This window comes from Lipophrys pholis (genome assembly GCF_963383615.2).
Source record: "Lipophrys pholis genome assembly, chromosome: 8".
In the NCBI taxonomy this organism is placed as follows: domain Eukaryota; kingdom Metazoa; phylum Chordata; class Actinopteri; order Blenniiformes; family Blenniidae; genus Lipophrys; species Lipophrys pholis.
In genome coordinates, this window is record NC_137630.1 from 22,920,551 (window position 1) to 23,064,729 (window position 144,179).

A 144,179-nucleotide genomic window follows, 5' to 3' on the forward strand; every position below is an offset into this window, starting at 1 on the left:
GGATTTGCTTATTGTATATCTTTATTCTTGAGCCAGCCGATGATTTTAGTGTTAACTTCAACTATGTATTTATTTATGCGTTTTAATTAATGTTTAGTGGGCAACTTATCTTGTTTGTCCAGTATCTATCCATCTACCTATCTAGTTATCCATCCATCCATCCGGAGCTGTGGCTGTGGTTCAGTTCGGCGCCAGCAGCCGGTGAGTCACAATCAACAATGCTGGGGTCTGTGCAGAACTACTTGTTAAATTGGACGTCCTAATTAGACTTGTGTTTCAGCAATGTCACTGAAACACCAATTAGACCCCAGGCTCATGCTCATTTTATACACTTCACTGGTTTAACATGAGAACATAAAAGCAGCCCGTTTTACATGATGATCGGCTGAATACCTGAATCGTGCTCAAATCTGTAATTTCTTCAATGTGACTGTGACAAAGCACCTTTCAGATGATAAACTAACGTCACAATCTTATATTTTTCCTCCTCCACAACTACCATTGGTAACCGTGGAAACAACCAGGCGAGGCAAGGGCCAGACTGATCTCTCACACACACACACACACACACACACACACACACACACACACACACACACACACACACACACACACACACACACACACACACACACACACACACACACACACACACACACACACACACACACACACACACACACACACACACAGTATGGATGTATCTATGTGTGTCTGCTGCTCCTCTGGTTGTATTCCAAGTTGAACAGACCCCCTGTGTAGGGGGGGGGGTCAAACATCATCATGGCCAAGGAGGAGTTTCAGTTCCACTGACCTATTAATAGCTCTCTCATGGGAATGCGGATGCCAGTGTTCAAACTGAACAATCACTTTGGTGACATTTTCCAACCCCCTGTAACACCTCCTCGTCCCTCCTCCCTCTCTCTCTATCTGCCTCCCCTCTCATCTGTTGCTGTCTCATCGCAAGGAAGATCGAGACAGAAGTGTTGCTCAGTGCAGCAAATCTCCCAATATCACCTGACACCTGAGAGCTTCACTGCCATAATCTATGATGCAGCGCTTTTTCTAAGGATGTATGATGAGATTCAGCGTCAAACAAGTATGAAAGGCATCCATCCTGCCCACATCTCACTCGAGCGGTCGCGGAAAAAGCATTTATAGTAGCATTTGATTAAGTTAACTTTACCCATTGATTTCTATTATTAATAAATGAGGGCTGCCTTACACTTCAAGCGGTCATTTTTATAGCGCACTTCAATATTTTCCATCATCTTAGAGTGCTTTACTTTGGCGCACTGGATGAGGACGCAGTGCCCTCTAGTGTATTTACTGAAACCGTTCAATAAAACAGAGAAATGCTTCATCACAGCATCACTGCAATTCATTGGAATGAATCCCTCCTTTCACCTATACTAACAATATTTATTTGAATAGAGATCTTCATAACTATCATTTCACTGAATTCAAAATTAGGAAGAAGAGCCAGATGGTCGTTTTTGCTCTTTATTTAAACAAAACAGCACAAAACTGGTCTGAATTACAGTATTAAAAGGCACAGAAAGTAGGATTGGAAACTGTTTCTTGTACTCAACGTTTTGCAAAATTCTTGTTCATTTATGAAAGCTTTGGAAGACCATGGACAAATGTTGCTTTAGCTCATTCATCCTTTCGGTTTGGTTGTTTCAGACACCTAATATATATTTTTATAGGTCTGCTGCAAACTGTCTTAGGGAGCCTTGGTTATGAAAGTGTAGGATGATGGGTCCCCTGTTACAGCTCAAACCACATTGTTACACTTATGGTTTTGCGCAAAAGCTTATTTTATACATTACATTTTGCTTCAATTAAAGTTGCAACAAATTCAGTCATTTTATTCAGGGATTTTATAGATTATTGATCGTTCACTCCTCTGCATATTTCAATTGATCATTTCCTCCTGAATTAAAATGGAAAAATTCTTGCAGAGAAAAGGCTTCCCCCCGACCAAAACAGTTCCTCTTGCTCTGCCCCTTAAAGGTCGACCACATAACTTTAGGAACTAATGGAGTTAAAAAAAGAAAAAAAAAAAGAAAGAAAGTTTCTTCTGAAGGAAGATACGTAGTTTTTTCAATATAGGAAATGTCACTCACCAGCTTCAAAATGTGTAAATTAGTACTTACATGTGCACATTTATATAGTTAGATGTGCAACTTGTGGAAACAATGTTGTTTAAATTGGGTTGGCACTGCAAAGAGGTTGGTTTTTTTGGGGTTTTTTAAGGCTCGCCCTTTCCACATGGCTCGTTGTTGAGCATTTCACCATCATCATTTCTGCTTTCCGACGTCTGCACAGGACACGAAAGCATCTTTACTGATTCTTGCTGCAGAGCAGGGCAGAAACCCTCCGGTACACCTGAACGTTTCACCATCTGTGGGCAGAACGAGTGGAAAAGAAAAGAAATTCAAGATGAAATTATAAATACAAAAAAAACAACAACAAAAAAACCCCCACTAATCTAAGTCCAAACAAATCGTCTTCGTTCTATAACTCACCTCCGTAATAGTAGAGAACTGCCATTCCAACAGCAACACTGAAACAGCTCAGGAAGAACATCGGTCCTGCAGGAAGAAACGATAACTATAAGTTCTCATTCAACTTTTTAATAAATCTTCCAATTCCAGTTTCGGTGGTTCGAACCCCGACTCGCTCCATCCGTGTGTTAGAGACACACGAACTTGAAGTTGTACTCAAACGTGTGTTGATATTGCTGAACTAATAGACCTAAACTGAAGTGTCAGCTGCTATATTTCTATTTTTCAGTGTCTTCGTCTCTCCCTAAACAAGCCCTACCTTTTTATTTTGGTACCACTGATGAGAAGGAGTGTGTGTTGCAGCCTTGATGACCTACTTCCCTGCTGACATACCTTTCACCCAGTGATTGAACCCCTGACTGTTCAGAGGAATGCAGGACAGAGGAAGTTGCTTCGTACATGGGCTCAACTGACCCACAAAGTGAGGGGACGATGAATGGTGGTGGTGGGTGGGTGGGGGGGGCACGGGGCAGTGGGTCCCGCATTCTCATGCCCGGGGTTGAAAGGTTCATCAGGCAACTACGCTCGCTGAAGAACGAAGCTTAGTCGAGCTTAAGGGGCTTATCTGAGGATAAGCGAAGGGGGCACAGAGGCACTGGACACACTCTCACACACACCGTAAGACTCGTCCATTCAAAACTTCTCATGGTGCAATGGTGGGGTGGGGTGGGGGACACTAAAATATATCGATGCCAAAAAACATTAGGACGTCTGGCCTTCTCACAGCACTGTGAAAGCGGCTCATGTTCACACATTTTGAGCTCCTCTGCTGTAATGGCTATGTGGCCAAATATAACACATGTCGTGGGAGTAAAAACACTGATTCAAAAGCTTGATTTTGGCTCAAAATGTCTGGCGAAAGTTGATCACCTACACACACTCATACTTCATTTACAGTCTCGAATTAGGTCTTGCGACTGTGTGAGGGAACCAGAGAAAACTATCCGGGAAGAACATGCAAACTCCACAAAAGCCCCTGTGAGGTGCCAATGCTAACCACTGCAGCACTATGCCACGAAGGTTGGAAACTCAAAAGCGTCTGTGAAGTAAGTAAACAGATTTGAGTCAATAAACTTCTTTAAGCTGTGTTAACATGGACTCGAATAAATAAATAAAAAAAGATATATATATCACAGCTGGTCTATTGTTTCTGAGCGCAATAGAAAGGAAACACATCAGTTGTTGCTTACAGCTGCATCTCTACACGATGACATTAACCTTTCAACAAGTATAAGACACATTATTTCCTACTAAGATTGATTACATCTACATAACAGGTCAAATGGTAATGTGTTTTTTATATTGGTTTGAAACCTTTAGGAATCGAATATCAATGGGAAACGGGTTGTGCATTGTGTTTTACAGTTCACTGAGACAACAGTAGTTGGGCTACAACGTCTTTAAATTGACAATACCCACAATAATAAACATAATGATATGAATTAAAAGCACTCAGCCTAATATAGCTTTGTTTGTTACCAGCAGAGCTGAGCTGATTGAATTTACCTTTGTCATTTAGCACGTATTGCTTTCGGTAGACCGCCACAGTGTTTGTCTGTATCGGTTCCTCCGTCTCTGCAGCACAGAAAGGGAAAGTGGTTAAAGTGCAGCGGCCAGACTTTAAATAACACCCTGTTCAATGTCAGATCTACGACTTGAGCTGCAGCCCGGGCTTCACGCTGACTTCTCTCTGCAGCTCGAAGAGGATAAGCTCACTTCAAGTGAGGCAAGGAAATGACACAGTCGGGGATCCGCAATCTAAGGACACTTTGGAGGCTAATGTGATTTGTCTCGACTGTCTCAAGTTCAAACGTGTGAAAGCATCAAAAACATGGTGGAAGAAAAAAAACAAAAAACATTAAAGATACCGAGATCACAACAAAAAGAAAATATCCATGATAGGTGTTTTTTTTTTTTGTGTCCTGCTTTGCAAATACTTCAATTACATTGAAGATTACAAGAGGAACAGTTTGTGACACGCATGAGATGCTTTGGCTGAGCACTTTGTCAGTCTGCTTCAGGGAAGCGAGAGCCGGCGCGATGGATGACTTCAGGAGGAAAAGTCACATGATCAAAGCCACTCTGATAAAATGTCACACCACAGTGAACACATGCAGGCTGATACGCGGGGACAGTGTCACTCAACGGCGAAGCCTTCTGCAAAAATACTCATCAGCGTCTGAACTGCTTTAGGAAACTCTTGCAAGTCCACGTTAATCAAACTATGATGATCATGTTTCATTTTTTTGTTTATGATCTTATAGCAAGACATCGTTGGAATAAAAAAAAATGCCTTGAGCCGAATAGTTAAATAAGTTATACTGACTTATTAAGCTACTTCCTTTTCTGGAATCTCTGTACGGAAGACAACAACAACAAATGGTTTCCTTTTCATTCCAAAGAACAAGCGACATCTCTTCTTTACACAGCGATTTCCAGCTTCTCCAGATGGTTCAGTCTTTAATATTACAAAACAAAATGCTACCAAAACAGCTTGGTTCCTACTGAAGCTGAACTAAAAAAATAAAAGCTGGAGATAAACTTGGCACAGTAATTGTACAAGACTTTTATTTTGCTTCTTATTTGATTTTTGATTTTCTTTATCATTTCATGTGTTCCAGAAGGCCTCTGTACTGATTATGTTTTTGCTGTTCTATTTTAGTGTTGCTGTGTGAATATTTGTAATAATGGGTGTTTATCATCTTACTGTCAATCAGGAATACTTTAGTTGAACAATTTAAAATATTTAAAGTATTGATGAGGCTCAAATGAACTGTGCTAATATCTTACTTACGATTTACATCTCACAAATAATTGATACATTTTTCTACGGACAAGATACAACATGTGTTGTTTTCAGACATTTAGAAAATTCCAAAACAAGTTAAAAGAGCATCAAGATGAAGTTTGGGCCTATTTGGCTGCAATTACAGTGATTTCAGCAGAATCGATCCAAGAAACAAAGTCGGAAACAAATAATAATACTAAATGACTGCAGGTCCTGAAACTTATCTTGGAATAAAATGCAGAAACAGTCATTTTTTTGCACATTTTTGACACTTCGACAGTCATGAAATGAAAATATATGCAGGCAGCATGAATATAATTATAGTTCAAGGGTTAAATTTAGATTTTGAGAGATAAACTTATTCTCACATACTGAAATCTAAAGTGTTTTACCTCTTTTTCTGACTGTGGTGGGCAGGTCAGCGTAGATGTCCTCGGTGTGGATCTGAAGTGCTCTGTAGAATTCCTGGCACGCCTCTTCACCTTCCCCATACAGATGCTCCAGTAGCCCGACTAAACGCTCGTCGACGGGCACGCTCAGGTTCCTGAACTGCGGGTAGACGAAGGCTGCATTTAATGACCGCACACCCCTGATTTCAGCACTCTCAAAGTGTGACATAATCAGTATGACTAGACTCTTCATTGCCCGTAGTGACCCTGTGGGCCTCCTTGTCGCTGAGTATCTGAGGGTAGATCCTGTTGAGCTGCAGCACCAGCCGGTCCACCAGCTCAGCATCCATCCTCTGGTCTGAGCACAGGAAGTGGGAGTCGATCTGGAGCTGCTCCTGGTAACCATTAATGTCTGTACCAAGAAATATTGAACACAGAAGCACGGAATTAAAGTGCACTCAACTCTGCAACCACAAATCGGTCCTGATTTTATGGCAAAATGTATTACATGCCTTAGCACAGAGACCGGGCCGCAAAGAAGTCATGACCCTGCACATCCGTGCCAGCGGACGTCGCTCTGAGTGGAGCCCAGCAGAGTTTATGTCTCGCCTTAAGTAGTTCATTAGTAAGCTGATTTTGGCATCTGCCCTATTCTGAAAATAAATCGCTAAGAGGTTTACTCTCCTGTTTATAAAAGGTGAACATTCACACTACTTGGGAAAAAAAATAAAAAATCAGCAAACTATAATTCATTTAAAAAACAGTGAATAAGGTCAAAGCAGGGAGCCTGTGATGTGTTGATCATTATTGAAATTGGCTTTGTGGCTGTTTTTCATTGTAATGGAGCCTCATTGCTCTGCCAAATGTCTTATCCTGTTAAGATCCTGAGGCAGGAGAATCACGAGAGGATGGCTGGTGCTTTATGAACTGAACTGGTAATTTGATCAAGGGGATCATCAGTCAGGCAGAAGATTTAATTGTGTTTTACTCATTGAAATCCAAATAACACGATAATCTGTGTGCACCACATCACATTTGTAGCAGCTCAGTGAATCGGATAACAATGTTTCGAACTCCACCAATCAGCAACATTTGTAAGTAATTAGGATTATCATGTGTTAGATTAAGTGACTTGGTATAATCACCAGTCAATTTATTGCAATATCTTCAATATATGCTAAAACTTTGAAAAATAAAAACAGCTTGGGTGATACGATATTTTCCATTAAATCAAACAGTGCATGCATATGATGCAATTATGAGATGAGGCTCTTACCGAGGTCAGACTTGGACGAGACAGACAGAAGTAGGAACTCCATCTTCCGGCATGTTAACAATAGGCTCGGTCGCTCTCAGGAAACTGGGTTCCCTTTTTTAGAGCAACACTTTGGCGCAGATTCAGAAGACGTTAAAGTCCCAGTAACCATTTACAGGTACATCAATAATATTCGGTTCAATATGATATATTTTCGGCTAAAAGTGGAGCACCCACTCGGCTGCCGCTCAGGTGTGACACCCGGGAAAGACGCACGGTCTCTTCCTGGAAGTCAGACGCCGCAGCTCCAAAAGTCAAAACGCCTTAACGTGGATTCAAAACGATGTCACACTGACAAACACTCAAGCGGCGTGAGGGATTGGATTTCTGGACGTACCGGTAAAACCTCCATTGAAGTCACCCCGGGGTGAAAGATCCTGCTGCGGCGTTACATCAGCGCGCGCCGCGCCGCGCACCACCGCCATGTGACTGAGCTCCCGGTACCGGCGGCGATTAAAGGACAAAACACAGATCTGACAGCAAGACTAACAAAGAACGAGGGGGGAAATGCTCTCCTGAAAATACTGAATCACAATGTCTTTTTTAATCAAGTATTTAATTCAAAGAGCAGAAATAACAGTTATGATCAAGCTCGCAACTCTCATTTCACAGTTGGAGTGGATTTTGCATGTTTTTCCTGTGTCCACACGGCTTTTCTTTTTTGTGACACTAAACGATTGATGCTTCCAGTACCACGTGTTTTTGTTTTTGGATCGATTGTCCAACATTTTATCCTATTTAAGTCCTATTTCCTACCGGTTGGCACAAACACTGCTTCCAGGTTTGAGTAGTGATGCTAATCTGGCAAAATGAAGAAAAAAAACAACCTCATCCATGATGGTGCTCAACATCATGTCAGATGAGATGTTTTCAGTGGGCGGCTGACCTCAAACAGTCATGTTGGGGGTTGAGATAAAGAATGTGAAATAAAATACCTTTGACTCCTAAACCTAGACTTTCATGCCACATTAGACTTTTGTCCAAAATATCACTATCAACAATGCCCTCGATGGCAGGAATGTTAAACATAAGGCCCCGGAAGCTGGATGACTTTGTAAATTCTGAGAATTACAAGCAAAATATTATATAAGTGCTGTTGCTATTTCCAGGGAAGTTAGTGGACAAAACACAAAGACTGAGACCTCAGCGGAGAGACCAGAGATGTATCAATGAAGGCTTTAAATCCTGCAAAGAGGTGGCTTGTCACTGTCTTTTACACCAGGAGCCATTATTAAAATTGTATAATATTGAAATTGCATTTATTTGTGTAAATCTGAACTTAGTCAAAAATGTAACGTAAAGGTAATGCAGCATGCATCTCTGCTCTGTGTTTTTACTACTCAATCATAAAAAAGAGCAGCAACACAAATTTTCTCCAGCTATTCTTCAATAGTCCAAATAAATGTATTTTATCAGTGACAGCAAATGACCTGTATGGGTGTCTCCCTCCAAGGTGAACTGCAACCTGTCCAGACTATAACTTTATGTTGGATACGCCTTAGAAGATGAATGAAACACATGTGGTCTTTTTCCACTTCAAACCCATAAGTAATAAAAGAAAGTTCATTTATTTAGCTTCCTTAAAATTATTATTTACATACTGGTCTTTTTTTTTTTTTTCCAGCTTCTCTGCTGTAATTCCAACAGACACGAGGTTCCTAACTCTATATTATTTTTTAAGACATCCCTCTCAGACTACTACAGTGCAATGTGACCTCTACATCAATAGTCTCAACATTATATTTAAGTTGCAGCCCAGATCTTGAATAGAATCGCAGCATGTGTAAACGTCCACTCAAGGCTGGCGTGCTGAAAAAAATGCAATGGCTCCTCTTTTCCAGCAGAGGGCAGTGTGCCGTCACAGTATACAAAAGGCACATGAAGTCTGTCCATCAGCTGGTCCATGGAGCCCTCACACTGAGTGGCACAGCAGGTACATTTAAGGTGAAGTGCTGAGACAGTGCTCATCGTCCTCATCAGTGGAGTCAAGAGCAGATTTCTCCAAAACGCAGATGTGGCTGGTTTTACTCAAACCGATATAATCCTTATGGAAAATTCTTTAGGGTTTTTATTCCTCGTGCCGACTTCGTCTTGAGCAGGTGCGTTCCCGTGTGCCAGGCCGTCCTGCTGTCCCCCATACTGCCACACCACGCTGCCCACCGTAGAGATCTGGATCAGGCCCGGACTCCCAGTTTGACTGGAGGACAGAGGAGGTCCGGGGTAGCGGGGCGGATCACAATCTTGGTTGTGGGGTAAGAGGGGCTGATTGTAGTCGTGTCCAGGAAGGGCAGCAAGTGGAGGTGTGGGGGGGAATGAGCAGGCAGGATTGTAGGCGTACTGCTGCTGACATCTGTTAAAAAAACAACAACAAGAAGTTAATTTATTGTTTTGATCAGTTAGTAATATGGTTTTGAGTATTTCCAGAAGAATTCCCATCTCACCTGCATGGTGGCCTGCTGTCCCTCACAGCGGGGTTGTTGGTGTCCCAACGCAGCTTCTCCCGCGTGTTGTTGTTGTTGTTGTTTCGGCCTTTATGGCTGTAGCGTGACCTGCTTTCCTCCTGACTCTGGGCCTGCTCCTCCCATTGCCACATATCGGACTCCCTGAAGTAAACATCAGACCAAACAAGCATGTCAGTATTTCACCTTCATCAAACCCTCCAGCGATTTAGAATAACTTCTCAACATTGTACCTGTGAACAATTTAAAAATATTCTATTGTTTTGTTATTTTACACTTACACTGCAGGTTTTTTTCAACTTGAATCACATTTGATGTGGTTTTTATCAACATTACTGGATCATAACCGATCCAGTAATGTTGTGCAATGTAATATGTATTCTTCCTTATCCTCATATATTTCGTGGCCATCTCATTCATCTTGAAGTAGGCAGAGTAACAATTGCAATGATTTCGCTTTGGCTCGTGGTCATTCTTTCCTCACTGACCTCTCCTGCTCCTTCCTTTTGTCCTCTTTGATGCAGTCCAGCAGACAGCAGGTGATGAAGGCCGCGGACATGAGGAAGATGATTGCAGAGCTCACGATGGACGCCAGGACAGCCACACGGAATCCATTGTCCTCGAAGGGAGACAGCGCTGCAGCGTGACAGAGGAAGGCAGGGTGTTGATTAATTTATTGACTTTATTTCCATGTTATGCAGTCGGTCTAAAAGACAACTTTATCCTTCAGGCTGCAACATCCATGTCGAACACTCCCTAATGAGACTCCACGTTGGCAGACAGTCTGCTCCTGTCTTTACTCTGGAGAAATTGGCAGAAAATGAAAGTCCATTTTGCAACTTGACAGCTTATCAGGGATGAGACAATAAAATATAAATTTTATGTTTAATTTCTTTCAGTGTCTTATTAGACAGCGTTTCCTCTCTCATGGTGATTGATTGTGAAATGTAATTAAAATCCTGCTTCCACTTATTCCACTCATTCACAAAAAAACCCACAGTCCAGCTCTGCACCTGAGTGAAAGTATTCCTCTCCTCCGGTATTAGCATTAATATTGTCCTTTAATGAGCTTTTTGCAAAAGCAAGCAAGTCATTTCCTTCCCAAATGTGTTTTCACTCGGCTTAAAGCAACAATTATTGGAAGCCAAATACTACATTAGGCATCTTCATTAGCCACAATGCTTATAATAGCATAATATATATTCCATCTTCTCCGAATAATGAGCTGATAAACAGTTTGGGGGGGCGGGGTGGGGGTGGGGTGTGTGGGGGGGGGTTCGGCAGCCTTTGCAATTCTCACAGTAAAAAATACTTCAGTCTGCACAAATACATTTCGGTGGTAAAATGGCTCAGCAGACACATTCAGACTCCTGCACTAGTCCGCGGCAGTCATTCTTTCTATGCCGACGGTCATCTCAAGGTCTCCGTTTCCGTTTCTACTTACGCTTGCAGTAGGTCTCCCCCACCCAGTGGGTGCTGTTGGGCCCCATGACACACGTCAGATCGCCACCAATCAGTTTGTGCTTAGCTGGGCACTGCAGGGAGATGACTGTGCCTATATTGGTGCCATTGCCCTGGATGATCCTCTGGGTGCCCAGGGCTGGGAGAGGTATGGGTCTGCACTGCGAATGAACTAAATCAGAGAGAGCGAATGGTCAGGCGGTGAGCAATCTGCAAGAAATGAGGTTTTTACGAATGAATTATGCTGCAGATGTTGAATATGCATCAGTCACACAGACTTTGCCCAAAGTTTTGCCACATGTTTAATTCATGCGTCTTCAAACAAAATTTTGTATTCACAGAGATGATCAGACAACTCAAAATTCATGAGCGGCACAACAACAGTTCAGAGTGAACTGTACGAGAGAACGGCAGGAGAAGGAACAAGGGAGTGCTGCAGATGAGACTCGGAGTAGAATGGGACAGTCATTCCACGGCGATATCAGCTCTGCTCCCCTGTAGGGCTGTTCAACACAGTCTGACAAAACACAGCCAACCCTGGAACGGCCCGGCGCCGGGTTGCATCAAATTCTAACGGTATCAAAGCGGGAAACGAGATAAATCATTAAACAAAAGGCCCGCGAGGTTGATGGGAATGCACACCCCATCTGGAGGCGTGCTAAACAACTGGTTATCATACAGCACAGCGGGGTGCTCGGCACATCAGAGGAAGGGAGGACGCTCACTGTGTCAGCGCCACACACCAGCAGCCGTGAGCTAAAATAACATCAGGGTATGACTTCATCGTGAAACAAGACGTTGGAATGAAAATAAACACGGGAGCATAAATTTGGTGATTTCCAAAAGGATGGGAGGAACGGTCCAAACAAATGCAGTCACTAAGTGACATATTCATAATTTTTATTTAAATGCAGCAGATCTGTGATGTAGGAGGGTCCTGACTGTGTTTATATTAAGCTTTACACAGACAGATACACACTGAAACATGTGGTGCAGTTTTATCACCACAAGGGGCTCCAAACTATATCAAAAGTTTGGTGTTTCATGGATATTCATACAGAGGGAATGAATGACCAAGCCAAAAGCAGTTTCAACATCTCCTGATCCAGATGCAGTGGCAGGAGACTATAGACACCACTGGGATAAATTCCCCCATGAAGACCATTAGCATTATCTCACCACATTTATGTAACACAAGGACACACTTCCATGAGAGTAAGCAGAGCACACTGGTTTTATGTAATGTGTCTCTGTGGCTGAATGAGCCTGTATGCGTTCGATGTCCAGCTGTGGATCTGATGTTTAAGTCACCCGCAGTTCACTTCTTTCTTTATTTCTGGGAGATTTAATTCAATCAAATAACTACTGATCTGAGGGGCTTGTGAAAACTGTATCATGTATGTATTACAGTGATTAACGACATTCTGCCAGTACTTCATAGTATATATGTAAGACTAATAGACCAAGTGCATCTTTTGGGAAACCACTATCACTGCAAATACTGCAAGTCCCTGAAGGGATGTTGCACAAGAAAAAGACACACACACACACACACACACACACACACACACACACACACACACACACACACACACACACACACACACACACACACACACACACACACACACACACACACACACACACTAGCAGAAGTGCCAAACACCGACGCATAAAGATTTTACACACAATGTGTTTTTCTGCTGCATCTGTCCTACCTGAGTTTTTCCTGCCATGGCTCTCATCCTTGTTTGGATGAGCGGTCCTGGACACATCTGCTATTGAAGCTGTTGCTGCTGACATGTTGGTGACAGACACACACACACACACACGCACACACACACACGCACGCACACATACACACTCAGTGTGTCAGCAGCAGCCCTCCTGGTTGTGCGTAAAGACTGCGCAGCGGCGCTCCTCTCTGTGCCCGGTTCAGGGTAAACAATTTGTTGTGTTGCTTTATCGTCTCAGTACGAGTTTCTCCTCTTTCTCCCAGTGAACAGATTGCTGTCCACAGACTCGTCCTCCCCCCCCCTGTGCAGTTCCCTCTCCAGCAGCTCTAATACTAAAGCAGGTCTAAAGCGGCGCGTCCGAGCCGCTGTCGCGCAAAGAGGATGAGCGCCGAGGAGGGCGAGGAGAGACGATCAAGTGGAGACCTTGTTGAGCAAAGCAGAAATGACTCCCCGTGTTACATCAGGTCAGGTCAAGTCGGGCATCAGAGCTGCGCCTCGTGTGCAGCAGGACTCCGATGTGAAGGCGGACTAACAACCAGCAGCTCTCGGTTTGTGCAGGATGTTGCGCCGCTGGTTAGTTTGAGCCTATCAGGGCGCTTCTGGGTTCAAACTATGACAAAGACCAATAAGTCGTGACGCAAAACAGTCCCTCGTTTTTTTTTATTTTAGGGTTGCATGACTGAATGCACGACTTCCTCAGGTGCACCAAGTACACATTTACTGAGAAACCGCGCTCACAAATGAGACATCCACTATAAGTGACTGAGAGACGCATCTGTAGCTTTATTATTGACACCAGTCTGCTGGAGGAGACTTTATTTTATATATTAATATATTATAGTCACACTGTTACTTTTAAAAGTAAAAATAAAGTAACTTATTTGGAAAGCTCCCTTTTCAACATGTCCAGTCACTATTTCACTAAACTTGTGTTTACCAGAAGAGGAAAGCTCCATTAACTGACTGAACCAACTTTCTGTTGTTGTTGCTTTTCTGTTATTGCTATATTACTTTATTTGTTTCCGGAACGAATGACATCCAGATTACAGAGCATCTTCCAGCAATATGACTTAAACTGAACTTAAAGAGTGAACCATTTATTCAGCTGACGTGTCCCAGCAGCCATTAGAAAGAAAACAGTTTGAGTAAATGACACATTTTGCCAGGTAGCTGGTCGCTTTATATTTGTATAATCAAGTAACTCCACTACTTTTTTTTTTAGGGGTGTAGAGAATAATGCTAATAAATTACATTTACAGTATTATACTCTACATGGGAAGAGAATGCATGACCAAACACAAACGGTGACAGTATGTCTTGTACTTTTTTAAGCTGAACTTGTCTGCTGTCATTACATGACCACACACATTTAGTTGTACAAATGTAATGTCAAAACCACAGTTTCTCCATTAATTACCACAGTCATCTTCAAGCCACTGCACATAAAGACTGAATTTATTTCACTTCTCTTTCTGTTTCTCACCATGTCAGTGTTGTAGCGTAGGCCATTTGTGTCATTGTGTTCGATATGACGCATTAACATGAAGGAGAACTTTAATGAATACTTTGAATGTGTATTTGAAACAAACAAGCAGCCCTAATTTGGAATTTAGTTCAAAATGTGTGGTGCAAGAGAAATATAACATCATGGTTACAATAACCAACTTGGAATAAAACAAAAAGAGGAAAAATAATTGAGGCATGTACAGAAAATCCACCTGTGCACACGACACTAACAATTAGGGTACAAACTCACATTACATCACACAACGAAAACCCCACGCAGACAAAATGGAGGTTCCCCTGTTTAACTTTTGCCTACACGTCTGAAAGCAGAGCACTTCTCCTGTTCCGGGAGCCAGTCGGCCTCACGTCGTTAAGAATTCAGAGCATGCATGAGTCTGTTTCTGCTGTGGGTGATGAGTGTCTCCACAGGCTCAGCCCTGTTCACCTGAGCAAACCTCCACACACACACACACCTCCTCACACACTCTGGGAGTCTTTGTTCATCATTTTTGAACAAACTGCCTTACCTGATTAAAGTGGTATCAGGTGACATCGCTTTGAGAAAACATACCAGCCACACAAGGTAAGGGCATGGAAAAAAAAAAAAAAAAAAAGGTCCCCATTATCACCACTAAAGTCTCAGCTTAAGGACAATAAGTCTCCTGTTGTGTCTATTTTTGAAATTGCAACTCTGGAAGGGAAGTGGGAGTCTATAGCCCAACATCACAGATGGCCATAGTGTTTATCTGTGTGGGTTTTCTGTTGAATTTGAATAAAGACGGCCAAAGCTGACAGCAAGCACAATCTCAGAATGAGGACACCCCCACTAAAATAAACGTAAATGTTAAATTGCATCATTCAGTGACATTCTATTTGTGTGGCATTCGTCATGCAGGTCAGTGCAGGTAAAAGCAATTCAAAAATGACTGACTGAAATATAATAATACATAACAAGTAACAATAAGAATGAAAGGAAGAAAGAAGCATGTGGGTCTTTGAGAATAAAGTAAACAAGGTGAAACAATAAACTGACAAAATTGTGATTATATTGATGATAGAAATCAGAAGAAACAATTTGAAAAGGAAAAGGAAAATAAATGCTATAAAACAGGAGGGTGTAGAACAGCAGGATGCAGGACTCTCCATGGTTTATAATCTTTGCGGATGACAGTGATTTGTATTCAGAGTGGGAAATAGGTTGTAGAGAACCTGGAGAAGTGGAGATTTGCATTAGAGAGGAGAGAAATGCTCGGTACATGTGTGAACGGGAAGGATGGTTGAAACAGTGAGGATGCAGAGAGTGGAGGCAGCAAAAAGACACAAGTTGAAGTAGCCACTTGGGCTCAACCAGAAAAGTTTGGTGGAAAAGTGAAGTTGGGACGGCTTTTGGTTTTGTGTGGAGGAGAGACGAAAGCCCCGGAGCTGTAAGTCGGGACGAGATGTTGAAGGTTAATAATGAGAACGTTCATGGATGCAGTGCGGGGGGACAGGCAGTGACAGAATGGTTGTGAAGATGTAGGGATACGGGAGACAGAGTGAATTGGGAGAAAACAGCCTGCTGTAGTAACCCCCGAACAGGACAACACAGAGGGAAGGAAAAGAAAAACAAATCATGATGAATGGATAAAAGCCATAAGACGACAAATTAAGAACATAGAATAGAATTTTCCAATCTGAGTGTCTGTGCTTCCTCCAGGAATCCAGAACCCAGTGATGTTTCACCCTCAGAGGTCAGGGACAAGGAGGGAGACGAGATGCAGGATGAGGACATTTTGAGAAATTAGTGTGCTTAAAGTGGTCGAGTTCGCTTCTGATTTGGAGACGGTTGCTACAGCAACAGTTCACTTGGAGTCTCTGGGAGTACAGTTTGGACGCTCAGTGCCTTACACTTTATTCTGCTCTCAGCTTTCTGTCCTCTGTGTGCGAAAGGAAACCAGGATGCCTACTAATGAATCTCAGGACAGAATATCCGTCGCACTGCATTAACCTTTCTCTTTAATATTATTCAAGTGTTCAGTTTTAGTCAGGTAAACATTCATATATCTGTAAAACGGACCTCCTCATACATATTCACATTTTAAGGCCTAAATGTGTCTGTAAAGGTTCTTATTGAAAAGTGATTCAGTCCCACAGTGCAGCCTTGTAATTAGACTGGCATGACCTACAGGACACACATTTATTATGTTTGTTTAATTCCCACAGTACAGATGCACTAAACATGGGATCGGAGGTCCATAGCTTCAAATCCCACAGCTGACAGGTAACCACGGAGGGTCCGTTGACCCCCACCAGCTCCACCGGCACTGCAGCAGCCTACTGCTAACATGTATAGTAGAAGAGGTTACCTATGAGAAGGAAAGGTTAAATGCAGAGAGATTTATCCAAGTGGATCAATAAAGTATCCTCTCTTCTCAAAAATGAACACGAAAGAACAAAAGGCTGACACTCGGGATCAATAAAATACAAATCTGGTGCACGGCCAATCACACAAGCCTCGTTTGAGTCTCAAATGAAACCGAATCAGGTCAAAGGAACTTGGTCATATGTCTTGCAAGATGTTTCACAAATGTTTTCCCCTTTATCGGAGTGGTTTCATCAGTTCACTCGACTCGGCTGGCGAAACTTCTTCCAAAACATAGAGCCAAGTCCCGGTGACCTGATTCAGTGTTGCTGAGATGCCTCCAGCCTGGACGAATGACAATATACACAGAGTGTTGCCAAATGACTCAACAGATATGTTACTCATCCAGGAGAGAGCGTCACACACTCATTAGGTTTATTAACAGCTCCTGGTGCCACACACACACAAGTAAACACATCAAGGCTGTTGTGGGTGTGACAAAAGAAGCAGAAAGGAAAAAAAAAAAAAAAAACGAATGAAAAATGATTAATAATGGACATCAAAAGTTCAACTAGCTGAAGGTAAAGCATCGTTTTATTATTAATCTTACCTGACAGGCTGGGAGAGGTGAGGCAGGTGACTGTCCGCCCTGCCTCTGACACAGTGTGACACTCAGTGGCTCGGCCCGGGGGCGGGGTTGAAGGGTAATTAAGTAGAACAGGAGGGTAACCGCCTCACGCTGCCAACCGCACCGTCAACGCCGCGGCTCAAACCAGGCCACATATGGCTGGAGGTCTGGGCGGAGGCGAGCGAAGGTGCCCTCTGCCATTGTCCTTGGCTCTCTCCTAACAAGGGAACTAGTGTGTAAACGCTGGACGACCGAGCAAAAACCAAACAGGTAAAAAGAACCTGGGACTTCTCAACAAACCAGCCTAATGCCATAATCACAGTCTGATTCACCACGGCCTCGTTGTTTCCTGCTGAGATGCATGCGGCCGAGCAGCCTGGATAAAACAATCTTGAGCCGTGTTCTCACTTTCTCTCACACACCGACGGACACACACTGATGATCTGCCCATAACGCCATTAATACCTCTCCCTCTGTGTTTTCAGTCTGTAATCTCCGAACAAATCACTTTTTTTCTGGCTGGACTGTGGCCATCAGCGGCCAGGCAGCTCCATAAATCTGGACCTTCATGCACTCACTGGGAGGAGGAGGAGGAGGAGGGCGGAGAAATAGAAAGCAGAGGAGATGGGAAACGGCTGGCAGGTAAGAAGAATGAGGCTTTTGGAGGAAATTGAGTTGATCAAGCGTTTCTTTGCCACAGTGCTACTTCAGATGTGCACAGCTTGTGAGGCACTGGGATACAGATGTACTGCATTTTGCCCCGGCAGTGTGTCTGTGGAACTGTGGGAGCTGAGAGAGTTGGCCATATGTGTTTTTATTCGGAAGGGATTAAAGTTAGCACAGCAACTTGACTTCATTTTCAAACCCATGAGCTTACATGGTACATTATTCCCGCATCCAGCTGGTGACTGGTTTTTTAGAATATAAGTGCAAATTACTGGAGGCAGGAATAGTAAAACCAGAGTTTTCAGATTTAAGCCGGTGGTGGGCGAGCAATTAAATCAAGAGTTCACGTGAGTTCATCTTGTCATTTCAGGTCAGAGTCTTCTGAAGTTTTCTCATCAAATAAAAACCTTTCAGGGGCACACCGTTTCCCTGAATCTCGCAGAGAAAATCCTCAGTTCAGGTCTCGGCTCGGGGAAGTTTCTGTGTTGAATTTGCATTTTGTTCCTGTGCTCTGGTGGATTTCTCAATAAACCCTGCAGTTTATTACCTGTACTTCTTTTAATCTTCATCCGATGGGACAGATCCCATGTATAGATCTGTATAGAGCCCTTGTACCTTCATCCATTTGTCTACACCTTCAACCCTTTCACCTGCTGATCACAGTTTACTCCACTTTGTGACAGACACAGTCAACTCTGACCATGGAAACATGTCATCATGTAACAACTGAGACAAAGCATCTGCACACACTGCAGACACATCCTCATCTAAACACTGCCTTCCGTATGCTTTGGATCTCCTCATGAAGACGTTTCCTTGGATTTTGGCTCCTCAGAAATGGAATGGCATGTCCTCTGTGTACGACCGCCGTCTCTGTATTCTCTACGATATATCTTAACGTCATCTCTAAACTCTCCGCTTCGTCTTCAAGTCCAGTGAATTCCTTCCAGCTCCTCTCCAGACTGTCTTCAACACAGAGCTCCCCGCTCTTCCACCAATCCTAAAGTCTTAATTCTTTTCCGCCCTCGTCACTCCAGAGGTATACAAAACCCACCGAAGGAGCGAGGGAGAATGTGAACGTAAACAAGACCCGAGGGAGTTGCACGGTTTGCCGTCAGCCGTACTCTGCAGGGTCTTGAAGTGTTTGGACGGGTACGACCTCCGACGAATCCCACCGAGGTATCGACGGCCAGCAAACAGCAGGGAGCCCGACAGAAGACAAACAACTAAATGATGAGGGACCAAGGGAAGAGATCACGGATGCTGGCACCGACCCAAAACGCATCAGAGGAAGAACCGGGATAAGGTGGCTCGTTCTGGGGAACGCCAGGGGAACGGACATCCGTGAGGTTAAGTGAGGTGCAGTGTGCTGAGCTGGTCATTTCCGGGGAAGTGTAGAAAGCTGTGTCACTTTCTTTTTTTCTTTTTTTTTATGAAAGGAGTGACAGCTCAAAAGAGAACAGACTCTGATAACAGGAAAATGTTCTTGAAAAAAAAAAACAACCCATCAGCTCTATTGTTTTGTGGATTCACTGTCAAGTTGGTCGACTTCCTATCTTGAGCTTATTTCTATATTTGTTCATCCAATCCCATTGTACAATATTATTACTGGAGATATTAGAATGCACTGGCCTCTTGAGCAGTGCACAATATGTACCCATATACCTGAAGGGTAGAACAAACAGAAGTACTCTCAAGCTTTTTGTGAAAATCTCTTCAACCTGAATGTTTAAAAGTCCGAGCAACTGCTGGAATGGTGTCTGTGTGCGTCTGTGAAATAAAGCTCTGCCGATGGCTGCTGCATTACAACGCCACATCTGTCGCCTCGCGCACAATCACGTTGCTATGTTATATAGCTGCTTCTCTCTGGAATCTTCTTTGATTTCCTTTTGCCAAACGTTCCATTATGAAACGATTCTGCCACTCAAAGTGAAGTTTGTTCTGCAGCGAGTTTTAAGAGACGCCGTGCGGCTCCACATCGTTTCACAATGTTCCTCACAAGTGAACTGATGTTCTGCGTGATAAGAAGCTCTGGTCCAGGGCTTTACAACACATTGTGGTGTTCAGTTCCAGATGTTGCCTCCTTTATTTAGGCCGTTTAGAATGTGAACTGATGTGAAGTTTGGAGGGAATAAATTGGATTTCAGCTTCACTTGAGAAAGAACAGCCACTGTAAAGCTGAATGAATGATCTCCCCTGTGAAACGGAATTACTGAATGAATTTAAGCAGGAACACGATACCGCGGTGCTGGAGGCGGGGAAACCATGTTTAATACGGCGATTCTGACGACACCGCCTTCATTTACTCAAATAGATCAGGAGTAATCATCACCTAATCCGTCTTAAAGATTTCTAATTATAATATAATGGTAGAATGACCAATTCCGAATTAGATCCTTTTGTCTCTATCTCCTCTTGGGCTGCGACAACGTAATGGATCATCTCCGGTGATGTACTGTTACTATTACTATCATCATCGGATTCATCTGTAGACCCTCTAGGTCTTTGATTAAATGCAGAATATTTTCTCAGGTTGTCTGCAGTTTTGTTTTGAGGAAAATCCTTAAAAGTACTTCTCTAACAATAAACTATTTTCTATAACTTTCGCAGCTCCAGTCAATCAACGGGAGAGCACAGGAGCAAAACCCACAACATGCAGAAGGAGAGCGCCGAAATCAAAGGAAGTCTCCAACTTGTTCGCCTCGTGTCTCGGTGAGAGGAGACATAAACACAGACAAGGTTGAAAACAGACTCTTCTTCTTCTTCTCATGCAACTGCCAGGAAGCAGGTGCAACCACTTCCTCTACAGGAATGAAGAAGTGTGCACTTCCTTCACTTCACCAAGCGAAGAAAAAAGGTTTCTGCGTTTGCGTGCGTGCACGGGTGCTGCTGCTGCTGCTGCTGCTGCTGCTGCTGCTGCTGCTGTAAAGAGCGACGTGATGCAACGGCCGCGCTCCACTGTGTGAAACCCTCGATTATCTGGTGCACCGAGAGGTCTCGGCGAGCGGAGAAGAGTCCAAGTTGAAAATGGAAATGAAACTTTTTCACACAAGACGGAAAGTTTGACCCGAGGGCGATACCAGAGGAAGAAGAGAAAAAAAGAAAAAAAAAAAAAAAGAAGATGATTAATAACTGAAATGAAATGATAGTATCTGTAGTTGCCATGTGGGCAGATCTCACACTCGGCTGGACAGTAAAAGTTTCCTGTGTCATCAGAACAAAACAGAGAATTATCACCTGACGTCTGCAGCTCATTATGTGGATGTCCAGGCTGCCACTGCACTATTTTAGTTCCCCGCTCGTTGGTCTCACCGTGTCAGCTCTGGCTGCAGCAGACAAAAGGATGTGGCCAACAAGCCATAGAAAGTGACTCTTCACTCGCAGCTCAGCAGCAGATGGCAGACAGACACAGGTTTTGGGAAAGAAAACAAGTATCTGCTAACGGGTTTATCTTTTGCACCGCCGAGAGCGACGCCCTCCAACTTTCTTGGCTCGTGTCCCTCCAAAGTGATAAAAGTCTTCTTATCTCCTCGTCTGACAGGCGGCTGATCGTAGTTGGTAGAAGACCGTGGGACTAAAATTGGAGTTAAAGGAAACAATAAACAAGTGGAATTCGTGTACTTTCTGGGCCAATATGGTAGAGGGGATGTGCTCATCAACTTTGTGCAATAACAAAGACAGAGCGGCTAAAAAGGACAGACTGAGAGGTTTGAACATCCACAACGCAAACGTTTCTAGGCCACACACACGCGCACACACACACACACACACACACACACACACACACACACACACACACACACACACACACACACACACACACACACAGCTGGTAAGAGGCTTACGCTCCAGTGGCATATAACAGCTTTCCCATTAAATCCATTTTCCTCCACCGAGGCCACAATCTGAATCACTGAACAAATGTCTACACTTTAAATGATCTGCTTTGTTTGCTCTTGTGTTTTGAACTGGTGGTATCAGACGTCCCCCAGGATCAGTTGCTGGTGGACGGCCGGCAGCGCCCGCTGGTACCTGCAAAGTAACACACTGGGCATGTTCTAAAAATAGCCCGTAGAAACAGTTACTGACTCCAAATGTCACCGGGATGAAGGAAAAGAGAGATTGAGGCATGGCTCAAAATATTGTTTTCACCAAATCCTGTTCACGAAGCACTCGACTTGACTATGGCGAAGGCAGGTTGCATCCTGAGCAGCATGTTTCTTGGACAGCAACTTCAGAAAAAAAGTCAAACACACAGAGGAACACACCAAACAAAGACCCAGAGAGAAATTGTGGATAGTTTCACGGTGAAGCGAGATCTGTAACCTACAGAAGGTGGCTGCCATAGCTGTTCATTGCAGTGGAAAATGAATGCAATCAATTCTATTTACTGTGTGGCAGTCTTTAGGAGGAGCACTCCGTTCTGTAATCCGGATGTCTGATCGAACAGTCGCTAAGAGCAGGAGAGAGCCAAGAGAGACAAAGATTCCTTAAACAATCCTTCACAAACATTCACCAGGAAGCAAATTGTTTAGTTGTTGTTTGGAGCAGACGAATCCTTCACTGCTGCCGCTGAGAAATGCAACATTGTTCTTAAAGAGAGACGTAAAGCAAGAGGCTCGAGTTTCCTCGGAGGAGACTCTGGAGAAATGATCATGTTTTTTTTGTGTCCCAGCATGCTCTGCAGCCGCCCCGCTCCTCGCTATTCAAGATGTACGGCATGTAAAACTATGACAGAAGCGGGCAGTCAGCACTTCGCTCTCTATCTCCGCTCGGCGGCTCCAGAGAGACGCCGGCCTTCCACTATTCATCATGTTGACACCTCGCGTTGACTTGCTCAATAAAGGAGTTTTGCTTCACACGACCCATCAATAGCTGTCCCATCGTCAGGACTCTCGGTGAATATACGCGTCGATATGATTACGCTCGCAAGAGCTGCTAAAAAAAAATAAAAAATACTAAAGAGGAGTCAAAACAGGAGGAGGGAGGTGTGACTGAATTAAATCAAGATGCTGAAAAACTGAAGCCCAGACAGCTGCAGCAGCTCATTCCACACTTTTTTTCTTTTTTTTTTCAGTTTTCTCAGAGTTGATTCAAAAAGTTCAAGTTACATTCGGTCATTTGATGCCTGAGTAAATATATATGAGCCAGAAAACGACATGGTAAATACTGTAATTTGTGTATGAAAGTAATTAACACCATATTGTGTAGATCTGTATCACTCACAGATTGTCACCGCGGTACAGGAACCTTCCCTTCAGTTGTATCATGGCGACAGCTGCCTGTATTGCACACACCGAGTGTTTTTCCTTTCAGTTTTGACGCCCGGTGTCGTCGAGCTCATTTCCAGGAAGGTTTTTGATCGTCCAGTTCAGATCTAAAACCGCTCATGCCAACAAGGATTAAAACAACCGGATCGGAACGGCCAAGAAATGAGCATGAAAAGTAAACAGGGAGGAGGAAAAGCCCGAGATCTTAACTCAACGTATTAGATTTCATTAGTGAAAGAGTCCACAATGGTTGGTTTGCCAATAACTTCCGCCAGGGGATTTGCTTTGGGAATGTCTCAGCAACTGTTGAATAGATTTTCTTAAAGTTGTCAAGAAGTACAGCACAATAAGAAAAAAAAAAAAAAAAACTGTGCATGTGTGGCGTTACTCCAGGCGATCTGATTTCCTCCGCCGGTTGAGAAAAAACTTTCCGCTGACCTCTGATCGTGAACCGACTGTCCAGGAAGTCGCCGGCCTTCGCCCATTTTCAGCTGAGACCAACGTCACGACCTTCAGAGTTCGATGAAGGAAAAATGCAACGTTTGGAAGTGATCACACATGTTTTCCTGATACGCAGCTGAACCGTGTTTCCAGTATGACGAGAGGCTTTGTTTAATAACTGAACATTTCACAGACTTCCCAGTGAACTGAGCAACACTGAATTAAAATACGAACGCCAGCCATCAGGGGAACGGAAACTGAAGAGGACAACTGGGGGTGAACATGAAATACGGCTGAGTTTCCGAGAAAATCCTGAATGGAAATCCATGTCCTGCTCAGGATTTGCTATGATTCAAACTGAAATGACTCAGCAATAGATTTGCCACAGCGTTCGGTATTTATCAGTGTTCAAGGAGCCGACAGGCTCATTTAGCATGAAACACACTCATGAAAGTATTTGAGCGGCGGGGCTGATCTGGTGATAAGAAAATGTAAACTACCATCAGGGTCGAATGAACAACCGTTCACATTCTGACATATATCCACCGCAGGACAGTCGCCGTTGCAGTGTTTAGAAATGAAGTTGTTTTTTTTGTTTTTGTTTGCAAATTTTTTTTGCAATAACAGATTCCATCAGATAATATATTTAATGTAAAAGGATTGCCAAGAAACTCAAAACAGAAATGTTTGCAAGTTCTGCATAGAATTAAGATTCAATCCTAAAAATGATTTAAGGCCAAACATCAGAATCAGTTGTTCTGAGTTCAACATTTCGATTCAGAGCATCACTGTGTTACTGTGCTTATTTTTTTCCTCTCTGAAGTCTATAATCATGATCTAACTCATTTTTATGATTCCGTATCGACTTCTGATTTCTACTGCGCACACAGCTGATGTAGAAAACTCCCTGTGCTTCTATAGAAATAGTGTTAGTGTCATTTGCAGCTCTGTCTTTGTCTTCCTAGTTATGATTTTACAGTTTTTATTCCTCTTTGAGGTTCTGTACAGTGGAGAAGTGGTTAGCCTTCTCGCCTCACAGTGAGAATACATTTTTTTTTTTAACAAAACACTTCAGGTTTTGCTTGCGAGTGAATAAAGCAAATATTAAATACACACTACCACACTAATGAAAAACATGATTTCATCAGCGAAATAAATCCTTTTGGTAGGACTGTCAAGAAATTCAGCGGAGAAATCCGCGTCCTGCCGAGGCTGCCAGTGTTCTGAACAAAGAGCTGAAACTACAGAATATTAAACCTAGATTACAGATTACACACATGATGAAGCATCAATCCTTTACATTTAATCTGGATGTTGCCGTAAAGCTGCTGGCGGCACGGTCACACACGCTGGTTGCCGTGAGAAACATATCTGCGGTCACGGCTCCACAAATGTGTAAAAAGAAAACTCCAGCCACGTTAAGATCTTATTGGACAGTGCGGTACTGAAAGACCCACGTCTGTTTATTGATGATATGCTTGACTCTGCTTTTCCACTGTGTCACAATCCATGTTTCACACACTCAATGTCGACTCTGCTCACTTACAGTACAACATCAGGAATTCTGGAGCATAAAAAGAGGGACAAGGGCAAGATTTCATAGTACGGTACATAAATATGAGTGAGTTCACATGCACAAAGAGATTCAATGACGAGTTTTCTTTCTTTCTTTTTTTTTTTTGTTTTTTTTTTTATTTATTTTTTTAGTTTGTTTGTTTCGTTGCTACTTTAAGTTAAAGGCTGGTGCTGATAGGACCAGGGTGAACGGGGGCAAGGCTGAATAAACAGTTTTACAGTACTTGGTTTCCATCACATCGACTTCGGCAGAGGAGCGGGCGAAACGGTCGCTACGCTGAGATGGACGACGGGAAAATCATTTAATCTAGCGAGAGTACATGAGGAGATATAGAGAGACTGAATCTGAGGCCACGTGACTCCATCCTGACTGATTTCTCTCGGCTGGACGGGAGAAACGACGATGGGAGAGAGAGAGAGAGAGAGAGTGCGGAGGATCAGTTAGATTAGAGGTTTCACCATCCAAAGACGACGACGGAGAGGGAATTAATACCAAAGTACGAGAGAGAGAGAGAGAGAGAGAGAGAGAGAGAGAGAGAGAGAGAGAGAGAGAGAGAGAGAGAGAGAGAGAGAGAGTCTGTAAGAGGGGAGCTGACAGTGGGAGCATCAGGTGGCCAGCCACAAACATACACATTTCTGTCTTTAAGTTAAATGTCTTTCTTTTTCTTCTTTGTTTCCTTACATCACTATAGTTTACATACTGTACAACGTCCACCAACTCGACACTGCGCTCCCTCGGCAGGAGTGAAGAGATCAGAGAGGCGCGATGGGTTTCTTACGCATAAAACAATCAATACTTACCAAAAAAACAAAACAAAAAAAAAAGACTCACACGCCAACTCACACGCACACACACACACACACCCAGACACACAGGCACGCACACACTTCCACACAAATGAAAAGACCATCGACTGTCTGGGGAAACAGACACGTAATGAGTTAATGCTTCACAACACCTTTGGATAATGTACAAGGAACTTCATATTTAAAAAAAAAAAAAAAATCATAAAGGAACTTTTTTTCAGCTATATTACAAATAAAGGTTCTTCAAAGTTTTGCTCCAGCTGTTGACAACACTGAGAAATAAAATATCCTAACCAGTGGTACTGGTGGCTTGATAGCATCGTCCTTCTTTGAGAGTGTGTTGGAGAAGAAGAAGAAGAACTGCACGTGGTCGTCCAGGATGAAGATTGAAGTGGCAATGGAGGGATTGAATGGTCCTTTTAAAAGGAAAATAGAACAAAACCAAAAAGTGCCAAAGGTAAAGTGAATTCAAGTAATGTGTGCTCTATACACAGGAGAGGGAGGAAAGAGGGAGGAGGAGGAGGGGGGGGGGGGGGGGGGGGGGGGGAGTCCCGTGGCTCCAACATGGCCACTACTGGCTCTTCCTGTGTTCACTCAGTTTTGTCGGCGTCTCCGTCAGCGTTTCCCCGCACGCAGCTTTGAGGAGGACGTCCAGCCACTTGGCCTGGAGTTCAGCGTCGTGGGCGCTAAGGAGCAACGTCTGATGGGTGTTACTGAGCCGGAGCACGTGTTTCATCTCCGACTTCTCGGCTGCCCCCGACGGCACCGCGCTCACCTCGGAGCCGGGGAGCGGCACCGCCCGGGAGCCCTTGGAGTCCTGCGCCAAAGACAGAAGGAAAATAGATAACAGTTGACGGTGTGGTTGATGATTGTGTTCTGGTTACAGGTTTCCAGAAAAGGGCCTGTGGTACCAAGAGCAGAACCAGACAACTACTTCAATGTATCAGTGAGTCACTGTTCAGACAGTTAGTAGGAAAATAACCACATTATAATGGTTACAAATGTGAGCTTTTTGCTTCACATGCTGGACAATCTATGTCTATCAGACATGTAGAGTAAACGCCGCCCTGCTCTGCCCCTTCCCCCTCCTTCTGGCCGTATGATCAGGAAATGCTGGTTCGACTCCCATTAATCCTAATCTTTGGAATGGCAGCTTTCTGCATTGGGATTGGAAAATTAGTCTTGGAAATGAAACCCGGAGAGGTTTTTACAGGCCGACTTCCCTTCTGTGCAGCGGACTATGAATGACGGACACTTTCTAGAAAACCCTTTAAACAAAAATCGTACGAAATGTAAAGAATTCTTCAAATTTCTGAAAAAAAAAAAAAAAAAAAAAAAAAAAAAAAGAGTGTTTTTTTTTTCTTCCCTAAGCCATCATGCAAGCCACTTGTTTTATACATCCCTGGGACATTATGTGGAGATTTATTGCTCAATGCTCAATGCAGAGCCAAGATTTCAAGGAACTACTGCAAATCCAAGGAGTGACATCATCCGCTCGGTGCAGACTGACTGAAACCCGCTCGCACGGAGGAGCTGCGTCTCCTACAGCTGCTACACCTGAAGTCAGATTCAGGACAACAAAATCCTCCTGGCCCAGATCTACAGAGCACAGCCAGCCTGGCGCTGGTGGCACGCCACAGACTGGATGTGTACACACACACACACACACACACACACACACACACACACACACACACACACACACACACACACACACACACACACACACACACACACACACACACACACACACACACACACACACACACACACACACACACACACACACACACACACACACACACACACACACAGAGTCAGTGGTGTGTCAGCGGCAGACGCGGCTCTGCAGAGATGTCCTGCAGCAGCCGCAGTAAGCAGACAGGACACACAGGGAGGCCAGGCGGCGTGAGGAAAGAAGATAAGCAGATATACAGGACGGGACTGAAACACGCTGGTAATGTGGTCTTAAGTGTGACCTTTTGAACTCCAAACAGGAGTTGATAGATATTATGCATCAGGGCTACTGTGCGTACAAGAAAGAAAAAAAAAAGAGTTACAAATATGCAAGTAAAAAATATGTACTAAAATATCTAAAAATGGCAGGTTAAATAACTTTTTTTTTTTTTTTTACCTGTCCGCTACTTTGCAAGTACAAGACGAGTGGCTCGGCCTTGGTGACGGCCGCCCACATCTTGTTCCAGCTCTTCCCCTTGTCCTGCACGTGAAGATGGCCACACAGCAGGCAGTTCTCCCCTGTCAGGGACGTCTGTCTCTAGAAACACAATACAAGGCCAAAGGTCAACATTTGACAGAGGTCTACATTTTGCTAAAGCTCTGCAGAATATCTTAGGGTTTGAAAGTGGTGACAAACATGGCAGCACATATTCACACTTTTATGTAACAACGATGTAGGACACAGTGAGATTTGTACATGGACAGGTGTTCAGGCTGCTACGGGTCCTGTCTGACGCTTGCATGGCTTAGAGCTCCCTCTTGTGGCCAATGGTCACACTGCAGCTGTGACCCTGTTGTAAAGACATGCAGATCTGACCTTAATTATCATCACATGAGAATTCTAAACCACCCCGTCTATAAATAAACATATCAGATCAATGTCCGCTGGTCGGCTTAGCAGTGAGTCACCAGAATAGACGGTAGATCCACCTGCAGACAGACGGAGGAACAGACACCTGAAGTCGGCGGACTGTGGAGTCAGCAGAGACAGCTGGTCCTCCTGACATCTCATTATAATATTAGTCATGAGATTAGGTGAAGAGTGAATGTGTTTGTATTCATGAATGCATGTGGACTGAATGTGTGTTTAGTTACTTAAAAAAAACAACGGAGCTGGACTCAGGAAGCACTAATGTGTCTTTCTTCCTATCTGTTGCCGGCAGTGACGCCGGAGGACTGAAACATCAGTGTCACTGGACTGGCACGAATCAAAGCAGGAAAGTAAACGTATGCACATGCTGTTCAGTGGTGTGTCTATATGTGTCCCAACCAGTGTGTCTCACCTCAGGCGCCGCTTTTTTTCTCTGTTCACCAGTGCAGAGATTCTCCAGGCTGAGGCTGGCTTCAAAACACTCGGGGCACACTCGGCTCGTTTTGTTGTCCAAGGTCTTTGAACACTTTGCACAGATGGCCTGCAGACGGAGGAGAGAGAGAGAGAGAGAGAGAGAGAGAGAGAGAGAGAGAGAGAGAGAGAGAGAGAGAGAGAGAGAGAGAGAGAGAGACAGTTGATTGAAATATATTTCCACGTGTGTCCTCGCTGCTACATTTCCCCTCAACAGTGGCCAGATTTCCCTCCTTCCATCTGTGCTCACCGCTCCACAGGACTTGCAGTGATGTTTGCGCTTGGTGAAGTTGAAGCTTTCGTTGCAGCCTTTACACGTCTGCTTCTCTTTTTCCTTTTTACGAGAACTTTTCTGGAAAGAAAGAAAGAAAGAAAAAAACAGGAGTCAGATGTTTGAGAATCCACCTTCTGCACAAGTGGCGGATGTCTGAGAGCTCTTTGTGTTTCCCCCTTTATTTGCTGGTCTGTCTTCGATTCTGCTTTCTATCAATTCACGACTTTGGCGCTCATGTCAGAGGGAGGAGCAGCTGTCACTTAAATTGTTATTACGCGAAACTTGGTGAAACAGATTTGCTGATAATAAATACATAAACTTTAATCCAACAATTTCTCCTTTTGCAGTCAAAAAGCCTGTTGCGCTTCGTCCTCTGACCAGCTTCACCTCCGATGTCAAACATGTGGCCTTAAAGGGGCGACGACACGTAAACCCATTATCCAATCAAATCCTTACTTTTCTATGGTTTCTGCAAACAAATAATACAGATCAAGAACAGACACATACAAACTATTGCAATATCCTTTTATTTGATCTTCTCTCATTTAATTTATTTGATAAGCTTTCTGTTGATTCAATTCTCGCCCCAACAAGGAGGCTGTTACTTCCCACAGTAAGCAAATAATACACACGAGTTTGGTTAAGAAAAATAATTCTTATATCATATCTGTTTTTGTGAACTAACAGCCATCACTGTGGCCACAGCAGCACATGAAAAAACAAGCAACCGCTCTGCGTTCCTATTAGTTTAAATATTAACTAAAGTAATACAGAGCCAAGTATCCTGCTTGTTTTTCTGCAGTGAGTGCCATTCAGTTCTGTAAAGAGCACGAATCAAACGAATTAAGTGAAAACAACAGCTGCACTAGGAACATTTTAATCAAAACAAATTACAGCAACAAACATCATAAATTGTTGTGTTTTTTTTGCAGCAATTGCCGAATAAAGCCGAATATTTGAATGTTGAATAAATCATCACAAATTTGCACAATAAAATGAGTTCAGATGAAACTCCAGAGTGAAAAGCAGGAGACTGAGGAGGACTGGAAGCAACACAAAGCGGTTCACGCAGCAGCAGATGCTTTTTTTTCCAGTTGAAAAAAAAAAAAAAAAAAAGTGATTTGGCTGAGATATGTGCTGCTGCATGCTGGACAATTTCAAAATCTCATTCATCCAGACTCACAAAACAGACAAAATTAGTCAGTAAATCAAAGCTGATCACACACAGACACAGTCTGAATAAGAAATATGAAAACGATTCAAATCCCACCAGCTTCGAAGAACTGATTGTTTCCTGAGCGGCACCAATTCAGTGTTTCAAATGATCCAGTTAAAACCTATTCAACCACCGCATGGCCTTCAGAATTTCAACTCCACAGAGATGAGAGGTGGGATTTTAGGGGTAATTCAAGGCAGTTGGTGCATATGAGTTACTTCCAGATCTTACCCTCTCGTGTTTTTCCATATCGGAGTCCATGTTGGACCAGGGACCCTGAGGAAATAAAAAAGACAAACGGGTCAACATACAGCAAGTCAGGATTTTTTTTATTTTTTTTTTGATTGAGTCTTTTGAGTGAGACATGAATCGTCTTCAAAGCGTTAAAGTGGCAGAATTTCATTTTAGAGTTTAAAAAGAAATAAAAAAAATTATCTAAAATGATAACATTTTAAGAAAAACAATTTCTTTTATCTGACTGTGGGTGGCAAGTCCTGACTCGGTCCTCCAATAAAGTAAACTGGCATAAATCCAGGAGCTAAACTCAGGACAGACTGGACGTAACTCAAGTCTGCCACTGACTACGTTCATATTTCACTTTTCTTTCATGAGATCTTTCCAAAACTGTTTGAAGTTTGTTTCTGTGGCCTTCAGTGGCTACAAGTATATCAGATTTTATTACATGAACCTTCCTTTTGTCAGTCAGAGAGAAAAGTGCTCCACCACACTGTATGAAGGGGCACACAGGGGGTAAAAACAGGTGGATTAAATTGATAGAAAGTGGCAAAGAAGAAGAAAAATCTAAAAATCTTGATGAAATATGTTAGTTATACTTGTATGTGTGAATATGTGTAAATATAGTTTCTTTCTGTTTATTCACTTCAATCGTGTTATTTTTGTCCTCAGATTTCACGAAGCTCCATATTCTGTGGATAAATGCAAGTGAAAGTGCTTCTACTGTTTTATACTGAATCTGCTTAAAAACTCCAAAACCCAGTCCTCGTCTGCTGAATAGATTTGTGAATAAAGATTTAGTTTTTTTGGATCCTTCCCCCTGCACTCTGCTACCTCCACCACTAGGTGTCAGCCTGGAGCTTCTGAATCTGACCCTCAGGTTTGTGTCACTTGGCGGGGGTCCAACCACATACAGCCCAAAGTGGGTCAAAAGAGATCCATAATAGTTTTTGTATACACTCAGACCTCGGCTTTCCCTATTAGGTCATGAGAGTGGACGGAGAGCGGAAGAGACCCTACATGTGGAAATAAAGACATTCTTCACGTGTGTGGGGTGTTTTTTTTCTTTTTCTGTACAGCACAACCACGTCCATAGATGGAGAGCCGTGCAGGCGCACAAAGGCCAGATTACGACGGAGTCGTCTGGGGTACCACTAAGTGTCCCATGATTCATAGCACAGGAGGACCTGCTGATCAATGGAGTGAGTGACTGACCGGCGACTCGGGCAGATGGTCGTCCTCCCGGGAGAAGGAGCTGTTGAAAGCTTTATTGAACGTCTCGCTGTTTTGCTTGTGTCGTTCGATGGTGGCTCGGATCACCTGAGAGGGGGAAGAAATTCAGGAGACAGAGCAGGAAGGAAGAAGAATAGAGAGGGGGGAAATAAAGATTATTATTATTATTAATGATTATGGTAGGAAACATCGTATAAGTGATTGCACTAAAAGCTAATTTTGCCCTTTAATTTCTCGCTATTACACAGTCCATTCAGTTAAAAACGTGTGTTTTAATAAAATAAATACCTTAAGCCTCATTTATTTAATTACATCATGGTGTTTTCTTGTGTCCACCCCACACTTTGAAAATCTGATGGTTTTATTAAGAATAAATCTCATAACCAGAATAGTGGCAGTTATCTGAACTCCGCTTGATTTGTTTTGTTTCATCAATTCTATTTATTCTTTCATACCTGTGTCCCGCCATGACACGACTTTTAATTAAACTATGCTCTTATTTCTCAGTGTTTATACATTCCATGTTCAAGTAGTTTGAGTTTTAAATAGAAAGAAACTACATAGATCCGAACCCCTTTCCTCGAAAGAGAGACAGAGAGAGCTTTTATTGCATAAGTTCAAAACTCAAAATGTTGTCCCGCTTCCATTCCGAGTCCACAGAGTCCAATAACCTAAAAAGTTTCTTCTCCTCTTTGCATTCCATTCTTCATCGAGTTTTGGAATGCTACTTCTTATTTCAGCCCGTCGCTCGTGCTTACATACTTGGCTGAAAACACAGAAAATCCTCCAAAGCCGCCGCTGTAATATGTTCAGCCAGCCTGCAAAATGTTTTAATCAGCTTTACTCTGCTTTAATGGGCTAAATGAGCAATAATGAGGGCGCTTTATTAGAGAATAGCACTCTAACCCTGAGTGGGCGTGTGGTGGAAATCTTTCTCTCATTCCACCCTCTAATAAAGCAGAACGACCGGAGGCTGGAGCCCCAAAATGCTGACCGAGTGTAATTCTGTCGTGATAATAAAGTGTGTGTGAGACGCTTGCCTGAATCCAGTCTTCCTTCTCCTCAGCTGTCCTGTGAATCAAATGACACATTATGAGACACGATAATCTAAAAAACAAGCGTGCACTCACAATAAAATAAACGCTTTTTAAGTAATCGCAGAGTAGAATTATTAGACAATAAATAAAGTCACAGGGCAAACTGAATGCTTAAATCCTGAGCATGAAAATAAAGATCCTATATTGATCACGGTATTTTTTTTTTTAATCCATTACTGGTAAAAAATATGACAGTTTGGTGACTGGTCGCAGCGTCACTGCTGAGGAGGTCATCATGATAAATATTTTGGTGTAAGAAATTGTAGAATCAAGGTATTACGAATGACGTGAAAAAGAATCTCATGGCATTAAATGTACATTTTATTAAGGTATGGTTAACCCTTTACTGGACAAATGATCATAACTGATAACTTGTGGATCTGTTTTTGGTTTCTGTTGAATTAAGAATACAGGAAGAAATACTAATAATTGTGATGTGTGCTATTTTTGCAATAGCACGCCAGAACAACATAATAACACAGCGGAGGACGTTCATCTTAAAAATTTGATCTCTTTGCATGCCGACAATACAACTGTACACTGTATTGAAACACAGTAGTACTCAATAATGTGAGATTTTAACTATAATTTTTTCTATATGTGTGATTGTGGTAACTTTTACACCACTCCACATGGGCGTTGATAGTATAACTGTCATGTAATGAGGATATATTTATAGTAACGTTAAAGCCTTTAAGTACCAATATATCCTATAGTTTTACATGAGGGTTAGAATATATTTACTCTTATTTTAGTGAGTGTCACGTGAAGAATTTTGATGAAGGAATATCAGACTATTGTTAACGAATCAATAAATCTCACTGTATTTAAATGATTGCACCATATCTCATCATCTATTTGTTCATTCAGTATAAACAGTATTAAAATACGTTCTATAGTTACGGGGGAAATTTAAAATGACAGTTCAGAGTGTAAAAAGAAGCTTGTCGGGCATCATGGATAACAAAGTCACCTCAACTATTCAAAAGTCTGTCTTTGTATAGTTCCAATGCATGTTAGGTTACTCGATGGTGTGCGGGTGATTTTCTGTCTGTGTGTGATTTAATCTTTACCTGGCTTGCAGTTCCAGTGAGCGTTGTTTACCGTTGATGGCAAACGTGTGGGGAAGGTTCTGCTTCACATTCTCCTGCACCTGAGGTGACGACGCAGAAAGAATTATATTTTCAAGTGGAAAAAATAAACTAGGTTTTAAATCTTAAAAAAAAAAGAAAAAAAGAAGAAGAAAGCACTGAAGGGTACCTCCATGCCGGCGATGTCTATTCGCTCCCTGACGCTGAACTTCTGCCCCATCAGTCGGAGTTTAGGCACACAGTATAGCACCATATTGTTGAACTGTAGATTGGAGAACAGAAGTAATGCAGATGACGCATGGTGGTAGTAAAACGCATTTTTAAGAAAGTCCTTCCACTTGAAAAGCGATGGTCTCACCAAGTAGAGGTATCGGTCTTGTGCTGTTCCATTTTTTGCTGACATCTTTTTAATATGTCCTTCTTTGATGAGCTCATTGGCCGGGTTAACGATGTCCTCTTCTCCTCCAAGCCGCTCGTACACCTCCAGCAGCTTGTGCATCTTCTCCTGAAAAGAAAAAATAAGCGGCAGAAGATTCAAGACTGAGGAACTTTATCCCCCAGAAAACAGCTTGTTTACGCTCATTTTTTCATGCATCTTCTACGCTGTTTTATGCAACATGAACTACACTGCTGGAGCTGATCCCAGCTGACTGTAGGCGAAGGCAGAGTGAGACACACGCACAGGAAGAACATGCCAACTCTGCACGGAAAGGCCTCCGAGTCCAGACTCAAATGGGGGAAGATGTTAACCACTATATCACTATTGTGTTACAATCAGCTGAACATTACTGATAAACATCCACTTTTAGAACAAACTCCCTGAATAAAAACATGACAGCTCCGACTCCAAGTTCTTTAACACCAGGCTGAAGATCTTTTTGTCTGCTGCTGCTGCTGCCTGTCGGTAAAGACAGTATCTTTAACTCTTTTCATTGCTTCAATGTTTTCTGTTTATATTACCTTGTTTCTATTTGCATGTCTCATGCCTGCTCGTATAAATCACTCTGAATTGCAAGTGAAGCCGCCTTCCCTCGCCTGAGCTGAACTCTACCACTGGGTCTTCTTGTTTTATTGCAAACTCATTCATGACTTTCCCAGCAAGGCAGAAAGTGTAGATTGGATTTCTTCATCGATTCATTGACACAATTTGCGAGCTGAAGTCGTTTAAAGGATGCAAGGGCTACGGTTTCAGACGAGAGGAAAGAGATGCAGCGGATGAGTCTTACAGAGGGAGATATTTTTGTGAACTGCGAAACTGGAGGCAGGAAACAGCGGCTTCCTGTCTGCACTAATGCAACCGTGCCGACTGACAGTACGGCATCAGCCACTCGTTGGGTAACACATTAGCTGAGCTCTTACGCAGCTCGATCGGACAGAAAAGAAGTTATAGCGTTGGGCCACATCTTACCATTTTCCTGATCGCTGCATTGGAGTGGTTGGCTGCCGTAGATATGAGCTCCAGTGCCTCTGTAATACACACAAATAATGTATCAAAATCAGGATACACAAATGTAAGATACTTTTCATTCTAATAAAGCAATATTCTGCTCCTTTTCATATAAAGACAGACCAGATAAACCCCAGCAGGGTTTTTAGAAATTAAGGTCTATAAATATAACGAGCTCACAAACTAAACACGCACACTGTGAACATTCAGCAGTGTGCGCGTCGGCCTGGCCACGAGCCAGCGATAATGCCTGCGAGCACCTGAGTCAGCCATCTTAATCATAACCTACATAAACAGAAGAGACGTACAGGCGGGGAAATGAGGCCAAAGCAACTGTGATGGATTGTTTTTCAGCAGGAGTGGATGAGGGAAGCTTTTCCACGGACTCCAAACAAAGCAGCAACGCGGCGAAGTCGCGGCTTAGCGAGACGGACGCAGACATGTGGGAGGATGTAAAAAGTGTAATCTGTTTCAAACCAAACTGACACCTATTTTAAAGTTAAGAAATCACTAATACGGCGCTATAACAGGAAGAGATGAATATTCTGCCGTTATCTTCATGATACACGAACAGAGGGTTTCTTACATTTCATGCTACTTTTACAACTTTCATTAGAAACAATTTGAATCAATTTCTGTCATGAATTTAAAATATATCAAATAAGTTCATTTCAATGCAGTTTTGGTTGAACAGCCTCTCATTTTCATGGTTTGGGATGATCGTGTATTAGCAGTAGCACACAGACTGAGATTAAGCAAACAAAAGTCGGCAAAGTTGAATTCAGGTTTAGTGAAAATGAGGACGCAACTCATGAAAACAAAAGGAGATAAGGAGCCAATGATGATCTTAAGATCTTCAAATAAACATGTCACATGAAATATTTAACAAAGAAGACAATAAGAGTTGTAAGAAGACAGGATAAACAAGAAAAATATCAATAATAAATTAAAGAGAAAGTCTTAATCTCACACAGTCTTAAAATGTGACCTTAAACGACCCAATCTAACAATGCAGTATGACACGAATCTACGAATGTGATTAGAGGTACACTGTGTGCCTCATGAATCATAATATAATGTATGTGAAAAGTCACGGAGTGGCTCTCTGACGGGTTTAAGTCGTGCAGACTGAAAGCACAGCAGCTCGGTTTGACAGGCTAAATGTGAACGACACAATGTGAAGTGAACTTTGGGCTCGTTCTGGCCGCTGGACTGGGTTACGTGGTCTAACAAACTGTCTGGAGGGAAATGGGAACAATTTGCAGCAGGAACAGAAGCTCAGATCAGCGGGCAGCTTTTAAGTCTGTCCCCGTTCCAAAAACTTGATTAAAAGCACCCTTCATGCTTAATTAATGCTTTTTGGAAATGTCACTTACTGAGTTTCAGAATTCCTCCGACCTTTAAATGCTTCATAGATGTTATAGAAATACATGTGTGACCTTTACTTGAACGGCTTCAGTGTCTTCTATTCATTTTCATCTAGCCGCAGTAACTATATAATCACTGGTTTATGTATCCAATATTACTTCTATATCTTACATTATTACATTATTATTCAAAAGGGAATCAATGAGATGAAGTACAAAGACTCTGTACTGAGTATTTCACTCGATCGTAGATCAGTAATTATTCAACGGTAGCGTTACATTGTGAGGGTTTTGCAGTAGAAACTGTGTTTAACGTCTCACTTTCTGCGTCTTTTCGGTCCAGGGCGTCTTCAGGCAGCTTCTTCAGGTAGTCTTTGAGCAGCATCTCGTAGCGAGGGATCCTCTGGACTGGCTCCAGCATGTGATGCTGCAACGTCAGGTTCCCACACACGTCCTGCTTCTGGAGGGTCAAACACACACAAAAGAAAATAGGATTTGAAGTGACTGATCATGAGGAAAGTAAAAACGAAACCATCGGTAATCTATCAGAATATACAAATGATCAATTTCTGAGTGTTTAAGATTATAGCTTGAAAGAAAGGTTAAACTTCTTCAAAAAACTAAAGAACCTGAATACAAACCTGTATGTTCTGGACGACACTCTTGAACTGTGAGGATCTCTGTGTCCAGGTGTTGACCAGGTCCATGGCTCGGTCAAAGTTCTTCACATATTCTCCGTACATCTTCATAAACGGAGCCAGTTTCTGGAGAATGTCTCCAATGCGAGGGTTGGAGTCCCTGCAAGAAAAACCACAGGAATTCAGGATGATTTTCCCTCTGCTCTATGTACAGGACCACTCACAATGAGTACAGGAGCTTCAGCAGAAGGCCATACAAAACAAATAAACTAAATGTTTTAAAAGTAAAGTTTTTGAGGAGAGTCTCTTGGTGAAACAGTAAAATCACACAGTGAGTTTTCACTCTCATCAGGCCATGATCATATGGCGATCCTGGTTGTATTATACAAGATTCATGTAATCTATTCAGTCTATTTCAGCTCAATAATAAAATTGGACATCTTGTATATTCTTCGATGGTCCTGACAATTGGTAAAGGTAATTTACAGTCATGTAATAGGCTCAAATGCATGTTTGTGAACTTTAGGAGGATTCTGCTCAAATCCGAAGGAAAAACATGCACGAAGAGTTTTGCGCACTTGAATCACCTTCGAAATAACTGCATTTTTTTTCATTTTTACAGCAAGTTCAACTTTCAATTGAAGCTTTGTTTGATCCATAATAACATTAAAGCCTCAAATGAAACCTGAAACTGTACTTGTGCATGAACTCACATGCTAATGTGACCCTATGACTCACTGCTTGACGGGAAACTCTGCAAAGCCTGCTGGGAGATTAAATCTTTTGTCACATTGACAGTGAAACTGGTAATTAAACGATTTGTTTGAGCTGATTAAATTAGATGGTTTCTCTCGACAATTCATGATACAGCTTTCATTTCCATCAGTGACACAGGCTTCATCACCAGCGCCATTAAACAACACGGCCAAAGGTGCATACGAGATACGAATAATCAGAAAATCCCATTCGAAGCACGTCAAACGCGAATCCCTGTGTGAAGTTTCCTCCTGTGGTGGGCTTTCCTGACTTGCTGTTTACCTGTTTTTTTTGTTTTTTTTTCTGTAATTGTTTCTGTCTGAGCCCCCCCAAATTTAATGAGTTTCCAGAAAATAATGCAAGAGGAATCATGACGTGACAGGTGATTTCCCTGATCACAGCTCTCTAGAGGAGTCATTATCCACCGAGGGTGGCTGATGTTGGCACAGTATCGCACAACTAAGGTAAATTTCTTGCTTACCGAGACAAAAAGGCAGAAAACGCTCCCGTTCAGCAACTCTTGACACACACAACCCCACAATGATGCTCCGTCTGCCATTACTGTCCAACTGTCTTTAGAATCAAAAGCTCCGACGGCTTAAATGATCACCAAACCATCTCTAGAATAGCTTCACACCGTTACTCGATGTTTACTCCTCACCATTCTCCAGTAATCCGCGTCTTGAGCTCAGGGAGCAGGAACTTATCGTGGAAGCAGTAGATGGAGGAGATGTTGGAGAAGATCCCGGTAATGACGTCCTGAGGGATTCCAGCCTCTGTGAGCTTAGTGCAAAATACCTGCAGAGGAAACAGTGGTGCACAATGAACTCCTCCAGCAAGCACACACCCAGACTGGCTTCTACTGAAAGAGCAGGTTTGTAAACAGCGGAAAGTCCAGGTTGCAGCATATTTGCAATTTATACATACATACATAGATACATACATATATATTTATTCTGGAGAGTTTAGACTTTCTATGCATGACCAGCAATGAGATAAGCTCTCCAAGGTGTCCATGAGTTAATACTACAAACAGCACAGAATAGAAATATGTGACTGATGAAACTCGTTCAGCTCAATTTAGCTGGTGTGGCAGCAATATGTCACCGAACACTGAAAACACTAATAGTGCTCTGGGGCTGCAATTACTGCTCTTGATTCATCACGTGTCATCTGAGAAAGGGCCTAAAATTATGCAGACAGACGATCACAGGTGCTCAGAGCTCATCTTTCAATAACGGGCTTTATCTCACGATAAGACACATGACGAATCATCACACATTAATATGCTGATGTTTGCCATCTCGCTGGATAAACAACATGCTTTCTGATATTAAATGTCAACGCCAGGATCAGGGTTATCTTGATTGACTGGGAATCTGTATATTTACAGAAGAAAACTTCGATAAAATTGTTCTCTTTTGTTGCTCTAATTTGGGCTTATAAACCTTTGGAGGTGTAACAGTGAACCATTTATTGTTGGAACTAATTTTGTCTGTTTTAAATTACTGTGACGAGGAAGATCTGGTCCACACTGAAGTTCAGCTCGGTAGACAATCATGTTGTTTTTTTTATTTTTTTTTATCATGACGTCTGTAACAAGTTTAATTATCATTTTAAGAAGTGAAGAACCATTTTGCTTCTTCACCGGTCACAGCAATGACCAGGCACCACTGTTTCCATGGAAACAATTGTGGCACATGAAAGCAGCAAGACAAAAACAGGAAGTTAAGTGTGAGGTTTCTCTGCTCTCAGTAGCAAATAAACCAAAGCTGCTCTGTGATAGGACGTCTGTGTACCTCTGCCCCCACATGTAGTGAACAAAGAGGAAGAGGACTCAACTACCTGGAGCGAAGTCGTACCAAAATGTGTGAAGTAAAATAGGCCGCAGACAGAAAAAAATAACTATCAACTATTTGAAACTAGTGTTTTCTATACCATATGAATATACTGTTCTCTGTAGCTCTGTCAACAATGTACAGGAAAACTCTGATTATATAAATAGAAATACTTAAGGAGATTGTGTTATTTTCTTTTCTTGCTTCTGCGTTAATTATGATTCAATTATAAACTTAATTTGTACTGTTTACTAATTGTCTGGAACAAGTGACACAGAAAACCTTTTGTGAATTGATTGTGATTATTCACACTTAAGTTTTCATTTTAAATTTGTAGAGAATGAAAAACACAATTTATCACAGTTCATTCTTATACGATATGTATTTTGCCAACGCTAATTGTACAATGATTTTTGAACTATTGTGCAGCCCTGATAAAAAATACCACAGAGCAATCAAAGAGCTGTCAAGAGTTTGCTCTTCCATCAGAAATAATCCATAATAATATCTGAGTTACCATGGCACATTGGAGAATACTATGATATGTATGTACTATGGTTCATGATTTTATGAAACTCAATGTCTTTTGGCTAAACAGACAAGTAGTATATAGTTGTAAACACACAGTCTGGAAAAGGCATTATATGTTGTCTTCAAATACTTTAAAGAATTAAAAAAAAATTAATCAAGAGGGTTAACCGCAGCGTGAGTGGAGCTAAACTTCAAAAACATTTATGCTCCTAAATTATTACAGCACCTTTATACAGCTTCACATCGTTGGAACAATACAGAGTGATGTAAAACTCATAAATAAATTCACTGAGAGCATCATAGAGATTTATAATGTAGGGTTTATCATTTCTATCAGGTCTTTGTATTGTTAATGTCATTTTAATAGATGGAGAAGACTAAAAATAGCACTGATAGGACATTTTAGTATAATCTTAAAAAAACTAAAGCTGGCTTAAAGCCTAAACTATCTTTATAAGAAGCTTTTGAATAAAAAACAAACAAAAGAAGGATGAAGGAATTACACAGAAATACAGAGCACTGTGAGGGGATGGTGCTGCTACACATACACAAATATAGATATGAATCCCTTAATAGACACACAGTTATTCTGCGAGTGCAGTTTTTTTTCCATACCTGAGTATAAATATAACCTATAAATTGACCCTACATGCACACAAACAAATGTTCCCACAAGATCATGCAAACACTGAGTAATCCAGCCAGCACAGGGTGGTTGTGCAGCAGATCACAGTGCCAGTTTTAATCCAGGTCAGTCCTGATCTTAATCACTAGCAACACTGGCACACTCTGGTGATTGAAATCTGAACTAGAGGGCTAAAAAATAAATAAATTAATAAACAAAAATAAACACACACACCGTCACACTCAGATGGGCATTTTAACTCTGATGAAATGTTACCTGGTCGAGGAGGTTAAGTCTTTTTACGTAGGCCTCTTCAGTGTGGAGGAGCTCTTTGGCAATATTCAGCAGCTTCTGAGCCTCTGAGCACTGAGGAGAACACACACACACACACACACACACACACACACACACACACACACACACACACACACACACACACACACACACACACACACACACACACACACACACACACACACACACACACACACATACACACACACACACACACACACACACACACACACACACACATCAGTGACTACATCTGAGGCAGTAGAGTAAAGATAAATACAAACACTTCTCCAGGATGTGACTCATTCCTTAAGTATTTAAGAGTTTCAACTATCAGGTAACAAGAAAGCCTTCAGTTTCAGCAATGATCTGGAAAAAATATAATATCAACAGACACTAACAATGTTTCCACTGTTATGATGTATTTTAAGACAAAAATGGTAAAAACATTTCACTTCTATGTATAATATTGCACTTTTTCACCCATCACCCTCTGTCGGAAGCAAATTAAGATGTCCGTCTTGCCTGAGCACACTTCAACAAACAGACAGCGGGAAACCAAACACTGGGATAGTTTAACAACCTGCAACCTGAGCCACAGCCACCAGACATTCACTACAATCAACTAAAACATAAAGTCACATTGTGCAGGGATTCTTCCTCTTCCTCTTCCATCTTCGTGGGGTTCTGCTTGATAATTACACACTCAAAGTGAAATTAATATATTTCAGCAACCACAAGGTCAATTTGAATAAATGTAGGTAAATATTCATATCCAAGGTGCAGCAAGTGGGTTAATTCAGTTGAGTAAAAATGGCTCATATCTAGTAGCTCTAGTTTATTTTTTTGTGCAGTATTGTGAACCCTAATTTTCTACAGGGTTAAAAACTGAACTGAATCTTCCCGTGTGATAAAAATAAGTCAAATCAACCTCACACGGAGATGCTGAATATTAGTCAGACTTCTTGTTGGATTGTGGTTTCTTCACCTGGTTGTTTGACTTTATCTGTGGATAGAGAAGAAACGTTTCCACGTCCATCTGCACATTTTCCCTGAGCTCACCTTTAATCCCAGGTTAAGACAACATGGGATTATATTTTATTGTTTACATTTTCTGAACAATGCTTTTATGTTTTCATCTTGTTAATCTTTTCAAATTACAATCGCTCTTTTTCTGCCTTTGTTGCATCGCCAATGTTTGTTGATGGGAAGAACTATACACGTAAAACTTTCCAATTTGCTAGACATTGGAGCTCAAAATTAATAAGTGTCTATGTACTTTACAAACTATTCTGGAATAGTTGCTCTTTTTTTTTTCCTGGGTTGTGACTGATGTCTGAGGGCATTACCCGTCTTAGACCCAGTGTCTCCAGACTCGGCAAATTGAAGGTTGCAGCTAAACGATGGAAGGAGACTACTAGTTGTAACTTCTCAACTTAGTAATTTAACTTTTTGAAGAAAAATGAGTTTTTAAAAAGTGTTTGGATGATATCGCAGAAGGCAGCTGTGTTATGTTTGTGGCTGCAGCTTCCATCCAGAGCGGATTACTGTGAAAATGAAGGCTCCATTTATGTCACTTGTTTAGTTTACAAGGAGAAACTCATGAAAACGATCTGATATGTTGCAGCGCCGGTGAAGCTGGAAATCTTTCTCCGACGCTCAGTATGACTTAGTGGGGCTGAAAAATGTTTCAGTAAACACAAAAAAATTAAGCTGCTGACGAGGTTCATCCCAGCGTCATAGACACAACACAGTGATGTCAAGAGGCATTTAGCCTATTGCAACACTGTGACTTTCACAACCGTTGTCTTTCTCACACACACACACACACACACACACACACACACACACACACACACACACACACACACACACACACACACACACACACACACACACACACACACACACACACACACACACACACACACACACACACACACACACACACACACACACACACACACACACACACACATGCAATTTGTTCACACAGAAAGTAATAACTACCACCGCAAGATGCCAAGCCTCAATCAGCCAGTACAAGACGCCATACTAACAAAAGTCAGGCTCAAATGTGTCATTGTTTGCAGAGTGAGTGAAACACAGTCAGCAGAAAAAAAGTCAGCCTTCGGTCCTCCTTGTGTGCGGCACACATCACTGTAATACCCACATCCTCCGTGAAAAAAAAAAAAGCTGTCATTATGTAGCCATTAATATGTCAGCTTGAGTTCACATTGACACGGAGAGATTAACAAGTGCACACAAACACAAATACCCAAGAACACACCCTTCCTCGGCACAACCGTGCTGGGATCAGGAAGCACTGAAGAGCAGAGATACTTTTCCCCAAAAGGCTGTGGGTGTGGGCGACGGCTGCGTGTTTGTGTGACATCTGTGTGTGTGTGTGTGTGAGATATGGGTGTGTTTTACTGCGTTAAAAAGATCAGAGTATATTGTTTCCTGCAAACAAAAGCTAAACAACACTTTGTAGTTCTTTTCACTTGCCACAGTTATATCTCTTCAAGCCTTTATGCTTTTACATTGGAAAGTGTTGAGTGAAGGAAACACAAACTTCACCAGGAAGAGAATCAGCCGTGTTGTTTACAATCAATACTCAAGACGAAAGACGAGAAAATAGAAACTGTAGCTCAGCTGTGGAAAGATTTCTGTCTGCAGACTCTTTCATCCAGCAAGCACAAGCTCCTCTTACTGCTTATTTGGCAGGTATTTATCCTTTTATGTAAGGAGCCGCTTTTAGATACAAGCCAGTCAGATGTGACCAGAAAATTGAGGCTCTAATATTGTCTAACGTTTCATGCAGAAGTATTCTTTGAAAGTGCTCACTCAGGCTGAGATAATAATAGACACATGCTACTTTTTTCCATTATAAGGACGGCAGTCTGGGTGTTGGTAGGCGCAGGCTGTGCTCAAATTAAACATCCATTCATCTTCTGTACCACCTTTATTGACCTTAGAGTCACCCGGGGGCTGGAGATAATGCCAGGGGACAATATGTGAGAGGCATGTGACCCCCTGCACAGGTTGCAAGTCCATCACAGGGCGCATAGAGACACACACTCAAACCTTAGGACAATGTAGAGCCCTTAACCAAGCTAAAATGCATAGATTTTGATTAAACTCTACACTGAAAGGCCCTCAAGCCCAGAATTTAACTGGAGGCGTTGTCACTGTGAGGTGGGGTGCCAACCGCTAAAACACCAGGATATTACCACTAAAAGAAAATTCAACAGTAAAAGTTGCTGCAAGGACTTGTCTGTTAAGACTTTAAATGATAGTCTCAACACAAAAGGGGCACTGTGGTTCACATTCAGGCCCCCGAACGCACACTTTGTGGCCTGTGCTCTAAAACACAATTATTTGTTTAGCAGGTTATTGGACTACGATGAGCATTTGAATAAGTTTGAGCTATTCTAAATAACTGAATTATTACCCTCTACAGTCTTGACTTGCTGAAGCTGAGTGTGTGATGTACTCACTTTGTGCACCTCTGAGTGTGTTTCAGTCGGAAAGCCGGTCTGTGAATCTGTGAGAGAGTGAATCTCCCCACTGCTCCCCTCGTCCAAGTCACTGTCCTCGTCCTGTGTGGAGTCTCGCTTGTTGCCCAGGGTAACGCAGCAGGATACACTCTCCGTCTCCGTGACGCTGTCGTAATGATCCTCCTCGTCGATGGCGTCTTCGTTGGGGAACACCTCCCCGTCTGCCGTGCACGACGGGCTATCGATGCCACTGTCCCGGTTAGGAATCTTCCCGTTCTGCTCCGAGGAGTCCGGATTGTCCAGGAGCTTGTGTGACGAGCCGTCCTCCGTTTCCACTTCGTGCAGGCAGCTGACTCCGTGTGGGATGTCGTCCTCCGCGCAATCGTCCAGAACGGCATCGTCGGAGCCGTCGATGTGCATAGAGGCCAGACGGGAGAGTTCAGACACGTCGCCGTTCTGCTCGGAGGTGCCCAGTGCAAGTTTGTCCACGGGGGAAGGGTCTCCTGCAGCCTTTTCTGTGGGGTCCTGGCCGCAGGAGGAGGTGATGTCAGACGCAGTGTCCATTCTCAGGCACAGGTGGAGCTGTGACCGCGGGAGCACCCCCAGGATGGGCACCCTGAGAATCAATAGTAAACAACACACAGAAAGTCAGGAAATAGATTATTCATCTGTTGTCACAATACTTCTTGGCAATATATACAACAATACTGTAAAGTATTTTCATTTCTCCTTTAGATGATGCCACATTTGTAAAGCGCATGCATTTGTGGGATGTGCAGCAGAGTAAAAAATGGTCCAAATCTCCATTTTCTCGCATCCAATTTTGTTAAAACCAGCTCTCAAAATAAATCAATCTGAAAAGGCTCGCGCAGCATCAAAAACGCAGAGAAGTTGACGTCACAGACCAACTTCTACCCTAACCCTGCCAACCAACAACACAATTACAGGCTTGTGTTCGTTCTTCAGAGGCTACTGAGCTTATTATGTCTTCTACAACTAAAATATATTCTGCTTCTCAAGAGCAACAAGAGGAAACTGAGAACAGCACATGCTCCGAGGTGCTATGTTGAGCGTTTCATGCGTATGCCTCATGCCTTCCTTTGCGTTTATGGTGTATTTCTGTGGTGTCAATACAGCCCCACTATAAGCTTAATATGAACACCACAATGTGTTTGTGTGGATAAGCAGATGCAGTTTTGTGTGTAAGGGAAATGTAATTTTCATCTGCATGTGGTCTTCAGATCAAGGATCTATGTTTTCAATTGGGAAAAGGACAACTATACTGACACAGGTGCATCATATATAGGTCAAAGGCGGAAACACTCGCTCACATTCACACCTTCAGCCCAATTAGAGGCGTCAACTAACCACAACTGCATGTTTTTGGACTGTAGGAGGAAACCAGAGTAGCCTGCGAAAACCCACACATACACTAGAAGAACATGCAAACCATACATAGAAAGGCAGTGATGTTATTGCTGGGATGTGAGGGGAGCTAACTGTTAGACCACTGTTCCAACAAAATGTCAAATATCTAATGAAAAGGATGAATTCATTCTTTGTTTTTTTTCCCTTGAATTACAAATGGCAACTAGAAAATGGTACAAGAAGGAAGATTATCATCTGCCGTGTAACTTAATTGACAAACAAATGAACCTTACCTTGAATTTTCAAACCTTTCAATAAGAAGCCCGACCTTCTGTGCCTCCTTCTGCTGCTGTGCTCCCGGGACGGGAGGGGTGAGGGTAGGCTTTGGCTTTGGTGGAGGAGGCGGTGCTGGCAGGGGCCTTGAGGGCGCAGGGGGGATCCTCTTCGGTTTCTTGTCTTGTCCGAGGGCAAGAAGGTGCGCAGGTTTAGGGGGCACTACGTATGCAGAAGTTCAGACAAAGCAAGAGGAGGAGAGTAGATCGAGAAAAACAAGTCAGGTGACACGAATAAAGCCGAGCGAGAAAACCTCCATGGCTGAGCCCCCCGTGTGTTGACGTGGGCTGGATTTCTTGTGAAAAAAAAAACTCAAGAAAAATCCACAAAAGAGGAGATAATCTGGCGATGAGAGGCAACAGAGCAGAACGAGATCAAGTCTGAGAGTCAACTATCAGCCAACTTCCTCCTTTCAGAACAGGATGCTGAGATGAGTGTGTACAACTCTGCACGCACGCAGACACGCAGACACGCACACACGCACACAGACACAGACACAGACACACACACACACACACACACACACACACACACACACACACACACACACACACACACACACACACACACACACACACACACACGCACACACGCACACACAACTGAAAAGGCCCTGTCAGCCCCCTCATTCACTCTGTCTCTCTGAGTATGTGCACATGTTCAATTTTAGGAAGCCTGTTGGAAACGAGGAAATGTGACGATACGCTACAGGTGGTAATTTGAGGACTTCCTCTGTCTGTGTGTGACAGTCTGATAAAACAAAGTCCGGCTGAGCTCGTGTTTCTCCTTCTAATATTGAGATCAAATCAGTACAACAGACCGGCTCAACTTTCTTCTGTTAATTAAACTTCAATGAGGTAAATTTACATGTAAAACGTCATTATATCTCAATTTTAATATTTGCTTGGCAAATAAGCACACTTTTGTAGTATATACACATCATTTCAAGTTCAGTGCAGAACATTTTTGTTTATTAATTATACTAATTCATGTTTTCAGATAAAATAGAGACATACTGCAATGAAAAGTATTTTTCTGTAATGTGCAAATAAACTACAATAAAAGATTCATAATAACGTGTTTATTTAATTAGACAATCAATTTAATCTTTATAGGATCATGTAGCATACAGTATATGATCATATAGTGTGATTTTGGTCAAGAGATGTGATTGTATTTATACTATACTATACATTTATACTAAAAAGTATGGGGGAAGAAAAACTGGTGGATGTTTCTCCTGTCAGGTAGGAAGTCCTGTATGTATGTAAGTGATCTGGAAATATCATGATTCAGTTTAAAGATATACCACAAAAATCAAAACACAACAAGCGTTTCACACTTGAAAAACTTTAAAGTCACATCATAAAACATAAAAGAGGTGCTTTTATGTTCCTGGTGGCTTATCTTCTATTTAATCTAAGATTTCCTTTACGGTGTAACCCGTCTATTGCCCTCTGTTGGCTGTGATAGCCCTCCGCCCCCAAGTCACCTGCCTGGATAAAATAAAAACAGATGACATTTACTTTTATCTCCTCACTTATCTCAGGAGGAATATAAGTGTCGGCTTATTTAAATGGCAGAACCTATTAACATACTTAAAATGGGGAAAACGTTGACCTTGTAAAGGGTATTTCAAGGGCCAGTTTTTATTGGAGACTTCTTAAAGTCACAAAACTGAAAAAATAAACACAACACTATTATTTGTAATTTATTCATTACAAATCTGAGGGAAACGTGCACATTTGCACATATAATATGCTTTGTAGCATTAAAATGTGTCTAAATGGGACACATTTCTATTGCAGTTCGATGAGAAGTTACAACATTTTACTGAAGAATCTCATTCATTGCTACTTTGTGATGTGTTATTTGCAACAAAGGTTAACAAACCCCCAGTGTTTTTAGTTTCACTTGAATAAATATGAGGTCACATTTTTTATATTTGTTAAGATTTTTGATTTTTTGATTTTTTAAACATCAATTAAGTGAACCTGTGCATGAGTACAATCCTTTCACGCCAGTGATAGACATCATCTCTTTGCTGTTCGTCGCAGAAATAAAGAAGTTTACAGACACAGTCATAGCCCAATTAAAACTTAAAGAAAATAAAACAAAATGAATGAATAACTGGAGACACATAAATGGAGAGGTTTGTCATGTGAAGGTCAAAGTAAAAGAGCCACAGATGTCAGACTGGTGATGAGAGTTAAGTTGATTACACATTAAAGTGGAGACGTAATGAATAGAGCTGACAAGTCATCAACCATTCGGGTGAATGGCTTCAGCTTAATGCAAGCACTTTAAGGCAAACACATGAAATCAATCATGAATATTTCAAGTTTAACCCTTCTAATTTAAGGGCCTGCTGATATTCTATAATCATCTATTTTCTATACCCGTTTTATCTAAGTCAATATTTCAAGAGATTGAGCTAATTCCAAATGTAGACATGCAAATTCAGGGCACTGGACAGGTTATTGCAGGTCGAACAAAGAGAAACAATCCCTCATGCTCACATTGCCACGCACACAGTGGTTTTATGTTTTATCTCATTGTAAATTACATATCTTGGGTTTCAGAACTAAACTAACCAAGCAAGAATGAAGGAACAGAAGTGTGCAAATTACAAAAATTTGTGCATTTCTTTTCTCATTTCTTTTAAAAATTCTGAGCTGGTTAACTTCCTATTTTTAACCTCTACATGAAGAAATCGCAACACTTTTACATTTATTTTGAGCATCTGAGTGGAAATCAAGCTGCTTTGGATATTATTGTGTAAAACAAAGTTGACAGGAGATATTGTTTTAATTCGGTTTATATATTTAGAACAGCGACATTTTACATACAAAAATATGATTTACTAAAGCAAATACCTTTTATTGTTATGTTTGTGTTACTGCCTTTGCCGCTATTGCATGTCAACCCTTTCAAATAAATTTGAGACCAACACACTCAACACTTTTCTGTGCCATGCCGATGTAAACACTAGACGAGGGAATTTCTTAAGATACGAAAGCTCGTTTGAAGGCTGGCTGACGCCTGACACTTTTCCCTTTTTAATTTGCTGCACAGCTGCATGCATTAAAATGGTAATCACGATCAAATAAACATGATCAGAGTGGATTATTCTCGCCACATTTCTACACCACACTTAAAATAGCTTTTTGAATATTGGGGCCACGTCTGTGGTGTAATGTCCCAGTCTGCATCTCCCCAAACACAACACATGCTCTTCGTATTTAGCATTCTTCAAATGATGCCCGAACACAAACACCAGGGATGTTTGGCCTGCTTTATAACACCGGCAGCCATCGCTGAGGCGGCCCGCCGAGCAGTGTGAGTGGCAGAGTGAGGTCAGAGAGCTGACACGTACCACATTATAGAAAAGTGTTTGTCAGAGCAGAATAAATGGCAGCTGAGTATCAGAGGCCTGATCTCGCTGTGCCTTTCGTTTATAATGACAGCTTCGGTGTCTGAAAGGACCTTGGAGGGGCTGCAGTGTGTCTCGGTATCTAACCTTGAGGTTTCTGTGCGGTTGGAGGTCTGGGTGACGTGGAGGACTGGGGCCGCGGCTTGACGGCAGGCCTGTCGTGACATGGTCTGGGCGTCGGACCTTTCTTCACCAGCGGCGGGGAACACAGGTAGTCCACTGATCTACACTGGTACTGCAGAGTGGAGGCAGGGAGGTCTGCGCAGAGGAGATAGGAAGAAACACAATATCAAGTATCGATCAGGCTTATGAGATTCATCAAAACAGAAACCACATTCCAGCATAATCCTGCCGAGCGATGCAGCGCTGTGAAGTGACGGCGAGGTGAGTGAACGACCTTGAGCTCGGTTTTTTTTCGGGGTGTCGTTCACAGACAAAGAGAAAAGAAGAGAAGAGAAAACTCTGGTGCATCAAACCCCGAGGCCACACTGGAGCCACATAGTGTCTCTAACACTCTCTGGCCTGAGTGTGGCCGGAAAACTTCCAAGCTTATCCAAATACCGTCAGTAAGTAGATAAATATGAATTGTGTACTCTTGTAATTGAATCAAATATCATAAAAGGATAACACCGGTAGTTCTCTGTGTTTTTGTTTGAGGAAGATCCAAACAAACTCATGGAGAAAAAAACCTAAAAGACAAAACAAATGTAAAGTTTCATTACGAAAGGCTAAATGCATTTCTAAACACACTCTGGGATAAAAGAATTAGTTTACAGGGACTACTTTCAAGAGCTAAGTTTGTGCAGCCATGAATATTTATGCAGCAGTGACAGTCCACCCGACATCTCCTTGAAATAAACTTCAGTGCTCATGTTTATAGGAATGAACAGACATGGCATGCTGTGCCACAGCACGGGTTACTGATGTCTTCACCGCTCCTGAACAGCATCAAAAGCCTCTGGCGCTCCGTTTGGAGCTTCAGCAAATGATATTAGTATTAGTAATTCTTGATGGCTGTATTGTTTCTGTGATTTCTTGAGAGTGAAATAAACACAGAATACAGCCGGCTTACTAATGTTGAAGTATCAGAAATCCTGATTTATACCTTGATATATATACACACAACTCCGGAAAGTAAGCTTACCGTATGAGCGAATGTGTAAAAAAGATTACATAGTTAACAAAGATGAAGTAGTCATTTTCACAAAAGATTTACATGATCATGCACACACTCTTGTTGATATCTTTATTGCTGCAATAACACAAGGACGATTTCCCACAACCGTGTCTCGATAGAAATCATAAAATTAAAGCACACGTTTTCACGATCAAATTTCCACTTAAGTTTCACAGGGAAAGGCCTCTACGGATGCGATCTAAACTTGCCAGTGACCTTACAGTCAACTCTTTGAAGTTCAGTCATCGGTAAGTATACCCTGCGTTCGTACAGCTGGCAGAGTGTGTGTGGGAGTGTGTGTACTGTATGTACTCCAGAGCTGCTGCATTTAGACACGACGGTCTCTTCTTTGGCATCGCTGTTACCGATGTGTCTCTTCATTGTTCCCAAACAAAGTGATGACTCTCTGAAGCTTCCGATAACAACTATGCAAATCACACAGCCTCCTTCCCGAAGGCTCGACCGTTCAATCGAGTCACACCATCTCTCAATCGACTGGATTACAGCTTAAAAGTGGCACAGAGCTCCCGCAAGAGTCCCGGCATGCCTAATTGTGTGTGTGTCTGTGTGTGCTGTTTTTTTCAGATGAGCTCCAGGCAGCGAAAGCAGAAAATTGAGTCAGTAATGAGTCTTGTTGCACTGCCTCTACCTCATGTGGCAGACTGCAGGCAGTCCCACCATCACTGTGGAATAAGACTGAGGCAGGGATGGAAATAAAGCATACAGCTTCCTCACCTCTGGGCAATCATTTTTCCATACTGAGCAGACATGAATCCAAGCCAATTTCCAAAAATGAATACATAAGTGGTTTCACAGGTGTCGGAAGGAAGAAGGTCTTCTTAACCACATTTTCACCAGAAATAAATAGTAATCACTGCATTTCATCACATTAGCAGCCCCATTCCTTTTTAAATCCATGTGTTAGAAGAGCTCGGTCATAATTTGGCTCTCTGGCAGTGACGGCGAGCTTGATGAAATTCGCCTGACCCAAACAGAGGTTCACAAATCAGTACCTACTGTAGGTAGGTTTTATATTTATGTCGACTTCTTTCATTACCTAGCAAAAGAAATATTGTGAGCCTCCTGAAACGGCTTCTGCTAATGCAATCTGTAAATCAGAGCTGACTGGGGTGGTTTGAGTTAGAGGGAAAACTTGACCTATGATCAAGACAGCAGACGTGTCCTCCAGCCAGACGACTGCCGGCAGGACAAACCCTTTGACCCAAGACTGGCTGTGGTCTTTCCTGGGAAAAACAAACAGCAGTAGAAGTCAAAGACATAGGGGCTGGTACCTATGGAAACTCATCGTAGCCACGACTCCCTGAGAGCGAAACCTGGCCCTTATGACGAAAAGTGCTTAACACCAAACAGGGACTTGATGACACAGCAAAGAGAGCGGCAGAGAGGAGCTGATGCTTACAGTTTTTCCTAATTAAAATTTCACAAACGGAGGACAAAATGACACATGAGGGTACACTGTCAGCGGTGTATGCAGGAAAACAGGTAACACAAGTAAAATAAATGGCGAATTAAACTATGTTTCAGTGATTTAGAGAGAAGAGAAAGGAAGGAAAATGCAAGAAAAAGTAGAAAATAGTCCGAAAAACAAGCTTGACAAACGACATTACCTCCGCTTCAACCTTTCGGTTTCACATATCCAAAGTCCAAAGATCAAGTGAATGGAAAAAATCTTCACCACACAAACAGATCTGATCCCGCCCTCCCCCCATGGTTAGCCAAAGAACGCCAATGAAACCCGTCTCTGTGGCAAACAAACACACACACACACAAACACACACACACTCCCACTCACACACACCTTAAAATTCAAAGCTCAATCCTGCACTGCATCCAAACATTCACCCTTTCCTCCCCTCAGCCGTGTTCGAGGAACTGCACCTGTCTGCTCACCTGCCAAACCTGATCAAAGTACCTCCTCCTGGGGCCTAAAGTGACGTGACGGTGAATCACGGCGGAGCCCGGTAATCCTAGAGTACTGTTACAGCCCCCCCCACAATAACTGAACTTTGCTCACGGCGCACGGCACACAGCTCACAAGACACTTTCACAACAGGCAATAACCAAGGCAGAGCGTGCAGCATCGAGGCCGGTGGCTGAACTGATTCAGACTCAGAGGAGATAATGTTAACTTTGTAAATGTGTCATTTTAAAAGGACTCAAAGGAGAAGGATGTAGCAGGCTTATTAATTCCTGCAGCTTTGATCCAGCTACACAGGAAGAGACAAACAGGAACCATGCGTCTGACTTTGTTAACGCAGGGTTACATTGGCAATATTACTCTGCACGACACCCTTTCAGCCACTCAACTGGCCATTTAAAATGTCTTTAATCAGACGAACAAGGAAAACAATAAAATATTGTCTTGCCTGCTGTCTTTCGACTGATGTAACCACGTGAGCAGCAGGCCGAGAGCAATAGGAATCTTCCGAGCTGTAACCTGAAAGACTGCATTACAGCGTGTATTTCTAAACGAAGCAAAGGGGCCACTGTCTTCCTGACTCACAGAAAATATTCGGATACCTTCAGGTATTTGAAAAGAACACATTGGAGGTGTAATGATACTCTCACCGTCCGTCTGTCTCTGTGAGAGAAATGCATGCGAATGCATCAAAACTCTGCCTCGGTGATGCTGTCACAGGAGAAAAACTTAAGGAACGTATCGGTCAGGTCGCTGCAAAGCTGCAATAAGAATGAGTCTGTGTTTGATTTTGATTTTGAGTGTAAATATATTTTCTCCTAACGTATTGATGGAAATCAAAATTTTGATACTTCACCCACACCAGTGCCACAAATATGCTTGCATGGTGCATGCATGGGTGCCCGATCGTAAAATGAGGTGTGGTGAGACGCATTAGTGGCATATCAATATCTCGACGCGCCAGAAAGTCAGTGCACAATTGAACATTAAAACCAGGTCTAACGCAATGTACACTGTAATGTGTTTTCTAATCGTGGTTTTTAAGAGCTGGTGCATCTTCAAATGTGTGGCTTTGCAGTATGATACCTGCACACAAATTGCTTCATGTGTCGTCATTGCATGTGCTTTTTTTTTTGTTATTGGATTTTTTAATTTTTTTTTAAAACTCCAGCTCTCTACGTTTGGCCATAAATAAATCGATTTCTTCTGCAAATAAGCCTCCATTTCCGCCGATTAGTCAATCCATCCTTATATAAAGAAGCAACGCACAAACACAGAAACGCACATATTTGGAATGAAATGAATTTCCCCTGTGTTTGTTCAAGGAGTTACATAAAATCTCAGTGCACAATACACAATACAGACAAACTAAAATGTGGACACCCACAAATGAAAGCCATTTATTATGTGGCTTTTAGCTGCTGCTGTCTTTATAATAATATTTTTTTTTATTCATTCCAAAAAAAATCTAATTTTGGCATTAAGTCTTCACTTGCCCTATCAACATTTTCTCAGATATACACAAACTTAACCCACACGCGTACACAGAGACACAAAAAGAAGCACAAACGTAGCTCGCTGTCAGTCACCGTCAGCCCCGAGGCGACCCCCTCGGAGTCATTTATTACCCATCATCCCTTGAGTACAGTCCTCTCGCCCCAGTGCTGTCTGGGAGACAGATCACTCCGTCTCCACAGAGCATTCCCACTCAGACAGCCAGTCAATCAGGCCTCCTGCCCGCAAACTAACCCCAAGTGGAGATGAGCTGACAACCCCGCCTCGATAACTTCAACCGGGCACCTTTCACAATTATTTCCCACCAAGACCAAAACCCCAAAGACATTCTGTCTGAGAGTGATGCTCATTATTCCCATGACATCGTTACCATCTTTCAGGGATTTTTTTGGGTCGTCATTAGAACTTCTCTGCTTCTTTCTTTCGGTCTCAGAAAAAGTCTCACCAAAACATATTGATCTAATCTCGTTTCAACCTGAAAGACTGAGCCGAGGAGTCACAATCTCTCCTCCAGTTCACCTCACCTTCATCCTCCTCACTGAACCGCAGGGCCACTTATAAACTCTGACAGACGTGCACATTTTGGGCATTCCTTTCAGCTTCCCTGCAAAAGCAGGAAACCAAACAACAGAGAAAGATACAGAGAAGCCAACAGACACAGTTTTATCTAACACCCACACATCTTGCCCCACCTCTTCCCAATGTGTGCCGCAGGAGACATGATGTGTGGCCTGACCTTGATCCACTTTTCAGTTATCGCCCCCTACAGTCGTAAACAAGAGAGACAGAAATCCACAGTGCAGAACTAATATTATGTTATGCCTTGCTTAAATAGACACAGGAGCCATTAATTGAAAAAGATGTGATTAAAAACAAAGCATGAGCACAAATGAAGGGATTTTGACTTTGTCTTGTTTGACGAACAACTGGAAACTATTGGATGATTTCCCTTTCAAGCGGTCACACATTTGTGAGGAATATGCATTTGGAGCATGATCAGCAAGGTTGACAAATCTTCTCTGCTAATGCCAAGAAGCTTTTCTTTGTTTTGTGTATTAAATGAGTGAAGTGTGCAGGAACAAGTCATATTGGCAATTCAACAATGAATTCATTAAAGAGTCAGGAGTGTAAGAGTCATACGCAGTCACGACGGCCTGACTCCTTATGATGGACAACAGCTCGCTCAAACACAGCTGTGGGCTGGATCCCATTCTTCAACCAGCATCTGTCACCAGCAAGACAGTCAAGCTGATTGTGTTGGTCCCTCTGGCACAAAGATCACAGCCAAGCTCGTCACACAAGTGTTTGATAGGGTTGAGGTGAGGACTGCTGGAGATTCACCACATTCTCTCAGAATTCTGAAAGTTACAAACCCTGTGGGGGAGAATGTTTCTTTCTTGGCGTCTGGTCTCAGACTGTGGAGGTGCTGTATGTGACTGGCACTGGTTGCAAAATCACATTTTTAAATGTCCCCGCATTGAATGAGACATTCAAATGGTCAGCAACTGGGAGTACCAGAAAAAAAAAAGAGTCAACAACACGAGCAAAGAGAAGATTTAGTCAACTTTTAATGAGCGAAAACCACATACTTCACTCTGCTGCTCATCACACAAATGCATGTTTCCCACTACTGTGACACATAAACAGGTCTTACAATTGGATTGGATTGCAAGCATTGATGCACCAGAAGAACAATCTAACAAACACAATGTTTTATACTTTTTGTGCAAAAAAAAAACATTGTTCTTTAAGTTTAGTGCATTTTGAATATGTATGATACAAAAGTAGTTGCTATAATGTGCACACATTATCAAGTCTTCACATTATTCTGCGAACAAGGAATAGTAAGAAAACCTGACAAATATAGGCGATTTAGTGAATAATGTCTTTAAGAGGATCAATCCTATGTGAGAAAAAGCTGAGAGATAAAGTATTGGTGTCAGTATGACAACAGCTGCTACAGCGGGACAGATCCTCAATCTCCAACAATCAGCAGATTTCCCGCACGCAGTAACAAATGCCCCAACTCCCACAACGGGGTTTATTAACACCCATACACGCACATGCAGTCATGCACACACACACACACACACACACACACACACACACACACACACACACACACACACACACACACACACACACACACACACACACACACACACACACACACACACACACACACACACACACACACACACAGAGGGATCAGGGAGCAGCTATCCAATCATGTACAGTAGCATCTGGCTGCAGATTACCAATATAAATTTAGCTATTTCTCATCGTGCTCTGTTATCACACCAATTCATATTCTCTTTGTACAACATTTCAATTAGAGTGAAGCCTTATGTGAAAAATAGTTGTTGAAGAATTAGGGTCGCCTGAAGTTTCACCAGTATCACTGTTTCCCAGGCACCGAGGGCAAAGGAGGCGGAGGTAAGTCATCTTGTTAGGTCTGTTCTCTCCTCCCGATTCAGGTCAGTGGGCACAGCAGGCACAATGACATGTCTCCCACACTAAGTGGGAAGATTGCAGCAGCTCCCACAGATTAGGACTGCACAATTTTCGAGGGGGTGGGGCGATGGGGGGGGTCAAGGAGGGGGACACAGAGGGCGGAAGGAGGACGAGCAGACAGCAGATAGCCATAAAATCACAAACTTTATTAAGTACAACAGCTTAACAAACAGATGCAAATACGTGAATAGGAATAAAGCATGAAGTGTTTCTTTCTTATTCAGAAGCAACACAGAGCAGTAATGAGATTCGTTTGCCAGCTTCAGCACACACAGTAGCTGAAGCTGTAAAATGCAGTAAATAGACACATCTGCTTCCACTTCCTGTAATGACACATAACTGTCAACAAATGGTGGAGAAATGCATGAACAAACACTGACAGTGCACTGGACTCTTACCAACTAAATGAAATGTGCTGCTATGAGAGTCAATAAAATGTTAAATAGCTATTGTAAGGCCTGAAGTTCTCATTAATATCGGTAACATAGCATGGTGGTCACCCGTAAAGATCTATGCTTTGCTTTGGGAAGAATTTTCATTTTTAAGTGAATAAATCAAAAATCAGTTTGATGTCTATAAACACAACCAAGACTCAGTAAGCCAGTCAGTACAATACTTTCTGAGTGCAACAACTTTGAGCATATACCAGACCGTGCTGGGTCCTTCGTGGCTGGTCAGAAGAAAAAAGCTGAGGGTGATCCATGACACATTCACTGACCTTTTCCCGAATGCATGACTCAAGGCTGCAACAATCAGCAGTCAGCTCTACAGATAGGATACAAGTCAGAGCAAGAACACTCAGGGTTTACCGAAAGAGGCTCAATGATGCACGGGCATGACAAAGAGATAATTAAAATGAAATAATTTTCATGAAACACGTGGTTTGGTGGCACGGCTGAACACTATCCTCGCCAATTCACAGCTCCCCTCATCTGCTTCCCACCATGGCGGGACAAGTGTGCTGCACAGAAACAAGCCTCTGTTTGACTAGATGCACTGTGGCCCAGAGCACTACTGTAAAGGAAACAGACACAGATTGGCAATTAGGGCAACACACACAGAGGAGAACAAGGGGGTTTACAAACCAGCCTGTGGAGATGACTGCCCGACTGTCCCAGAAACTACTGAAGCCTCACTGAAATCTACTGAAGCGGCTCTCAATGGTGGCTTTCATTACCAGACATGAAAACCCAACTGGACTTTCACAACAAAGTTGCACAGGAGAGCCCATCTTTTCCCTCTGTGTAGGTTTTTCTAACACTGGTAGAGAGAATTTTCTTACTGCTGGTGCTGGAAAAATGCTCAAGCTCTTTCCATCCCCATGGGGCATGGGGGAGGTTTGAACAACACAGGTCTGCTCCATGATTCATCAGCAACCATAGACTGAAATAACATTTTCAACACAAATTTCAATCATTCCCTGTCCTAAGGAGGTATTGCTGTGATGACTACTATGCACTTTAATATTCTAGGTCACAGCTTGATCACAACTAAGCTTCTCTGAAGTGTGACTGCATTGATTATTTTACCATACATTGATTTGTGGGATTAACCCATCATTGTGGAGGACAGGCCCGGGCAAGAACTCCTCAATGGATGACTGAACAATTGATTAAATGCTGATCACAAGTCAAGTATGTTGCCTCTCAACGGCAACCGCCCAGCAACCACATGCATGCACCCACGCACACACATATGTGTGGTGCACGCACATATAAACATACACACGTGTGCATTCAGTCTGTCACAGGGCCATTTAACTTTATAGAAACCCATCTGCAGCAGTGACCACAAAATTACTTTTACACTTCACTCGGTTCAACATATCTGTGATTTGCAAACATTTAACAGCCACAAAGTGCTCCGCTGTGGCTGCTGAGAAACAGTCACCGAAAACAAGGCCGATCCAATCTTTCTCGTTCGCGAGTGAAATGCTTTTCACAGGCAATCTAAAAACACCCTGCACCGCCACAGAATTATATCTCTGGAAAATTCAGTCTCCCTCTGCAAAGTAACAAAGAAGCTTCTGTTACTTTGATCCATTTTGACATTATAAATATATATGTATGTGAGAAAAAAGACACTTCACTAGAGAATAGCCATCTGTTAAAATACCATCGGTTCGTAGAAAAAACAAACAAAAAACAACTTAAACACATTTTTATTTGGCCATTTATCCTGGCATTGATGATTTTAATGTTGTTACAGTCCCTACCCTGTGAATTACATTGCGCTGCACTTGTCGTCGACAAATACCACACAAATAATTACAATATTATTATTAGTAGTAGTTGTAGTAGCTGGAGCAAAAGTAGTAGTAGTATTATGTTTTTTTTTAAATATACAGCTCAATATGCATGGTGTACAGAAATTATTTATTCCTTTTTAAAGTTGAGAGACAAGTTTATTCATTTAGGTGACAGACTTTTAAATTTACATTTGTCATACATGATAAACATTTTTTTTTGGGGGGGGGGGGGCTTTGAATGGCTGGTCACACGTGTAACTTTTCTTTCACCAGAATAACCAAATTATCCAAAGATATCAAAACATATTTGTCATATGGGTTATAATTAATAATAATAAAAGTCACAAAAAAATGTTTACATATTTTTGGTGTGGAGACTAAATAGTTATCCAACTAGATGCGAAGAAAAAACGCTTGTCAGACCAACGAAGCATTAAGTACTAAATGTTAGTTGGAAACATGAACGCAATCACTCTTTATATGTTACTATTGTATTATTGATGAAAAACTGAGACACTTACAGTTTATTGTCAGGTGTGCTTGTACATGTAGACCTCAGGCACATTCTTGTTGAACCAACTTGACCAAAAAGTGCTAAATTGTGTTTTTGTGTTTGAGCCTCCAGTTTGAGGGTTGTGTGGTAGTGGATGAGGTGGATGAGGTGGATGAGGTGGAGAGGTGCCTGTGCACCATCCTGTATCTGTTCCTGACAGGACGGATGTTAGCAGGAGGAGGGGAGTGTGGATGAAGCTGCTGACAGTCGAAAGGTCCCAGAGCACAACAGCCCAGCCCAGCCCACTCCAGGTCAACATGTTGCCTCCTGCAGTCCAGTTCAGCCCAGTCAGATTGGTTGAATCCAGTCAAGGGGTGTAGGTGAGAAGGGGCTGGGTCGATGAAAAGGAAAGACCGAGCGGGGAATTGGGTGTAAAGACAGAGTCTCCTTCCTTGTTGCAGCTCCTCTGTGCTGATACTCTCTGGACTCTTACCAAGATACACACAGAGACACAAAGGTCACTATAAACTCAACAGAGACTCATATTTTTCACGTCGCACTTGGCTCCCAAAAGGCGGCGTCAGCAGTCGGGTGTCTCCAGCGAAGAGTGTCTGAAGGAAGCAGCTCCTGTCAGTCCGTCTCCACTGAGATGACTCGCAAAAGCCTCTTTCGGTTGAAGTTTGCAGCAAGCAGATTTAGCAAAGACATGAGCGCATGAGGGCCAAAACACATCAGGATCTCACGTTCAGATGAATCACTATATAAGAAGAGTCCTGTTATAGAAGCCAGGTGTACACTAGACAGACTAATAAAGGCTCCTGTTTCCTCTCTAATGGCTCCAGTATTTCCCCCCGCAGCACAGCACCGCACCGCAAAGGCTCAGAGCCACGTTGGGGTACCGGAACAGGAGACAGAAAGCCTGCTAGGCCTGTCATCTTATACACTTAACCATGGGACGCTCAACCCAGAATAGACATGCCAACCCAGAGCTGCATGCAGACAGTCATCAGAACCACAACACAGGTACTGGAGAAGTGACGTCAGGTGGTTAATATGATTATTCTATAACCTAGTTGACCTTCTTAGCCATTTGGAATAGAGATGTATCATCATTATGGTCCATTATGTGCTTAACGTTTGAGTCATGGTCACTCAAAGCATCTATGTATCCTCGAGTGACTTTCATTCACGGAAAAGATTGACCAAAGTCAGGCTGATTTCATCGGGTTAAATATCCTTATTATTTTATTTGCCTATCCTGTTATTCATCCATCCATCCATCCATCCTCAGTGCAGCTTCATGGTCGCCAAGCTGACAATGGGTGAGAGCAGGATACACCCTGAACAGGTCACCAGTTTATCAACAGAGAGACACAACCTCACACACACTCACACTCATTTGGCTGGGAAATAAAAGAAGATATCAATGATACATCACCAGGATTTATTCTTATTTGATGGTGACAGAACTGTCCAAAAATGTGAAATGAGTGATTATTTCTATTCCTTTTTTTCCACAATTGTTTTTCAATACCTGTCAGTGCTTCAATATTAATGTATTTTTGATGGTACTTTAAGGATAATTAGAGAAATAAACATTCCAAATCCTGTAAGCTTGAACAGGATTGGAATATAAGAGTTAAAACAACAAAATAACCTCTTGTGACTTTCATGTAAGACAACATCGATCAAACTCAAGCTGACCAGTTATTGGAGCTGTGAAAAATGGTACAAGACAATCTATTCTGTTCACCAATGAATGAGAGAAAATTTAAAGTCACGTCCCATGTAACTCACAGGGGAAAAGCAGAGCCAAATTATCATAAAGCAATAAATGCAAATGTTTCTAAAAACACGCTGCTGACACTTCAGGCGGGAAGTAAACTCACCTTCAATACTGGAATCAATTTAAGCTTTGTGAGTTACCTTTTTCATTTCCGACTCTCACCATTCATTTCTTTCAAGTGGTCCTTTAAGAATTAGATTTAAATGAAATAACAAAGGGCATCTCACTTCACAGTGTATTGAACTCGCCCGGTCTCATACAGGCCATTATCTTTCACATCACTGTTGGCTAAATTAAGGGATTGAAAAGCACCATAACAGCCTGCATCAGGCGGCCCGGCCCACCTGTCATCTGTCACCTATATTACCTGCATCGGATTGTCTCTGGGGGGGGTCTGAAGGGGGAGGCTCGAAGTCGAGGAGTGTTTAATTAGAGGGCAGCTCTTGTGTGCAGTTCATTGGTCAAGGGTTTATGAAATAGTGCTGTTAAAATGTACATTGAGGGTCTTGGTGAACACCCCGCGCTTAATTATTCTTACCACAGAGGAAAAGGTAAAAATGTATTTGTGACACTGTCATTCAAGAGCAGATCAGACAAAGCATATAAAATAAATGCAGTTACCTCTGTCGCCTCTCAAACATTGAAAATAAAATCTGCATGATTAATATTCATTTTGGTTGAATTGTGAATTTCCTACAATTGTTGAATACATGATGAATTGAACAGTTGCTAGTTTACAATTTTTACCGAGAAAGAAAAAAGTGCAGTAAATATCTGCAACTGTCACAGCTAAAATAATAAAATAGTCTCACATTTTATTCTATCATTATATTTATTACATTAGGGCTGAATGGTGTAGTGGTAAGCAGTCTTGCCTCTCATTAAAATTATTCATGGTTTGTGTCTAGATTGGAGGCCTTTGAATGTGTTTGCCTGTAGTTGTGAATAATAACCAACCCCGAGTTGGAAGAAGCAGTATAGAAGATGCATTTCATTAAATGTGACCAAAAGACAGAGTTGTAATGAAGCTGTAAAGTTATACTTTCGATTTATTGCTCCCTTATCTGCTGTCTTTTTATGTGTCCATCCCCCGCACCATATGTATATCTATATGCTGTGAATAATTTATCACTTTTCTAAAGTGCCACTTAACTCTACTTAGCATAATCTCAGATATTATGACAAGAAACACAGACAAATCTTAAAAAGATAATCGTTTTCTTTGTTTCTTTCTAATTTCCTGGTTTCCTTGTGTCAACATTTATCCATCTGAGAAACAGCAGTCCGGCTATGGAAGATCACGAAGAACAGCTTAGTGTCTAGAAATTTACCTTTTATGGTAGCTCCTCTGATACTCCAAGCAGCTCCGTGTGTGTGTGTGTGTGCACAGGTACCGGCTCCCCACTTTACGAGGAGACATTAAAGTCCTCCCCCGATGTGAATATAGCAGGAAAAGATTCACCACTCAAAATCCCTGACGGAAAATAAAAATGGTGACTCGCGTGTACACAAGCAAGTGTGTACACTGAGACATAAACACACGTGTGTGTGTGTTGGACATGCACTCACAAGATGCCCTGCAGCAGAAGATCATTAAAAATCTTGTTACCGGCCTCTGGAAGCCATCCCTCCACCTCCCCGCAGCAGCAGGACACAACTACAAAGACTCCCGCAGCATTAACACTCAAGACCTTCAGAGCTTTTGAAGTAAGCTGAGATTTTACTACAGCAGACCAGAAGTGGAGGCAAATGGCTTCTTCTCTTGAAGGAGGTCAGACTGAAGAGATGCAAATGTTCCCCCTGATTGGGTTTGGCAGGACGGGAATGTTGTTTGTGAACATGTGTTTGCGTGTGACTTTTTTTTTTTCCTCTTCCTCCCGTCCGATGCCAAAGTCTTGTACAAAGACAACACGCACGCTCCAGTGGAGACATGAGAGCGCCTAACACTTTCCGACTGACTGCTCAGACCGAATGGAGAAGTAAAAGGCGCACGCACGCTCACGTATAAATGCAACACACACACGCACACACACTTGAAAGGAAATCACTTGTGTACTTTTACGAAAGAGAAAAAGTTTAAACTGACACAAAGAGATGACAGCCGTGGATAAAACGGTGACACCAGACCCACACGGGATCCGTCTATGGCGCCAACGCCACAGGAAATACCATCACCACCTCTAAGTGGTGGAGGACCCCAGGTGCCCTGGGTGAAGAGGAAGTTGCGGGTATAAATACCAGTGTGATGGAGTCGCACTAATTGGGCTGACTGTTAAAGAAGGCATCTGCATGTGTGTGTGGGGTTTGGTCAGCTTGGCCACAAGTTCTCCAGCTGCTCTGACCTGAATGAAGAGCAAGCTTACTCCTTTAATCGAGTATTGGAGATACAAAAAAAGAAAGAAAAACAATCCCGCAAGCGTAGTTTTGATGTGTTTACATCTGCATGAGCAGGAACAAAACAGGAGAAACAACCTCAAAACAGCCTCTTTCCATGTCGAAGCCTTTTCAAGGACATGAGCTGATGCAGAACTAGAAGCTAATGACTGCTGCCCTCACGGCTACAGACCCGCCCCTGTATTAAATACTTGCGGACACCGCGGGCAAAAGACATGCTTTCCTTTGGCTTTCTCTGAAAGCAAACCTGCCCAGACGCAGGCAAATGGGTGAAACATGACTCACCACTTTTTCCACTGCACAGGGATTCTGGATTTTTTGCCTTTCACACAAGGTTACTGTGAGAGTCTTTGTGAGTTGGCCTTGAGTGCAAGCGGTTTTACATGGCAGCCTCGCCATACACATTAGCTTCTGGTGTTTATGGGACAGCTCAGTATTACCTGTATTTGTTGTTGCTATGTCACAGAGGAGCTGATTCAGTTCATTTTCTCCTACTGAGTTATGACTAACTGTTATTTTATTTAAAAGATAGTTTACATAAAAAAAAAAAAGGTTAACATGCTTTGAAAGCATGTTAATGACTTCTGCAGGACTGTGAGATTACAACTTGTTGTTAAGAATACTTTACATCAATTTGAATGTTTATTAAATTAACATACCAGCAAGAAGTTGGACTTTTCGAGGCTAACTTAAGAAATATACGTAACTGCTCAGTGTCTTTCACAGCAGGTTTCTAATCACATCACTCAATAAGCTGACAATGGATACATCTCGCAAATAAAGTCGACCAAAATCGCCCTCGTGTTATTTTCTTGCTGTTCATTTTATTCATTCTTGATGTACGGCCAGTGACTCAAACAGGCAGTGACTGAAACACAAAGTTTCCATGCACCGCGCATGCTTTGCAATATTGAATCGACAGGCTTTCAAATATAAAACCGTACAATTAATTCCCATTATCAAAATTGTGCAATTAACTAATCATGCAAATATAGGAGAGGATATGGAGCCCAAGCACAATTAGTGTAAATTAGTGACCAGGAAAACAGCACTAGTATATGGAACAACATATCACATATTTATCGCAAATCCAACAACTATTCCATTACATATTGCATGTTCACCCACCTGATGTCACGCAGCCCTACTAACCACCACACCACATGTGCACGGCCATGTTTTGCTCGTTGATCCCGGGTGGCAAAAGGTTGCAGACACTGGATTAGAACAACCACCTTCAGGCGAACTAATGAACATGATTTAAGTGCTGTATATCAAGTGCCTGTTTCTACAGTAATACCACCTCTAATCTGAGAGGATCAGACCTCTGTGTGACCAGTGAAGTCTGTCGTGATCCAGGAAATGTGAGCAGATGTGCAGCGGTGGTGTCATCCTATAATATATAGTATATAGACACATGCATCCAGTGCAGACTGCGAGGCTGCATGGCTCAGCATCATCCCATTGATCTGGGTCAAAAGGTCGTTGATTAGACCGAGTCTTGCAGTCTCTAAGCAATGCAACAGTGTCTGCCACACACTCGGCTCGCACAGCTGCTGCCGGTCGTCATGGAAACGCTCGGACTCCCTGTTTCTCGAGACAACTCCCCAGTCAGCTAAATTATAGTGTGCCAAAAAAAGAAAAGACAAAAAAAAAAAAAAAACACCCAAGAAACTGAACACAAACATTAACTCATTGGAGGTAAATAGCTGATAAGCTGTACACAAGGAGCGGCTATGCAATCTGTACAGCCTTAAATCATCTTGCAAATCTTTGTCACGCTGCCACGTAATGACATCATGGAGCTGGTAGTGGTCATCGGTGTGTTACTTCAGCCCCCTCTTTAGTGAGATTGCATCGACTGGAAGTTGTAAAATTGTCAGTAAAAAAAAAAAGGTTTATTAAAGAGACAGCACAGGGGGGGAAAAAAACCCACACACTGGCATACTCACTAGATCTCACTTGTTCGAGGAGCCAGAGGGCTCAGCTCCTCACTCTTAATTACCCACTGCAGTGTAGACGAAACAATAAAGCAAACAAACTAGAACTAAAACACACATACGCTGTCCTGCCCTGAAAAAACACAGAAGATAATCAAAGAACCAAGGCAGCAGAAAATTTCCCCCGATGTAGGATTTTAATAAAACATGCCTGACTGGCATGTATATTTCAGGGGGCAGCAAGAATTAGCCCACATTCAGCAGACAGCTGCAAGCCCACACACCCAAACAGAGCCCAGACTGAGGTTTGCTTCGGATGAAAACGTGCATTTTGTGAAGCAGCACCACTTGCTACACACAAATTAATACATAAAAGAGCACAGTGTCATGCAAGGGTGCAGAAAAATACAAACATCTCTTTAAAAATCTGCAGGGAGAAGAAGAAGCGAGTGCTCGCAACTCGCCAGCTGAACTCAGTTTGCCACCTACCTTTGATGTTTGCTCGGTTTTCGCTCTACATCTGAAATCTCTGTAGTTCCTATTGCCTCCTGCTGTGCAACACAACTAAAAAAAAAAACTCCATTTAGTCCAGGATCGAGGCACAAGAGGGCCGACGGGGGAGGCTGGGTGTTTCAGTTGTACTCTCCAGGAGACGGCATGAGTCTGCCGCCAAAGCCGCTGCTACTACTCCTGTTCTCTCATCAACTCTCGCCAACCACCACGCTACCTCTCTCTCTCTCTCTCTCTCTCTCTCTCTCTTTCCCTCTCTCCTCCTCTTTCCTCTCCCCCCCCTCCTCCTCCTCTTCTTCTTTCTCCTCCTCCCCTCACCGTCTACAAACACACTGTCCCTGCCCCAAAAAAACGAGATGTGTTCCTCCTGTCCTTCCCTCTCGCTCTTTCTCCCTCACCCCGTCCTGATCCCCACAGCATTCAGAGCAGCGGACCAAACAATGCCGCCGCCGCCGCCGCTCTGAAAGGAACCCAGGAGCAGTTCTCAGCCGGCAATAATGCCTCCCCAACTGTCACCATGGAAACTAATGACGGCCCAGGCTGGCTGGGAGAAGGGGGTGGGGGGGTGGGTGAGGAGAGAGAGAGAGAGAGAGAGAGAGAGAGAGAGAGAGAGAGAGAGAAAGTGGAAGAGGGAGAGGGAAAGAAGGGGTTGAATGAAAGATGGGGGAAGTGTGTGTGAGTATCCGTGGGTGTGCCTGCACAGTTGTGTGTGTGTGTGTGTGTGTGTGTGTGTGTGTGTGTGTGTGTGTGTGTGTGTGTGTTAAAGGTTTGAGGGGACATTTTTGTGGTATTCGTTGGAAACCCGGCGCCCCACAAAAGTGGTGGGGTTCGTCAAGCAGCAATGAATTCTTAACATCAATGAATAATTATATTGTAATGTATGTAGTGTTAGCAAGACAGTGAAAAGGCTTTTATATCTTTCAAAAAAATAGAACCTGTTATTTTCCTAACTTTTACCCCCCCCCCCCCCCCCCCCCACACACACACACACACACACAACATTTTTGATTTCCAATTACGCAAGACCAAAAATTGTCAGATAAAAGTTGTTTTACGTTGACAGGTGTTTCTTGTGAAATTATTAACAGTCATTCTTTTTCTTCTTAAAATTTCAGATTATTACTTTGCTATTGAGTAAATTTCCCCCGGCAACATTTTGGATTTTGAAGTAAAAATCATAAAAAACAAAAAACAAAAAAAACTACTACCAATCACTAGTAACTGTTGCCAAACCAAATTTGATGAACGACTGATCCTTGAATCATCACATTTCCCCTAAAATAATTTGTAGGTTTGACGTGTAAATAAAACATGTCGCTGACTCTCCAGGGAAGCCACTTTGCACAGATCTCTGGGGAGTACATCCACGTCCCTGTGAACCCCCCCCACCCCCAGACATGTGGACCACAAAAGCTGTAATGATGATGCGCCCAAGCTGCTAGAAACCTCTTCATATGCACATATAATTATAGCCAACCCCCTCCCTCCATATACATGCCCCCCCCCCACTCAATAGCTGACATCAGCCTGAAAGACGGGGTGACACTGGCCGACACCGGCTCTGAACCCACTGACGAATGCCACCGATAACCATGGAAACACTGCTGGAATATCCCACTTCCAAAACGATAACAGGGCTTTGGAGCTGGGTGTGAGGAGGAGAGCGGAAGAGATGGAGAACGTGCAGACGAGGGGGATGGGTGGCTGCGTTCGATTTAAATTCAGAAAACGCCACAGCTTTAAATTTAGAGGGGAGTTGAGGGCGGCTGAGAGAGGGTTAAATGGGCCCCGATTGATCCACTTGTCTTCTTGTAAAAGCGACAATCACTCCATCCTCCTGTGTGAATCCCCTTCACCTGCAGGAGCTTTTTCACGTCCACGTCTTGCGGAACTGATTGAAAATCTCAGCATAGTGAATTATGCATTGCACTGAACGGGGAGGTGGGGTGGGGTGGGGTGGCGGAGGGTGCGGAGGAGGGGAACAGGTGCTGATCCCTGCAGTAATAAAGCTGGCTGTCCGACCCAGTAAACCTGAGGAGGTGAAGTCTTCTCACACGAGTCGAGGAGGAGGCAGGGGGAGTCAGGGCTGCAGCAGCCACCCTGAAGGGCGATCCGAAAAGGGAAAACCCCATTTCAAATAAGAATAGAGCCTTGCCTTTGTGAGTTATCTAATGAGGCATGGTGCTCATGTCCCCTCTTTACACCAAAGAGAGGAATGTGAGCTGCGGGTTAGAGAGGAATGTTGAACCTCTCGCCATCTTGTTACCTCTTTTTAGCATGTGTAAGGCAGAAATCATGGCTAAAAGTCAGATTCTCCGTGAAATGAGTCTTTTTCAGACTGGAACGAGAGACGGCTTGTCGGACAAGGACCAGAGGCTGAAGATGTACCAAGCTGGCACAGCTCCTCTGTCACCCTTCACCACTCTCACTAATTACAACGATGATCTCTTTCCATCTGTCCACAAAGAAGAAACTTTGGGTGATTATTCACAGTCTCTGTTGCGGGAATATTGACGACTAACACCAGTCTAAATCTTCTTCGCTCTACTGACCCAAGCGGGGCATCTGTCACACATCTGCCCAGCAGGATCACCAAAGGCACACAGTCCCAGAAAATATCCCTCATTGACTGGTTTGTCCAACTGTGGTTCAAATGTGTTTCCTTCCCCTATTTAATGCAAAAAAAACAAAAAAAACAAGGTCAGCCAATGAGATGAAGCCAACAAACCATGTGTTTGTTTTCCCATCTGTCTGTGGATTATATCATCCAGAAAATGACATGTATGTTTCCATAGTTCATCCCTCGCCAGAGTCGAGCTTGTCTACAATGTAGAAACACACATAACAACGCCGTCAACAATATGCAAAACCTGTGTTGTTCGATAGCCTGCCAAAGTTCTGTCAACTGGCTTTCAAAAGACGGCACCGACTTTGATTGGCTCAAGCACGCGCATACAAATGTTTTTCCTCCCATTCTGTAGCTCTGGACGACGGCACACACTCAGAGGACTTGGCCCAGTTAGGCTCAGAGGGGACTTGGTACAGAAATAAGTACATAAATGTGGCTTGAAATCTCTGATCAGTCAGTTTTCACGTGGTTCAGTTGCCTCAGCTCAACTTTTGTGAATAATTGTGAGAAGGAGGGCAGTCGTCTGCAGGCAATTCGGTTTGACTCGGTTTGGTTCAGACGTTGACCCGACTCGTGGGTTTTTCCAGGTCCTCGCGTATTAAGATGACGTGTCTATGAAAAAATCCAAACCTCACACAGACACATTAGTTCACATGATATAAACTGAAAAAAACATTCACACGTCTCTGAAGGTCCCAGAGCACCTTGAAGACACAACAAACAGGCGAAGCGCAGCAGAAGACAGAGGTCGAGGAAGGACGCAGCTTCAGGCCGCCACCGTTACTGATACACATTCAGTTAGACTCACTAAGCCTCCAGATCAGCTTTCCGAGGGGAATTAGACTCACAAAGATTCAATGGAAGGATCAATTTATGCTTTCAGAGGCAAATACAGTTAGATTATAGTTATGAATGAAGACAGGTGAGCTGAAGTGTTGTTTTTATTGGTATACCATTATAGCCCTGGCATAACGGTCATTCACAAATATCAAATTGCTCGAATATTGACTTTGACGGACGTCTCAACCTTAACCCCTCAAACATTAGCCAGTTCACAAAAAATCAAAGAGATGTTTTAAATTACTCTTGCAAGCCAGTAGTCACCCTCCAGCTCTCAGGAGTCAAAGCCTCCCTTTAAAGAAGAAGCCATTAATATTTAACCCAGTGGAGAATCTTTTAATTCATTATTAATATTTAAACTTATCTACTGGAGCTGAGAGGTCTTATCTGAATTACAAAGAGGTTGGAGCCGAGCATAATCCCTGTATCTGTTTTACCCTCCCCAGCACAAACTCAATGCACTCGAACCGCCGTCCCACTCAGTTCCAGCTCTGCGGGCAGGTGGTGGTGGTGGTGGTGGTGGAAAAAGCTTTTCTGCGGTGGTGCCATGACGGCTTCTGGATGCCTGGCCCAGGGGCACGGTGGCAGCGATGGGTGCAGAGCAGTAAGAAAAAAGAGGGAGAGCAGTTGGTGGATCCCCTAAGAAGAATGGCAAAACACAGTGAAGGAGCTGAAAAGTGATATCCTGCAGGGAAAGTCTGGATTTAAACAGGGAGAAATTAATTAGTTAGAATTGATGTGTCAAACTCATTTTAGTTCCGGGGCAAGACACACACGAGACTGATCTTAACTGGGCAGGAGCTGCGAGAAAATTGGATAATAATCTAGAGAAATATAGGCTACATAGTGCACAGATGGACAAGAGAGGAATAGCAGTTACTTTGAAGGAAGAAATTTGTTTCTGTCTTCTTTGTAAGTTTAATCAATTCATAAATTACACGCAAAGAGTCCAAAGTGAGGAAACACTAGACCACCAGCATAAGGAAGAATTATCAATCAAATAAAAAAAATGTAATAAAAGTTGAATGTGGACATTGATTTTGCTTTTAAATATGTAAAGAAAATAATATTCAGCCCCTTCACGCCAGTTTTAGCCCACATGTCAAACATTTGACAACCCGTAACTGGAACATCATCATTTATCATAGGAAATGCTTTTTATCCATTTTATAACTGGATATGACACTGGTCAATCAAACACTCAAAACAAATTTGCAAGTATCTGCACATTTTATAGAACAAAATCTTTATGAAGAAGAACAGTTTGAATAGGATTTGTTCCAACATCAGAGAAACACATCAAAAGTACATCCAATTCCATCTTTTGATTTAGTCTACGTCACGCTTGTGTGGAATATGGGAGGAAAAATAAACAACAGAATACCAGAAGGTAAAAAAGTAATCAAGCTATGATCAATGCTGTGTCTATTTAGTGTGAGATCCGTAAACAAAATCTGTTCACAACAAAGTAACATGGAAGTTTTCTGGTGAACGCTTTGTCTGTGTTTCACATTCTCCGCTGGAGCAGCTTCATCGTTGAGAAACTATTAAGATATAATTAGGGGACCTGCTGCTGCTTTTATGTTTCCACAATACTGCATCTGTTAATGAAAAATAAATCGCAGCCCGCATCTCTCTAATGATCTTTGCGAGCTCTTCTGTTCACATGACATGAGCGGGGAATCCAGGGGACAATAATATAAAATGTAATAAAAACCAAACAGCAAACACAGAGGACGACGTGTTATCTGGATTGGAGAGCCTGTCTGGAGGTCAGATTACTGTTTTGTGTTTTGTAAAAATCCTGTCTGGACAATTTGAAAATAATGAACCTTTCACACGTGCGTCAGGCTTATTTTGTTGGTTTCCGAGACTAAGCAACACTCAAAAATCGATAGGGAGCGCGGAAAGAGGTGTGATTTGTTTTCAAATGCTTTGCTCTTGGTTATTACACCGTAGCTTTCAGTTTGGATGGCGTGCACGTCCTTGAGTTTGATCCTGAACGGTGTGATGGAATAAAGCAAACCCTTGATGGTTTGTAGCTATTAGAGGTGCGGCTGTGTAGATAACTTTCCGCATGCATGTCTGTTGGGATGCAAGCGCGAGTGTGTTACGCCCACGGAGGGTTTGGTCATCTGACGAGCTGCAGGCTCATCTCTCCCTACAGCGCCCAGATGGCCTGTGATTATGCACAGCTCAGTAGAGATTACTGTGCGGCAGAGATAGGAAGAGAAACAAGAGAGAGTAAAAATAAAAATAGTTCAAATGAGGGGAAAAAAAAAAATGCGAGCAGAAAATGAAATGAAATCATGAGATGTGTGTGGGGTCAGAGAAGCCGAGCGAGGGCAGCTCGCCTCAGCCCGCGCTGCATCGACGGCCTCCTCCAAACAAAGAAAGACATCTCAACTACCTGTCGTTTCCACTGTCCATTCTAGCTTTCACCTTCGCAAACCGAGCGCCGGCACATGATATCATGAGCTCGGGTTTCATGTGTTGTGTCACGCCGAACGTATGCAGGGGCAGCAGATACACGACTGTGTCAGATTCGGATGGAAACGTCCCCACTCAGGGACATTTGTCACCAGCAGCTTTGTGACGTGATGGATCACACGCAGGCGAGTAAAGCACACCCAAAGGAGCAGTGTGAAAAATGATCAACGCTTCACTGAACCAACACTATTCAACTGTTGATGTGTTTATTGGCTCGGCTTTACCTGGAGGAAAATCTGTTCGACAACCGCAGCATGTTGGACCCATAAAGGCTTTTTCACCATAAGTAAAGACATGTAACATTTCGTGTTGAAAGTACAGTATTGAGAATCTGCATCCTACTGTCACAAGCAGGAAGTTCCAGCACACATTGTTGCTTTTGAAAAAAACTAGAAAATTAAAGACGGAATGTGAAACATCTTTGTGAATGAATTGACATTTATTCCTCGGGCAGCCGGGCCGTATCGCAATCACCGCATCTGAGGCCATCACTCAGTCATATTTCTTTTACTACATAAGACACAACAATGATGCAATCCTCTGAGATGCAAGCCCACAAGCTACTTATTGTAATAGGTTTGAAGCTTGTTGTGGTCATGAGTGCTTTACCTAAAAGTGTATTGCTGGCACACTCTCCCAGCTGTCGGAGAGATTAGAGGAAGAGGATGTGCTTTGAGCTATTTTGTTTTTGTTTATTGCTCACTGGATGCAAGCAGAGGAGGAGGCAGGATCCTGCTGCGGATGGCCAGCGTGTGTGTGCGTGTGTGTGTGTATGTGTTAAACTAATGGCACTCATCACTCAAGTTTGAAGAACGGCGCAGCTAATGGATGGGAGTTTGACAACCTCCAGTTCATACAAGTCATATTTCTTGGTGGTTTTTGGAAAGAAATTAATTGCGACAATTTAGCTCCGGGCACGTCAGGCAGCCGCCGGACAGCGGGCTAGCTTTTCAAGGAAAAAACAGCTTGACGCGTACGCGTGCACACACGCAGACACACACGGTTGTGCACTAAAACAGCTGTCAAGCAGCCTGAGGCAGTTTGTTGTTTTATTACATTTTGACCTTTCAGGATCGATGTAAATCTAATGAAGAGCTTGTTAGTGAATTATGGCTTCGACCAAAAAAAAAAAAGAGAGAGAGACTGAAAGAAAAAGTTAAAAGCCTGAAATAACCGTCTGAGGAAGGTAATCCACAGTGGGCCACAGGAACAGGATCCATCTGTGTGGATGTAGCTCTCATCTCCTCATTAGACTCGGGCTGTTATGGCTGTCCTGTGATGAGAGGTGCACAAGGGCAAGGCATGCTGGGAGAGGGTGGTGCAGCTAAGTGGGCATAGTACAAAATCTACAAGTTTAAATCCCCAAGAGATATTTTTGAACCAAGGGTGTGTGCACAGGTGGCGCACGGCAACATCGGTGCAGAGAAAGTTTTAACTAAAAGGTAGCAGACATTTGAAACTGCAGCCATTAAACGGTCACCGTCCAGATCCCATATAAGAGGAGCTATCTTGTTTCACAAAGTCATTACAGAGGCAGAGCATGACAAATTGCCGAGGGGCAGTGACTATAATAGGAGAAAGGAGAGGGGATGGTGGAGAGTCAGCCTGCTGTTGCCAGGGTGACCTTCAGTGTGAAGCACCTCGGTGTCACCCTGAACGAGAGCAGCTCCACCAAATGAGGTTCCAGAGTGTCTAGACCCCAGAGACGGCGTCGCCATCACCCACCAGAGAGCGCCGTTATTATCTCCGTAATCACAACCTGAACGTACACGTGTCAATGTATGTCCCGCTTTAGCAGCTGTTTTCAAAGACATTAAATATTTTGTTCATTCCATCAACTAATTAGTCAATGGACTTGACTAAAGTGGTCCGCTTGAGGGCAAATTGTCGACAATTAATATTTTCATGGCTTAATTTATGTGCGCCGGCACTTTTAAATTAGGTTTTACGTGGTCTTTTTTAACAGAAACATCTGATATGCATGTCACTTCTCCTCCAACAGTAAATGTTTGCCTCTTTCCGCTTGTGACTTCCTTCCCATTATAAGGATGACTTGGCAGGTAGATTGCTCTGAGCATCTTTGAAAACTTTGCACGTTTCTCAACTCCTGTTGTGAACATCGGGGCTTTATAGTCTGCTGCAGCATTTTGGTTTTATACCGTTTGAAACAATTTCACCTCCTCCTTGGAGTCACTGTCAAGAGTGTAAAGATTTATGACCAATCGATTTATCTTGTTCTAAGACAATATAAATTATCTGAATAACTTCTAATATCTGAAGCCCCTAATATTTGAGTGCTATTATTTTTAATTCAACATTTAACATTTGTGGCTCTTTGAAGCCTGGACATGTAGACATTGCATGCTGGTTTTATTCAAAAGAGCATAAAAAAACATCATTCAACATTTACTGCTTTTAAATGTCTATAACTGTTAATCACTGGTATTCAAAGTTTCTCTAATCCTTCTTGGTTTACAATTAGAGTGTTATTTGCTTAAGTAAACCACTCTTAATATAACTTACTGTAGATGTGGTGGATGCAGGTTTAAAATTGGTGCACTGTGTGTGTGTGTTCAAGCATGCTGTCATGTTTTGTTTTTTCATATTCTCAAATTAGATGCATCAATACAGTGAACAGGTGCAAAAAAGATATATATATATATATATATATATATATATATATATATATATATATTTATTTTTTTTTTTTTTTTTTTTTTTTTTTAATCCAAAGAGCAAAACACAATGGTGCATTACAGAACAAAACATCTATCTCAGAGATTGTACTAGACTATCTTACTTTTGGACATTTAAAGAGAGACTCAGCACAAATGAACTGCTCTTTCCTTCAGAGTCAATAAAGCATCCATCCATTCATCAAACTGACAGTCTGCACATTTCAAATCCAGTCAGTGACAGAAAATATTTGGTTGATGCCATCTATAATCTGATATTGAACACAAATTCGAAAATATGCCTTATGAGACCTCCATTAACATTGGAGCGAGGCGTGAAACCAAAAGGCATTTTGTCTTTTTCCTTCCAAACATGTCTCGTGGAGGTTTTAAGAGGGAAAACAACACCGTAACTCAAAAAGAAACAGAAAAGATGTTTGTTCTGACAAAATATCCATAAATGTGTTGCAGGAGATTTATTTTATTGACCTCCAGAGTCAGAGTCCACAGTCTTTGTTGTGAGAATAACATAACAGCGCCATCTACTGGGAGAATCGCCTTTGTACACTCAGCCTCCCAAAATAGCTTGAGGAGATTTTGGAAAATGTGAGAAAGCACAGTTTTTGACAATATAAAATAATACACATTATTTTAATAGGGAACCATTAAATCTTATTTATGAGATGAATGTTATTAAAAAAGCAGAGTGTGGCCGAGGTAACAGTCAGAGCACCCGCACAGCTGCAGCCACAGTAAACCACAACACAAAGCTTTTCCAGTGAAAGCAACATCTCTTTTCTTTGTGCATAAAAAGTCTGTGGAGTCAGTGGAAAGAACATAAAGTCTATGCATCAGACACAAAAACACTGCATACAATACAATACTTTCACACTGTGGTACCGCACTAAATGAGAGCCCTGTTCAAACAGATGTGGCATTTCAAAAGGAGCTAGTCGGTGACAGGCTAAGACTGGCGGTGAGGAAAAGAGATGGGGAGAATCAGATGAGGAGAAGTTTAGGGTTTCCTGCTGATTGACGGGCCCCGAGGCTGCATGCGCACGGCTCGCCGAGTGTGAAGTGTTGAGCAAAGCAAATGTGCAAAGTGTCGGGTAGGTCGTATAAGCTTCTAGGAGCAGGATCTACGGCGCTCTGCCTGATTTGTTTGGGAACAAAAATACACAGGCTGAAAGGAAGGAAGAGGAAAGGGAGAGAGACAATGCTTAATCACAACAGAAGGGCAGAGCTGAGCGGAGTGGAGGCTGGGAGGGCACCCAGGGGAGAGAGCGTGGAGAATTGAACACAGGCCGCCTTTGTTGGCTGCAATCAGCCCGACTAGGAAGACATTTACAACATGGTTTACGGCTACATCAGGTGAGCGTGTGTGAATGTGGAGTGTGTGTGGTGATCAGGAGGAGCTCCAGGGGAGGGGGAGAGAAAAAACAACAGCAACGATTTAAGGTCTAGGAGAGGGGCCTAAAAGTCTGTGTGCATTCCACACTCTGCGGATTCTTTCTGAAGGATATCATATCGAATTATAAATTGATTTCCAGCCTCCAGGAAGCTAACAGTATCATTTCAGTGTGAGATAAAATTCATCTTACACAGACTCATGATGGGAAATTGATATCACAGCTACATTTGCGTCATCGGCATGTGGTGAAGATGCTACGTGTTTCTGTTGGTGTGTTGAAAGACGCAACATTTCCTGGAATGATTGACTGACTGACTGACAAGCAGCAGCCGCTTGATGCGAGAAGTAACTAAACTCACATGGCCACCCTCACTTATTGACTGGCTTCAGTGTTGTACTTCTCAGCAGCTCACTCACATGAGCGTCCTTGAATGCACCAACACAGAGAGTGTTTGTACCTCTTCCTGCTCGTTAAATAATTGAATTCTGGGAAAAGATAATACATCTTTGTGAGTCTGTGTAGGATTTATGTACCTCAGAGAACCACAACATCATAAATAATGGATGTGAAGATACTACCACTGACCTTACACAATACCTTTGTGGCTCGTACTGATATTTGTTTTTTCTAAAAAACACAACAATGCTTGTGCATGCCGGCTATTCCTTTTTTTTATCATTAAATAGCCACTGAGAATGTTATGAATGAGTGAATCTCAACTTAAAAAGTACAACAGAGGGCTATGTGGGCTGAATTAACGATTAAATATGTTTTCACAATTAATACTTCAATGATGTTGTCATTGTAGTTTGTAGGGATAGATAGATAGATAGATAGATAGATAGATAGATAGATAGATAGATAGATAGATAGATAGATAGATAGATAGATAGATAGATAGATAGATAGATCTAAGGGTGCTAGTACACCATCTGAGAGTTATTGATATGAGCAAACTGGTTGAGGACCAGTATAAACAGTTTCAGAATTTTGCGAAATTCATGCACAAATCAAAATCATTGCTGTATATGTGAAATTGCGGTAAATAAATAAATTTCATTAAATAAAAGACATAAAACAATACAACTACAGATATGCAGTGTATTTGTGTATTCATGAAAAAGAAGTCCCACTAAAAAGCAGCCTAAATGATGTTGTAAATATGTGAAGACCCACCATGGATAGATGCACTCCAGTGTGACCTGTATAGGTTGCAGAATTATTACACGAGATAGAATTTGCAGCACTTCATCAAAACATGTCACCCACCACAATGCAATGGTTGCAGTGGTGCGGCGCTATGATATTTTCGGACAGTGACGGATGAGTACGGCACAGGAGAATAAGCCATATCAGGATATCAGGTTTTGCACATGCAGACAACGGACAAATTCATTGTGGGATCTGTGGGCAGTTGAATAAAGAGGTGAAATATGAACGTTGTTGTCTTTGGGGAAAATTATGACCAGAAAGTATTCTGCACAGACAAGGAGACAAAACAAACAGTGGGAAACACTTTCCACTCAATTGGCTCCTTTTGTGTATGTCGCCGAGTCATGTGCATCTACCCTTCACAACAGCAGTGCACTTATTTTTTTCATACTGCTGACGGTCAACATGTAACCTAGATATGACCTTCACCTGGTAGTTTCTCCCTCCCTCCCACCCTCCTCCTTTTCCTCCCTGCCTTCCCTGTGGATCCCCCTGCCTCACCCCTGTGTGTACAGGAAGCCCCGATTCCAGAGAGCCCGCTTTTCTGATGATCAGAGAGGAAAAACACAATGCCTTCAGTGTGCTAGGAAGGGGCTCAACTCATAAAACACACACACACACACACACACACACACACACACACACACACACACACACACACACACACACACACACACACACACACACAGAAATAGAATGGAACATGCTTTTACTATTAGGACTTTACTTTTTTTTTTTCTTTCCATATGACTTTCCCAGGAAAATTCCCCCTTTTCAAAGGGTAGGTCCAAGCCAGACAGACACCAGACTGCAGAAGAGACACATACACACACTGAGACGCACAAGAAAAGGCCTCGGAGGAATCAGCGCTCCTGCCCTTAAACTGAGATACAAACTTTATGGGTGTGAAGGGTGACTGAACTCAGATCTCAGAGCAAAACTGCTGATTCCAAGTTATTATTCCCACATTCGGAGTGCTCACTGAGAGTCACTCAATTACCCTAAAAAAACACCCCCACTCTCCGAAGCTTAAAAGTCGTCCAGACGATCATCTGGCTTACATACAATTTGATACATGCAGACGACCGAGACGAGATTAATTTAGTCTCTTGGGGAAATGCTCAACATCTGACATGCCGGGCCTTTATTGGGTGACACCGAGTAATTCTGCTCACTTCTAGAAGGCCTCAACAGTTGGTACCATTTAAGAAAACTAGGTCACTTCCGCCTTCTGTGGGAGTGTGTGTGTGTGTGTGTGTTTCAGCCAGACCCTCAACCAAGAGACCTCTAGTGTAAACATATTGTGCAGGAAAGACTGCTTCTCTGAGCAGAAACATCCTAATACCAAATAGTTTTTGAACCAACGCGACTGCTCCCGTCGATGTCAAACTCCACATCACAAACACACTGTGCGATGGTCTGAAGGGAAATCCATTAGTCAGCTTAACGTCACCGACAAAAATATGACCGCCCAGGCAATGGAGGCATCCTCGAAAATTTGCAAAACGTTGATCCGCCAACATTTATAGAAAAGACACCACACTGTAGGTTCTCTCCTTTTTAAAGCAACAAATATCCTGTGCATGACTAAAATATAGTTACCAGATAAAACAAAAGGGGATTAATACGGGATGAGAGCATCAGCAATGTTCAAATGGACTACAAATATATTCTTTATGTTCTTCAGTGCCCAGTTAGGTCACACGTTGACCTTTATTGTCTCACTGAACTCAAACCAAGTTACCCGAGTAAAAACCCTGCATGTAACCCATCTGTTCATCTCGTAAAATTAACTGATAAGAAAAATCAAGATTACTGTGGGCCCATTGTTAGGAATGTCCTATCTTTTCAAGTCTATGTTTTGTTTCTAGGTTTATGTGTTAAAGTGTCTTTCTTGGGCAAGACACTAAATTCCAATTTTTACTGTAAAGTTATTTATATGTTTTTGAAAAAAAGTCTATTTATTGCTTAACTGTCATGCAGCCATCCACCACTAGTTGGGGCTGTAACCATCATGCAGCACCCCCTCCCTCTGTGTGCTTGAGTCGATGGCAATTTCAAAATGTGCTGGTGGAAAGTTGGAGAGATATCTTCTTGGATGAACCAGCGCGGTTTGGCAGTACTTTCATCTCGAAAATGAAAACAAGGTAGCACGTAGGCTTTGTCAAAAAGAAAAAAAAAAATGAATACATATATTCACTCCACTGGAGCAATGTGCAACCACATTCATCTCAAGCATTTGGATATTCATCTGCATGGAAACACAGCTGCAGCTTGCGAATGGTGCTAGATAACCACACTCCGATTTGACATCATTTACCCAGAGACGCCGTATTCTCATCCAGTCTGGGATTACAATGAAGCTCATCATGACAAAGATCTCACACGATAAACTTCCACTTTATACTGTCGAGGGGAAAACAATTCAGGAAGTCAATGAAATATACTAAGCCTAAATGGACCGTGATAGGACGCCGATGATAACCCTCCAGTTAAAACACTTTACAATGAATCGTGCAAAATCTTTTTTAGATGAACTGATTTGTCTTGAGTCAAATTTTAGTTGACGGACAAAGTCGTCACCACAAATATTCCTACTATACCTGCAGTTGGCTCACAATAATACTTTTCTTTTGTTAAAATCAATACTGACATTTATCTTTTTGACTCTTGGCAAATTTATTACGTTATGCTGGTTCTCTGTTGGAGAGTCACTTCTTTGTTTGTCTATTGGTACGTTTATTTTTTTATCTAAAATTACTGTAATACAGTACATGCATTTTTCCAAATCTAATTTCCTTTGATTAGAAATATCAAGAAAAATAAAAACACATTTCTTTCTGATGAAATTTGACAGGGGCCCCTTTAACACAACAATATTGCAAGTGAAAAATTATAATTTAGGGCCACTAGTGGGCGCTGTTGTTTGTCTTGTAATTAAACCACACAGAGGCTATAAACATTTACATCGTCTGGGATTTACATTTATATGGACTGCGACGCCCAAAACACAACTAAAAGTTTCCCTTTTTGCTTGAAAACATTGTCATGTAAATGGGGCCTTTGTGTTAAATGAAAAAAAAATTTATCTAATAAGGTGATGATGAAAAGATACAACAATTATTTTTTATCTTTTTTTAATTTGCTACTGATAAAGGACCGAATGGTGGCATAACACATTCAGAACTCTCGGCACGCAGTGAGAATATCATTGGTTCAAGTCTTGGCTGTTCGGCAGAGTTTGCATGATCTTCCTCAATCTGTGAGTTTTCACCTGGTACCCTGGTTTCCTCCCACAGTTCATTAATATGCATTTGGAGTTAAGTGACAGTCAGCTGGGATCAACCCAAGCGCCCTGTGTGTGAGTTGGATAAAGCTGTGTGGAACAAGGACGGATCACAATCACATTTGATGTCACTTTGTCAGAGTTACTCCAGAATTAGAAAAAACTAAATATGTCTTGCAGGTTGAAGCGAATTTTCCATAATGTTCTGAATGCTTTACATAGTTTTTAACTCCAAAATGAAACGAGGTGTGGATGACTTGGACTTTTTCAATTATGGCAGACCATAATTACACAACAGGAATTCTTTGGAGTCGGACACACACCTGTCAAAGCAACACGTCTGCAAATGACTCAGGAACCTGTTAAACAGGAGCGTCACTCCAACGACAAGTGTTCACTGTAACTGTTGCAGTGAGAAAGTACGCGAAAACAAAACGGCTTCTGGTAGCACCTACTTCAAGTGTTGCCCGCCTCCGCCGGCCTCGCCGACACCGGACTACTGCCTCACCACCAAACCTAATGAACCGCTATCTTATCAGGAGAAGAGGCAGACTCAAACATAAACCGTTTAGCAGCTTCACAAAAGAAAACAGACTAACGAAACAGTCTATTACAGGTCACGTACATGAACTGAAGGTTGATTATCCAGGTGAGGGTGTCGGGACGATATCACGCAGTCCGGACAACAACAACTGGATGGTTATCGAGTCTGCTCTGTATAATATAACTGAAAGTAGAAATTAAAAGAAGTTATCTTTTCGGAGTGACGGTGCAGAAAAAGTGACTGAAGAGAGAGTCAATGACTTGTGACTGAGACTTCTTTTCAGCTCACACATGAACACAAACTGCAGGGACGTCTTCTCTGAAGCAACAGCAGGACTCACACATGACCACCATTAAGGAAATCAATGTGACACACAGGCAAGCTGGGAAAGAGCCCCAAGCTTCTGAGCGGCTCTCAAACTGAGTCATGCCGTCTTAAACACACACACACTCACTCGAGCAGATAAAGAAAAAGACACGGAGGAGTGGAAGGGATGTGTGAGAGATTGGTTGGTCGGCATTAATCAGTATATTTTCTGCTTCTGCGTCGGCATTCGGTGATAGGAGTCACTGGTGATAGTCTTAGGGAGTGAAGAGAGGAATGACGCATCAGGGACTCGTATCTGCAAACTGTACCTCTTCACATGTCAAGGATCAGACGATGCACATTGTGTACATGAAACCGAACAACTCCAACTAATGGAGCCAATCGCACCCACAATTTGAAGCTTGTTTATAGAGCTGGTTCATCAAATTATCTTTTTTTGAAGGAAGGCGCAAAGCTGCAGCCACGTGAGCCTGAAATCATCAACCAAATAAGTTTCTATGAAGCACGCAATATAACTGCTGTCTGTTTCTTACAAATGTAGATATTTGTGCGTGTCGCCATGTTGACTGGTCTCAATCATGGTATTGTAATGACACCAGTATTAGCAATAATACAAAGATTTATTCAGAATTTATGCAAGATTTTTAACAAGGTTTACTGAAGTCAAAAGTAAAGTAAAGTTATGGCTCATAGATATAGAGACATGAACTCACATTGACCAACACTTGGTTAATTCAAGACTCGGCTGTTTTTAAAGTGTCGTCTCTGGAAAGCACAAGTTGCTCACCTCTTTCACAGATCAACATCATTCAACTCTGCAGTTTCCGCTCAGCTGAAAGACATTTATTTGGTGCCTTTTAGCTCATTGATTTGGATCACTCTGAGCAGCATGTCTTTACTGGCTGTGGCAGGTAGCTAATACTCACCGACCACAATCAGCCAATACCACACAGTTAATTAACCATGTACAAATGAGTCGGATATTCCTCTCATGAGATGACTGAAACAGTGACAAAGAATAAGTACATACATCATCGTTGCTACTATATACTGTAAGCAGCATTATGTAATTATACAGTGTTATCTGAGTTGGAAGCCTTATGCTCTTTATGCTTTAACCATCTGTACTCCACATTTGATCAACATGCGAGAAGATTTGCTCATATAACTGTAAAGTCATTTACACGCAGTCATTTAGCTCCAACATAACAGATTAAGGCTGATGACCACAGATATTATAGCCAGTGATTATTGATTTAAAATGTCTAACTGAGCCTAAGGAAGAAAACTGATCGGCTACATTCAACCAAGAACTACAAACACAAAATTTATTCTAAAGAATTGACTTCGGATCGAGAAAGAAAAACTCACATTAGGGGAGATTTAAACAAATAACCGGTTCAGAAGCGGAGCAAAAACTGTGACATGTGACAAGTTTAGTCTCTATTATATAGAAATTGAATAACTTACTACTTATTAATACAAATGAAACGTGGATGTTTGGCTTTTGACTGTTTCTTTTTCCCATAATAAATCTCACGTATTCTGTTCACGGAGAAGTTAATCTGGCCACACCTGACAGCAGATTGAGTTTCATTGCCGAAATCCCTCCCCACTGTTTATTGTGGATTCTTGATATGGAAAGACAATCGATCGGCCAACACTAACAGTCTGTTCAGTCAGTCCTCCTCAATCTCCCATACCCACTTTAAAAGGCTGGTACACCCCGTACAGTCATTCACATGTTGACACTGATACAGACAATCAAAACACACACACACACACACACACACACACACACACACACACACACACACACACACACACACACACACACACACACACACACACACACACACACACACACACACACACACACACACACACACACACACACACACAATAACCCCATTGGACAGCAGATTAAACCTTATGCTGTGAGGCGACAGTACTAACCACTGTCCATCGTACTGCAATCAGAAACAGTGAATTGAGTAAAGCGGAGATACAGATGTGTGGAAGACAAACATTGTTTTGGATTTGTTGTACATATATCAACCCACCGAGCATTAGATCGGTGGTTCCCAACCTTAATTCCTTGAAGTCCCTTACGATTGCACAGAGGCTGTGTCAACCCTCTCTAATCAATACTTTGCAGAAACATGAAGCCAAATGCTGACAGACGGGTCAACTCGCACCAACACACACAAGCCTTGACAAAATAATAGTAATTGGAAGTTCCCAGGTCTGTGCTAGATTATGTCCACAAAGGGTCCGAGGTTGGGAATTACAGGATTATCAATTCATCCATCCATTCATCTTCTATACTCCTTAATCCAACTTGTCAGTGGGCGGCGACATGTTGGACAGGTAGGCGGCCCACGACAGGGCAAACACAGCACAAGACAAAGCTTATAATCAGTGTCTACAATTACTTCATGTTGAAGGGTCCTCGTCACCTATCAACTCAACTAATCAACAACCCAAAATACTGCAGGACAGATGAAACTCTGACCATCCTGATCTTTAACTCCTGTGCCGTGTGTTTACCTAACACAGAGGGGAGATGTTTACATTGGCTCGGTTAAACACGGACCGGCCGAATAGCTTTTGTTAATAATAAATAACCTGAACAGCCAACCCAGGACGTCCGCGCTGGAGCATCTCACAGACCACCGCTGCCCTACATCAGAGGAGGACACATCCACCGCACTTTTGAAGGAAATGTAGAGCAAACACGGTGTACGAGAGTGAAGGGTGAAGGGTGTCAGAAACGTTTATGGAGCTGGAAACAAGTCTGAGGATTGAGGTGGACCTCAAACTGAGAGGCAGACTATCTATCCCACCGCAGTTTATTTGTGATGTGGTTTGTTTTATTAGATTCTCCAATGATTAAATGCGAGCAGCCAACAACCTTTCTGACCCTCCCATCGTAAACACACAAAAAATAAGCATTAGAGAGAGCGCAGGCTGGTCTGGGTTCCCATGTGGAAGAACTAGAGCGTAGGAAACTCCAGCTAAAAAAAAAAAAAAAGTAAAATATTTCATCTGATGGCAGTTGCAGTGAGCATTAAAGCTGTGTGTGTGTGTGTGGGGGGGGGGGGGGGGTTGAAGGCAGGGCAGTGAGGGGGCAGAGATTGATCTGGGACAGTGTGGGAGAGAAATGGGGAAATGTAAAAAAACCAAAAAACAAAACAGGGCAAAGCCTTGGGAATGAATATGTGTGTGTGTGTGTGTGTGTGTGTGTGTGTGTGTGTGTGTGTGTGTGTGTGTGTGTGTGTGTGTGTGTGTGTGTGTGTGTGTGTGTGTGTGTGTGTGTGTGTGTGTGTGTGCGTGGGAGAGACACGATACACAGCCGGACTGCCGGAAAAAAAGAAAGTCAGCCAGGAGGACGGCAGATCAATTCCTCCCCTGAGTCTCACAACAAACACCCTCTCTTTTTCTCTCTGCATAGCTCACCTCTGCTGCAGGCCGATACCGTCCCATCAGCACTTCATCTCCATCACATTCTCTCCAGTTTTATCCGCCCCCCCCCCCCCTCTTCTTTGTCTGCGTGCTTTTTTCTGAGGCCTCAGCAAAAAGATCTGGAGATTTAGCCGAATTTTCTATGGAGTTTAAGTTTCTTACAGTTCCTCTTTTGTGTGGTTGCTTTATTAAACCAATCGTCCCAGATCTGTCATTCAGACAACACGCAAAAAACACAAAGCGTGGACACATGAACAATAATCTGGACACGGTAAATAATGACGAGACAAAGAAAGAATAACATCACTTCTTTGTGAGTGAAGAAACAGAGGTTCCCACAAATTTATCTCGCCATCAACTGTACTGCAGCGGCCCACAATGCCGACAGGAAACCACACACAGTCTTCCTCCTCTTCCTCCTGTGACACCTAAAACATCCTCCGACAATCACAAGAGACAGATGGACAAACAAACAGAGACTCACAAACACTTTCAACAGAGTCCTAATCTCATGAGCTGCATCTCTCACACACACACACACACACACACACACACACACACACACACACACACACACACACACACACACACACACACACACACACACACACACACACACACACACACACACACACACACACACTGTGTCCTCCAACTCCTCAAATCACATTCCTCACAGGGAGTCTGGAGGAGCCCTCATGGCCACACACACACACACACACACACACACACTAGGGAGGACAATGAATGACTCTTCTTATCATTCTACTCAGTGTGGTTACAGTTTGAGTTCTTGTCATCCACACTTTTAGATGGAGAGAGAGAGAGAGAGAGAGAGAGAGAGAGAGAGAGAGAGAGAGAGGGAGAGAGAGAGGGAGAGGTGCCTGAGTTTGGGGCAAGAGTGAGGTCAGATCTCCCTCTCTCAGCATTTGGCACAGCTTTGCTCTCCACTTCTTGCCCTGTCAGCTCAAGCCTCCACGTTTTATTCGCTCCTCTCAGTTGTGAAGCAGCCCGAAGAGAAAAAAAGACGCAACTTTGTTTTTTTCTCTCTCTCTCTCTCTCTCTCTCTCGTTGTTTTGGAGCTGATGCGGGCCTGCAGCTGCCCCGTTGACAGCTGGCAAAAGCATTTTGGAATTCTGGTCCTGTGCGCAATACTGGCCGTGGCCATTTGGAAACAACTTCAGAAAACCGCACATAGTTTGTATTTTCTATGAAAGAGGAAAGACAAAGAAAGACTACATTCACTCACCAGTGGCTGAACCCCCCTGCATTTTGCAGAGATTTCCTCTCCGGTCTTCCACTCTGCTTGAATCTTTCCTCCCGGAGAAACAAAACTCCCTCACTCTTCTGCACTTCAGAACGCAACCTTTTTTTTTTTTTTCTGTTGACCGACCCAAAAAAAAAACACACAAACCCGCTAAGGACACTTCATTGTTTCCGAGCGGACGCGAGAAATGTTATCCGGGTCAGTTTTTGTGTAGAATAAAATGAGCATATTCCTCCATGTAAGTCCTTTCTCCTCCCTCTGCGGAGACGGAGCAGCTCGAGCTCACTCCTCTCGAGCTGCTGGAGGAAAGAAAAAAAAAAAAAAGAAAAAGAAGAAGACTGTGCGCGCTCCCGCCAGTGCGAGGCGCGAGCACGAGAGCCCCCATTCATTGAGACTAAAATAAAGACTATTGAAAGAAGGACATTAATTTAATCCTCTTAACCAACGACTCCACTTTAGAAAAGATGTCTGAGCCTTTCCTTTACTCTTCATTTTTTCTTCTATTTTGACGCCATTCTCTCGGGTTTGCCCGGCGGCACGGGGGCATGACACGGGATGTCACGTGAAGGCACGGAGAGGATGAGGTCTATTTCAGTCGATGGCTCTGCTCTGAAAACTTCCCATCTGCCTATTAGCGTGGAAAAAAAAAAGAAGAAAATCCACGAGCACGAATGTGGACTTGCAATGCGTTTCCAAGTCACCGCACAGGCCTTCTCCTCTTCTTTTAATTGACAGTTTAGTTTCCAGTTTCCCTTTTTTTTTTTTAAACCATTGTAAGAAGTAATAGGGCATTTATAAATTGCAGTTGTTGTTTATCATATGCATGTAAAAGTAGTCATTTAGAGTACTCTTTGAGGGTACTCTTCTTCACACGCTGTAGTCATTGAGTAAAGGTCAGCTGTGGTGCCTCCAGCATCTGCAGTGGAAAAGATTTCTCCTGAAGAGAATACATATAGTATAAACATGCATGTTCTCTTTTTTATATCGGCTTAATATAGCCCATATTGGTGCTCTCTTGTATTGCACAGATGTTGTAATATTTCACAATATTCATCCCAGCTAAGATAAACATTGGCATTGCTGCCCATTAAAGAAAACACCCAATGTTTGAATCGTGGTTGCCACAACTCTATGGTGAAAGTCTCAACGAGGCAACCCAACAGACATTAATCCCAGTAGTCATTCTTTGCCCATTAAAATATTAATAGAGAGTCGTTATTTCCTAATCAAAAGGTCATTTAACATGCTTAAGATCTTTTGAAGTTAACTGCAGTTTTTGCACACATGTGGTTTTGGCTTTGCACTTATGTGTCCTTCTCTCTCACAGATTCATCATATGAGACTATAATCTCAAGGCTAAACAATAAACCAGCTCATTGATGATGAAGTTGATATATTTATCTCCACCTCAAAACAGCCACAACTGTAAAAATGAACACAGGCACACTTCTTTCCATTTTCATTACTTCAGTGGTTTTGGTTCTAATACTTTAAATAGTTTTATACAAGCAGTGTTATTCATTAGTGATACCACTTTTTCAGCACATTTTCACGAGCGTGCGGCAGCTAATCCTCCATAACTCTCTGTGTGTCTGTGTCTATGTGTGCAGCCTCCCCGCCCCATCTTTTACGAAGTGTGTCTACTCTTCCACGCACCATTAACCCTTTTTTGTGGCTGCTGCTGCTGCACACTTGTCGTCAGCCTCAGATTGGCACAGACAACAGCCGGGTCCCAGACAATGACTCCCCGTCTGGCCGCGGGCCAGGAATAAGACCACGTCATTAACCAGTCCTCTTCTTTAATATAGATTTATATAGTTCAATTGTTGTAACCTTTCTGACTGCATCATAATCACATCATTTCCAATACATGACTTGACCTGTGCATACACAAATACAAGGACAGGAAACACAATGTCCCTCTGCTTTCCTTTTTCAACTTCTCAGCTTTAGAGAGAGTTTGTTAACACACCAGTGCAGAGCCTGAAAGGCCGAGTGTTTTGTGGATGACTGAACTTGTGTTTTAAATAGACCAGAGTCCACAGTGCCCCTGGATGCATGGGGCTGCTTGTCAGGCCGTCTGGGGCATGCTGGTCCACAGAAAAGCTGAACGGCAAATATTTCCCCCGGGATACATCCTCTGCTCTGCATCCCTGGGGCTTCATCACTCTCCGCCACAGAGCAGAGTGAAGCAACATCATTCAGTGGAGGGGGAGGAAGGGGATGGGTGAGAGACGCAAACAAAGAGATACATGAACAAAGACTATTGGAATTGAGTATTTGAGATGAGCAATCAAGCTGAAGGATGGGTGTGAAAGCTGAGACGTGTGATGAGCTACCCAGAGTTTTTTTTTTTACACTTATCTCAAACTCTGCTGGTGTGAATTCCCCAATCATGTGACTAATCACACTCAAGACTGAGGTGGCAGCCCTCATTCTCGCACTCCCTTTTCAGGTGTAAATTAAAACCTCATACCAATTGAATCAACACTACATCTGTTATCTGGAAAGAGGAAAAGCTGCCACAGCTTCAAGACCCCACCAGCAGGCTGAGCCACAGCAGGGAGGACACTAACACCCTGCGCACACTGTCGGGACTCAAGAATGTTTTGATGCATCATGAGGTTGCGCTCACGCCCCGCTGGCCATCAGTTTGTTAGCGTCCTCGGTGGCATTTGTCTCCACAGAAATGTGTTTATCTATGCGTGTTCAAAGTCAGTCCATGTGAGACACGTGCCGCCTCGACGGCTGGCGTTGCTCATCCAGACCAGCTGATTGAGGCTCTTTGAGCCCTTCAGGCTCCACATGGACTCATCACATGACACGCACAGAAAAGACTCTTTGTAAGACAGAGCAAACATTCAGCCTCTCCTTTAAGGCCCAACAATGGATCCTGGAGTAACTTTATGTGGACTCAAGCTGCCGCTGCTGCTCATGAAGACGTCAACAGTTGTCATAGAGGGACCCCAAGTGGTGGAAATAAATAGTGCAACGGCTGAGATGTGAAACAGCTGCACGAGTCCCTCTCTATATACAGTACAACCTGAATGTTAATAGAGCAGGCCTGATGCCATGGAATGAAGCCTACTGACCCATATTTCCTCTGCCGGTTGAAGGAGGATATGAGAGACGACTGGCACCAACAAAGGCTCCACTGTTTCTCCAGTGATGTCATGAGCTGTCACTGGATCGGCCTCTGACCCCCGGCTGCCATTAATACTCCGACATTCATGTTGAGACAGCCGGACATATGGTGGATGGCTGCAACTGGTTTAATGGGACTAGATGAATCACAGCAGTGTGTGTGTGTGTGTGTGTGTGTGTGTGTGTGTGTGTGTGTGTGTGTGTGTGTGTGTGTGTGTGTGTGTGTGTACGTGTGTGTGTACGTGTGTGTAGAGAAGTTGATAGGATTTCATTTGAATAAAAATAAAAGTTTAATTTGTATGGCAGCTGTGCGTACTGAAATTAGACTGCTGATGGATTGTGGATTTTGTTGTATCATCGCTTTGAAAATAATTTGTGAAGCCCTTTGAATTGTGATAACCTGCAGGAAAGTTGTGAAAATAAAGTTTGATTGATGATTTTAATAACCTGGACTCCAATATTTGTTGCCACCACGCCTGTTTTATCATAAAATTAAGTTTACGAGAGACTCGTGGCTCTGGGGGAACTTTTCAACTGGACAATCTAATTGGAAGTGTCGTATAAAGCAGCTTTTTTGGAAATTTAATGATCAGTAATAGAAAATTTGATTAGTGTGGTATTCTATGGTTTGCCACATCACTTACAAGCAGAAAGTGATTACAATCCTGTTTACCAGAAATGCTGCATTCGCCATTTATTTCATTGCTAATTTATGTCCAACATAACGTGACTTGTTTACCATAATTGCTTGGATTTTATCACTGAACTCTCTCAGTATGTAGATATTAAATTTCATGAGTTGTTTTGTTTTTCCAAAGTCAGCAATTTTACCTACTGAAGTTCAGTGCAATGGAGATATAGCAGACAAAAAACCCAAAATAAAAATACAGCATTAAATTATATTAGTATATTAAAATCAGGAGGAGGTCAAAATACTTTATTTATCCTTTATTGTTGAAAATCCAGCTCTTCAAATGTATTTTATTCTATTGCACATACATTCTTATACTCGCATGTTTCTAGATGCCCCCATCACTGAAGAGTGGTCAAATTATCCCTGGTTTGAGTCCTGAATTGAGGGCTTTTCCGTGCACAGACAACTTGTCCACGACAAATTTTTTTTAGCATTATTGATTTGAAGCATTGGATTTCAAAGTATATTTGACACATTTGGAAGGATTATTAAGTACTTGATACAAAAAACCCAGTACCACAGAGGCTATATCAACTCTCTCTGGGTCTGGATAATAATTTAATAATGCGCCTTATACATTACAGCTAGTGTATTAAGGTCGACACTATCGTGCATTTCTAGCATCTTTGATATGGCAAACAGAGGATTTGTTGGAGCATAATAATCAGCTTGATTTTGGAGTCCAATGCCATTCTTCTGAGGTAAAAAAAACCCCATATATTTGGCAAATTTTGACTTCAGGATATTTATATGTGGCTTCCAAACAAGCATTTCATCAAAAGTCATTCCTTAAAAATGTAGTTACATGCACTTGTTCAATTTGTTTATCATTAAGATAATGGTAAATGAAGAGAAACAAAGCCATATGATACTATACTAAATATATATGGACATATACTTGATATATGAAAAAGATATAGTTTATATATAGTATAGTTTCATTGTTTTCCCTGTTTCATTGTTTTCTCTCTCCAGCTACTCCAGTTTTCCTCCACAGTCTAAAAACATGCATTTAAATGTGAATGTGAGTGTGAGTGTATAGAATAAAGAGGTAGAGAAGATGCACATCTTCTGTTTTCAATTGTGGATTGCTTCCTGAAAATATCCCGGCAGCACATCTTTGCAACAAAACTTTGAGCAGAACGTGGGCCTCCAGAGGCTGGACAGGAAATGCTGGCTATACCAAAGGTCAGGGAGAATCGTGGTCTGATCTTTGAGGGGGCGTACCTTCAGACGTAGAGGAGAGGAGAGGAATACAAAGGGTAATCAGAGAGAGGCAGGAGATGGAGGGGGGGGGGGGGGCTTAAGTGAGACAGCAGAGAGAAGGCCGAGCGAGTGGGGGGAGAGATATGGGAGGTTTAGGAGGAGGGGGTGGAGGTTTTTTGTGTATTGTGTGAAATGTGATCATGTCCTGGAGCCGCTCAGACAGCTGGGAAGTTCCCCCTTCCCCTCGCTTACAGCCGGGACCTCTCCGAGGGCGTTTACCATTTAACCCTTCATTGTTCTGCTGTTGCTGTGCATGAGCGAATAAATAACAACACGCAAACAAACTGGAACTTAAGTCACATTTATTGATTTTAGCCAGTATGACTACCCTTACACAGACTTACCACCTCTCAACTAGAAAACAAACAAAACACTTTCAGAGGATTAGTTCAGCAGTAATACATCAGACTCAACTTTTTCTTTTGTTATTTTTTTTTTCAAACCACATTTTTTTTCCACTTTTAACCACCCTGACTAAAGTTTACATGTTTGTTTTCATTTCTGTGTAAAGGTCCCATGACTGAGAAACATGCATATGACATTTAGTCGTAATCAATATGCCACTAATCATAATGCACATTATTGATAAGAATACAGTACTGCATGACAATTCAAATAAATACCAACATACAGGTGAAGTTGTTATTTTCATATAAAGATATCAAACTCTCATTATGGATCAATACTGAAACACAATATGACAATATAAAGTTTGCACAGCTATTCTTTATTATCACAATGCTATGGCTTCCAGCAAACAGAAAACTTTGTCTCTTTTCTTAATGTAAAACAGCATCTGAATTGCACTTTTCTTTTCTTTTTTTTTTAGCTTCTCATCCATATTGGTAACTTTAACGCCTCAACAAACAAGCATTGCTATAATGGCACTATTCAAGCTTGTTGATGCCAGTTTTGTTTTCTGTTTCCTGAAAACATAATGCTCAAAGATGATGTAAAAAAAAATTAAAAATTCAAAAGTAATAAAAAAAAACAAAAAAACAACAACAACAAACAAAACTGAAATTGGAAAAAAAAAAAAGGAAAGAGAAAATGCGCTGTCTGCACATTTTTTCAACAATACTATTGATATCACATTACCTTCACCAAACAAAGCTAGAGATACATAGATGTTTCCAATTGTACACCGAGCTACCCCAACACATTACTGATGCTTGGAGTCATTTGTTCAATAACAGGAGGCCAAAGGGATTTCTTTTGGTTCCCAAAAGTTTGATAAAAAACAAACATAAACAAAACAAAAAACAACCTTATTTTAATACCCCTGAATTTATTGAGTGGATCACTGACCTGCAAAATTCAATGCAATTTCAGTTTTATTGAGCTAATTTCAAAACTACTATCTCACTCATGCAGAAAGGGGCAAATTCCCTTTGCGCTTATTGCTGCTCACAGTCATTTTGAACCCAAAGTCCTCACCTATAAAAAAAAAAAAAAACTGAAATATAAAACACTAGCCTAAGATTCTCCCTTGAAACAATGAAAGGCACTACTGGTCAGAAACAAAGAACTAAACGAACCAAAAGCAAAACCCTGGCGCTCGCTCGGAGACGCCACGGCCCCAACTACACCTCGCCTCAAGAGACGGCTTGCCTTCTTTTCCCAGTCTTGATTCTTTTCGACCTAAACGGTGTGCCAAGACTTGGCACGATAAAATGAAGAGAGAATGAAACAATTCCAATTTGGAATTTTAATTGTCGCCCTTTGCAGAGAATTCTGTGAGCCAGTGATCCTGTTTCAGTGGAACGCCCTCGGTAAGAAGCTAGGAAAAAGCACATCATGCCATTCAAATTTTTCCCAAAATACAACTTACCTACTTTAGTCAGAGCGTTGTCAAGTTTCATCTTGCAATTTCGAACTATTCCTAGGAATAATAAATACATGAAAAAACCCCAGAATTTGATCACCCTGGATTTTTTTTTTGTGTGTGTGTGTGTGTGTGTATGTAGAACATGGCAGTAGAACAAAACATAAAAAGAACAGCAATAACATATGATGTAACAAAACAACATTAGAATGATTATTTGACGGATAAAATCTTGAGGACAGAGTCATAATAGTACATTTGTGGTCTGTGGAGTCTTTAATTGAGTAAATCGTAGCTTTTGAGTTAAATTCAGGAGGATATATAATCCTATAGTCTTATACTCTATATTGGATAACTCACAAACCATAGTACTACCATGCTTTCCTACTAGTTAATAATAGAATGTTAAAATTCCTATATAATGAAAGTGCACATATTATGAAAATAAACAAAACAAAAAAAAACAAAACCAAATAAAACAGCTTGTGATCCATACTGAGAAGCAACCACCTGTCCCCTGGCTCCTTATCAGAGGGTTTTATTAGCCAATCACAATCTTTGTTTCATTGGACTTGTGAGAAATTGGCTTCTAGCAGCTGCACGCGAAAAAACAACAACAAGGCAGTCTCATTAAAATGTGCATAATTGTTTTTGTGTTCGAAAGCAAAAGTAGCGAAATTTTGTTGGACTTAAATAATCAGTGTTTTCTACTTTGTTTTGTCGTCTATTTTCCCAAAGGTCTTGGAGTCCAAATAGCCTACAGTGCTAACGCTTTTCGCCCAAACCAATCAGCTGCCAGAACAGACCTTGTGTTGGTGCGTCGTCGCCGGTGCAGAATTACTGTAATTTACTGCAAAATGGAAAAACAAACAAATGATAAGCATCGTTAGCACTTTGGGGTCACTTGAGAGCGGCTGTTAAAGAAGCTGCAGCAGCAGGTGGCGGCCGGAGTTAGTCGAGGCAACACACGGCAAAGTTAGGAGCCAAATAAAGTTCATATCAACGCTGTCGATAAGCTTCGAGAGGAGCTGACGTGAGAGCACATTCACCACAGGTTTAAATGCGCGGGTGCAGTTAGGAAGCCAGTGACTCACAAGTACCAGGATCTCTCATACGGAGGAGACAGAGCAGAGCCACAACCAGGTCAGGAGACACGGGCTCTTCTCATACACCATGCAAGCTCATGAGAAACGGGTTATGTCGATGACATGCAGGCTTATGAGGAATCAGAGATGCAACATGTGGACGTAAAACTTAAGAGTGATGTGGGAGGAGCCTGCAGGCAGAGGTAGGAGGAGAGTTTTTAGGTGGCATATTGCAAAGACACCAGATTGGCTGGACATTGATCTCAAAGTAGATGGAGCAAAGTGGGAGCTCATCTATCCTGGGAGAGGGTGGGGGTGGGGTTCTCGTCACTATCACATCCTGGGATCTATCTATTGCTCACTGAATCCACAAAACCTGTACAGGGGGAAAGGGTAAGTAGCCTCAGCTAATTTGAATCAATGTCCACTGTTTGACCGAGCAACCACTGTTCAGTTTTCATTTATTTATTTTGTTTTCCCTCCAAATATCAGCAGGAGTTTCTCCCTCGGGAGAATCCCGGGCTAATGTCTCGCCAGTATCATAGTCAGCTCTCAGCTGGACATCTGGTTTTCTTCACCAGCATGTCCAGCTCTCTTATCTCCTCTTTCAGGAGCTGCTTTTATAACAGGAGTCCGTCTCCCTCCTCTACTCCCCCGAACCTATTCTCTGTCAGCGCAAACCGATAGAAACACAATATATCGCACTTGTTAGGTGAATCGCAAACAGAAGAGTGAGTGACCTCTCAGGAGGTTTGTTTTTTTTTGCTCTTATGTGTACAATAGCCTTGTCTCCATGCTGTGTGCTGTGGCTTATGGATGCACAGTCAAGCAGGGTTGACGACATGTTGATTCTATTTGTAATTAGGAGGAAGAAATACTGTTGTAGCATCCTGCAAGATTGCAACCTGAATGTGATCACATTAAGAATATAGAGTTTAATATATAGCTTAGTAGTAGAAAATGCAAAGTTCGTATAAATCTTGCAGGATTTTCCTCACATCAACCCTGCTTTCTGCATCATAAAGCTAATGTGTCTATGATCCACAAGCAGTACATGGATTTATCAAACACAAGCCCCACTTATATTTTCCTTTTTGCGTAATACTAGCTTGCAAGGGTTTAAAGCTATTGTCAATACTAAAACAGTACATTGCTTTGTCCTCACACACGCCGAACGACAAAGAAAAAGAAAAGACGCCCTCCACTTGCAGTGGTTAAAGTCATAGTACACACACACACGCGAGGGCTTCTTCATTTCAACACTGAGATTAACACACAGGCAGAAAAACAAACAAAAAAAAAACCCAAACCCAACGTATGCGAGGACGTTACCTGACAAAATTATTCAGAGGGCAAATTTCCCCATTTTTCCTCATTCTAGTTAAAGGGTGAGTGGTGATTCTGGGGGAGCACGCTGCTGACAATCTACAAGAGAGAAAGTCATCATCGTGACTGGGTGACAATACACAGATTAGAGGCATTGAGGGGGAAAAGAAAAAAAAAAAAAAAAAAGGTTTTCAGCCACATAACCACACAGAAATTATTTGGGAGCTCTCAGCAAACTTCTAAAAATAGAGCAGTGGGCAGACGGGGCGGGGGGGGGGGGGGGGGGGGGGGGGAGCCAAAGAAGGTTGTTAGCTCAAGCTTAGACAGGAGGACAGGGCTTTACATCAACAGATAAATATATCAAGTGTTTTGGGTCGACAGGCACTTTTGCCAGGTTTTAGTTTGCAGATTTATTGTCTGGATGCGAGTTTCTTTGTGTTTCATTTGTGCTCTTCTAAGATTTGCTTCATACGTTTAAAAAAAAAGAAAATCTTCTTTGATCAAAACTATATTGTGTCTCTGTTCACAGTAACCTTTGTATCCATTTTAACAGAAGCAGGAACCTGAGGCACCTGTGCTGAAGTGCACTTAATTTAGATGTGGACATCGATTTGTCAAACTTCCTTTCGTCCTCTTGCAATATGGCGCCGAGAGAATCCATCGCAACACAATGGGTCACATGGAATAGACAGCCCTCCTGTATTTCACCAGACACCAATTAACTCTTCATCTTGCAATGTAGAGCCCTGTAGTACAAGAGTTTGTCTTGTACCACACATCCGACAACAGAAAAAAACAGTTAGAAAAAGCTCAGAAGTTGTTTTCAGCTGCAAAAGCCATGCGATTCTACCGACCCTATTGTATTGGTGTGCTAGCGTCACAGCTTTAAAATGATCCTGAAATAAATACCTGTGGTCACAAGGTGCTCCTTTTCCGCCCGGACATTGCCATCGTAATACCAATAACCCACTGATGACTTTTGAATTTCTGAGTTGAATCACATTTACGCTCCCCTAGCAAGAAAGCAGAGGGAGCTTGCATATTTTCGATCCATTTTCTTTTTCTCATTGTAAACATTTACGAACGACTTGATTAGAAAGTGGGCTGCTGAGCAAAGGCCAGTCCTGGGGACGCCAGGACGGAGAGGCAAAGGAGAGACGGGGCTTTGTTTCTTTTTTCCAAAGGAGCACCGATGCCAACAGACAAGTCAACGAACAGAAGATGTCATCTTTCATCGTCACAATGACATCTTCTTTACACGTCTCCGCCCCCAAAGATGTGTTAATGTTACTAGGCAAGCCACTCAGGGGGTTTAGAACAAACAAGCACAGAAGCTGCCACCTTTTACATCAGATGTACAGCACCATGACAGCGGATAGAATAGACACTTCCAGAACACCCACTAAACCCCCAATATATCTGGGGGCCCTATAATCCACATGCCGTATATGTCTACTACAGTCCAAACGTCTAGTGCACACTGTACATACATCTGCATTCCCCTAAGCGTTTACACTAGCACACACGAGCAGCCGGTTAGTCACACAGCAGTCCCTAGAGGAGCGCAGGCCGGCCAGGGAGCTAAGCGAGCGAGTGGGGCTCTTTAACACTAAGGCAGGGAGGGTCCGGCCAACGAGCCCCCCTCCCCTCTGTACACAGCAGTCCCGTGCGGACGTCTCAGCCGCCTCAATCGCAGTAGATCTTGTACTTCTCACTGCAGAAAACCACAGGGCCTCCCAGAATGCCGTTGGGCATAGCATTGTTGAGCTCTGGCAGGCCGGAGCCAGAGCAGGTGAGGCTCTGACTTACGTGGGGGTTGTTGTTGGCGGTGCTGCTGGCGGCCTTGCGTGCCTTGGCCCGGCCGGAGTTGCCTCCCCGGCGGGTCTGCTCGTGATCGAACTCCAGGTCTTCCAGACGCTGCGTCAGGGCCAGCTTCTGCTGAATGGCCATGCGCAGGAGAGAGTTGAGGGTCTTCTTCTCATCCTCTGCTGCAGCCAGCTGCCTCTGCATCTCATCCAGCTGGGTCACATATTCGTCACAACTGTAGGAGGCGCACATACAGAGAAAAGAGTCAGGTCAAGATAGATGGGAAACGTGTGAAAGACACATCCCTGTAATATCACAAGGATGATATTTAAACAAAGGTTAAAGCCTGTGCTCGGCCAAGGGACTGGTTCCAGTATTACTTCTATAGGGATACCATGAAATAACATTGAGGAAAGGTTGCTCACACTTCTCTGATTAGCCAAAAAAGACCAGACCAACTTGAACCAGTTCTCAATGTTTGATTTTTTCTATGTGCAAATGTAATGACAAAACATTACAGCAGGATCATTTTCACCCCTCCCCACCCTTTCTGTAATACCCAGGATGTACCCCTGAGTGCATCAGACTTTTCTACCGAAACACTATCAAAATTGTATCATTGAAGAAAAACGGTGGGATATTTGCAATAATTACAGCAGAATTGGCACAGCCGTAACTCACTTTTCCTACAATTACACTGCAGCTCCCATCACCACCAGGTGGAGCCATTGAGCCGTAAAGTACAGGTCAGAGCTAACTGCTGCAATATTAACTCCTGACTCCTTCCACTCAAGCTGTCCGGTCAGCTGAGCCCACCAACCAACATGTTTTCTGCATTTTCAGGCAGTTGTGCTGATAGTATTAAAGCTCGAATTAATGAGTCTACAAATGTTGTCCTTTTCTAAATCAAGGACTAAATCCATTTTTTTTTCTTAATTCATATGAACAGGTTTCTTTGGAACAGGTGGAATGAGGTTTAAAGATAGGAATGCATGTGTGGTAGGAGTTAAGAATAGATCACACACACAAAGGTTGAACGCATTAACCTGAGGGTCAGTGAGAAGATCCTTCCTGCGTCACCTGAGGAGAATACTGGGCAGGTGGAAGGAGTATCATGGGGCGATGAAGAGGAGGTAACTGAGGTGCAAAGCTGTTCACATTTGATCTTCACTTTTCCAGTAGAAACGAGACCGTATGACCTCTATTCATGCGTTCCATCTCACATCTCGGTGTGAAAATATGAAGCCTGTCCTCCCACAGCTCCTCCTCACTGAGATCTGCACTGCGGCATTATCACCGGTCTCTCACTGCCCTGGCATGTGTGCGAGTGTTGATGACTGGACAGGTAGAAAAACTGGGTCACAATAAAGAATCTCTAAGTAGAGGCCGTTCTTATCACCATATTCCATCTGCTGTTGCATCCCAGTCTTTTTTCCCCCTCCATTAATAGCCTGTCTCTCTGTATCACTCCTCTCTCTCTCCTCAGCCCACACATCCATATATCCGTATTGCTGACAAAGCAGTGTGAGTGACATTCTTCAGTAATGACTGACTTGCCTCTGTGAAGGGAAGGGTTGGTAATGTTGACAGGTGAGACTTAATCCTTCAACCGAAATGCAACCAAACTCTTCAGATGCAACCTCCCTGGGAGAGAGCCCAACCCTACTCAATTTAATTAACAATTTATTGACATTATACAGACATGCTCCAACCTGAGGCTATTTACAGCACAAAGTGTTTCAGCATTTTAAGCACTTTTAAAGTGCAAACCACAAACTGAGTCACAAAATATGAAAAAAAATAAAATAATACTGTGGAAATGAAAATAAAATCTGGAACTGCCAAATCTGGAACCAAAAGTCACCAGTGACGAGACACCGCAGATGTTATTGCTGTGTGTGGTGCTGCACTTGGTCACGGGCCATGTGAACCCTGGCCTTCCCGGACCACCATACAAACATAAACCATGCCCACCCCTCTTGTGTATGCAGCTTGATTCCCAGTGGGACACACACCCAGACAAAAGGGATCAGTGCTACTTCATTAAACCCAGTATGAGGTGGGGCGGCGACCCAGGAGGGGTTGGGGAGGGGCTGGTGCGCCTTCAGACACTTCAGTCACTCCTGTATTAGGGTGAGAGGCCGTGCGGTTTTTTTCCCGGGAAAAAAAAAAGAGGAGTTTATTGTGAGACTTGAGGGAATACAATAGAAGCCTTTTCGGGCTGCTGATCGGGTGTTGGTGCACAAAGGGCAAAAAGGGGGGCGCTGGGGACGGCGGCTGGTCTTTTGAGGTTGACGAGTCATCAAACTTGGAATTTCTGACAATAAAGCACTTCATCCGTTTATTGGCGGAGTGATTTCCAGTCACTCAGTGCAGCTAAAAGCTTCAAGTATCAAACAGTCATATTAACATAGCGGGTGTTCAATAATTCCCCTACAAAACTCACATACTCAACCTCCTCTGCTGCGCTCTCGTCTGGAACTTGATTGGCCATGGTGGGATGGATATCACACAGAGAGGGGACATGGTGAGGGAAGTTGTGAGAGCACAGAGAGTGAGCAGGAAGAAAGAGATGGCTACCAACAAAAGAATAGCAGGACGACAGAGGGTGAACATTTGAAGAAGAAAATATGACTTGGGATAATGGTTTGACTGTTAATCAGACGCGCGCAGAAGGTGAAAGCAAGTTGAGGCATGTCTCAGGAATGTAAGAGGCAGGAGTTTATTGTCAACATGACACCGGAGACTGCAGCTGGAGAGGCACGGAAGAAAAAAAGGCAGGGAAGAAAAAAAAAGAAAGAAGTAAAAAATCACGTGCGCACACTTAAAAACTTTAAAGCAATTCCCACGGAATGAAATACACTTAAAATCGAAAAAGTAAAGAGTAATCTAAAAGTGAGCATAAGATCCGACAAAGACGAGCACAGGAAAACTGCACTTTTTTTCAGAGCCACTCCGTCTCTCTGGCTTTTTATTCAAGACCACACATCGTTTGTATTCGAGAGTTTGTCACTTCTCAGAAAATCCAGCCTTGCAGACTTTGTCGCCGCAGTGATTACCATGACGGAAAAAAAGGAGACGGTCAAATTAGGCTCCTGTAGTGGGCTTTAACTGAAAGCCTGCCCCTTCCTCCTTTTCTTTTCTAGACGACTAGAGGACCCGGTGTTTGGCGATGAGGAAGGATGGAAGGGGGACTGGGGGTGGGGGAGTGTGGGAAACTCTGCTCAGGCAAGTCCCCCAGCCTCTCAAAGAGTCCCCTGACCCAACTCTGCGCCGTATAGGACAAAATTTACATACCAATACATGAATCCCATAAACAGGCTGAATGTAACTCATGCATGGGCTCCGTAAACATGGTGAGCTGCTGAGGTTAAAGGCTGAAAAACATCATGGAGGAAAACGCAGGCGACAACAGGCAATCTGTGATGTGGTATACCCTTTTGAAGCGTCTCTATCATGCTGCATAAAGGTGGTAGAATGTCCCACATTTGATTCTGGGTTTGGGGGCATTTCCGTGCAGACTTTTCATGTGGTACTTGTGTATACATTCTTTGAACCCCGTTAAACTTTGATGACGGTGGCTCAGAGTCTCCTGGAGCTATCTGGCTTTGCAGTACACCGAAAAAAATAAAAAATCCCATGACGTCGCACACTCTCATACTTGCAGACAGAAGAGTTTTCCACCTCTTACTAATTGATTAGCTGTTGTAGGTATATGGAGTTACTTCAGCAAGTGCAGTGCAGGAATAGGTATTGGATTACTGTATGGGTAAGATGAGGGGTTCTGAGCTGCCCACACACTCCTCGGAGCATGATTGTCCTACACGCTACAGTACTGTCTCTCCACACCCAACTCTTCCTCCACTCCCCCGAATGCACAGCTTGAGCTTTGCTGTGGATTGCAAAGGAGTCTTAAATGAAACAGAAAAGACTGCGTTGGCATGTCAACTCTGCCATCAGGATCATAATGTTTACAGAAAAAGTGAGAACTATCATCTTTACCAAAACACATTTGAGAAACTAATGGAAAAAAGAGGACTAGTGTGAATCACTTCCAGATATACCATCACATCGACAAATTAACTCACACTAATCCACAATCTCGAATTTCTCTCAATAAAAAGTTGCCCGCAGTAAACAAACACGCAATGTGTGTACACTTGGTCTGCTTTGTGTTGAGGGTTGAATGTGTAATCCAGACCAAGATGAGGTGGGATTATGCACGGAACCTTTGACCGGCTTCTCGATGGAATCAGAACAGATTAGTGAGTGTGTCGGCCCATCTGATCCCCCCCCCCTCAACACACACACACTCACACAGCCTAAGTCACTGCTCAAAAACAATGCATAAGTGACATATTTAAGTGATACCCCAGATTAGATACCTTCTGTCCTCCACGGTCGGTATCAGTGCAAACAGTATCAGTCATCTGGCCATGAGTGAAACAAACAATAGTCTCCTTAAACATGTCATTGAAATGATACCACCCCACTGACAGCGTCAGCATATGGTAAACATGGATTACATGATGACAGTAATCCTGTCTTTACCTGGTTGTATTGCGTTCTGCAGTCCATTTAAGAATAATGCCTATATATGCTGCATGTATTCGACATTTTTGCAAGAAAAACCAAATCCAAACTATTAAACTAAAGAGCTTCTGCTTGTATCATCTCTTTGAGTGTTGGATGGCGGGATGTAGCGAACACAACCTCTTTCCACCTCCTAAGATTTGGCATCTTTCTTACCGTGTGGCGAACATGGCTCGGAGAGAGGAAAAGGTGGCAGCGTCTTCCTTGAGAGCTTTGAGCTCATTCCTCAGTTTCATCATGGTCTCGGTCACCATGGCCTTCTCGTTCTCATACTTGCTCTTTAGATTGGCAAGAGCAACCTCAGCTGTCTGTGGGTGGACGAGAAGAACAAGAAGATTGGGGCAGCTGACTTCAGGAGTGTATTGTTCAGTTAGGACTTCTCTGTTTATAAAAACCACCAAAGTATTTTTTTCACATGCAAGGCCTTAAGGTACTACGTGGGCTGCTAATGTTGGCGATTGTTTTAAAAACAATTCCTGTGTCGTTAATGAGGTGTTCCCCTGCCCGTATTGTTGTGGTCACACAGTAGCCAAACACATACTTTAGAAGGCTACCGGAGCAACTGTATACACATTCCTGATCTGGGTTATTAGTCGGTTTGTGCTTTTTCAAGGCTGTTGTCTTCTTATCACACAAAAACTTGGAACAGCTGACACCATACAGCTGCTGTCTCCACTGGTGTTTTGAAAAGCTCTTGTCTGCAAAGCATTTGTTGCAACAGCTGAGAAAACCTGAAATAGCACTTTGTTCCCATCTATCAAAGCAACCTGACAAATGCGTACAGCTATATCAAACTCAGCGGGCAGACGTGGTCACTGTGTAAGATTCAAACAAACCTGCTTGTTGGCCTTGAGGACGGTCCGCAGAGTGGCGATCTGTTCCCGCTTGGTGCTGAGCAGGGATTTCAGTTTGAGAATCTCCTCCATGCAGGCTTCCTTGTCCTTGTCGGCCACGGTGCCAAGCTCAAGGGATGCGACTCTCTGGCGCGACAGCTCCGTGGTGCGGTCCACAGCCAGCTGAAGGTGCTTGATCTGGTCTCTGATGATAGCCACCAGGTTGTAGATGTTCATGGGCTCGCGTCGGTGGTCGGACACAGGCGAAGGCAGGGAGGAGACAGGTGAAGGAACTCCGTCGGAGAGGTCGGCCTTGCCAGGCTCGGGGAAGAGGCCCTTGGTGAGCAGGATTGGCGAGCGGCGGCCGCGACCCTCCGGGCTGCTGCGACCTCCCTTCCCCTCCTTGTAGAAGTCGAGCATGACCCGGTTGGGGGTCTCGTTGTTGCACATGCAGACATGGTTGTAGAGGGTGGCCAGTTCTTCACTGAAGGTGACCAGCTCATCCTGAGCAACACTCAGACTACCCTGGGACTCGCCTGCCACATCACTCAGCTATGAACACAAAGAGATGCTATATTTAGTTTTGTCAATAGAAGAATTGGCAAAATCACAATCAAGTCAGCCATTTGTCGGCAACACGTTACCTTGCGCAGCTCCTTCTCTAGCTTGGCCTTTTCTTCTTTCTCGGTACGACTCGTCTTCTCCAGAGATGACAGTTTCTCACCCAACGTTGAGACGTCGTTCTCCAGGCGAGTGCGCTCTTCTTCGTAGCGTGACTGGCAGGTCTGGTATTCCGCTTTCAGAGTCTTCAGTTCCTCCTTCAGCTCTCCTGCCTCGGACACCGCTACCTATGAAAGCAGGATGAAGCGCTGAGTGTGAAGGAAGCTCACATTTCACTCACTCTGTGTTGCTCACTGTCAGCCAGCAGCAGCCAGTTACCTTGTACTTGCACTCCAGGATCTCAGGTCCGTTGATGTCCACCTCGTAGTAATCACCGTCTTCATGACTGTCACGTTCTTTCTCGTTGTCCAGGGCAGACTGGCGCTCCTTGCTGGCTTGGAGCTTACGAATGGCATTGAGGTTCTCAGTGAGGCGGTTGACCTTCTCCTGATGCTCTGACAGAGCGCCGTTTGCCTGCTCGAGCTGTTTCTGGGAGTCCTGCAGGTTGGACAGCAGGTTGACTTTCTCACGCTCCATCTGAGAAGAGACGTACACACTTATTACACACATGTAATGTCCGTCTTTTTTGGTAACCCGATGATGTGAAGGATCTTTGCTTTTGAAGCAGATCATATCAGATAGGATTATCTATCATGTGGTAACCCTAGCTTCTATCAGGCATGCAATGCCAAAGTATGCGAGGCAAATTGCCCACGATCCCAGCATCAGAGTCGAGATGACCTTGACAATTTGCTGGACTCAGTTCAGCTCGGCACTAATAGAATGCCTGCGTGGCTCGTCTTACACTGGAGCTCACAGCTGTGCCCAAACAAGTTATTTCAGAAGCTGATCTGTAAATAATATGAAAGTATCATTATCATGCTCATCTGCTTACATTATTTATTAGTGTACAACATGTAATGAAGACTCATTTAAAAAAATTATTAATATGCATTAAATATTAAGAAGAATACATCAGCACTGTACATCACAAAAAACATACATGACTTAAATTATGTATATTACACTAATAGCCTTGTAAGAAGTCAAAACACAACCAGAGATTCTTCTGGTGTGGAAACCTTAAAACAGTCAGATTGTCAAAGAAAGGTTAAAAAAAAAAAAAAAAAAAAGTGCTTTGTATGCTCTGATTCCTACCAGGAATCTGAGGAATGACCTGTCAGGAGGCTTTAACAGGATGCTGGGTTATATCAATCATGAGGGTTTAGTCGCGCTCCACCAACCCTTCTCATGACCGCTCTCATGTTGGGAACCCAAGTTGTCACCATTTAGCATGACGACACTGAAATGGCTTAAACTTCACACATCGTTTCACCAAACGTGTAACGTGTAATCTCTCGGTTCCCAAAACAATCACCATCCACAGGTTTTCAGTGCTTTCTGGTAACCATGGTGCCCGCTCAGGCGTGGCCTGGGGACTCATGGGGTGTTGATCAAGCAGATGGCAGGTCCTCCGGTGCCACCACCCGCTGCCTCCAGGCCCTAGCGGAGCGCGGAGGGTGTATCTGTCTCCCTGGATTAAATTGCTTTAAGGGGATTTAAATCCCGCAGCAGACTGGGGCAGGATATCGCCAAAACACTCTACTATGAGACACACCTTTATCTCAACACAATGTACTTCATTTGAAGTTTAACAGTTACCCCCCCAAATTCTTTTTAATTCAGACCAATATATCACTACCCTGTTAGAACATTTCATTAATGTGATTTTGAAATAGTTTATTCACCTTTGCTTATTGTTTTTGAGGGTGTAATTTCAAGACTTTTTTTTAAATGAATAGAAACTTCAGTCAGACTTACAGCTGAAATAAACCTTCCCGAATGTTTTGTCAACTAAAATAGTCAAATGTAGCCTATAAACTTTCGATTCTGTCTATTTCAGGCAATGCTACATCACATCTCATTGTGACACAACAATTCTCAATCGTTTTCAGTCAAGAGAATGTTTAATGAATTTGAAGCTAATTAGTATGTCATTGATTTAATTTATGTCATTGAATACCAGCAGCTTCAATATGACTATCTAAATGAGCGTCAGAGGAATCTGGCAAAACACAAAAACTAAAAAAACACATCTATGTTCAATTTAATTAACCTCGGAGATAAAGCTAGAATACACGCACAGGTAGGACATGCAAACTCCATGCAGAAAGGTTACTCAACCTGGACTCAAATGGGATATTATCACTGTGAACTGTCAACTTTAAAACACATCAGTCCTTAGCAGTCTAGATTCCAATTTTTTTTTCATCATTGACAAAGTTCTGGTGAAGACAAACCTGCATCAGTTGCTGTTTGAGCTTTTGAATCTCACAGATGTTAAGTTCGCTGAGCAGATCGTCGACAAGGCTCGGCGCGGGACGGAACAGTTCCTCTTTCTTGGGGGTGGAGATGCGGTTGTCGTCAGTGAGGGCGTTGGCCAGCTTGATGAAGCCGTGGAGAGCCTCGTCGTTGTTAGGCTCAGTGGCTGCATCATCGCTGAACTTCAGACCATCCAGAGAAATGCTCAGAGGGCTGTGTGAACAGTACGGGAAGGAGCATTAACATCTCCGGAGTGTAAAGAAGCACGAGACAGCACTAGGTGTATTTCTAACTGACCTGTGGTACAGAGTGTCTCCAATGGTCATGTAGTGGGACAGCTCTTTCCTCAGAGAAGCTTTCAGCTCCCGCTCCGTCTTGATGGTCTCCAGAGCTTCACTGAGCTGACGCTCGGCAATCTCTTTGAGGCGGATGGCATCCTCCAGCTGGCTGTTAAGAAACTGGGTGTCCTCCTCAAGACGACGGATCTCATGCTTCAAGCCCTCGAACTCCACCTGGATATGGAAATGGAAATTTATCTAACGGGCAATTTCACAAAGTGAAATGTACAAGCATCAGGTGCGGAAACACTGAAAATTAGTTGTGGAGGTTCATTTGTGTAAGTGAACCCCCTCCCCCCAAAAAAAAAAAAAACTCCATTAAGATTTACAAAAAGGATTACATGATCCAACATTATGGTAATTAAGGGAAACTCCATTCAAACTCGCATTCTGTTTCATGGTAATTAGAACTGGGAATCCCTTTTAAATTAGATTCCTAAAAAGTATTATTAAAGTTTTGTTTTACAGAATGCAGGATGAATGGAACACTTCAATGAGGACACAAGAGGAAAATTAAGAGTACAGGCATGATATCCGACATCAAAAGGAAACAACCTCACTGGAGAGTGCAGAGACTTGAAATGTTGATTTTTTTTTTTCTCCTGTTCAGCAGATCTAAATAAACCCAGAAAGTGGGAATTTTGAACCATGAATTCATCAAATGAATGGATCTCTGAAATGCTTCAACAAACTAGACGGCAGCACAAGGCTTTGAAAAAGAAAAGCACAAAGACATCTGCTTATCGCTTCACTGTAAACCAGGCTGCTTTTAATATCAAAATTAAATCTGAGTATCAAATCTCTAATCCTACTTTTGGCTGGTAAATTGTACAAGAAAGAGATGACTTGGGGAGATGGAGCTCTTATAATACTGAGGATCGGTGCTGTACTTGTGCACTGGTGAAAGTAGCTGCAGATGCCTGAAGCCACCAGTTTAATTTGGTTTAATAGACGAGACATCAGGATTATTGTCAGTGGTAAATTTTCTCAGAAGGGAGGGGAGTTTATTCTCCAAGCTATTCAGATTTTGTGCATGCATGGCTGCAGCTTTTCTTCATCCTCACCTGACTCTGTTTGAGCACCGAGACCTGCTTCTGCAACGAGATGTTCTCCTCCTCCAGCTCGGTGTAGTCCTGCAGCAGGCGGCTCTCCCGGAACTTGTACTCCTTGATGTCGTCACGCAGCTGATTCCTCTGGAGCTCCACCATCTGGCTGTTCTGTGAGGCCAAAGGAGGCAGACAGAGGAAGAAGACGAGGAGGAGGAGGAGCTGTCAGTGACCGCTGGTTCAATCGCGTGTGACCGAGCAAGGAAGAATCAGCAATTGAATTGATTGGATGTTAAGTGTGACTGTTTGTGTCACTTTGGCCCTTTAACACCATAAGTCAAGCTAGATAAGAAAGGGCTTCCATCTGGCAAAAACCAAGTGTGTGTGTGTGTGTGTGTGTGTGTGTGTGTGTGTGTGTGTGTGTGTGTGTGTGTGTGTGTGTGTGTGTGTGTGTGTGTGTGTGTGTGTGTGTGTGTGTGTGTGTGTGTGCGCGTGGAGGAGGCACTGCAGGTGTCTCTGCGGGCAGTGGGCCACAAGTGTGCCTGGCTGCCAGCTCTGATCGTACCAAAGACATTGAAGCCTACTTATCTCTTGACTGGTGACAGGCCTTCAATGACTGGGAAGCTGTGTAACGCTCTAATTTCCTAAAGAGAGGTCTCATTAAGCTCGATTCTCTGTACAGAAAGCGACGAGGACTAATCAGTCCAATTGAGGAAAACTATAGAACTCATTAAATCGTGTGGGACATGGGAGATCAGTGGGATATTTCAACCATGTCTGGGCTTTTCAATTGTGAAAAAGAAATGATAGCACCGTGTACTTGGCATATATTTGCAGGCATGCTGCTCAGGAATAGTGCTAATAATATATGTGAGGTGTGAGATGTGCCCTTCCCCCCTCTTGAAGACACTACCGACAACTAAAAGCCCCAAGGATCCGATCAGTCCGACTGAGCCACCTGCGCCTTTACAATGCTCATCCAAGAGTCATCCCGTCATTTCTACTGAGGTTTGTACGCTGACGCAAGTGAAAATCCCAGAACTGGGGAGTGTCTATCTCTCTTTCTCTGTAGGCGAATGAGCAAAACAGTCTACTGGTGAATACGCAACACGAAAACACAAGAAACAGATCTCCATATTCAAAAGAACTGATCTCAAAAGTTCCCGGGTTAAAATGTATGTCACACTAAATCTTGCCATTGGCTTTTGTTTGGCAAAGTTTCAAACCACACCCACAAAATAGTCTCTCTCTCTCTCTCTCTCTCTCTCTCTCTCTCTCTCTCTCTCTTCCTCTCTCTCTCTCTCTCTCTCCTCTCCTCTCTCCTCTCTCTCCTCTCTCTCGCTCTCTCTCTCTCTCTCTCTCTCTCTCTCTCTCTCTCTCTCTCTCTCTCTCTCCTCTCTCTCTCTCTCTCTCTCTCTCTCTCTCTCTCTTCTCTCTCTCTCTCTCTCTCTCTCTCCCTCTCTCTCTCTCTCTCTCTCTCTCTCTCTCTCTCTCCTCTCTCTCTCTCTCTCTCTCTCTCTCTCTCTCTCTCTCTCTCTCTCTCTCTAGCACAGATGAGTGAACTGGGAGGGACAATCTGCTGCCAGGTGGTCTCTTCCTCTCACGCTGTCATCATGTGGTCACATCAAAATCCTTACTCTGTAAAAAATTCAGGAAACAAAAGAAGAGAGAAACTTCCGAGAGGCTTAGTTTGCCCAATTCCTCTTATTAGGGCGACCTTGGGGCTGAGTACACATCAGCAACACTCGTAAATAAAAATCGAGTTGAGTAATAATCTGGTGGTGACAGGATTCTCTGGAGGTCATGAAGGTCACAAATAAACACATTTAACTGTAATAATTGCAGATTGTGGTGAAGTTGACCTAATCACATATTTATTTTGAGTACAAGTAACACAGTTTTAGCCACAAACATTACCACAAAAAAAAACACTTTGATACAACAGTCAAAACTATTTGTTTTGCTACTCTTTCTATAATTGAAGTTTAATTGCTTACAGAGAAATAAATGCAGTGACAAATATGTTGTTTAATCCCCACTGATGAAGAGTACACGCTCCCCGTTTGCTCTGCGTAATAATTAATCACTATGTGCAGAGCAGAGCCGACGTTTGAAGGTGTATTAATATGCATCAGGGCTTTGCGCATGTCTAATGAGCATGGGTGTTTGCTGCGCCCCAGCCCTGATGTCGCGCATTACTAAATAATGCATAAGCCTACAATGCAGATGAATCCGACCACTAAGCTTTAATACAGCGGTCATCACTTCTGAGAGAAATCTGTATTAAAGCAAAGGCCGGAAGCATTTAAAGCTTTATTAGATTCAGATGTTTCTCTTGTCAGATTGAAAGTATGAAACAGAATCTTCACAATTAATTCATACAAGACGCAATCTGAAAAGTAATCACTTTAGTTCAATCGACAAAGCCACAGCTGTTATTTAAGGTCTTAGTCAGGTTAACGTGGCTCAGCTGGACGGTCACTGCAGGCAGGAATAGATGAATAGAGGCCACCAGTGAACCTGATTACTATTGTACTCTCCTCTGATTAAAATGCATGGCGGGGTTTTGATCTTTGACCTCACTTCCAGATCCTCTGCGACACAGAGAGTAGGGTTACTGCCCCCCCCCCCCCCGCCTGCTGCCGACACAAGATTCACGGAAATTCACTAGAGGTGTGTGCTTCTGCTACAGAGAGAGTAAATAACATTTAATTGTTCAAGGAACATACAGCTCACTGGGGAATGTTTGTGATAAATGGTAGTGATGTGTGTGTGTCTGTGCAAGTGTGTGTATGTGTAAAAAGTGGGGTGTGATTTCTTTCAGGCTTTCTGCAGCCTGTTAGTGGGAAGTCGTTCGCCACCACAGGAAGCAGCGTGCTGCTTAGTGATTGTAGCTGTTGTCACTTCAGGTGACGTCTGGACAGCTGCCTCAACGCGCCCACACACATGCAGACAAATGTGTCGCTTCCATGCAAAGTGGGTGGCAGAGAAAACACAAGGTCGTACTGTGACGAGATGTGTTATATGTTAAAAAACACAGAAGCACAGTGATCCCATTGATATCTGACAAAGCTTGTAGCTTTCGATCAAATAAACCCTACCGAAATGCAGTAAAAGCACATTTTGGTGGCTCAGAGTCTACCTTATCTGTACTGTATAAAGTCTCTCACACACACTGAACTGTAAAGCCTTTTTCCCCCACTAGTAAACTGCTTTTGACAGAATAGTGCAGCTGAGCCCGCTTAATTCTCACTGAGTTATTTCTCAATGTGTTTGAGCCTCTAACCTCTAAATCGGAGGGAAATAGCTCCATCACTCAGTAAGCCCCAGTGCGTAAAGTTTTAGGCTTAACACAAGTGTAGATTGGGGGATGTTTTAATGGTTTGTTAAAGGCTCGGCTGTGTTCTTAGTATCTCCAGAGAAGCCAGCTTGCATTTCTGAAAAACATCCATATTTGCAGGCCTCTTACTACTGTGTGTTCCCTGGAAAGTGCTGCCCAGACTCCCAGATGGTGTGAGTCTATATTACTCATATAATAGCACAGATAGGCTTGAGCAAATATATTTTTTTATCCCCTCTCTGGACCCTCCGTCAAAACTCTCACACCGCTGACCTCAATTACACTCTCCATCCTACTCACGTTGTACTTTGGTAAAATGCACAAGTGAGATTTCTTTCTCCCCAAAAAACATCCTCCCTGCAGAGTACAGAGATGCTCCCACATATGCAGTGACACCGAGGCTCACCAGCTCAATGCTGTTTTTTCTTTTTTAACCCCTTTCTCGGCATCTCCGTCTAATACCAGTGACCTCCATTTTGCCATTTCAGCAGCGCAGCAGCTTCCATTTCTCCAGCCCCCCTCCTTCCCTCGCTCCTCAGTGTGTCAGAGTGCTCTTCAGGGCCACGCATCAGTCACAGTACAATTCCTCCCTCATACTGAGCTTCACTTCTGTCATATCTATCTGGCAGATAATAGAGCGAGCAGATCAGCACGCACTCCGAAATAGAGGTCAATCTATCTGAGTTAGCTGATTAGAAAAAAAACAAAAAAAACTAACTTTAAATGTCCTGTAGGCTCTGCTGCATCAATTCCAGGCCATGTCAGTACATGTTAAATCCAACGCTACCAAGCCAAACCCTTTCAACGAATACCTTCAGGAGAGACGTGGAGTGAATTGCAGATGCGGTACAACTCATCCCCCAAGTGAGAGTTAAAACAGAGCAAAGGAATAATGAAGCTCAGGGGCGTCTTGCTCCTGTCAGAGATGTGCATGAAAGCTGATCTGCTTTTATCCTCCCCTATGCTGCAAGCAATTGTCATTCTGTTCAGCCTACCCAGACTCCATTAAGGGGAGAAAACACCAGTCAAGGTCATGCGTTTCAACGAGACACCCAAAATCTAAAAAAAGTAGAAGGAACCCTTGCGACTGATTGGTTGATGATGCTCTACCCAGTGTGTGGCGGTCGGAAAGCCCACAGGGAGAACGCACGCCTGCTCGCACTTAGCTGTGAATGACTGATTTTTAGGTCATTTGGGTGGGAGAGTGGAAGAATAGTGAGATGTGTTTACAGCCATTAGCGGAAGTCAGTGTGTGTGTGTGTGTGTGTGTGTGTGTGTGGGGTTGAATTACCGGTACTCATTGATCGACATTAAAAACCTTTTGGTTCAGTCAGTCAGGGAGACTTTTATACAGCTTCCTCAATGCTGACACCAAAACTTAATCAATGAAAATCTTCCAGATGTATTCTAAACACACTCTAAAAAAAACAAACAGCTATTGATCTTTGACGGGTTCCTACATTTTGAAAACCCCTCCCTCAACAGAACATGAATATGATTTTCCTGAATGAAATCACTAAAAGGCCTCACACATTTCTTTTCATCATTGACATACAGATGCCATGCATGAGAGGCATTATTGAACGTATCGCCAGTAAGATCGTATTTATCTTAGAGGCAGCACCATTAACAAGCAGTGCAGCGCCGGCAAGGCATGTAAGGAATGGATGCCTGAGGTCATGGAACTCAGACTTTATTAACAAATATTCAGACACATTATACAACACAGAGGGGTGTCATCAGCTGCCTCACCCATGGTATTATTAAGTATTACTACATGACCTGTTCTAACTGAACCGAACTGAATAACAAAACACACAAAAAACAGAAGTATAACCACAATTAACACGGAGAAAAAGTCCCGGGAAATGACATCTCATCAATCTTTGCATTATTCCACCAGACAGCGCCACCGGCATCCCACAGCTGCCACTACAATAGCTTTAGCAGCAGGGAAAATTAAAGTCTCACCAATTGTGAGGTTCACCCTCCCTTTGCAATTCATTGGATGATAAAAGTAAATGTTTAATTTGTTTTGGTGTTTAAAGCTGAATTTCTTTGGTACTGTGATTGTAGCTATTGCAGATACTTCACTGTAGCAGGAAACATACACAAAAGTAATCATCCGACTTCCTCTTCCCTCCACTCATTCCAGACTTTGTTTACTCTCTCACTACAGATAAAGCTTGATGCATTTGGCCTAGAGTATGTCTGGAATTTTCAATCCAGATAATCATATTTATCATATCGTGTTCATTTTCTTTTTTTTCTTTTCTTTAAGTGCTGCATGCCCTCTTAACATTTCAGATGCCCCAGACATACTCATGGGGCAGATGGCAAAAATGGCAGCAACACGTAGATATGCCGAGCACCATGGGAAGATAAGCCTGATAACAGCTGGAGAGTTTAAAGTAGGTTGAGGGTCATTTGCGACTGCAGTAGAAGGCAGTATCTGGTCTATAAGAACAGAATTTATTGGACATGCCTCTTTTATTTTCTACTCAATATATTACACTGCCCTCTCTGTTAGCGGTAATGTAACCTAGTTTTCAGCCATGTTCGTTGCTCACTGGTTGCCTCCTCTTTATTTCCACAGGCCACGAGGTGATCTGTCAAGGCATTAATGTCACAAGAAATAATAAGGCAGCCGACATCGACACCTTCGGGCCCTCTCGGAGTCCTATTACATTAGCCTCACGTCAGGGAATAATACCAGGGAGCAAAGAGCCGCCTCACTTTCATCTCTGTAAAGCTCAACTTTGACCTTTCAGTAATAAAGGTAGAGCTGCGGCGCTGCTGCGACATGTGAAAGTGCTCCCGTGCACCTCTGCTGCACTAAACTGAAACCCTGCAGCTTTGCACATTGATTTTTTCCGCCGGTACTAATTGTATTAAAAGTCTTCCTCACAATCAGCTTAAACATCTGTTCTCATCTCATCGATGTAGATGATGGTGCCCATTCCCATTTCAGGTGTTTAATCCATTCAGTTGAAAAAACAACAACACTTAAATTTAAAAAGGGGTTTAATGTTTGACAGATTCCTGCAGTGACTCACCGACGAGGAAAACCAGTGATGTTTAATGTTGAAATGGCCTTCACATTGTGGGAACAAAACTGCATGACAAAACGTCTCATCAATTGATTTTTATTTTTCAGAATAATAGCTAAAGTATTACAAATACACATGGATCGAGTAGAGATAGACTGAAGCACACTGATAAAATTTGAAGCTCCTTCATATCTTTGCTCACTCGTTCCTGAGAAGAAGGCAAAAATAATTATGTGCGGATAATGGTGGCCATCACTGTAGGCGCATTCCTCTCAACACAAGAGATTGAATTTAATGAAGTCATGGCCATTAGAGTGCGCCTCCTTACAATGTTACTGGCTCTTTGTGGGGTTTTAATCCTATAGACAGCGCTGCAGCAGTGAAATACGTCTTATCGGTGCTTTGGGCCAACATTCTGAGTGTCTGGCATGAGAGTGCCTGGGAGGTTTTTTTTACACGCGACACATGTACCCAGCGAAAAGTGCTGGAACTAAAATGGTTGTCAATGAAATGGCCTGCTGTGCCAAAGTAAAATCCATTTTCACAGAGTGACGCGTCCATATCTGTTGGATTACGACGCTTACCATCGACTGGCTGGTGTACGTATGGCCAATTCACAAATCCTGGTTCTTTTTGTGAAAATGACACGGGTGAAACACTCAACGCAAGCAACCAAACACAAAAACCTACAGTTAAAGCTTAACTGTCAGCTGCATACCACAGTGAAACTGAGTTATTCATTCAACCTCCTGACTCAATGTGATTAGGCATTTTCCCAGCAGAGCAGGACAGTCCACCGTTGGTTTCAAATTTACTCTCACTAAGCATCTTCCTCCTCTCCAACGGATTTTCGGCTTTCCTCTTTTGTGCCACTCTCATGGCCCTCTAGTGCCCTCCTCCTCCTCCTTCCCCTTCCCCTCATCCTTCTCCCCCAGCTCCAGCTTTGGGGCTAATTTGGAGTTGAGGAGACAAAGCCTTCTTTCAGTCCTGTCAGCGTAGTCACAATGCCAACCTCAGTGCCCAGGCTTTCCTCCGTTTGCCTGCCACACACACTCCTCACACCCAGCAAAGACCATTAGAGGGGTTCCATTATCTCCCATACGTAGAGAGATTTACACTACAGACCCTCTTATTTAACCAATTAGAGCTATCTGGAGCCCACAGTGATGTTAATATAGCAAGTGACACCTGCAGAAAGGCCAACATGGAGGCCACCAGTGCAGCACTCGCTATAAATGTAGATCCAATACCTCACAAATGTTCATGGCATGAACTCTTTACTGAAAACAATTGGAAAAAAAAAGAGTGGCAATAACCTCAGGAGGGAGTTTTATGAGACTCAATGATGCTCCTAGTTGATACTTGATGAATGACTGGAGGGTGGAAGATGTTCTTAAACACAGGAGAGAACACAAATGCACGTTTCAAATGCACGGCACATCTGGCATCTATAATGCTCGGCATATACCAACTCCAGCCCAGAGCTGAGCAGCAGCTGACCTAATTATGGTGGAATTTGGAGCTTTCCGAAACTTAAGTCGTCGTGAGGGGCATGCCATTTTTAAGTTGCTCACTAATCTCGGTAAGAAACACCACTGACATCTGTCTCAAGCAACGACGAACAGAAAACAGCGTTATATTCAGCAGCTGTCAGTCAAGACGAGAGGTTTCCTTTAAATTCTTAACGTTACCGATTACCGATGAGCAGTGGGGTCGGCTAAATCTGCTGTGCACAAACATGGGGAGATTAGTTTAACCATCACATTGTGATAGCAGTGGAAAAAACAAAAGACGCCTAATGCCGTGCTGCAGGAAGTAATGTGCAAAGGCATGTGGGCTTACTTCTAATTCTCAAGCAATCACTGGGGAGGGAGATTTACATGAAATGGGTAAGATTATATGAATCTTTCAGCTACCAAAAAGCAGAGAGAGAATAAGATTCCTACCTGCTGTCTGATAAATGAAGTATCATCTGCATAACCTAGACCTTTGCCTGTCATCACAGCAAGGCGAACGTAGCTTGAAGAGTCTCTTTCTTCTATTCTCATGCGGCCAAACTCTTCAAACGGGTTGCTACTTCAAAACCCCTTCTTTATTATTCCAACCTTGACTAGGGTGCCAAGGGAGAATGAGCCTTTTCATCAAAAGAAACCAATCCATAGGTGAGAGGCTCTCATTGCCTTTCTGTCAGACACTGTTTGCTTCTTTCCACCTCTTCGTGTCTCCATGTCTTGTCCATCAAACAAAATTCAGTACACATCTCCGTCAAAGTTGCTCACTTATTAATTCCATCTCCTCTTCGCCGTCCGCGTCACGAAACAGCTCGCATACTTTGCTGTTGGTAAAAACACAACCCACGCTCTATGGGGCACTATTGTCTCCTCTAATGAGGTCAATTAGCTGTGAATGCCAGCACAGAAGAGGTCACACATTGTCTAAAGTGGGGCAGAGACAAAAGTGGTCTACATCATGATATGAAGAGATGCTTTCTGGAATATGCCAGTGTGTGTAATTCACAGAAAAGGCTCCGTCGTGCTAAAGCCACGACGGAGGTTGAGGTTGTTCTTGAGACGAGCCACAAAAATGATTTTCATGCAGCAGTTCCAAATTTTAGATGCCGATGAATTATTTATGCCGAATCACGAGATCTTTTGTATGCAAGAATATTTCTTATATCCTCTGTACTTTCCCAGTAATTACGACTCCACCCAGGATTACAGTCGGGGTGGAGTACATCATACCTGAAGAAAAGGTGTTCCGCCAGTCATAACGTCTGAAACAAACCAGTACGAAATGTTGCAATTACTCATTATATAATACAGGCTTTGATATCAGCCTCATAAATATGAGTTCACATTAGTGCAAGAGTAAAAATCTTTACCCTGTGCTACAGCCTCTGTGTGCAGGTTTGACGAAACACTTATCAGCTGAAACCAATAAACAGTCGAGAGGAATACGCTTATGCTCCCGAGACCAGCTATAAAAATGTGTTTCTTGTTGCTTCTGACGGGGGTTACTATCAAACACATCTGTTGTTGTCAATAGCTGCAAGCAAACCAGAGCAGACATCACCCCGTGTTTTAACTCCCAACTTGTGTGGAGAAACAGAAGAATACGCTGTATTGTGATGAACAGTGTCACCAGATTTTCACTTGTAGAAGATGGAGTTCTACTGGGAATGGGAAAGTAATGTGATTTGGCTTCTGTGCCCCCCACCCCCTTCTTACCTCTCTCATCTCTTGGGTGATGGAGTTAAGGCGTTCATTCTCAGACTGGGTGTTGGTGAGGATATTGCGTGACTGCCGGAGCTCCGTCTGAAGCTCAAGGACCCTCTGCTCGTAGTAGGCCTCCTTGCAGGCTGACTCCTGGATTAGAGACTCTTCACGACTCTCCCCATCTGCTGCCACCTTCCTGTGGTTGGAATAAGCTTGTCCAAAGGCCTGCAGATACAATTGAAGAAATGAGCTGTTAGTTAGAAAGTCGCCTTCACTGTTAACATTCATTTTTATTCACGTTTGTGAAGCTTGAAACTAACTAACACACATTTAGCAGAAGTTGAGACATTTAAAGTGACACTGATCTCCTGAACCGAGGTTCAGCCCAGGACTGGCGCTCCAAAAACCTCCCAAAATACAACCATCTCTCTGTGGAGATAATCAGTTAGGCTCCATCTGGGCTGCATCATCCCATCTTCCCCCCCATTCTCCCCCCCACTTCTCCCTCCTCTAAGACCGCAGGATGCGGGCCTCCCCTGCACGTGCTCTGCAGTGACTCCACAGATGGAAAAGCCAAACGGGAAAAGTAGAGCAAATGGACTAGTGTGTAGGCGATCATGAGAAGCCCGTATTCTAATGCTCTTAATACCTTGGGAGATCATAGCAAAGCAAGGGAAGGTCACCAGATATGATTTGATTTCACAAGCTGGCCGAAAGGGCTGAACTTTATGAAGATTAAATAACTATGTAGGATGTATAAGCTGAGGCTTCCGCCTTCTGTTGAGGGATATTCTTCGCTGAAAGGTTGTGAATGGTCATGCCGTTTGACGGCACAAACAAATGGAAAGAAAAATAAATTACTATTATTAGTGCTGCTTTAATTTTGACCCTAATTTGTTAACGGCCCAGAAGGCAGCAACAAAAAGAATGGACAAAGGGACAGAGACTGTCACTGCAGCAGAATCAGGCTTACACATCAGTCTGCCTTCTCAAAAGAATTACCCTGCTGATTACAGACTTCGTTTCCAAAGCCGGAACCGGCAACGATCAGATGGAGAATCTGATTCTCCTCTTTGCCTCATAGCTCGGATGCTTCCAGTAATCTGAAATCACCTGAGGCACTGAATGTGACCTTGTTTGCAGCTGCAGTGCACTCTCTCCTCTCTCTGACCTGCTACCCCATTACTCTGCACGTGACTGGCTGCTGCAGGATTTTCTCTGTTTGACTGTGTAGTGTATTAATCCCAGTAATTCCTTTAGAGAGGGGTGGGAGAGAAAATAAATAAATAAATCAGGAAATTTGTATTAGTCGAACTGACCTACTTGTGGGACTTAGCGAAATGCACGAATGTGTAAAACTAGTTCAGTGGGTGAGAGATAAGTTCACAAGGAAGAAAAGTGAACTTTCATGCTGATGTAGAAGAAGCTCATTTCAAATTGGCACCGTGCTTGGCTGTATACGTAAAGACTTTTTTTCAGTGATGAACGGTGAGTGTTTCTACAAAGCTCGCACAAACTGAGTCGACACACCCGCACTGTAGCATACAAACACCAATCTGGAGTCATTTTAAATAGAATAAGTACACAGAGGTACGTTGATTCAATAAATAATCAACAAAAAAAACGCACATACAACTTGATATTCCATATGTCTTTCAAAAAACAAATATTTACAACGAACAGTTACAGTTCTACATTCCCGTCACATCTTCCACATCCCTTTCAAAAAATCTCACCGTTCATCAGCAGGAGGCTGAATTTGATTAAAAAGTCATTATGAGAGGCAGGATTAACCCAATCAGCAACGAGGGGAATCCCATCATTGTAATCTTGCTATGTGGTTTGTATTGTAGACACTCCATTCAGTTCAATGTTGGACTCTTGTCCCTTCAAATATTCAGAGTCAAAATCCGCTGACCCAAGGTCTTTAATCTCGGTTCCCCAAGCATGGGTTTAGGCTACTTTTAGGGAGGGTAAATTGGGGACGCACGCGACCCAGCCTATAATCTCACATTAAGCTGCCCACCCAATTCATAATTCATCTTTAACATGCCATATGTTGTGGTGTTTTCTATATGCATAAGACATGTGATCATGGATTATTAATCTCTTGTAAAGCTAATCAAAGCCAGGTCTTTAGTTATTAGCAATGTCTGGACTGGATTGTGTCACAGATGGCTTTAGGCAAAAGTATCAAGGTACATAAAAAGAAGTCAAGAACTTTACAGACTTATTTCTCCGTAGGATCTAAGATTTTACTCCAGATGCGTGCATCAAATATAAGTCCATATGTCGAAGGGACTTCTGATCATAGTTTGACTTTATTTTTTTTCAGAAGTCACAATTCTTTCATTACCCTTTAATAATGATCTCACATAAAGCAAATCTCAAAGCACTGGTTTCTCTGGGATTGAGAGCTCTTTTAAATTCATGGTTCTAATATAAATCAGTATGTTTATCTTTGTTAAATCACAGTCTTTGCTATTGACGAATATGCTTCCACAGACACATTAGTTTCACTCAAAAGGTTGCCCGCGTGGTTGTGTTTAACACATGATGGTACCCGGTCAGATTAGAGGACGCTCTGATGATTACACAGCCTTCTAAGGCAAAGTCTAACTACAAGTTTAGACACATCAGATCTCAAAGGTTAATCATACCTTACTGCTTTGCCACCGCTGCTCAGGAGAACAGGGGGAATGCTAAACACTGAGGCCACAGCTCTGTGCTCATGTGCAACATCTTACAATACCCAGGAAGTTCAAGCAGAGAGAATATAGGTCACAGGGTTCGCATTGATCTTCTCAGCTCAGGATTCTCCAATCCAGTGAGTCAAGAGCACCAGGGAGGTGGGCTTTGGGTATCTGACAGGAATAAAGAGATCAATACATCTGGTCTCAGAGGCCCAGTGGACTTGAGATACCATCTGAAATTCTATTTTCAGTTCCTGCTCCATCGGCTGAGACCACAGTTTCTATAGCAGGGGGTTAGAATAGCAAGGAGCTACTGTAACTAAAGATCCTCTCGAAAAGAGAGTAAAACTGGGTGAATTACAGTTAATCCACAAGGTACACAGAGTATGAGGCCGGGAGTAGCTTGTTGAATACAGATGAGTCTGTTTGAAGAAAACCTGCCTGAGGACCCGAACGTAATTAGAGCAAGCATGTCATAGATCTGACTTTTATCAGTGGTCAAGCTCTGATCATCCCTTTGTTGTAATTTCTGTTTAGCCCCCTGTGGTCTCACAGCCTGGCTCTAATGGGAAAGGAAAGCCGGCTGCACAAAGAAAATGAGGAAAGACAACCACCGAGAGGTGTGAGACTGAGAAAGAAAACGATAAAAGCTCCACCTTCATGTTGGTTAAGCGCACAGAGACAAAGACGAGAGAAGAATCCCGCTTCATCTTCTGCAGTAATTGAAGCCATGGTATTTTCTGTAGGGTGATCAACAACCGCTAGATTTTAATAAGAAACTCACTAGATGATGATAAGACATGAGACAAGTCTCTACGAAGCACGTGAAAATTTGACATGAAAATGTATTAGACTGGAGTGGGCTGATGCTGAGCGGAGATTTTCTTCAGCAGCATTCTTAAGCTATGACTATCTGAGGCAAAGGCAGCACAATGTCAGGGTTTGTCATTTGGGTCTGTTTAGTTACTCATACAGACTATCCAGAGTGTTGGAGTTGACCCTGAATGCCAAAGCAGTGTTTCAGCAACACTGAGGGCTGCTTAGTGTGACGCTGTCATTGTAGGCGACTGCAGTGGAGGAGAGGTGGAGCAAGAAGAAGGGGAAAAAAAACTAACTCGTGCCTCGTGAATCTCGGCTCACGTGTGGCCGCTATTTGCAATGATAAACAAACCCGGTCTGTTTTTTCCCTCCGCCTTCATTCACAGGCCACTGCGCAGCCAGCAACTTTGAAAGACAAAATCGCTTCGAGGTACATGGAGGGTCTAAATTTAGCGGCCCACTATCAACTCATAATGCAGATTTCTTGAGGTCAAAGCACGTCTGGCAAGTCGGTGGCTTTCTGCAGCACGCATGTGTGACCTCGCATGGCAAGCTGACCCACTATTTTCCACTGCGTAGCCTGTAAAAATCACAGTTCATCTATTTGTCTTGGACACGATAACTCTTCAGAATACTTCTGCTCCAACAGGCCATATAACACAGTTCAGTCGGGAATTCAATCTAATGTCACGTGTCAATGTTTTTTTCCCAACAAGAATTCTCATAATGAGTAACAGAGTAGCTAATTACTTCCTCAAGGCTTTACCTTTTACTGGGGATGGAAGAGAAATAAAGAGGCATATTCAATGTGTTTCCTATTTTATCGAAAATGAGACTTAATCTCCTGGTTTTTGTCTTGAACTCTGAACAAAAACTGCTAAAAAAGCTATAAAAAAAAAACCTAATCTCTGTTGCTTTATTTTTGAGATCGTAAAAGACAAAAAGAGTGTTAAACGTGCAAAACTAGAAGACAAAATCAGAAGGAATAACAGAGGGTGATAGAAATGAAAATGAGGGATGCAGAAGTTTAGCTCTCGACTGGCACAGAGCCACATTGATTCACTGCAGCGCAGAGAGCTGCTGGGCAATTATACACACACACACACACCCCTTTTCCAATTTTCCTAGTGTGCCCTGCAGTCAGCCACACTGCAGCACCTGGTATTTCAGCCATGTTTAGGCTTGCATGGAGGAAGAGGCAAAGCTTCAAAACCTCAGAGGGAATCCAGCATCGCTGCATGCCAGTGGCAAGAAATGCTCAGCAGAGACTATAAGACAGCAGAGGTCAGCACAGTGCATGTGTGTTTATTACATGCACATGTATTAAAAAAAAAAAAAAAAAAAGTGTTTGCCGCAAGTGAGCTTGGTGCATGGACATACTGTACGCCCTCCATCCTTTGAGGGAGTGATCCACCTAAAAACAGCCTCAAAGCACAAAACACATTGTGGATCTATTGTGCTGAGTGAAATGACTGCAAGAGAAAATGCCAGAGGGGATGGAGCCATTGGGAGAGGGTAGAGGCACTCAGCTAAAGCACACACACAGGAACATGAATACACACTCACACAAAAAACAGGCCTCTGCGTACAAGCAGTGTACTAATCAGACTCATGAGGCCTTTTACATGGCTCGCTGAAAAAGTCATCCTCAGAAATTATTAGATTGCCATAATTGGGCAACATGAGCTCAGTGAGACACAGTCGGAACATATATTCGCCCCGCTGACATGGAGTTGGTGCGATATTGAGTGCTGGTTGGGGTTTTCATCACACGAGGCTTGGGAAAACTACATTTCATGTTTTATTCTGCTTTTACATAGCACACAGATCTCGTGTTGGCATTAGAGATTCTGTGTGAAGTCGGTCCTTGGTCAGATCAGACGTCACGTTCGGATGTGCTGAGAATCTATAGCCACTGTGCACGTACAAAGTCTGGGTGTGTCAGAAGACGAAGCTTCTTCACGAGGGGAAACACCTGCAAAAAGGAGGACAGGGAGGACTTCACTGCCATTACAGTGTCTGTGTCCGCCTGATGGCTCGATACTAATGGAGTTCACAGACTGGCTCCCTTGTTATTACATGGTAAAAACAGTCATTAAGGCCCCACCAGCAAGCTGAAGAGCCTGCCTCTGAGCAGTTTATTTGGCTTCAGTCTCAAAACAACTAACACGGGGACAAAAAATAAACACAGATTAAATTGAGAAAATGACATTGCAAGTAAAGTTTAAGCTGAGTCAGAAAACAAACCACCATTAACATTCACATGCAAGGTAAATTTGCAGAAGTTAAGAATTTCCTGAAGAAGGTTGATCTTGACGTGAGTTACTGTTTATAGTTCCCCACATTTTGTGTCTATATTTTTAAATCTTCAGTCTTAGCAGTCAGTTAATCACAAGGAAGCATCTGTTCCTCATGATCTATTCGCTGGGTCTTTTGTTCAGCTGCTAAATCTGCAACAGAATAGAGGAAAAAGCCAGCGTCTCAAGGGAGAGTCTGGACTCAATAGGCCGTTATAGATACACTGCGCTCCCATATTGGAATCGGAGCTAGAATCCGGGTCCTTTATCACCGTGTTCATATCACCGCAATTTTCCATAGCGGCACAAGCTTTGAGCATTCACAACCTCAATCATTTGCAATGCAAAGACAGCCTTATCTGTGCCTGCCGGTTCCCCTTTCCGCCTGACACTGTGCCTGGAAGAGATCTCCCAGGTCCACGCGTCCGCACCCCAGGGGAAAGAGCTGTTGTTATGGTTACAATGCCAATTACAGTGACGGAGCGAGAGGCGGTCAGTAAAGGCAAAGCGAGGGGTGCCGCTGACACAGATGGCCATTTCAGAGCTCACACTCACACAGCTTGCTCTCCTCCCTCCTCCTCTGGCATCGGTCTTCAACCGCGTGCCACGCTTCTCCTATCAAACGTTTGTATGCACAAAGAACAGGCTGGTTGGCGGTTGCTTTCAGGTTTGTTTTGCTTTTTCTTCTTTGCTAACTGACAAAAATCTACACTTTAGTAAACAGGACAGTAAATCGTGTATCTCAACTATTTCCTGAAGGACAGGACTCTCTGTGGAAACTCCACATGTGACTTCCACAGCTGAACAGCCTGTTATTGTCATTGGAATAAATTGCAAACAAGGGGAGCAGCTGGACCCGCCAAGTGGGGCCACACATAAATGCAGGGACATGTATACATTTGTCAGGACAGACACATGCACACTCCCGCTAACATGTGACTGTATTTTCTTCCAAAGTCCAAGGTCAGGTTTCCAGGGGGAAGGGGGGCGGGGAAGATTATATTTGTTTGTGTATTCATTTGTTTTTGCTTGCGCAGAAGGTTTTACCTTTATTAATAAGCACTTATTAGATTAATGGTTTATATGAGGCCCAAATACATTTCCCCTCAACATTCCAGACCCATCCATTAGTGCTGAGACACGTCCAATCAATCAGAGAGAGAGACGCAGTGACAGACTGGGGGAGGGACCACAGAAAGCTGGTCTGCCTTGTTTGTGAGGCTGTTTTCAATCTAAGAACCCTCACAGTATTACTAGCAACAGTCCAGTCTCCAACGAAGCTCAAGTTGTTTCACTATATCTCACCATGGTGTCCTTAAATACCCTTTACTATTGTTCCAGTCAGCCTTTCCAAAGCCAGAATGGATGGTGTCCCAAAGGGGTTTTTTCCTTTACTCCTGGCCAGACAGAGACTAATGACCTCTCTTCTCTATTTGCAGTAATTAAAATCTGCATGTGCACACTATCTCTCCACCAGACAGGCATAATCTTGGGTCAAAATGTCAAGTCTTATCCTCACAAACCAAGAATGAGGCGGTGGCTCTTCGTCACCACTGTGCACATGATGATTGTAGCTATGTGCCAATAAAGCTGTGCAGACTACGTACAATGCAGCATCTGAGTACAGTTAACTGATAGTCTTCGGCTTGTGTTGCACAATAGCTCCTTCTGTTTGTGTTCAAATAGAACTTGCCTAATTCTACAAAACCAAATTCTCTCTTTGACGACGGGGCATGCAAACTAAATAATGGGAAGCAGATGAGATAAAGCACAACACAATGCCCCCCAAGTGAACAAATCCAGGAAGGACATTTTTCAGTGAGATAAATTTTAATGAAGTTGTGATACAACAAGGAAGTGTAAACAACTGGTTAGTAACAGCACTTTAAACTCATTACGCCAGCTGATAGAGGAACCCCCCCCCCCTCCCTCCCTATTCTTCTCCCACCTAAAAGACTGCAAACTGGTTCCCACAGGAAACCCATGCACAGCCCAGTGCCCCTCCCACAAAACCTCTCTCCCCTTTTCTGTCTGCAATCCCCATTTCTCAAGGACCCCTGAGAGACTGGCATACATCCAATTAAAAAATCCCTCCTCTCTTTCATGTCTCCAGCCCCAAACTTTAATGTTGTTATTGCTGTACAGCCACAGCCACAGCCACAGCCCCCCCCCCCCCCCCCCCGCCCCCCGTCCCCCGTCCCCCGTCCCCGTCCCACACAACTCTGTCTTCTTATCTCCCCCTCCCTTCTCTCTTTTTCTCCTGCCAATTTCTCTCCCCCCGATCAAATATGCCCAAGGGTTTCAAAGTGTGGGCTGCTTGGGACTTAGGTAAACCACGCTGAGACAGGGGGACACAGACCCACTGGCCTATTTACAATAGGAGTCTGGGGAGGAGAGACAAGGGGGGAGGGGAGTAAGGTGGCGGGCCGAGAGTGTGGCGTGTGGTGGCGGGACATGAATGCAGACGTACCACTGTTCTCTGATTGCACCGTGGTGTTGAAGTTAAAAGAACCCCCAGGGCGAAGGGACAATCCTTTGAGATTGGGTTTGGTAACGTTTGAATGGATGGCCTATTAAAACAAGAAGATGCTTTTCAGATTGTGAACTCTGGTTTGATTAATTTAGGTGGAATATGAAGCAGTACTGTGCCGGTTAATGAATAGATGAGCGAAACATAGAAAAATCAAAGGAGGGTGTGCCAGAAAGTAGTCATGTAAACAGAGAACACTGTCTGTCTGCATCTCATCCCTGATCTCTTCATCTGCTGCATCAAACCACACAGTGCCTTGGGACAAACTGGAGAGAAGACGCTGCAGACCAAACTCCTCTTTACTGCGAGCATGTGGGTGGGGTGAGAAGAACCCTCCAGATATGTGCGCTTATATTAGGATATGGGGAGGCAGACTTTGGATATACACCATCTGTTTACTCAGAGCTCTCATCATACAAGGTCAGGTTTATCATTCCAACCTTGAATCAACATTGTATTTATTTCTGCAATGACAATTAGAATTGTTTTCAATTTGAGTTCGACAAAACACAATTACAAATATACAGATTGTGAATCACCAGGAGAATAATATTTTGTCGTTTGAAATTTGATGTATTTATTGTCAGTATGTGCTATGATACAAAGTCATTAACGTCAGAAACCTAAAATGTAGGCATTCGTCGGATCCAAAATCTTTTTTTGCCATGTCCAACATCTAAAGGTAAATCTTCTAAAGTGTGTGGATGAGTTTTAAATGCATAAAGTGCATGCGGAAAGTCAGCTGATGACCAAGTAAATCTTGATTTGTTCAAGACTTAAGAAAAAAAACTGATAAAAGGCTTTCTGAGACATAAAATGCCTTTTTTTTCCTCCTCCCTTTTTTTTTTTTTTTTTTTTTTAAACGAGACCCAAGCTTTGTAAATCTATAGGCCATTGAATCCCAGTTCCTGTCTCCGCTGCTACAATCAAGTCCAGAACTCTGTGAAAGGACATTCTGCATAATGAGAGTGGATGTTAACAGACAAGGACAGCCAAGTGAATTCTTCTCAATAAAAAAAAAATAAATCTTCTTTATTTCTTTACAAATACAGGTGGCAGACCTGAAGAGTCTTTTGTGGTCACTTCCTCTGATCCACTAGAAGATATCCGGTCGGACACAGAACCATAATTCATAAGCTTCCTATCCGCTATAAAAAGAGCTGCACATAAACAGGATGCAGAGGCAGGGGGGGAAGAGGAGGCGAGCTCTGACATTTCAATGGAAGGAAGAAGAATGATTTGATGGAGCAGAGCGTTGTGTGGACTCAGCGCGAGTCCTTATGATCGCCATACACCCAGCGCTAAGATTGATTATCACAGTACAAAATATTGTATATAATATTGTATTGGGGTACGATTCTGTACCATTTGTATTGCCCTTGTTACGGGAGAATATGTTTGAAGAAAGTGACACTGCTAAAAGCATCAATCTATGCGTTTCTGTTTAAAGGAAGTATACAGAGAGGCCTTGTGAGAAATCCAGTGGTTAACGTGGGCTCTACCCACAAGCAAGGCTGATTCATGTTTATATAAACCACCACAGTGATCTACTCGGGTCTAAAACCTTAAGTGAACGCCCAATAGACTGAGAGCTGAAAGAAACAATGCGCTACAACAGAAAAATAACAGTATCCGTCACAGATATTGTGTAACACTGTATCTCCAGTTACCAAACGTGTTCACAGTAAGATTGAATTACTGCTGTAAACTTACGTAACCTTTGTGACTTTGCATGTCTTTGTTCCACAGCACAAACTGTAGTTACAAAACAGAACTATTGATTTGGGTGAACAGTAAATCAAATCTGTAATAATGTGATCCAAAGAGCTCCAATGGAAATGTGTAATAATAACTGGACTTGTAGGGTAAGTGAAGGGAACAGCTCAGTCGTCTCTCTAAACACTGCGCTCTTTGTTGACACATTTCCAATTGTTTATAGTCAGTATGCAGTTTAAGAGAAGGAAAACCAGAGGCTGGCACTTTGCCTCGGTCAACCATGTTGTATTGCCAGAGGCATACAGTCATTACTATGACCTCATCTCCTGCTTTGAGCCTGGACTCGTGCCTGATCTGCCCGAGTCTTCAGTAATTGGATTACACTCACAGAATCATGACCCTGCTGGGCTGCCATACAGCTCCTCTACGTGCACTTCTGACTTATCTGACCGCCTCAAATAAATCTTGCTCTGGACAATTGAACACCTTCATTCACACATTTTCATAGAATCCCTATAACCGGGGAACTTGTTACAACATCTGAAGTACTTGGAACAGCTTGACGTCGTTTCTCTGAGGAATCAGACTCATGTAAAGAGCTAACCCTCCAGTTAGGTGTGGATGTCCGGCCCCATCTATAGCAGCTCCTTCACAAATGCGTGATTATCTTCGTTCAAACACACAGCACAAACACGCCGTTCTTATAACGCGAGGACCAAAAAGATTCCAAGCAGCTGAAACAATTTACCCACTGAAGTCTGGAGTACACTAGCAGCCATCCATGAATACTCCAGAGTAAACGTACCCTCTACTTGAACCGTGGATGTGTGCTGCTGATGGTATTTTGTTTATAAGAGTTAAGGACAAAAGCTTTTAAAATTATTCCGGATTAGGAGAGGGCCATTTTACTTAAAACTGAGTGTGGTGACCTGCAATACCATATGGTTGACCTTCTGTAACTCCCAAAGCAACACTCTTCAAAATGACTGTGAAAACTGATTGTCTGGCAGCTTAAAAATATGCAGTTTAAATTTATTACACTTTTGCGTTGGTGGACTTTATGATAATTTTCTAATTTCTATTGCGACTAAAGGGGATTACCAGGATTGGCAGTACTCAAACGACAGATTGCTCAGCTTGGCACTTTCTGCAGTAGGCTAATGGACCAGACGATGGAGAACAGCTTCCTAAGAACACCCGACTGCATCTGTGCACGACTACCCTGAAAAAGCTACCTGTCCCGGGTTGTGGACGCAACCAACGAGTGTGGCCGGGCCTGGCAGGCTCCCAGGACGCAGTAAGCCCTGTGCATAGCGGCTGGGATTCATCCTCTTAGGCCCAGAGAGTAGGGGATTTGGGACTTTATTTAGTGCCATTTAGAAAAGATTACCCTTTTAACTGCGATGCTGCCATGCGGCAAAATAAATGATTGATAAAACTGCGGATCACAATAACCAAACAATAAAAAGGGTCAGCATATGTTAGGCTGCAGATTTTAAAATAAAAAACTGAAAACAGAACAATTAAAGAAAGGTAATACTTGAGTCGTAAAGAACTACTGGGTAGGATGGGAGTTAAAGGGGCCAGAAGTGAGCTAAAGGTATGGAAGGAAGAAATTAGAAAAAAGGGAACAACTATTAAAGGTCAGAAATGGACAGCTGTTGAAGAAACATAGCCCAGTGTGGCAATCCAATAAAATGAGACCGACTTTATTTATGACTCCAGGAGACCAGATGGGTTTGTGTTCACCTCATATTTTCTACCGACGTCCAATCAGCACCGAACCCGTGTGACACCGCACACAGTCACACCAGATATCTTTGTTTAAGGACATTGGGATATATCCTTTAGTGCTTTGCCATTTAAAAAAGAGACAAAAGTGACCAATCCTTTCAAAAGTGACCACAATGGAACGCCTCTCTCAATCTCTCCTTTGTCATGCACTGTGTCGCACTGCCATTTAACCCTCTCTCTGCATCTGTGACACTCAAGACCAGTTAACCCCTATGGGCTCAAGCACACAAAGGGCCAGAGGGCCGAACACAGAGAGACCAGGTTTGACTGAGCTTAACAATATTTTGTATTGTGATCGTCTCGTTGAATTCCGCAGCGCGGTACACAGCTGCTGCCACACTGATAGGAGAGCTGCGAGGGGAGGATCGGGGTCTGTGTGTGACTGGATGACTTCAGCGTGGTTTCTGACACTTGCCGCAGTGCAACAAGGGCCAAAGGAGCCCCCATCCTTTGGTAGAGAATTATCACAAAGTCTGTATTCTGGAAATAAAGGGACCAGTATGAGAAAAACGAATTGGGGCGAGAAAACAAAAAGTGACAAGACTACAAGAGATCCGTTGTCTCTGGAGTGGAGATGACGTCTTTGTGGCCACCGTGTTCAATCTCATTACACTCATAATAATCTCAGACACCAAAATCTGTCGAGTTCTTCATACCAGCACAGGCTGTACTTACGAACCTGTACATCCTCAGAAATGCATCACCAGTTGGAGGTGTGGCACAAGATGTCGACTGTGAGTGGCTTACAATAAGTATATCAACAACAGCTGAGGCGAACGCCACCTCACCTTCTTACAGAGTGGTAGAGTGGTATAATGGCATTAGCAAGCTCTCGTTGGAACCGGAACTGTGTAACATTACCAATATGGGCTGGGGGACAAAAGTAACTGACATTAACTTTAATGCATCAGCAGATGGATAATTCTGTCTGGATATTCTGGACAATAAGCCAGTCATTTATTGCAATCATTGCCGGGTAAACCACCAGCATGACCAACGTCCTAATGGTCCAGGTTATTTTTGTTAGTTCCCCTTTAGAGTGTTTTTAAAATTGACCAAAAAAGGCCAAAGGGTAACTCAGATAGAGTCACATTCTGGATAAAATACAATCGATATCAGCCATGCTTTTTGTAGATACACACCGAGAACACATCATATATTTATACATGATATTACACGATTTAAGGTCACCAAATGGACACATGACATTTCTGCAGGCTCCATCAAAAAAATATGATTGTGAAGAATACCCCGCACGCAATCATTACGATTTAGACAAACCTTCTAATATAACAAACTGACAGAGCTGCATAGTAATGCTGGAAAATACCATTAAGAAAACAGAAAGAAAGACAAATGAGTGGCCATGTTACAATCAATGTTATTTCTAAATGAAAAGAGGCGTTTTGTGAATACTGGAAACCAGGCCTCGCCGACGTCCAGCCGGCCGTCATGCGTACGTGTGCTATTCCAGGTAGGTCTAAGCTCAGCCCTCGGCAGTCACCCACAAACATGCTCAGACAGCAGCACCTGCTCTGGAAACCGTGCGGCTGTTCAAATTAAAGCGCAGTGCTGTGTGGTTACTAAGCAACAGCAAAGCACTGAATTCCTCCATCTTCCTACTTCCCTGGGGTTGGTTTAGGTGTGAATGTCAGTACCATGTCCAAACACTGGTGAAGGTGTGAGGACGAGCTAAATGCCAATGGGAGGTTTGCCTACTGTCATCATGATTTCTGATTGGGCCTTCACTTCCAGGAGGAGACAACAGAGCACTATTTAAGCATTTCAATCAATGAGGAATACTCGTAAATTGCAATGATTTTCTTTCGGGGTTTGTTGGAGCTGGCAAGTGGGAAGCAGTTTTAGGGTCAGTGGAGAGGATTCAGTGTTCAGCGTCTGTAAATTTCCCACACGCAGTTCACCCCGGGTCTGAGTCCTTGAAAAGAGGAATGTCCAAACATTGCCACCGTGAGTGTAAATAGTAGCTGAGCACCAAAGAAAACCCAACATATCGGACCAAAGATAAGTGTCTCTTGTGCTTTTGTGGCAGCTGTCAAGAACGGTTCAGTTTCATCTATGGAAATGTCTTCCCATATGACAGCAAGATAAAAACAGCCTAAAGGCTGATTGACTTGGCATTTGTCTTTTCATGATGACAGTATCTAGAAAGATAAATCTGGATTACGTGTACTGGCATAAGCTTTAATTTTAGTCCCTTTTGTGACAGTAGCTTATCTTGGGATTTCTCTGTACGACCTCGAGCCCGACAACGGACATTAAAGAGGAAATGGTGAGGGATGTCCGAAGAATGTGTTTGTATTTCTCTGGAGATAGCGTCACTTCTGCCCAACGTGCAGAGACAGAGTTGGGGGTTGGGTCATGGGATAAAGGAACCCGGTTATGGTCCTTCAAAAGTTGACATCAGATCAGTGAGCTCCAACCAGCAGAACTCGGGTCTGTGGCAAAAGAAAAGGCCGCTGCCACAGCTTTCAGCAAACAACTGAGTTTATTGCCCACACAGATGGGTATTTGGCCTGTGTTATGAGAAAGAAACCACATCAGAGTGCTGCATGACTCATAGAGACGCCTTCTTTCTTTTCAAACAAGACTTCGATGGGCACATTTAAAAAAAATAAAACAAGAGTAAATCTCTACAAATCCAACCATTTCTTTTTGATGGACTTCTTGTGTGCTGCCATGGTTTTCGCTTTATAACTGCTCCCAGTTTCTTCTGTTCAGAGCTTTTTGCTGCCATTCCTGTGTGAAAGCACGGGACATTTCTTGCCAAAAAAAGAAAGCATGGGAAAACTGAGCAGCAGTTGCTGAGACAGAGCAAAGACCTCCTCCTCTCCCCCTAAACCGTCACCAGAATGGAGCCCACGGGGAGACAGGGAGGAGAGGGAGAAGCAGAGATCTGGAAAACATCCCCGCACGTGTTTCCAAAACTCAAGGAAGCGATGAACTGATTTCTGACAAGGCACCGAGGGGGTTTAGTAAACTTGCTAGACAATTTGTTGTTCTACTGAGTGGGTGGACAGAGGAAGACATCTCAGAGGAGGATGTGAGCAACCATGAGCAAGCCACAGTGTCAAAGCAGGAGTCTTGTTTTCTCTCTTCCTCATAACTATTTGTGAACATCGAGAAAGAAAAAAAATTTAAATCAAAGGAGAGTAGCAGTTGCTATGCAAACTCATTCCTCTGTCCAGCTACATCATGCTGTAGTGAAGATAATTAGACACAGCGTGTTTCAACAGCAGGGAATAAGTCCGTCCAGTGTTCGGAAAAACAGACACATCCTTTATCTGACACTCTGGAGCAGCATGAACCATCACTCTCAACATTCTTTCCATTCCCAAAAGGCCATAACTCCTCCACAAGTTGGTCATCGCTCTCGACTAAGCGGGAAGGTTCAAAAATTCAAACACACTCCCGCCTTCTTTTAACTGAACTCGAAATTCTCGTTTGCGGGACTTGTCTGGGCAAAGAAAATATATGCTCCCTGACAACTAAAACATGTGAAGGTTTGGGCTTGAAATTTGATCTGTGCACACAGAAACATGAAATCCACATCATTTTCACATGAAAGTATTACACATCACTGCTTGTGATTGGGGATCATATCTTTGAAAATCTGCTGATGACTTAAAAAGCTGCAGTGGAGAGACACACCAAGCTTAGATTTTCTGTAAGCCAGATAGGAAGAAAGAGGAAGGAGCCTTAAGAGCTGCATAAATAAATAAAGGTGGCAGAGCAAGGGGGGATACCCACTGGAATATGGAGGGGGTGGGGTACAGATGAAGCAGCTCTTCCTCTGATGGCAGTTTTGACCTTGTCAGTTGGGAGGCAGATGCTACCCAAACGTCATATTGAAGCCAATCTTTATAATGTCACACTAATGGACAATAATCAACATAAAAAGTGACGATTACCATTACTAAGTATGGGGTACGCCCTGAAATAACACACTCAGCATGGTTTTAGGGCTGACAGAAAGGGCCTGGGAATCCTAAATGGTGATCGATATTTTACAATATTCTATCAATTTAGAAATATAGATGATAACTAACCTCTTTCAGTTGGTCGAGCTCCTGTCGGACGGCCTCGTACTCGATCTCCAGGTCGTCGTACTGCTGCTTGAGCTGCTGCTTCTCCTCCAGCACCGCCAGCCCGTACTCCGCCGCCTGGATCTTCTCGTTCGTGGTCTCACTCAGCTCCCGGGAGAGACGCTCGATCTCGGCCCGCAGCCACTCCGGCGCGGCCTCCAGCAGCATCACGGCGTCCGGATAGCCCTGCTCTTCCACTGACATGATCGTTACCTGGGACGGATCGCGAGCTTTATCTTGCGACAAGGGAGGATGTTGCCGGGGGAATCTTCAAGCGGCGTAACCTTGAAGAAGGAGCGGTGCCTCAAATTCGTCTGTATTTAAATTGCATGATTGTTACGTTTGCGTTTCTTGTTGCCGCTGGAGCTTCTTTGGTCATGTAGATGACTCTGTCTTTTTATCTTGGTCAGCGGAATCCACCGCTTTCCCTTCAGAAATGCTCCATCGTTGCGCTGCTGCGGTTCCCTCTCCTCTCCGCCGGCTTGTTGGACTGACAGAGCCGAGCGGGAGGACCACCTGACAAGACCGGTGTGGTCATATATACCATGTCCGGTTCTTAACTTCAAAATAAAAATCCAAACTCGAAAAACTATGTTTAAAACATGCGTAAAAGCCGACTTAGTTGAACATATTTATGAATCGCGATACTAACGAAATATGTATGTCATGCATTATATCTACGGTGGGATAAATTCTCGATATCGACCTAAAATGTTATGACACGTGTGTTTTATTTTGAAAACAGAATCGTTTTGTTTCCGGCAGTACAGCAAGCTTGTTTTCAACAGCTGAACCGTGGGTTTCTCGCCTACGCAATCAGCTGGTAAGCGCGCCGGTCGGCCGGCAGTGCATTTCGGGAAATGTAGTATCTGTTCGTATCGGAGCCAATCACAGTGGGCTGGACTGGAACCCATTTCCCATAAGGCCATTCGTTTGCTTATGTGGAGCGCGGAAATCATTCTCGCTCGCCGCTCGTTGTCATGGAAACGAAACGGACAGATGGAGTGACAGTTGGTCTGCCAAATGTAGATCTGCTGCCACCTGCTGGAGACACACGGATGTTTTCTTAATTTAATATCAACACCTTCACTGATTTTATTTGTGAATATGGAGTCGCATAGGAACAAAAAAACCAGACTCCACAACAGTGTACTCTATTTGTAGCTATATTAAGATCGTTTTAGGATAAAACACATTTTTCATAGTTTTTCTAAATGAACTCACTAAACCTAATTATAAAAAGTAAAAATTTGCCATACTTTACAAACAATCTACTTAATAATCAACCCTGGCACATATGCTGACGGATTTTTTCTTCTTCTAATAATCTATGATTCTCTAAGAGTTGGTCATTCAGCTTCGTTTTGACAAACGACATAATTAAAGATGCTGCATACATTATTATGGCTGGGTTTGCCATTTATTGCAAAGAGACCACATTTTATTTCAAATCATGCATTTTATAGCATACTGAACAACTAAAATCATTGATTTAACATAAAAAAAAAATTAAGTAATTACTGACTCTGTGTAAATTCTCCACTCCATTGCTCATTGAAATAATCAATTGGAAACATTTGTTCAGGTTTTTAGCTTTTAGGGGAGACTTATTCTTGGTTATAATGAACAAATTCTAGGTTACATTTACTTATGTACTGATCTCAAAATGTAGGAAAAATGTATTCATGATTTCCAGACAAAGACTGATAATGGCTCTGCATGAAAAAAAATGCTGCAGAGGAACAGTAGCTCATAAAAACAAATTTTTATCAAGAGATAATTTTCAATTTGGTCCTCAATAGTAGTGCTAATCTTGTATGTGGCCCTTTGGGAAAATTATCTGTCCACCTCTGTTTCAGGGGTTTTCAATGTAAGTCTATGGCCAACCTCAGAGAAATACTGGGAAATCGGTGCCCTCCCTAAGGTTCATTCAATACTTGGATGCCAGTGGGATCATGTGAGGTCAAACCAGTAAATTTTCACAAATGATCAACTTAGATTTTCTCAAATTCTTTGTAAAGGTTGTAGTCAACTTGTGTACAAAAGCTTGAGCCTGCTTCTTTTGTTTTTGAAGTTATGAGGCTTTAAATGGGATTCATAAACCATATTCAATAAACCATTACTTTTAAATGTTACAGGTAAATGTTTCACAATTTCAGAGATTGTTTGGCAATATTAAATTCAATTATTCCTAAAATATGTGGCCCCATCGCTGCATGTGAGCTAAATTATTGTTTGCTGCAATTTCTTTGGTCGTTAAAATGATCAGAAAACATAAATTCCCGGTTTCCTGTTTCTTTTTTTTTTGTGTGTTTATTGTAAAATATATATTGTCTCTAAATATATTCACCATGATTTTTGAGATTTTGTTTGTGTGTGTTTTGCTACATATAAAATTCAAATGCATCTAAATGATGATTTTGCTTTGATCTTCACAAGTCCACACAGATCAATACGACTTGTGTTACAATAATGTCACTAAAGATCAAGGAGTTACTGCATGAACTGTGCCTGTTTAATTTGATCTTTACACAATTTCCATTTCAGGAAGCAATTAAACATCCGTGTTGCTTAAAGTAACAAGAAAGTAGAGTCACACTTTTACCCAACCATAGTCAAGATGAATTATAAATTTTAAAAAAAGGATTACGGTCATCATTTCAGAATACTTCCCAGGACAAAGTGTCAGAAAGCAGAGGCAGTACTTGGAAAGTCCATCGTTGGCCTATTTGGGTCAAAAGTAAGAAAGAAAGAAAGAAAGATAGAAAGAAAGAAAGAAAGAAGGGCAACCTGGACCCTGGAAGTGAAAGTGCAGCTCCTACAAAGTGTCTTCTACCTGTGCAGGTTAATTGGTTAATTGGCAACTAGTCAATCCCATGACTGTCAGCAGAAATATGGTGACATTTCTCATTAAAACATGCCTGACTGGAGTTGGCATATTCAGATTCTACATATAAATGAGACGAGAGGGGATTAGTGTTCCTTGACGGAGCAGCATTTTATCTTGACCCAGATTATGGCGGGGAAGTTTCCTCCAAATGCTTTAGATGATAAAGTCGTCTGTTCTTGTTAACCCAAAGCTAACCAGCTTTAGCAAGGTACAAGGTAAGCCAATAAGATTTTAACTACTTGCCATGTCAATAAGATCCTACAGGGGCCGGATGGTAAAGCTTCACAGTTTAAATGACAATAATCTTCTGAACATCTCGGAGACAAACACATATATCATTTGAATCCCTTTCAGCAACAAATCAATTCGACTGTATAGTCTTCGTCATGAAGATTGATTCTAGGGACAGCTGGTCGGGTAAGATGGTAAAAAACGATTAGAAGGGCGTTAAGAACCACAATGTGTAACAAGCAGCAGAGAACATGATCATGTAACCTTATAAAATGAGTTAGGTTGAGGGGTCGGTGCCTTGCTTTTTACCTGTGTGTAATAGGATTAGGAGTGTAATCTGGGGAGTCAAAAATAGCCCTGTGGTCACCCCTCCAAAGCCACAGAGTCGGATCCTGTGCACGAGGACACAGTCTTTCTTACTTTTTAAACAGATTCAATTTGCTTACATGATTTCATTAGAATAGATGGCTTCTGACAATGGAGCACACAGGATCCGGGGGACACTCCTCGCGCTGCCCCGCGTCTTCGCAGAGGATTAATCTGGGACGAATCACATCAAGCAAAGCAACAGGATTGACTGTTCACAGAGAGGGAACAACGTCAGAGATTTGTCCACTGGTTTCGGAAAAGTTGGCAAGGCAAGCTGTGATTCATTTGCGCTCTGAAAGTGTGGCTGCGAGCACCTCAACCCTCCAGCAAAAGGTAAATTTGCATATTTGTTCAGTGACTGTCATAGTCGTTTTAGTTTTACTGATTGCATTTGTTCCAAGTGTTAAAGTGACAAACCTTTAAAAAATGGATTCTCACTCCTTTACTTTGTCTGTTATGTTGATTCTTTTGATGGTTGTTTGCATATACATTTTCTCATCAGCACATCTCACGTAAAAACACAACATATTTTAATCAATACTCAATATTCTAACAAGTGACACACATGTCAAAGTAAGACTTTAACAGTTCAAGAGAAGGACTTTATTAAATGGCTATTTAAGAGATTATTCCTGCATTATGCTGCCACTTTTGCTTACTTTTGCTTGCAATGTAATATCACAAGGTAGATATGTGTGTCCAGGCCTTGCTATGACCATCAGCCTGAAGGACTGTCCATATGGAACTCCCTGTGAAGACAGCAGGTGGCTCTCTGATGGAATTCAGTAAGTATTGATGGTAAAAAAAAATTAGAAAATTAAAAAAATGCAATAGCATGAATTTACTTTAGATGAACTGGTTGATGCTGTGCTCTAAAAAGCCGTTCAAATATGGCCGAAGTGTAGCTATTTTTACTGTACGTCCAGATGACAGACTTGAAATGCCAAAGGAGGATTAGACACCTCTAAGTGAGCACTCCTGTATTAGGATCTAAAACTAGTCAGGTGTCACAGTGCAACCTACATCTAAGGTCTCTGCTCTTCACCGCCGTCGTAGTATTTGACGTAACCCTCTCTTTCTTTCGCCGGTGATGCCTGCAGTCAGAGCCCCGCGAGCAAGGTACACGATGGTAGGAGAAGCCATACGCTATGTCATCCCGGGACACGTGCAGTGCTCCATCGGGTGCGGAGGTCAAGCCTGCAAGTATGACAACCCAAGTTACTGGAGTGAGGATCAACAGGCCATCAAAGGCCTCTACTCATCCTGGTACACATGATTCCTGTGTTTTGATAGGCTGTTGTCAATAAAGCATAATCCACGCAAAGTCCTTTATTTTTCTCATAAATCACAGTGGTTGATTTGAAAGAGTCGCCACGTTTCCTTTTTTTTTTTTTTCATCTTGTTTTACTTTTGCTTTAGGGTCACTGATCATCTTCTTGCAACATCCAGACCCTCAACAGAAATTATTGAGAAGTATAACATCATTGATCAATTCAAAAGGTATACACAACATACTCTTATTTATTCTTAAAAACAACAGCAACAACAACAACAAAAAATAAATTACAACTGACCATCATGAAAATCTCTCTCTTCTGTTTGTGTTTGTACGCAAAGAAATGGCATCAAAACACTGATCAATCTGCAGATATGCGGTGAACACGCCAGCTGCGGAAATCCTCTGGAGCCCGAGAGCGGCTTCTCCTACCACCCCGAGGTCTTCATGGAAAACAATAGTAAGTGCTTCGCGTAGTCTTTAGTGGACGGATAGAAACGGTTTGATATTTGTAACCATGAATATGTTACATTTTTAGTATATTTCTACAATTTTGGCTGGGATGACTATGGAGTGGCCAACCTAACAGCAATGTTGGACATGGTGAAGGTCATGGCCTTTGCACTCCAGGAGGGAAAGATCGCGGTCCACTGTCACGCTGGTCTCGGCAGAACAGGTACGATTTATGAATAATTATGCACGGACAGCTTTAAACGGCCATTTACGGTATTCAGGATTGTCGAATATTTCACCATATGACACAGAAATATGAATTCCTCTCTTTTTGGACACCAGGTGTGCTGCTGGCGTGTTTCTTGGCCTACGCAACCAGGATGACTGCAAATCAGGCCATTTTGTATGTTCGTGCCAAACGTCCCAATTCCATCCAGACCCGCGCTCAGCTGCGCTGTGTCAGACAGTTTGTCCAGTTCCTCATCCCTTTACGGAAGGTGTTTTCCTGCGCCGAGCCTCGATCCCACCCCGTGACTTTGTCTCAGTACCTGAATCGACAGAGACACATCCTGCATGGCTGCGAGAGGAAGGAGCTGAAGTACCTTCCAAAGATTATCCAGCTCGTGTGTCGGCTGCTGTTGGACATCGCAGAGAATCGACAGGTGATTGAAGAAGACATCCTGGAGGCCCCCGATATTCACGATATAGAAATGACTCTCAGCATCATCGAGCAGATGGGCCCCGAGGCCTTTGCACCGGGCGTGCCCCGCTTACCGGGCTCGCTCACTTTGCCCCGGCATTTCAACGAGCCGCCGATCTTCTACCATCGCAAGAGTCTGAGCTACAGCGAGTCCGACTTGAGGCGGCTGGGATCAGAGCTGAACCTCCTCACACAGTCGCTGGTGCCCCTGTCGCAGAGTAACATCGAAATGTCCGTGGCGCCGTCTGCTCCTCAGTGTCAAAGCTGGACGAGCAACACGTCCGACGTCTCTCAGAGCTCGACGGGCTGTCTCTGGCAGGTGAAGAACGTCGAAAAACAAAATGACGTGACTATTCTGCTGAAGAAAATGAACAAGAAAGTCATCCAACGAAGTGAGTCAATGGGAAATTACGACGTCGGCAAGAAGGGGAGCAGTCTGTCGAGATGGAAGGCAGAGCAGAGGGAGGAACTGGCAATGAACGGGAGCAAAACACACTTAAAAGAAATGGACCAATCCGAGAAATCAGAGGTTCCCTTCATCACTCTCCAGTCAGAGTTGTCGCTGGAAGCGAGACACCGGCTGGCAGCACAGGCTCTGGCTGTGGACCTTTCCCTTGATGGTGAGGAAGAGCACAAGAGCCAAGTGTTGGCCTGGCAGGTAACTCATCATGAGCAGTAAAGGAAAAAACAAGCCCAAATGTACTAAGTTAGTCAGTGCACGGTGCCGTTTGTGATGCGACACGTCCTGGTTCGGTTTATGTCGCAAACGGCTGACATGCTGTCCAAATGTGTGCAGGCAGAGTTGAACCACGGCGGCGCATGGGAGCGGCTGTGTATGGAGAGGGATCCATTCATCCTCACCGGACTCATGTGGGCGTGGCTGGAGCAGCTCAAAGAGCCGGTCATATCCATCCAGGAGGCCAAAGCTCTGGACCCTAAGAATAGTGATGCTGGAAATGTCCTCAACATACTGGACAAGGTCAGAGGTCATTCTGCAGTGATTCAGATTTAATACAACACCAGACAAGGCTGAACAGTGGTGTCGTCGTTCACTCTGTTGACATACAGCAAGAAGACCTTGGTTTGATTTAGGTTTAGCTTTAACGATGCGATTTCTATGTCCCTCCAGGCCCCCAAAGAGACTCTAAAATGCATACTGGACTGCATGGCCCATCTGGAGGCAATACCAGAAGTAGTTGAAAAAGCATTCCTCAATCGCACTATCAAGGCTTTCACCTGGGTAAGTAAAGCAAAAGGCCTACACATATATATATATATATATATATATATATATTTGAATATTCTTTGTCTTGTGACAGATGGATATTGCTTCGGAGGAAGAGCGCAAGGTGTACACGTCCATGTACACAGTCCTGAAGTGTGTCCTCGAGGAGGAAAAATGCAGGATCATCAATTCAGAAGACGCGGCTACATGACTTATGTGTGTGTGTAATGGACTGCATGTCTAAAAGAGGAATGGACATGATTGTGCCAAGTTTTCAAGTGGAAAATAATCATGTACAAAAAAGAACTACTCTGTCAATACTGGTTTATTTGTTGATAGTCGAGTGGAAAATTACAACATATGTAATGCAGTGAATAACAAGAGGAATAATTTATGCATTTTATGCTGCCTTAAGCCTGGTCAAATCTAAACCACAAAATTGTAGCTACACTCATAATAATGTATCAATGCCTTTCCTATACCAGAGTTTATTTTCTGTATTTCGTGTACCACTCTCTTTTTTGTGAATATAGTCTTTCCAAGGTAAACCCCAATACGAATCTAACATGTATGTTGCACTGGACATGTTCAAATCATGTAAAAATGCATGCAGGCACTGTCGTGGGGCTGTGACGCTCAGCAGGTAAAGGAGTAGGCTTTTAAGACATCTTTACCGTCTAATCCCTCCACCGAGGCCACAATGCTGGAGTAGTCACAGGCAACGTGAGCGAACCCTCTGGAACACAGATGCAAAAGTCAGGTGGTGAGATATGGAATTGATAAAAGTACACAAACAATACCCGTGTTGATTTCACGGCATACAGTACCTGGACATGGTGTGAGAGCCTCCCAGGAGGGAGTATCGGCTCTCAAGGGTCAACCCTCCATCTGTGCCATGTTTCCACGTGAACACTCGTAAAGAGAGGTCCTGAAATGCTGCTACAGTGCGAAAACTATCCTACAAAAAGTCAAGACAAGGTAATTTGTTTCCACAAAGACAGTATGTGAAAAGAAAAAAGTCCCATGTGGAGGGGTATTTGAATTACATACCACCCATATGGAAGAGATAGGCGTGTCATTGTTGTCAAAACTTGCAAGCAGGGCTCCTTTCAGAGAGTAGACCCACAGCTGGCGACCTGCTGCCAACACCATGCAGTTGCTGTCTTTGGCCTCCAGGAGGATCTGCGAGTGTCTCATGTTGAGACTCAAAGGGAAGGACTCCACCTGCTGGACTAGCATTGAGAAACACAGCACAATATACAAGCTGACGCATAGTCCTGCAGTTTATTAATCCTACAGGGCACCATCAAACACATGTAGCAATTATTTGTGCCTTATTAGACATTTTCATTTCTAAAATCCATTGTAGTTACAATAGAAATCTCTAACAGAGGTATGTCGGTCATGAAAGAAAATAGTCATAAAAATACATGACAAATAGATTAAAATGAAGCGTGTCCGGTAGCACAAGTGATTTGAAGTTACACACAGATTTCCCTTGACGATTCACCGGCTGACTGGTATTTTCTAAGGATCAAAAGCAAATTACAGGTCATTACGCACGTATCTCAGTCCTCACCCTGGATCTCTGACTTGTACTTTGTCTTTTTAATGCTGACATCAAAGACAGTGAGGGCATTGTTTCCTGGTGGCTGGCTGTGGTGGATGATGGCCAGTCTGGCAGGCTGGGTGGGTATGAAGGCAGCAGCCTGGCCCCCGCAGACCGGCAGAGACTGGCACAGAGGATCCTCGTCCTCGGACGGAGAGGTCAAGCTCTCAGTGTAAATCACCTTGAAACCAAAGCAAACGGCAAATGTCTACAACACCGTTTCTGTTGCTTTGATGCACACACATATTGTTTTCTTCACTGTGGTGAGAAAAACAAAACAACGAACACAAAGAAGCAGGAAACGCACACATGCAGTCATGCTGGCTGAGGCAACATGAAATACCTTTGGACTTAAGTCACCACTGTCCTTGGTTCCAGCCACGATCCACTTTCTGTCAGGTGAAACCAGGAGCATGTTGACTCTGAAGGAGTCACACACCACTAAGCTTGATTTTTTAGTCAAATTTAAATCAGCGAGTGTGCACACAGATCCCATGTTGGTCCCAACCTGAAATTACAACAATAAGATATTACTCAGACACACATTCATGCCATTCATTCAAACCCAGCAGGTCTTTCTGAGGCTACTCACAGTTAGAAACCAGTCACTCTTTATATTGTACTGCAATAACGTGCAGCGTGGAGATGCAGTAGGAAAGGAGGCCACCTCCTGACCGGTCTGGCCCTGCCAAGTCTTAATGAGGCCGGTAGAGTCCACTGTGATCACAACTTCACGCTGCTCATCGATTATAATCGCCGTCAAAGGGCTCTGCGCAGGAGTGCACCACAAGCACTTACCCTGAGAAATAAAAGTGCAGCGTCATGGTAAAGCTCTGTGTGCGTGTTTAACTTTAGAGGACAGCAACTTTCAAACGGCTAGAAAGAACTATTGGAAGACATTTGCCACAGTAATGTCCATGTATAGCAACTAGCACACACATACATGTGTCTATGTGTACATGTGTATGCATATACGAGTGTTTGGTTTAATCTGGATGTATATCTGGGAGCAGCATGACACACATACGGCATCTTACTCACAGTGGATTTTTTTCCAACATAATCTTGCGTGTACTAGCTCTCTAGGTATTTTAGACACATTTTCCCAATCATTTATTGATGTTTGCATTTGCTTTATCTGTAAAAACAAATTCCTAACTTTGAATAAAAAAACAAATTTTTAAATCAAAATCCATAAATATACTTTGGGTACACAGAAGCAGATATACAAAACGTGACTGAATTGATTTGTATGATGTTACTGTTTTACATTTTGGATATCCCACGCTCGAACAGTCCCATCTGTGGAAGCACTGCAGACTGTGGCACTGCTGCTCCAGAGGTCCGGGTGCTGGCTCAAATTCCCCTGCAGGTATACGAAGCCAACCACCTTCCCTGATGAACAGGAAGAGCCCAAAATTAGAAGACAGACATTGTTACACCCCGGAGAGGAGAGATTCCAGGTGAGGGTGAAATACAAATACATTCTACTTTACACTTCACGCTAAAATGTAAATGTATACAATCCATGCATGCACAGAGAGAACCTACAAACTCCACACAGAAGGTCATCCAAGCAGGAACTGGAACAGGGGAGAGTGCTGACCACCACGCTCAAGACAAAGGTGTGAGTTGTTCGACTTTGAATAAAATGTGATTAGAGAAAAAGAAGCACATGCCCGCTCAGTGCTTTATGGCTCAAATGTTTCACAAACCACAATTTTCATCATCATAATTTAAAGAATTATGGAGCCTGGATTTATTGAAAGACAGGTATATCAGACTGCTTTAGCTGTGCAGCTCTTAATAAACTCTTTGGTTTTTATGGCTGCAAAGTGGAGCTGTGGTGAGTGCGCTCACCTTTAAAAAGTGGCCAGGCCTTTCTCTGTGGGGTTTGCATGTTCTCCCTGTGTGTGTGTTTAATAGGGGTTTCCTCCTGGTAGTCCAGTTTCTTCCAACAGT

At 42.9% G+C, this 144,179-nt stretch overlaps 6 protein-coding genes across 18 annotated transcripts in view; 1 reads left to right on the top strand and 5 right to left on the bottom strand.

Moving 5' to 3' along the window:
* Positions 1 to 1,488: 1,488 nt before the first annotated feature.
* Positions 1,489 to 7,493, bottom strand: LOC308113421 (caspase recruitment domain-containing protein 19-like). 6 transcript variants are annotated; one of them, XM_080469704.1, is made up of 6 exons: positions 7,024 to 7,490; positions 6,014 to 6,159; positions 5,751 to 5,907; positions 4,077 to 4,145; positions 2,532 to 2,597; positions 1,489 to 2,407 (listed from the first exon to the last, which is right to left on the bottom strand). In XM_080469704.1, exons 1-6 carry the CDS (start codon positions 7,064 to 7,066, stop codon positions 2,304 to 2,306), a joined length of 585 nt encoding a protein of 194 aa, XP_080325830.1. In that variant the 5' UTR covers positions 7,067 to 7,490; the 3' UTR covers positions 1,489 to 2,303. The 6 variants fall into 6 exon arrangements, with proteins under 6 accessions (XP_080325830.1, XP_080325828.1, XP_080325833.1 ...); XM_080469702.1 differs by adding an exon at positions 6,260 to 6,324 and having other exon boundaries at positions 5,751 to 6,159; positions 7,024 to 7,446; XM_080469707.1 differs by having other exon boundaries at positions 5,751 to 5,902; positions 7,024 to 7,375.
* Positions 7,494 to 7,585: 92 nt separating this feature from the next.
* On the bottom strand, positions 7,586 to 21,239 carry susd3 (sushi domain containing 3). 2 transcript variants are annotated; one of them, XM_080469697.1, is made up of 5 exons: positions 21,097 to 21,239; positions 10,966 to 11,154; positions 10,010 to 10,157; positions 9,504 to 9,665; positions 7,586 to 9,412 (listed from the first exon to the last, which is right to left on the bottom strand). In XM_080469697.1, the coding sequence occupies exons 2-5, from the start codon at positions 11,009 to 11,011 to the stop codon at positions 9,091 to 9,093; spliced, it is 678 nt and encodes a 225-aa protein (XP_080325823.1). In that variant the 5' UTR covers positions 11,012 to 11,154; positions 21,097 to 21,239; the 3' UTR covers positions 7,586 to 9,090. The 2 variants fall into 2 exon arrangements, with proteins under 2 accessions (XP_080325823.1, XP_080325822.1); XM_080469696.1 differs by lacking the exon at positions 21,097 to 21,239 and adding an exon at positions 12,701 to 13,357.
* A 3,762-nt stretch (positions 21,240 to 25,001) lies between these two features.
* Positions 25,002 to 87,229, bottom strand: fgd (faciogenital dysplasia). Of its 2 annotated transcripts, none has more exons than XM_080469698.1 (19): positions 86,952 to 87,229; positions 50,394 to 50,564; positions 46,834 to 47,035; positions 45,173 to 45,788; positions 41,655 to 41,744; positions 39,046 to 39,182; positions 37,632 to 37,788; positions 37,312 to 37,450; positions 35,585 to 35,643; positions 34,535 to 34,681; positions 34,346 to 34,438; positions 34,159 to 34,238; positions 33,029 to 33,059; positions 31,971 to 32,075; positions 30,753 to 30,797; positions 29,282 to 29,383; positions 28,973 to 29,101; positions 28,087 to 28,227; positions 25,002 to 26,769 (listed from the first exon to the last, which is right to left on the bottom strand). In XM_080469698.1, the coding sequence occupies exons 1-19, from the start codon at positions 86,971 to 86,973 to the stop codon at positions 26,524 to 26,526; spliced, it is 2,712 nt and encodes a 903-aa protein (XP_080325824.1). In that variant the 5' UTR covers positions 86,974 to 87,229; the 3' UTR covers positions 25,002 to 26,523. The 2 variants fall into 2 exon arrangements, with proteins under 2 accessions (XP_080325824.1, XP_080325825.1); XM_080469699.1 differs by lacking the exon at positions 86,952 to 87,229 and adding an exon at positions 66,802 to 67,060.
* Positions 87,230 to 92,900: 5,671 nt separating this feature from the next.
* On the bottom strand, positions 92,901 to 133,975 carry LOC308113464 (protein bicaudal D homolog 2-like). 3 transcript variants are annotated; one of them, XM_080469773.1, is made up of 12 exons: positions 133,429 to 133,975; positions 117,525 to 117,737; positions 107,926 to 108,078; positions 106,821 to 107,035; positions 106,502 to 106,736; positions 104,481 to 104,738; positions 104,186 to 104,389; positions 103,545 to 104,093; positions 102,865 to 103,016; positions 98,119 to 98,350; positions 96,316 to 96,408; positions 94,623 to 94,748 (listed from the first exon to the last, which is right to left on the bottom strand). In XM_080469773.1, exons 1-11 carry the CDS (start codon positions 133,666 to 133,668, stop codon positions 96,361 to 96,363), a joined length of 2,499 nt encoding a protein of 832 aa, XP_080325899.1. In that variant the 5' UTR covers positions 133,669 to 133,975; the 3' UTR covers positions 94,623 to 94,748; positions 96,316 to 96,360. The 3 variants fall into 3 exon arrangements, with proteins under 3 accessions (XP_080325900.1, XP_080325899.1, XP_080325898.1); XM_080469774.1 differs by lacking the exon at positions 96,316 to 96,408 and having other exon boundaries at positions 92,901 to 94,748; XM_080469772.1 differs by lacking the exons at positions 94,623 to 94,748; positions 96,316 to 96,408 and having other exon boundaries at positions 97,373 to 98,350.
* A 1,985-nt stretch (positions 133,976 to 135,960) lies between these two features.
* The window catches only part of fbxw12 (F-box and WD repeat domain containing 12), a 9,065-nt gene continuing 846 nt past the window's right edge, over positions 135,961 to 144,179 (bottom strand). The window contains exons 4-11 of one of the 3 annotated variants that reach the window (XR_013935562.1): positions 143,488 to 143,612; positions 142,810 to 143,016; positions 142,561 to 142,725; positions 142,188 to 142,398; positions 141,659 to 141,840; positions 141,436 to 141,561; positions 141,283 to 141,344; positions 135,961 to 138,151 (exon numbers count right to left, since the gene is read on the bottom strand). Coding sequence is in view for 2 of the 3 variants with exons in the window: in XM_080469784.1 (XP_080325910.1) it covers positions 141,245 to 141,344; positions 141,436 to 141,566; positions 141,659 to 141,840; positions 142,188 to 142,398; positions 142,561 to 142,725; positions 142,810 to 143,016; positions 143,488 to 143,612 (1,121 nt within the window). In the remaining variant the exon portion in view is untranslated. Of the gene's footprint in view, positions 138,152 to 140,916; positions 141,345 to 141,435; positions 141,567 to 141,658; positions 141,841 to 142,187; positions 142,399 to 142,560; positions 142,726 to 142,809; positions 143,017 to 143,487; positions 143,613 to 144,179 lie in introns of those variants that run through there. The other 2 variants (XM_080469784.1, XM_080469785.1) reach the window with 2 other exon arrangements.
* On the top strand, positions 136,965 to 141,171 carry ptpdc1b (protein tyrosine phosphatase domain containing 1b). Of its 2 annotated transcripts, none has more exons than XM_080469776.1 (10): positions 136,965 to 137,287; positions 137,644 to 137,739; positions 138,055 to 138,220; positions 138,374 to 138,454; positions 138,572 to 138,690; positions 138,769 to 138,906; positions 139,026 to 140,041; positions 140,180 to 140,362; positions 140,513 to 140,623; positions 140,703 to 141,171. In XM_080469776.1, exons 2-10 carry the CDS (start codon positions 137,694 to 137,696, stop codon positions 140,817 to 140,819), a joined length of 1,977 nt encoding a protein of 658 aa, XP_080325902.1. In that variant the 5' UTR covers positions 136,965 to 137,287; positions 137,644 to 137,693; the 3' UTR covers positions 140,820 to 141,171. The 2 variants fall into 2 exon arrangements, with proteins under 2 accessions (XP_080325902.1, XP_080325901.1); XM_080469775.1 differs by having other exon boundaries at positions 137,658 to 137,739.

Excerpts from the sequence above, each read along its gene's own strand:
- LOC308113421 (XM_080469702.1), bottom strand. The coding sequence starts at position 7,066 with ATGGAGTTCCTACTTCTGTCTGTCTCGTCCAAGTCTGACCTCG. Across the intron at positions 6,160-6,259 it reads GGCCCGGTCTCTGTGCTAAG|ACATTAATGGTTACCAGGAG; the intron begins GCATGTAATACA and ends TTCTTGGTACAG. Across the intron at positions 2,408-2,531 it reads AGTTCTCTACTATTACGGAG|ATGGTGAAACGTTCAGGTGT; the intron begins GTGAGTTATAGA and ends TTCTGCCCACAG.
- susd3 (XM_080469696.1), bottom strand. The coding sequence starts at position 12,785 with ATGTCAGCAGCAACAGCTTCAATAGCAGATGTGTCCAGGACCGCTCAT. Across the intron at positions 10,158-10,965 it reads GGGGGAGACCTACTGCAAGC|CGCTGTCTCCCTTCGAGGAC; the intron begins GTAAGTAGAAAC and ends GTCACGCTGCAG. Across the intron at positions 9,666-10,009 it reads AAAAGGAAGGAGCAGGAGAG|GGAGTCCGATATGTGGCAAT; the intron begins GTCAGTGAGGAA and ends TGTTTACTTCAG.
- fgd (XM_080469698.1), bottom strand. The coding sequence starts at position 86,973 with ATGCAGGGGGGTTCAGCCACTG. Across the intron at positions 37,789-39,045 it reads ACGCGGATTACTGGAGAATG|GGACTCCAACCCTCGCATTG; the intron begins GTGAGGAGTAAA and ends TTTTTCTTGCAG. Across the intron at positions 34,239-34,345 it reads TAGACATCGCCGGCATGGAG|GTGCAGGAGAATGTGAAGCA; the intron begins GTACCCTTCAGT and ends TCGTCACCTCAG.
- LOC308113464 (XM_080469772.1), bottom strand. The coding sequence starts at position 133,668 with ATGTCAGTGGAAGAGCAGGGCTATCCGGACGCCGTGATGCTGCTGGAG. Across the intron at positions 104,094-104,185 it reads TAGAGAAGGAGCTGCGCAAG|CTGAGTGATGTGGCAGGCGA; the intron begins GTAACGTGTTGC and ends TTGTGTTCATAG. Across the intron at positions 98,351-102,864 it reads CGAGCCATGTTCGCCACACG|TTGTGACGAATATGTGACCC; the intron begins GTAAGAAAGATG and ends CGCCTCCTACAG.
- ptpdc1b (XM_080469776.1), top strand. The coding sequence starts at position 137,694 with ATGGAACTCCCTGTGAAGACAGCAGGTGGCTCTCTGATGGAATTCA. Across the intron at positions 140,042-140,179 it reads GCCAAGTGTTGGCCTGGCAG|GCAGAGTTGAACCACGGCGG; the intron begins GTAACTCATCAT and ends AAATGTGTGCAG. Across the intron at positions 140,363-140,512 it reads TCCTCAACATACTGGACAAG|GCCCCCAAAGAGACTCTAAA; the intron begins GTCAGAGGTCAT and ends ATGTCCCTCCAG.